Source organism: Lolium perenne, chromosome 6 (assembly GCF_019359855.2).
Source record: "Lolium perenne isolate Kyuss_39 chromosome 6, Kyuss_2.0, whole genome shotgun sequence".
NCBI classification, from domain to species: Eukaryota; Viridiplantae; Streptophyta; class Magnoliopsida; order Poales; family Poaceae; genus Lolium; species Lolium perenne.
The window spans coordinates 14,714,531-14,858,709 of record NC_067249.2 but is presented as its reverse complement, the minus strand read 5'-3'; the positions used below and the strand labels follow the sequence as shown (position 1 = coordinate 14,858,709).

General features: G+C 43.1%; 3 protein-coding genes and 1 pseudogene across 4 annotated transcripts in view; 2 read left to right on the top strand and 2 right to left on the bottom strand.

Annotated features, from left to right (window-relative positions):
• Window positions 1-2,259, top strand: part of LOC127308788 (uncharacterized) — a 2,796-nt gene extending 537 nt beyond the window's left edge. The window contains exons 3-7 of one of the 2 annotated variants that reach the window (XR_011746510.1): window positions 139-197; window positions 302-837; window positions 995-1,099; window positions 1,543-1,686; window positions 1,796-2,259. Coding sequence is in view for 1 of the 2 variants with exons in the window: in XM_051339689.2 (XP_051195649.1) it covers window positions 139-197; window positions 302-859; window positions 995-1,099; window positions 1,543-1,686; window positions 1,796-1,900 (971 nt within the window). In the remaining variant the exon portion in view is untranslated. Of the gene's footprint in view, window positions 1-138; window positions 198-301; window positions 860-994; window positions 1,100-1,542; window positions 1,687-1,795 lie in introns of both variants that reach the window. The other variant, XM_051339689.2, reaches the window with a different exon arrangement.
• A 59,519-nt stretch (window positions 2,260-61,778) lies between these two features.
• LOC139832296 (uncharacterized) lies at window positions 61,779-106,925 on the top strand (annotated as a pseudogene).
• Window positions 106,926-112,121: 5,196 nt separating this feature from the next.
• Window positions 112,122-114,911, bottom strand: LOC127310366 (uncharacterized). The gene is made up of 5 exons (XM_051341048.2): window positions 114,223-114,911; window positions 114,067-114,129; window positions 113,778-113,981; window positions 113,532-113,638; window positions 112,122-112,553 (listed from the first exon to the last, which is right to left on the bottom strand). The coding sequence occupies exons 1-5, from the start codon at window positions 114,673-114,675 to the stop codon at window positions 112,355-112,357; spliced, it is 1,026 nt and encodes a 341-aa protein (XP_051197008.1). The 5' UTR covers window positions 114,676-114,911; the 3' UTR covers window positions 112,122-112,354.
• Window positions 114,912-122,494: 7,583 nt separating this feature from the next.
• On the bottom strand, window positions 122,495-123,815 carry LOC139832892 (uncharacterized). The gene is made up of 2 exons (XM_071822854.1): window positions 122,912-123,815; window positions 122,495-122,810 (listed from the first exon to the last, which is right to left on the bottom strand). The coding sequence occupies exons 1-2, from the start codon at window positions 123,514-123,516 to the stop codon at window positions 122,633-122,635; spliced, it is 783 nt and encodes a 260-aa protein (XP_071678955.1). The 5' UTR covers window positions 123,517-123,815; the 3' UTR covers window positions 122,495-122,632.
• Window positions 123,816-144,179: the final 20,364 nt, after the last annotated feature.

Sequence of the window (144,179 nt, the reverse complement as noted above, 5' to 3'; positions counted from 1 at the left end):
TTTCTTAGGATTTTTGTCAATTTTGTTAGGTAGCGATAGTGAACTGAATATCAATTTTAATTTTGTTTTCTGTTAAATGAAGATCAATGTTGCTAGCCTTCTAGTACTGATAGTCATTGTCTTCTTCATTGAATTCAGAACTCAGAGATGGTGACTTGGAGGATTCCAGAGCTTGTGCAGGAACCCCAAACCCTAAGGTGCCGAATTACCAAAACCTAATCTGTGTAGCTCAAAACATGCACTCCAGCTCCTGCTTCTCATTGATTATCTATCATAATCGTTCTTTTTTACGTAACTTAAGGAAGTTGGAAGTTGCCCAAGGCTCAGCCAAAATATGGTGGATCACATTGGAAGCGATTTACGTACAGAGCTAAGAAAACTAAAGCAGGCTTACGAGACTCTGAGCTCAAACAAGGACCAGGAAGTTTGTGCACTAGTCGCAGAAAAGGATTCTGTGAGTAAACAGTTGAGCATGATGCATCAAGATTACGCTAACAAGAAAGTGGAGGCAGCACTAGCTACTGAAGCAGCACTAAAGCTCCAGCAGAGTGTCGATGAGCTTAAGGTGTTGGCCCAAAAGAAGGATGATGAGATTGCCAGACTCCAAGCACAAGCTGTGGGGGCCAAAATGAACTTGCAGAAAACACACTCCTTGGTGAAGGAGAAAGATGATGAGACCCCAAGACTCAAAATTCGGCAACCTATGTCTGTTCTAAGGCCCATCAAGGATAGCAATGAGACACATAAAAAATCCAGGTCTGATGATCCAGCTGTAAGTGGCAAATCCAGAAACAATGTAGGAAACGATGGGCAAGATGAAACTAGTCAGAAGCGCAGGTGTGTCTCTTCCACATCTGATGTAAATATTCTATTTCTAGTAACATGGTCGTGCTCACATTGAGCTATGCTTGCTCCTGCATATTGGGAACAACTTATCTGATGATTAATTCCTGCCGCTTGTTTTAATTTTGTGGTGGTCTTGTGTGTTTTGCAGCGTCAGCACACAGTACGGCAACATTATGGGAGTACTTCGGCACCCTCGTTTGCAACCAGCCTGGCAAAGCTCATCGTGGCGGACCAGCAGTCCAAGTTGGATCAGGTTTAGTCATCTTTGCTGACTGATAATTCAAGCTTGTTAACTACGAATAGCTCATCTGATGATCACTGCGGCTTCTTGTAAATTGATACTTATGTCATGCGTCTGTATAGTCTGTTCAGAGGTCAGGCATGCATGAAAACTATCAGAACATGGACAGTAGCAAATATTTTTCTTGGGCCAGTTTATTCTTGGATCGATTTGTGGTTGCATAACTCTATTTTGCTAATGTGGAAAAGCCAGTGTCACGTATACTTTGGAAATGGTGTTGCATTCAAACTGCATTTTTTTTAAGTAGGATGTCGTTGAACTCCTGGCCGCATGTAATGTCCTTGGTTGCAATGAACTGGTCTTCTTATCAACTGGACTACCTTTTCTAAATTCCCATAATTCCTGCTTGTTAGGAACAACCTGTTTCTGTTCTGAGTTTGTTTTGTGCTTTGCAGCGGTTGCCTGGGCGCTCTGGCCGGGGCCGGGGCCGGGGCCGGGGCCGTCTAGTTGGTCGGAGACGGTCATGCGACCAAGCTGAAATAGGAGGTCAGATCGAGGTTCAGGAGGAGGAGAAACAGCAGCCCGAGGAGGAGCAGTCGGTCTGACCATCCTTGGCCATTCATAGCTACTACTTGTTAGTAACAGCTCATCCGACGATTAATTCACGCTGCTTGTTTCTGTTTTGCATTGGTCTTGTGTATTTTGCAGCATCAGCGTGCAGTAGCCCAACCTTGTGAGCAACTCCCATTAATGTCAGCGGCAGCGGCAGCCGGCTTGATCAAGCTCAAAGAGGTGAAACAGCAGCCTAGCTGAAGGGTACGGCTGTCAAAAAAGTCCAAGCTCGTCACACTGTTCGAGTTAGGTTTGTTTGGGCTCGGCTCGAGGCCTAACAAGCCTACGAGAGCGGGTTTAATCGTCTGTGCTGACTGATAATTCGAACTTGTTAACTAGGAGCAGCTCATCTGGTGATCACAGCCGCTTCTTGTATGTGTGTGTCTGCTCTGGTTTGATGTTGGATTAGAACATCTGATATACACGTAGCATGCATGAAGACTATCTATTATGCTGATTAAATGACTGTAGCAAACATTTTCTCGGTTCAGTTTCTTCTTGGGTAATTGCGGTTGCAGAACTTCATTGTGCTGATGTGGAAAAGCCGGTGTTACGTTTAATTTGCAAATGACGCCATGTTCGAACTGCACTTTTTGTTAGCTAGGACATCCTTGAACTCCCTTCCGCATGTAATGTCCTTGGTTGCGATGAACTAGTACATCTGCCTAATGGTGTTTTTCTTCTCATTTCTCACTCTTGTGCTCTTTTATTCAATCCTTGTCTCATCAACTCGACTACTTGATCTGAATTCCCGGCAACATTGTCAGAGATACAGGTAATCGCTCAGCAAGAAATGTACACAAGTTTCATCATTTTCTCGAAAAGACATGGGAAGGTTTGTACTATCCTGCAAGAAAGTAGAACCTATTTCCTTCATCCCAATGTGCTTTCTGGATACCGCGGGTACAAATAACATAACTCAGTTTAGAGCAACTGTTCTTTCTGGGTTCTCATTTGTGATTTTCTCATGCAAGCACTTGTCCACTTGTTGCATTTTGACAAGTAAAATCCATTGCTGATCTGATCAAATGTTTGTTTTCTGGTGGTGCTCCCTGTTTGATCCCCTTGTTTGTAAAGAGCAGTCAGGACCCAGTGGTACTAAAGTGACATTGCTCCAGTGCCACTGTGCTCCCACGAACGGAAGGTGCGGATTCACAACGGCCGGAGTGTTGTGGTGTCTACTGGTAACTGGGCGCAATACGTCAGGGACGTGAAGGACATTATGGCGGACCAACCTGACAACAAGCACGAGGAGTTCTTCGAGTTCCTGTGCAATTTCGAGAACTGGAGGTGGGTAATGCATGAGCAGTAGCATGTACGTACAACAATCTACCGATTATTTCTGTTTTTGACTTGTGATGGCTTAAAGTTGAAACCTGCTGATTTTGCAGAATTGAAGATGTGGCCCGAACTATGGCGGTCCTGTTAGACGGACACCCCAAGCTCATCCGCCGGTTTAACCGTTTCTTGCCTTGGTATTGGCAGATCGAGATTGAGGAAGAGGAAGAGAAGCATCACCATGACGAGTCAGGAACAGCCGGCTTGGTCATGCTCAAGGAGGCGGAACAGTAGCCCAAGCGGGAGCAGGTTTTGTCGTCTTTTCTGACTTATAATTCAAACATGTTAATTAGGAACAACTTATCTGATGATAACTGCTGCTTGTTGTCATGCATGCGTCTGCTCTGGTTAGATGATGTACTAACTTTTGCTGTTGGGCCAGATCATCTGATACATGCAGCATGCATGAAAACTATGAGAACAAGGACTGAATGACAGTATAATCTAAAATGTGTATTTTGTTAGCCAGAATGTGATTTTGAACACCTTGTACGTAGTTGATTATTAGTAGCGTTGCTGTCCCCGCATGTAATGTCCTTGGTTGCAATGAACTGGCACATCTGCCTATTGCCATTTTTCTTCTCATTTCTCAGTGTTAGAGATATATTCCGTGTACATATAAACGGATAGTCTAGGATAGAGATAGGACTCTCGTGTCTTGTCTTGCACTCCAAGATGATCCCTGTCCAATCTCTCTCTCCCTCTCTAACGTTCTACATGGTATCAGAACGGCGCCGATCTTAATCTAGCCGTCGCCCAAACTTCCGCGCCGCGCCGCCCCGGGGAGGTCGATCTCCATGATCTACTCCGGGGCCGCGCAACCCGTATGAGGGTTCGTCCGCCGATCCGTTGATCCGCTGCCCTCGAGTCTTTTTTTTTTATCTTTAGATCGGTTTTCTTTTTGTCCGCCGGTCGCTCGACCGGCGTTTTCTTTTTTGGTTTTGCCGATCATAGATCGGATTGAGTTGCCCACCGCCACCGTCATCACGCGCCTCTACTCCAACCTCGGTGTCGATTTCGCACCGGCTCTCCTCCATCATCCGCCCTACACCGGCCACCGCGGTCGACTCGTTGGCTGGCTGCAGCGCCTGCCTTGGTAGGCTACCGCGGCCGGCTCGCCCACGTCGTCTCCGCCTCGGCCGGCCCGCTTCCATCTACCGTGGGGCACGGCTGCACGCGATGCACATGGAACGCCGTTTGTGTCACAGCCGGCTGCATTCGCCTGCACGGTCTCCATCGCCGGTTCTTCTTCGCCGTCATCGCTCGGGACATCACCGACAACGTTGCCAATGACTCCGATCTGCGGCACGTCATCCACGCCATGGCACGTGTAGCGCTGCCGTCGGTCTGATCAACCGACCCCGCGTACGTCAACGCCAAGCACGTCCCCGAGCACACGCCTACCTCCGATTGAGCATCGGGCTGCCGCTGTGTCGCCCCTTCGGGCCGCAGCGCCGCCGCCTTTGGTCCACACTACCGGCCTCCGACGCGCCTTCCGAGGCGTGTACGTCACTGCTGGTCTCCCGCCGCTGCACCGACTCGCGCCCTACAGCTATGCCGGCCCCTCGGGCCGTGGCATCGCCGCACGCGGTCACCTTCGCCGTCCCCCGCACATCGACGTCTGAGGCCACCTCAGTGCCGCCCATTCGGCGCGGGTTGCCTCCGTCCGTGCATGGTCTTCGTCACGCCGCCGGGTCTTCCTCGCCTACTTCGTGTACCACCGCCGTGCTTCCACCCCAGGTCTCCGCTGGGCTCGCCAACCACTCCAGGTCGCGCTGAGCTCGCTGACCACCGCAAAGCCCGTCTAGGCGTCCAGCATGACCACCCCAGGTCACCGCGGGGTTAGCCTCCTTCTACGTCTTTGTACACTACAACTTTGCCGCCAGCGTCCTCGCCTCTTCCCCGACTACGCCACCTGCTCCTCTACACCAACACCCATCGTCGAGACCTCCTCCGCTAGTCTACTCTGGCATGGCGCGCACTTTGTATTGTTCCCTGCCACCGCACGCCTGGTACTGGCAACACCGGTACGTGTCTTCGTCCCCGACGCTTCCCCGGGCCTGGCAAGCTCGGACCGGCGCCTCGTCTTCATCGGTTTCGACGACGTCTTCATCGGCATCGTCTCTATGACTGCCTCGACCGCGTCACCGACGAGTTCTTCTATGCGTACTCAGTTCTGGCAAAACCAGAGTATGCCTTCATCCCCGACGTGCGCCTGGTTCTGGCAAAACTATGGTTGCACTTCGTCCTCGACGGCTCAGACTGCATCGACTTCGGCATCGACCATCTCCACGACTACCTCGGCGTGTCTCCATCAATCTCCTCGCACACCACCTCGCCTGCGGCTACATCGACAACAACACCTGACCAAGACATCGACCACGGCATCCCTTCGCGCGGCTACCCCGACCAAGGTTGCAGCACCCACGCTCTCGGCTACCTCGACATCGGCACAAAGGCTATCACCTCGCATGAGCACCTCGACTTCTTCTACAGTCCAAGCATCCGCGACATGACATCGTCCACGACGCTCCCGCTACGACTGCGGGGGAGTGTCAGCCCGTTGGTTCCTACCTTCGGCTTCTCTCCAGTCTGATCGTTCGCGACGTTACTGTTGTTCACGTCACTACCGCTACGACTGCGGGGGAGTGTTAGAGATATATTCTGTGTACATATATACGGATAGTCTAGGATAGAGATAGAACTCTCGTGTCTTGTCTTGCACTCCAAGATGATTCCTATACGCCTATATATACTCGCCCGAGAGGCTCAATACAACATCCAACATATTCTGCCAATCTCTCTCTCCCTCTCTATCGTTCTACACTCGGTCTTGTGTAGGCCCTACTCTTGTGTTCTCTTGTTCAATCCCGTCTCATCAACTCGCCTGACCTGACCTAAACTACCTGTTTTTTATATTCCTTTTCTTTTGACTACCTAACCTAAACCGCCTTGCTGCATCCCAAACATCCCAATACTATTAAATCTTATTTCGGCTATTATCGGTTAAGATTTTAGAAAATTTCCTTTTACCAATATTATTCAATCTTATATTTTTCATTTGAAAATTTTGGTTATGTGAGATGAACATTTGCATTAAACTTCTAATAATGTATGTGTATCAAATTATAAGTACTTCCATGTCTTATGCTCTCAGATTGGTATAAAACCACTCAAATATGGCGGACCCCTGCTAGTTACGGGCATGGGTCTGATTGTTCATGGGCTGGGTTGTGTTGAATGATAAGACATGTTCATGGGTTTCATAGTGGTTTAACCCTTAAGGCCGAACCGCCAAACCAAATAGCCACCTTTACTTCACTATCACCAACCGAAACTTTTGGTTATTGATGCTTGTATGTCTTCTTTTTGTGTCGCACAGGCTAAATCATGGATGACAAGCGCAACAAGAAGATTAATTAGTACATATATTCAATGACATAGTAAAGACAACAATTTTATTTATTGTGATAATTTTATCTTAGCGCATAACAGTACTAATTAGTACAACCACCGGGACCCCCGTAGTGGAATTTGTCAGTCATAAATTCACTAACGTTATAGCATCCCGTATCTGTTATCCTGGAATGAACGTCGTTGGGCTTTGGAAGATGACCATTCCCATCAGTGTCGACATATTGCACGTCTTGAAATGAAGCAGAGTCGCCTCCTGGCCAATTCCCATTGCCCATTGGTGGGCTAGGGTCCCCTACAAGTGACCTAGTGTACCCGCCCCAAGTTACATAATTGGCATGGTCAGCCAAACCACCGAAAAGATCTTTTGGCAAATATCCCAGTGGAGCAAAATTTTCACCAACATGGGCAAAGTGTAGCCACCAATTTCCGTCGTCTTTACTCTGTAAAATGGTTGAAGTATCCTTGTAATATGTGAATAAGCAATACCACTCTTAATTTGCAGGTAACACATAAGCACAACAAATCTTTCTTTTTGAATAGGGAAAATAATTTAGAAACAAGGTACTAAGAGTGTTGGCATCCCACCTTGAATATCTTGATCGATATCTTACTTTTCCCCTCGAGAGTATCTCCTGGATTAATTGGAGCATACTTAACCGGCACAAATCCAACACATTTCAAGTCAAAACAACCCGGTGCTTTGTACCCAGCCTGACCATTCCGATGAAACTCATTAGTTATGAAAACATGCAATACATTTATAACCAGTGTTATGTTTGTGCCATGAACATGAAAAAACACATATATCCAGGTCGAAAAAAGTCTCAGAATACTAGCACATACTCCCTCGGTTCTCTTTTAATTTACATTCTACAAATTTTAAGATCAATTAGCAAGTCATTTAATACTACTATTTTGAACAAATCCAATGCACATTAAAATTAATGACAATCAATAGGGAGAGTAGGAATGCTTCATGTTGTTTTTCATTAGAAAGCTAAAACATAGACTAATATAAAAATATTTAATCTAAAATGTAGACTAAAAGAGACGGGGGAGTACGAGGGAAATTTCATCATGTGACATCTTCTTCTGATCAACTACATGACAAACCTATGCGATGTTGTTTTGATATTGTCTGAGCATGTTTTCCACGAGGCCTAACATAGGGTTTGCCCTTAATATTCTCAAACTAAAAGTGCATAGATGGAAACCTGTAAGTTAAAACTAGTGAGCAAAGGAGAGTAGGCTGATTACAGTACCGTCCATCCTATAAGGAAATGTGTCTTGTTGTCGCCGTAGTAAGAAGGTTGAATCTACAGAAAATAGAAGAATTACTTGAGAATTCTGGGCCGTGGGTACTTCAAAAATATACCATAGTTTTGTATCAATGAGGACAAACTGACTTACATTCCATCCGACTTGTACAACATTAACAAAAGCAGAGTGATATTTTTGGTAATTCTCTACCCATATTCCAGAAAAAGCTATTTGCCCCTTCTTGATATTAGGAGACTCATAAACATCTAAACTTGCCATGGCACCATGCAGTAAGGTCGCAGGACATGGCACAGATTGGTATGCCGCGATCTGCAAAGAAATATCAACCTAATTGGTAGAGGATTTCGATTATATTTCGACATATTTACATGTAGTTTATTCATATTCTTTAGATAATGATATATCATGGTGTTGTTCATCGTGTAGATAAAATGTTTACGCCAAAAATATAAACTATCAAATATGGCAACTCCCCCTTGACATCGTGACTGCTGAAAAAGTAGCTCATACCACAAGTTCACTGAATTATGTCCTTTCGGAGGCTACTCTATTTGTTGATGGAATTTGAACCCACATTTGTAGATCAATAGGACTGTCTTGATGCTGAATTTGGAGATCATGAAAAGCAAGGAACTGTATGTTTTCATACTGACGGTAGGCGGAAAAAATTCTAGTAAGCTCACAGTAAGTACTTTTCCCCACTTGGGCTCTTACTTTAAGAAACACAAAAGGACGAACTCTATTTCATGAGAGATAGAATTTAAATTAGCATGATAGATGTAATATGTGAATATACCATGTAGAAGCATTGACTTACACGTTCGACTATTTCACCCTCTAATGGTTCAGCCTCCATCGATTCTAAGCTCTTATCGGAGGATCCTCCTGTTTGTAATTGGATTTGACTTTGAGGATGTGGATTATGGCACATTGTATGAGATGCTTTATCTACATAGAAGATGAAAAGCATCAAGAAAATATAGAAAACTTTCATCATTTCTCTATAAAAGAAAAATGTGAATGTCTGCACGCACCCTTTAAAGGTAGATATGAAAGCAATCAAGTAAACAAATTATATAGATGTAATGGTTGTGGAAGACATACTTATCTCTTAAATTTATTGTGATCATTTCGGTGTAAATGAAAATATACATCTTACACACTTGAGTTGATTCATTAAGTGGGCAGAGTATCAATCTTTTGCATACACATTTTATTCATTAACTCCATAAAGATAATTATGATCATTAGTACTATGTAAAGGAAATCATATTCCAACATATTTAGATACAATTTATTAGTCACAATACTTAATGTCGTCGCTACAATGAAATATATTACCATTATTTGCCCTGTTATATAGCTCATTAATCACACGAAAACTATTGCTCTGTTACATTAGTGTGGAATTAATAATCACATAAAATTTCTACTGAGGGGCATCACTACTTTGTAATAATCACATATTAAATACTGGATTAGTTTATTTCTCCTACACCCCAAGGACCCATCAGTTTGTACCGGCTTCTGAATCAATATCCATGGAAATGTTCATATCTACATATAAAATTTTCATAACATGTATTAAGATGAATATTTTCACCAAACTGAGGAAACCCGGATGATTTGACTACTATTATTTTCTTTTATTTTAGATGGATTATAAATATTTACTATTAGAACAACAATAAAGCTAAACTATAAATGAATATTCTATAAAAATTTGGAAGAATATAACAAACCAATAAGAACAAAGTTGTAACTCAAATAAAACTAAAACAGTAAATGACAAGTAAAATAAAAAATAAAGATAAATCATATAAAAGACAAAAGATAGTGGACAAACCCAACACAGAATTTAATCATACTGGTGAATTATGAACACCCACGTAATGATATAGAGAACACCCAAAACTTACTTTAGACATATTTAATTTTCTCATTTCAATATTTTGAAACTATAAAAATGCTTTTACTATGATTATCTCATATTATCTACTGATATCTCTCGTATGCTTAGCTTTTCTAGATGGAAAGAGGCCATTCACCGCTTATCTCTGGATTTAACATATTAGGCCACTCACTTAAATAAAAATGTTATTATTTTACAGACCATCATGCTTGGAGGCCCCAAAAAATTATCTACAAGACACAATTGTTGTGTGACAGTCAAGGGTTTGCCAGCAGCATCATATTAGCACCACACTTTGGCTAAAGTAAATCACTCGTGGGGTGATACATTGTAAAAATAACTATAACTTTTGAATTTTAATTTTGTATATCCTTTTTTGCTTGTTATTTGTTTTAGTTTTCGGGACTAACCTATTAATAAATGTTCGAAGGCGTTTATCCACCTCCTTTTATGTCTATTCCAGGTGCTTTCGTGAAATAGAAAAACAAATACATCAAAGAGTACATTGGGCAGGCCCTAGGCGTGTGGGCAGCGCGAAAGGCCTATGCACACCCACCAGGCCCATGACCGTCCTCTCACCGCCGCCTTTCACCTGATGATTTTGTTCAACCCTAATAACTTCTTCCTATTGCTCTGTGATTTAGGCCACTCATTTAAATGAAAAAATGCTATTATTTTACAGAACTTCATGCTTGGAGGCCCAAAAAAATTATCTACAAGCCACCATTGTTCGTGTGATGATCAAGGGGCTACCAGCAGCATCATATGAGCACCACACTTTGGCCAAAGTAAATCACTCGTGGAATGATATGTCATTAAAATAACTATTACTTTCGTTATTTACCTTTTTTATTTTTTATTTTTGGGACTAACCTATTAAAGGAATCAAATAGAAGGATATATCTCTGAGTTGGGAGTTCATCCAAATCTTGTGTATATGGATATGAGCACGTACATACTATTTGGCCGATTGTATTATCGCTGTGGGGAGAATGTCGTAATCTTACCCGGCTACGCTTCTCAAACAACAACCTCAGAGGAAAAATACCAACAAGTATGGGAAAACTGTCTCATCTAGAGATACTTAATCTTTCATCAAACAAGCTTGAAGGCGAGCTTCCCAATGCGGTGGGCAATCTAAAAAAAAATGTTTCAGTTGAGCATAGCAGACAATTTGTTCCATGGAAGCATTCCACGAGAAATTGGAGCATTGTCCAATATGGAGTTGCTAGATTTTTCTGACCTAAGTGGTTCGATCCAAGGTTCACCCGAGCATTGTTTGAAGCTTCGCTACATGAATTTTAGTCACAATAACTTCAAAGGAAACATACCTGCTGAGCTAGGGGTGTTGTTAAATTTACTGGACTTAAGCAATAATCAATTTTTTGGAGCGATACCAGGCCAACTTAGTGCCCTGATCATGCTAGCTAATTTAAACCTTGCACACAATGAATTGAGTGGCACCATTCCATCATCATTTCCAAGCATGCAAAGCTTAACATACACATTGATGTATCTTACAATGAATTGAAAGGAATAGTCCCACAGAGTATGGTCTTCTCCAGAGAGCTCCACTCGAGTGCTTCATCTACAATAAGGCACTATCTGACGTAATGAAAGGATTGCCGGCCTCCTTGTGGTAGTGAAACTCAGAGTGGAGGACAACAGAAGGCATAAAAAATAGTTGTACTAGAGATGGTTTCTATTTTAGTATCTCTTGTTCTTGTTGCGGCTATGTTGGTGTTCTAATTCCAACATAAAAGATCGAAGTCCAAGGCAATTAACACCCACAAAATAACACAAGCTAATGTGTTCTCTATTTGGAAGTTTTGATGGGGTTGACTTGTTCAAGCAAATCGTTGAAGCAACAGAGAAGTTTAGCGATAAGCATTGCATAGATACTGGAGGATATGGATCAGTGTATAAAGCAAGACTTCCAACTTTTGAAATATTTGCAGTGAAGAAGATACACTTAATAGAAGATGAATATTTCGTGAAAGACTAAATGTCTAGTCGTGAAGTCAAGGCATTGTTGCAGATTCGGCATCAAAACATTGTGAAACTATTTGGGTATTGTTCTTCTAGCCAAGGCAGATTTCTTATCTATGAGTACATGAAGAATGGAAACTTGGCACAAACACTAAGGGCACACAAAATGGCAACTGGATTGTAAAAGGCCGTTAAATATTGCGCTCAATGTGGTTCATGCTTTGGCATATATGCATCATGATTGTGCATCTCCAATACTCCACAGAGATATAACAAGATACAACATTTTGCTTGATTTTGAATTCAGAGCTTGCATCTCTGACTTTGGTATGGCCAGAATCTCACAAGGTTGCTGGTACGAAAGGTTATCTTGCTTCAGGTAAAATAAAATAGATCCTTAACTATATTATTTTATATATTTAGTTATGTCATTATATATATGTTGCTTTTGTAAATGTAAACAATGAGTATTTATGGACCACAGGTAAAAATCAGTGACTAGTTTGTATTTATTGCAGAGCTAGCGTATCCGGAAAATGTGATAGAGAAATGTGATGTGTACATCTATTTATGGGTTTCCATGCAGGCGATTTGCTCTCATCCATCTCCTTGACAACCATGAAGAGTGGTATGTGGGTGCATGACCTTCTGGACTCAAGGCTTGTGCTCTTAACATCGTATATGTTGCAAATATGTGGAAATATATGTCAACAAACTACAAAGTTCCTACATGCATTTAGCGTGCATCAACCACACGTAGACTCAAGTTCAACTACTCGAAGAAGTATTCGACTCAAGCTATTTAAAGCACTCGAGAAAGTATTCGTCTCGGGTTTTTAAGCACACGAAGAAATATTCGTCTCGAGCCGTAGACTCGGGTTGAGTGTCAAATCTTGACTTCTTCCTTTTTAGCATGAACCCAAAATGGCATTCGAGTTAAAATGACATTTTAACTGTCTGGTGCATCCGACGGATTAGGAACCAATTAATTGCTCGTGAGCAAAAACATGTGAACCTACTTCAAACTCTAGTCCACTGACATGAATTCAGATTACTGGCGTAATTCCTCTCTGTCCGCGGAGGTCTTATCGAGTTCTAAATCCAGCTAAATGTTAAGGGTACCCAACTCGTCCGTCTGGATATGGATAATTTCTAGCAGAGCGCATTCTTGTGCGAGTACCAAGCCACACAGGACGGATTCTGGGATCTTACCTTCATGCTGAAAAACATGGCATCTAAATATGTTATCGTGGCAGACGTGATCTATGATTTTTTTTGTCGGATTCTTTATTTGGATGAAGCAATGGCCGAAATTATGTGGCTCATCAATATTTTCTATCGGGTGCGCGACCATCATTTCAGATGGGAGTAGCTCCTAGGTCTATGGGCGGGTGCTTCCAGCTGCGCGTGTACTCAACTTGTACCACTCGAGGAAGCACTCAATCCAAGATTTTGAATCACCCGAAGGAAATACTAAACCCAAGTTTTTGAAGTGCTCCGGTAAGTACTTGACCCGAGTTTTTGAATCAACCGAGGAAATATTCATCTCGAGTTTTTGAGACACTCGAGGAAATATTGTTCTTGAGTTTTAGAATTGCAGATATTGTGAAGAGATATGAACTATTTATTACTTAAAAAATATTGCCTTTACAGCTTATAATGTCGTTGGCGGTGATAAGACCAATCGCATGGCCACCTATGCTAAACCTTTTTGTTAGCCTAACACCCGGTGTCTCTATGCCTTACCAACCTGTTAGTTGGGCTGCAACTGGATTGGAGTTTTCAAGGATTTGACGGGGGCAATCAGCTACTAAGCCTTTCGCATGTGAGGTGTCAGACACTCGGAGTCGATGATATGTAGGGCGACTTTGCATGGAGCAACCCCCGACTTTCGGGTGCGTCAAAAGTAAATAATAATTAGCTCTTAGTAGAGGAACAATTAGCTTTATCTTGAGTCGATGTTGAAGCAGTTGACGCGATGGACATGGTCCACGCGGAAGCAGGTCATGTGACGGTGCTCGATACAAGCAGCTGGGATACCCCAATAGGAAGGTATAATGAGCACATCGGCAAGTTTTCACTCAGTAAGAAACCAAGGTTTAATCGACCAATAGGAGAAAGGAGTGACTTCTAAAGGTTGCTAGCTGACTAGTGGCAGGACGCACTACCGGTGGGCAGCAACAACGTGGAACCTGCACACAACACAACCACAATACTTCACCCCAAATCACAGTGAGGTTTTCAATCTCACTGGTTTTGCTGAAAACAAATGATCAATCGAATAGTGTGGAAAGAGATGTTTGTTTGCAGTGGAATTAAAGAGAATAGTGCTTGCAGTAAGTAAACAGAACATGATGATTTTATCAGTGTAAAGGAAAGGACCAGGGTCCATAATTCACTAGAGGTGTCTCTCCATAAAGATAAATAGCATGTTGGGTAAACAAATTACAGCTGGGCAATTGACAGAATAAGGACCATACATGATAAGATGATTACAATGAGATTCGTTTGGGCATTATATCATAATACATAGACCGTAATCCAACTGCGTCTATGAATAATAATCCACCTTCCAGTTAGCATCCACACCCCTTTCAGTATTAAGTTGCGAGCAATAGATTATCGCATTAAGAAATATGTGTAAAGTAAACAATAGAATTATCCTTAGACAAAGCATTGTAGTTTTCTCCCTAGTAGCAATAGCACATCTACAACCTTAGAAGTTAGGGATTTCTATTTTCGTGCCCTCGGGTCTTTAGTTGTACTCAGTTTTCCCCAGCTCCTTAGTTTTTTCTCAGTTTTCCCCAAGTCCTTGTCTGAAACCCGCAGAAGGAGCTCGGACGGGAGGATTCCCATTTAGTTGACCGTTCCGTGCTGACGTGTGGGGCCGCGTCGTGTGGGTCCACGTCGTGTGGGGATGGTAGAAAGGGACCGCATGGGACAGGACGAGACCGCGTTTGGTTGTATGTGAGCATGAGCTGGGTTCTGTCTCTCTCAGCCCAAATTGACATTTTTAAGAGCACCTTTCCCCCTCTTTCTCTCTCTATCTTTTTTCACCAAATTAGTATCAAATCTAGAGAAGCTTTCATTTCTGTCTTTCTTCAATTATTTGTGCCTTTTGGCCCTCGTTTTTTGCCCAATATGGAAGCAAATCTAGTACTTCCTCTGGTCCATATTAATGACCTCACCTATCTTGGTTCATATGTACTCCCTCCGTGCATGTATATAAGACATTTTGTTTTTTTCTTTGATTCATCTACTTTAGTTTGTATCTAGTCTAGTTTTAGTGTGTAGGTTCACTCTTTTTAGTTTGAAAGCAGTCCACTCTAAAAACATATAAACAATATTATATTTCTAAATGGAGGGAGTATCTAGTTAAATCTAGAAGCAAATCTCGATGCTAATGTATGATAAATTCACACCGTTATAATAAATCATGAAAAAAAAATAGGGCCAACAAAGTATAGTAGAATAGGGACAGATAATAAGATGCATACAATAACCAACAAAATAATAGGTTCTTAACAAAGGCAGGCCAATAACAAGGTTCTTCACAACACCAACATAGTAACAACATAATAACAAAATAAAAAGCTGCTTTGCAGCAGCAGCACACGTCCTGGACTCCGCCTACTCCATTCCCATCTGGCTCTTCCTCTAGTTCTTGCTCCCGTGTCCCTTGATCTTGGGCACCTTGGGCTTGATCGGAGGCATGCGCCCGGCGGTGATCTCCACCTGCTGGAAGTTGCGGAGGTGAATGCCGAGCGCCTTGTGCTTGGCGCGGAAGGCGTAGACGTTCACTGTCGCGCCGACATTGGGGAAGGTCCTTCCGATGTCCTCGGCATGCGTGAGGAGGCAGTTGAAGTCGGTGCCGCCGAGTCTCCTAGTGCAGAAGGGGCACTTGTAGACACCTTTGGCGAAGTAGGAGGTGAACTAGCCGACCTGCAGCCTCCGCAGCACCTGTCGAGCCTTGGTGTGCTCATCCTCCTCGTCGCTGCCGACGTCGCTGCCAGACACCTGATCCATATCAAACAGAAACTATCAGTGAATGAGTTGCAACGATGATGTAACGTGCATGATAACAAAGTTAGGAAAAACAGAGGCAGACTCAGTTAGAGTGAACACGATTATATATCTACAGAGACGGAGTTAGCGAACCAAAGCTCATGCACAACAGATTTGTACACAGCAATCGTTCGCTGAACCCGCCCTGTACAAATTTGTGCCCAACGATTCATCATAGGAAAAGAACAAATTCCATATCTGAGTTTGAACAAATTCCAGATTATTTGCAAAATTAAACGATTGATATCTTTTGATTCGTGCATAAATTAACTGATTGAGATCCCATGATTACTTGCATAAATTAATCAAACGGCCGAACCCGAAATCTTAAACGAAATCAAGAATGGATCAAATCAAAATGGAATAAAATCGGCGCAAATATTAACCCAATACTCATCCTACCTACAGATCGGCACTAATAGTTACTAGGGAACCAACAAAAATAGGGTTGAAAAAGGAAAGGGGAACAACAAGGGAGCAAACCGTAGTGACCTCGTTCGAAGGGTCGTCCATGCAGGTGTTGTAGGGGTTCGATGGTCAGATGTACGGCACCTTATCATAGGGGTCCCATTCCGGCGGGATCTGACCGCCACCAGCGGGAGCCGCCAATGCACCGGCGGCAGCGACGGCGACGGCCGTAGAGTGGACGACGCCGAGGACGAAGGCGCCGCGCTTGGAGCCTACGAACTCGCAGTCGATGGTATCGAGGAGGATGGGATTCACATTCTCCTTGTCCATCACCGACAGAGGAGAGGGAGAGGGTTTTTTTTTGCTTTGGAGAAGATGATGGGACGTGAGAGACGGCGTTGCGTGAGGGAGTGAGAGTGACAGTGATAGTGCGAGGAGGCAAATAGAGAGAGGCATCTATAAATGCGAGGGGTCCTAAATGAGACCCCCGTCCTACGTGTCCACTATTGCACGTCTGCACGTCTTCGACTTCTGCACCGCGACACGCGTCCACGATTGCACGTCTTCAAGTTCTGCACCACGACCCGCGTCCTACGCGTCAACAATTGCACGTCTTCCACTTCTGCACCGCAACACGCGTCCTCGATTCTAACCCTGGAAAGTTAGATATACTCACTAGTAGGAAAACGCTTATAGGCGGAGCTTAGTTCTGTGGCGCACCTTTAAAAATGCGCCACAAAATATTGTTTTGTGGCGCACCATGCTTGGTGCGCCACAGAAATAGCTTAATTTTGTGGCGCACCGGGTACCAATGCGCCACAAAAACATGGTGGGGCCCACACCCTGCCACCCCCAATCATTGGTTTCACTATTCCTATGGCGCACTGCTCTGGGTGCGCCACAGAAATAAGTTGTTCTGTGGCGCAGCTCCGCAGTGCACCACAAAAATAAGTTGTTCTGTGGCGCACTGTGCCTAGTGCGCCACAAAAATAATGTATTCTGTGGCGCACTGTTCTCGGTGCGCCACAGAATTAGCGAACCTGATATACAAAAGTAGAGCCAACCTCCCACCTACCACACTACCCAAGCCATTCTTCTTCCTCCATCTAGCTCGTCCCCCCTTCTCTCTCATACCATTTTGGCTATACTTTTCACTTGCTTGAGTATTTATTGCACTTACTTTGGTTGATACATAATTGGAGTTGAGGAGAAGGCTCTCCATAGTCTCTCCTCCTCTCGAACTCATCGATCGTGGTATCGTCTCGGTATCGAATCTACAAGGTGAGTAGTTGGAGGAGACATACGTATGCTTGGAGGAGACATGCATATGCTTGTAGATCTTGTGTGGCCGTCGTGTGTATGGATGCTTGTTGCAGGTGAAGCGCTTGTGTGTGTGCCGGTGTGGTGCATGGATGTTTGCCGAAATGTTGATTCATTTCCGTTTCGGCAAATTTTGCACTACCCATATGTCCTACATTGAGGAGAGGTCATGCCGAATTTTTCCGCTCCATGTAATACCTTGAGGAGAGGTACGGCCCATGCATGTGTGTGCATTTGTTGCGGTTCTAATTTCCTGTTCTATGTATACCATTTGCAGGCAAGCATGGTCCTCTCGATGAGTTCCGCTAGAATCTCTAGATACAAGATAGACGCGAAGGAGGACATGATTCGGAACAATAGGCGCCAGCTAAGATGTCCGTGTCGATCGTGCAAACTCGAGCGCTGGATCAACCCTGGTTCCGGACAACTGGAGGAGCACCTGCTGAGGCGCGGTTTCATGCAAGACAACCAGGCGCGGCCGGCCCCATCAAATGGTGCGCATGAAGACCATGTCGAGCGAGATGATTATCATCATCAAGAAGACTATCATCATGCCGACGGGGACTATCATCATGAAGAAGAAGTTGGCGGAGAAGATCATCACGAAGAAGAAGATGCCGGCGGAGAAGATCATCATGATGAAGAAGAAGATTCCGACGCGACCCCGCTAATTTCGGCCTTGCGGGACTCTCATGTTCAAGATCTTCTCCTCCAGGAGACGGGCAACGATAGAGTTGCAGCTAGAGAGAGAGTCAAGCTGTCGCAAATGGAGAAAGACGGGATGGCTCCGATCTTTCCTGGGTGCCGTCCGCAGGATACGCGTTTGCATGTAACACTTGATTACCTGCAGATGAAGACGCAGAACAAGTGGACCGATTCAGGTTCAGCAAGAACTTGAAATTCTGGCACGATCGTCTCCCGGAGGGGAACACATTGCCAAGTAGTATCGAGGAGGCCAAGAAAGTCGTGTGCCCCCTTGACCTACCGCACGAAAAATACCACGCCTGCATTAATGATTGTGTGATTTATAGGTGCGAGTACAAGGAGGCGGCCACGGACGGTACAAGGTTGGGAACAAGAAGGTACCTCGAAAAGTGGTATGGTACTTTCCTATCACTCCCCGTCTGCAGCGGTATTTCGTGGACCCTAAGGAAGCAAAGCTCATGCAATGGCACGCGGAAAGGCAGAAGCCCGAAGAAGATCCGGAGATGGGCTATATGCTGACACACCCTTCAGACGCTGGACAATGGCAAGCATTGGAGATCGCCTTCCCTAGGTTCGGGGGCGACGCAAGGAACATCAGGCTGGGTATGAGCACCGATGGACTCAATCCGTTCGGAAACCAGAGTAGCACGCATAGCACCTGGCCTGTGTTTGTATGGCCTTACAACCTACCCCCGTGGCTGTGCACCAAGCAAAGGTACATACACCTGAGTATTCTCATTCAGGGGCCAAAACAACCAGGTGTCGACATGCATTTGTATCTCGGGCTGCTGAAAGAGGAGTTAGACACGTTGTGGAAGACGCCACCCCGTACGTGGGACGCCTACACTAGAACTTATTTCGATATGAGAGCCGCGTTGATCACGACGGTCATGGACTATCCTGGTTACGCATATGTATCTGCCCAGGTCGGCCACGGATTCAACGGCTGTGTGAAGTGCATGGACGAGACCCCGCATCTACAGCTACCAAGGGATCCCGGGTCCTCGAAAACCGTGTACCCAGGTGCTTGAAGGTGGCTTCGCTTGGATCACCCGTGGAGAAAACGCGATGATCTGTTCAATCGTAAAGATGAGCCCGATGGACCCCCACGCCCGAGGAGCGGCGCAGAAATCGATGATCTTCAGAAAAATTGGAAGGAGTGCCCAGCGCCGGGAAAGAAGCGACCGAAGCCAGAGCCGCTGCTCGGTGTATGGAAAGCGAGGTCTGTTTTCCACGACTTGGAGTACTGGAAGGTCCTCCACACGCCCCACAGCCTCGATGTCATGCACATTACGAAGAACGTTACCGAGAGTCTGCTTGGCACTCTTTGCAACTCAGAAAAGTCCAAGGATGGACCGAAAGCAAGATACGATCTGAAACATTTTGGCATCAGGAAAGATCTTCAAGCCCTCGATACTGATGATGATGATGATGATGATGATGATTGATACGTCTCCGACGTATCGATAATTTCTTATGTTCCATGCCACATTATTGATGTTATCTACATGTTTTATGCACACTTTATGTCATATTCGTGCATTTTCTGGAACTAACCTATTAACAAGATGCCGAAGTGCCCGTTGCTGTTTTCTGCTGTTTTTGGTTTCAGAAATCCTAGTAAGGAAATATTCTCGGAATTGGACGAAATCAAAGCCCAGGGGCCTATTTTTCCACGAAGCTTCCAGAAGTCCGAAGACGAAACGAAGTGGGGCCACAGGGTGCCCAAACCCTAGGGCGGCGCGGCCCCCCCTTGGCCGCGCCGACCTGTGGTGTGGGGCCCCTGTGCCCCCTCCTGACTTGCCCTTCCGCCTACTTAAAGCCTCCGTGACGAAACCCCCAGTACCGAGAGCCACGATACGGAAAACCTTCCAGAGACGCCGCCAACGCCGATCCCATCTCGGGGGATCCAGGAGATCGCCTCCGGCACCCTGCCGGAGAGGGGAATCATCTCCCGGAGGACTCTACGCCGCCATGGTCGCCTCCGGTGTGATGTGTGAGTAGTCTACCCCTGGACTATGGGTCCATAGCAGTAGCTAGATGGTTGTCTTCTCCCCATTGTGCTATCATTGTCGGATCTTGTGAGCTTCCTAACATGATCAAGATCATCTATCTGTAATTCTATATGTTGCGTTTGTTGGGATCCGATGAATAGAGAATACTTGTTATGTTGATTATCAAAGTTATATCTACGTGTTGTTTATGATCTTGCATGCTCTCCGTTACTAGTAGATGCTCTGGCCAAGTAGATGCTTGTAACTCCAAGAGGGAGTACTTATGCTCGATAGTGGGTTCATGCCTGCATTGACACCTGGGACAGTGACAGAAAGTTCTAAGGTTGTGTTGTGCTGTTGCCACTAGGGATAAAACATTGATGCTATGTCTAAGGATGTAGTTGTTGATTACATTACGCACCATACTTAATGCAATTGTCTGTTGCTTTGCAACTTAATACTGGAAGGGGTTCGGATGATAACCTGAAGGTGGACTTTTTAGGCATAGATGCAGTTGGATGGCGGTCTATGTACTTTGTCGTAATGCCCAATTAAATCTCACTATACTCATCATGATATGTATGTGCATTGTCATGCTCTCTTTATTTGTCAATTGCCCAACTGTAATTTGTTCACCCAACATGCTGTTTGTCTTATGGGAGAGACACCTCTAGTGAACTGTGGACCCCGGTCCAATTCTCTTTACTGAAATACAATCTACGGCAATACTTGTTCTACAGTTTTCTGCAAACAATCATCTTCCACACAATACGGTTAATCCTTTGTTACAGCAAGCCGGTGAGATTGACAACCTCATTGTTTCGTTGGGGCAAAGTACTTTGGTTGTGTTGTGCAGGTTCCACGTTGGCGCCGGAATCCCTGGTGTTGCGCCGTACTACATCCCGCCGCCATCAACCTTCAACGTGCTTCTTGACTCCTACTGGTCCGATTAAACCTTGGTTTCTTACTGAGGGAAACTTGCCACTGTGCGCATCACACCTTCCTCCTGGGGTTCCCAACGGACGTGCCAACCACACGCATCAAGCAAATTTCTGGCGCCGTTGCCGGGGAGATCAAGACACGCTGCAAGGGGAGTCTCCACTTCTCAATCTCTTTACTTTGTTTTTGTCTTGCTTAGTTTTATTTACTACTTTGTTTGCTGCACTAAATCAAAATACAAAAAAAATTAGTTGCTAGTTTTACTTTATTTGCTATCTTGTTTGCTATATCAAAAACACAAAAAAATTAGTTACTTGCATTTACTTTATCTAGTTTGCTTTATTTACTGTTGCTAAAATGGCCAACGCTGAAAATACTAAGTTGTGTGACTTCACAACCACAAATAATAATGATTTCTTATGCACACCTATTGCTCCACCTGCTACTACAGCAGAATTCTTTGAAATTAAACACCTTTCTTGAATCTTGTTATGCGAGAGCAATTTTAAGTGTTAGTTCTGATGATGCTGCTGCCCATCTTAATAATTTTGTTGAACTATGTGAAATGCAAAAATATAAAGATGTAGATGGTGATATTATTAAACTAAAATTGTTCCCTTTCTCATTAAGAGGAAGAGCTAAAGATTGGTTGCTATCTCTGCCTAAGAATAGTATTGATTCATGGACTAAATGCAAGGATGCTTTTATTGGTAGATATTATCCCCCTGCTAAAATTATATCTTTGAGGAGTAGCATAATGAATTTTAAACAATTAGATACTGAACATGTTGCTCAAGCTTGGGAAAGAATGAAATCTCCGGTTAAAAATTGCCCAACTCATGGACTGACTACTTGGATGATCATCCAAACCTTCTATGCAGGACTAAATTTTTCTTCACGGAATTTATTGGATTCAGCTGCTGGAGGTACCTTTATGTCCATCACTCTTGGTGAAGCAACAAAGCTTCTTGATAATATGATGATCAACTACTCTGAATGGCACACGGAAAGAGCTCCACAAGGTAAGAAGGTAAATTCTGTCGAAGAAACCTCTTCCTTGAGTGATAAGATTGATGCTATTATGTCTATGCTTGTGAATGATAGGACTAATATTGATCCTAATAATGTTCCGTTAGCTTCATTGGTTGCACAAGAAGAACATGTTGATGTAAACTTCATTAAAAATAATAATTTCAACAACAATGCTTACCGGAACAATTCTAGTAACAACTATATGCCATATCCTTATAATAGTGGCAACGGCTATGGTAATTCTTATGGGAATTCTGACAACAATAATAGGAATACACCCCCTGGACTTGAAGCCATGCTTAAAGAATTTATTAGTACACAAATTGCTTTTAACAAATCTGTTGAAGAAAAGCTTGGGAAAATTGATATACTTGCTTCTAAAGTCGATAGTCTTGCTGCTGATGTTGATCTTTTGAAATCGAAAGTTTTGCCTAATGAAAATCATCATAATAAAATTGTTACTACAGCAAATGCCATTCAAGTTAGAATTAATGAGAATATAAGATTAATGGCTGAACTGCGTGCTAGGTGGGATAGAGAAGAAAATGAAAAACTAGCTAAAGAGAAGAATGTAGCTAAAGTTTGGACTATTACCACCACTAGTAATGCTAATGCTACACATGTTACTGCACCTCCTACTAATACTAATAAAAGAATTGGTGTTAGCAATGTTTCCACTTCTAATGCAAAGCGCGAGAAACTGCCCGAAACTGCTAAAACTGCTGAAACTGCCTGTGATAAAGCTGCTGAAATTTTTTCCAACATCGGGGATGATGATCCCATTGCTTTAGATTATAATGGTTTAAATTTTGATGATTGCCACATCTCTGAAGTTATAAAGTTCTTGCAAAAACTTGCTAAAAGTCCTAATGCTAGTGCTATAAATTTGGCCTTTACACATCATATTACAAATGCTCTCATTAAAGCTAGAGAAGAGAAACTAGAGCGTGAAGCTTCTATTCCTAAAAAGCTAGAGGATGGTTGGGAGCCCATCATTAAGATGAAGGTTAAAGATTTTGATTGTAATGCTTTATGTGATCTTGGTGCAAGTATTTCTGTTATGCCTAAGAAAATTTATAATATGCTTGACTTGCCACCGCTGAAAAATTGTTATTTGGATGTTAATCTTGCTGATCATTCTACAAAGAAACCTTTGGGGAAAGTTGATAATGTTTGCATTACCGTTAACAATAACCTTGTCCCCGTTGATTTTGTTGTCTTGGATATTGAATGCAATGCATCTTGTCCCATTATATTGGGAAGACCTTTTCTTCGAACTGTTGGTGCTATCATTGATATGAAGGAAGGTAATATTAAATATCAATTTCCTCTCAAGAAAGGTATGGAACACTTCCCTAGAAAGAGAATGAAGTTACCTTTTGATTCTATTATGAGAACAAATTATGATGTTGACACTTCGTCTCTTGATAATACTTGATACACACTTTCTGCGCCTAGCTGAAAGGCGTTAAAGAAAAGCGCTTATGGGAGACAACCCATGTTTTTACCTACAGTACTTTGTTTTTATTTTGTGTCTTGGAAGTTGTTTACTACTGTAGCAACCTCTCCTTATCTTAGTTTAGTGTTTTATTGTGCCAAGTAAAGCCGTTGATAGAAAAGTAAGTACTAGATTTGGATTACTGCACAGTTCCAGATTTCTTTGCTGTCACGAATCTGGGTCCACCTCCCTGTAGGTAGCTCAGAAAATTAAGCCAATTTACGTGCATGATCCTCAGATATGTACGCAACTTTCATTCAATTTGAGCATTTTCATTTGAGCAATTCTGGTGCCATTTTAAAATTCGTCAATACGAACTGTTCTGTTTTGACAGATTCTGCCTTTTATTTCGCATTGCCTCTTTTGCTATGTTGGATGAATTTCTTTGATCCACTAATGTCCAGTAGCATTATGCAATGTCCAGAAGTGTTAAGAATGATTGTGTTACCTCTGAATATGTTAATTTTTATTGTGCACTAACCCTCTAATGAGTTGTTTCGAGTTTGGTGTGGAGGAAGTTTTCAAGGATCAAGAGAGGAGTATGATGCAACATGATCAAGGAGAGTGAAAGCTCTAAGCTTGGGGATGCCCCGGTGGTTCACCCCTGCATATATCAAGAAGACTCAAGCGTCTAAGCTTGGGGATGCCCAAGGCATCCCCTTCTTCATCGACAACATTATCAGGTTCCTCCCCTGAAACTATATTTTTATTCCATCACATCTTATGTGCTTTTTCTTGGAGCGTCGGTTTGTTTTTGTTTTTGTTTTGTTTGAATAAAATGGATCCTAGCATTCACTTTATGGGAGAGAGACACGCTCCGCTGTAGCATATGGACAAGTATGTCCTTGGTTTCTACTCATAGTATTCATGGCGAAGTTTCTCCTTCGTTAAATTGTTATATGGTTGGAATTGGAAAATGATACATGTAGTAATTGCTATTAATGTCTTGGGTAATGTGATACTTGGCAATTGTTGTGCTCATGATTAAGCTCTTGCATCATATGCTTTGCACCCATTAATGAAGAAATACATAGAGCATGCTAAAATTTGGTTTGCATATTTGGTTTCTCTAAGGTCTAGATAATTTCTAGTATTGAGTTTGAACAACAAGGAAGACGGTGTAGAGTCTTATAATGTTTTCAATATGTCTTTTATGTGAGTTTTGCTGCACCGGTTCATCCTTGTGTTTGTTTCAAATAAGCCTTGCTAGCCTAAACCTTGTATCGAGAGGGAATACTTCTCATGCATCCAAAATACATGAGCCAACCACTATGCCATTTGTGTCCACCATACCTACCTACTACATGGTATTTTCCGCCATTCCAAAGTAAATTGCTTGAGTGCTACCTTTAAAATTCCATCATTCACCTTTGCAATATATAGCTCATGGGACAAATAGCTTAAAAACTATTGTGGTATTGAATATGTAATTATGCACTTTATCTCTTATTAAGTTACTTGTTGTGCGATAACCATGTTTACTGGGGATGCCATCAACTTTTCGTTGTTGAATTTCATGTGAGTTGCTATGCATGTTCGTCTTGTCTGAAGTAAGGGCGATCTACACTGAGTTGAATGGTTTGAGCATGCATATTGTTAGAGAAGAACATTGGGCCGCTAACTAAAGCCATGATCCATGGTGGAAGTTTCAGTTTTGGACAAACATCCTCAAATCTCTAATGAGAAAAGAATTAATTGTTGTTGAATGCTTAAAGCATTAAAAGAGGAGTCCATTATCTGTTGTCTATGTTGTCCCGGTATGGATGTCTAAGTTGAGAATAATCAAAAGCGAGAAATCCAAATGCGAGCTTTCTCCTTAGACCTTTGTACAGGCGGCATAGAGGTACCCCTTTGTGATACTTGGTTAAAGCATATGTATTGCGGTGATAATCCAGGTAGTCCAAGCTAATTAGGACAAGGTGCGGGCACTATTGGTACACTATGCATGAGGCTTGCAACTTATAAGATATAATTTACATGATGCATATGCTTTATTACTACCGTTGACAAAATTGTTTCATGTTTTCAAAATCAAAGCTCTAGCACAAATATAGCAATCGATGCTTTTCCTCTATGGAGGACCATTCTTTTACTTTCAATGTTGAGTCAGTTCACCTATTTCTCTCCACCTCAAGAAGCAAACACTTGTGTGAACTGTGCATTGATTCCTACATACTTGCATATTGCACTTATTATATTACTCTGTGTTGACAATATCAATGAGATATACATGTTATAAGTTGAAAGCAACCGCTGAAACTTAATCTTCCTTTGTGTTGCTTCAATGCTTTTACTATGAATTATTGCTTTATGAGTTAACTCTTATGCAAGACTTATTGATGCTTGTCTTGAAGTGCTATTCATGAAAAGTCTTTGCTTTATGATTCACTTGTTTACTCATGACATATACATTGTTTTGATCGCTGCATTCACTACATAAGCTTTACAAATAGTATGATCAAGGTTATGATGGCATGTCACTCCAGAAATTTTCTGTGTTATCGTTTTACCTGCTCGGGACGAGCAGAACTAAGCTTGGGGATGCTGATACGTCTCCGACGTATCGATAATTTCTTATGTTCCATGCCACATTATTGATGTTATCTACATGTTTTATGCACACTTTATGTCATATTCGTGCATTTTCTGGAACTAACCTATTAACAAGATGCCGAAGTGCCGATTCTTTGTTTCTGCTGTTTTTGGTTTCAGAAATCCTAGTAAGGAAATATTCTCGGAATTGGACGAAATCAAAGCCCAGGGGCCTATTTTTCCACGAAGCTTCCAGAAGTCCGAAGACGAAACGAAGTGGGGCCACAGGGTGCCCAAACCCTAGGGCGGCGCGGCCCCCTTGGCCGCGCCGACCTGGTGTGGGGCCCCGTGCCCCCTCCTGACTTGCCCTTCCGCCTACTTAAAGCCTCCGTGGACGAAACCCCCGATCCGAGAACCACGATACGGAAAACCTTCCAGAGACGCCGCCAACGCCGATCCCATCTCGGGGGATCCAGGAGATTGCCTCCGGCACCCTGCCGGAGAGGGGAATCATCTCCCGGAGGACTCTACGCCGCCATGGTCGCCTCCGGTGTGATGTGTGAGTAGTCTACCCCTGGACTATGGGTCCATAGCAGTAGCTAGATGGTTGTCTTCTCCCCATTGTGCTATCATTGTCGGATCTTGTGAGCTGCCTAACATGATCAAGATCATCTATCTGTAATTCTATATGTTGCGTTTGTTGGGATCCGATGAATAGAGAATACTTGTTATGTTGATTATCAAAGTTATATCTACGTGTTGTTTATGATCTTGCATGCTCTCCGTTACTAGTAGATGCTCTGGCCAAGTAGATGCTTGTAACTCCAAGTGGGAGTACTTATGCTCGATCGTCGGTTCATGACTTCATTGACACCGGGACAAGTGACGAGAAAGTTCTAAGGTTGTGTTGTGCTGTTGCCACTAGGGATAAAACATTGATGCTATGTCTAAGGATGTAGTTGTTGATTACATTACGCACCATACTTAATGCAATTGTCTGTTGCTTTGCAACTTAATACTGGAAGGGGTTCGGATGATAACCTGAAGGTGGACTTTTTAGGCATAGATGCAGTTGGATGGCGGTCTATGTACTTTGTCGTAATGCCCAATTAAATCTCACTATACTCATCATGATATGTATGTGCATTGTCATGCTCTCTTTATTTGTCAATTGCCCAACTGTAATTTGTTCACCCAACATGCTGTTTGTCTTATGGGAGAGACACCTCTAGTGAACTGTGGACCCCGGTCCAATTCTCTTTACTGAAATACAATCTACTGCAATACTTGTTCTACTGTTTTCTGCAAACAATCATCTTCCACACAATACGGTTAATCCTTTGTTACAGCAAGCCGGTGAGATTGACAACCTCACTGTTTCTTTGGGGCAAAGTACTTTGGTTGTGTTGTGCAGGTTCCACGTTGGCGCCGGAATCCCTGGTGTTGCGCCGCACTACATCCCGCCGCCATCAACCTTCAACGTGCTTCTTGACTCCTACTGGTCCGATTAAACCTTGGTTTCTTACTGAGGGAAACTTGCCGCTGTGCGCATCACACCTTCCTCTTGGGGTTCCCAACGGACGTGCCAACCACACGCATCAATGATCAGACGGAAGGGACTCAACGTCTCCGCAAAAGGGCTAAGAAGAATGCGGTGCTGCGTCCCGCTGCCTGCTTCACAAGGAGTCCGGAGGAGCTCGAGCAGTTTTTCAGGTGCCTCCTAGGAGTGAAAGTTCCTCACGGTTACTCGGGGAATATAAGCAGATATCTGGACGTAGCGAAGAAGAGGTTCACCGGGATGAAGTCTCACGATTGCCACGTGCTCATGACGCAGATACTTCCCGTTGCGATCCGAGGCATAATGGACGAGCACGTCCCTGATACGCTGTTTGACCTTTGCAACTTTTTTGACGTTATCACCAGGAAGTCGATCGGCGTGAGGCAGCTCAAGATGCTGCAGGATGAGATCATGGTGATACTATGTGAGCTCGAGATTTACTTCCCGCCCGCATTCTGTGATATATGCGTCCATCTCTTCTCCATGTCGTTGAAGACATGAAGCAGCTCGGCCCGACGTTCCTCCACAACATGATGCCTTTCGAAAGGCAGAATGGTGTCATGAAAGGATACGTTCGCAATAGGGCCCGTCCAGACGCAAGCATGTCCAAGGGGTTTCTAACCTACGAGTGCATCTCCTTCTGCCAGAATTATCTAAGCACCGAGGACGACGAGGATCATGTTGGTCTACCCCCCAGGACGCACCTCGGCAGGCTCGCTGGAGTCGGTCACCGCGAGGGCTACCGCTCAGTCCATGTCGGCATTGACAATCGACGCGACGACTTTGACAGGGCTCACCGGGTGGCGCTACAACACTTAAAACTGATCGAACCTTTCGTGCAAGAGCACAAAAGCATGGTCGAGCAGAATTACATCGATATGGGCCCGCCGAGGAAGATGGGATGACGTAACCAAAGAGCACAACTCCAGCTTCACGCGTTGGTTCAAGCAAACTCAACTGGTTGAAGCACAGAGAAAAAGGCCTTCTACCGAAGATGAAAAACTCATATACACCTTATCACAGGCCCCGGGCATAACGTCACGACCTATCAGGGGTACGACATCAACGGTTACAGATTCTACACCGAGGAAAAGGACAGAAATAGTGAAAATCAAAACTCAGGAGTAACTATGTTGTCATAGGCCGATGACGAGACTAATGTTAAGGAAAGATTTTTTGGAAGGATCGAGGAGATATGGGAGCTCAATTACTGTGGAGAGATGGTGCCAATGTTTCGTGTGAGATGGGCCAAGAAGGTCGAAAAAGAAGGCCGATATTTCACAACCATGGTTATACCCGATGCAAAATCGAAGAACGCATCTGCGAAAAATGAGCCATGGGTACTCGGTAGCCAAGTTGACCAATGCTTCTTCATCACCGATCCGTCGAGACCTAGCCGTGTTGTCGTGAGGAGGGGCAAGAGGAGCATCATAGGAATGCAAGGAGACGCCAACGAGGAAGACTTGGACAAGAACGGTGACCCGAAGATCGAGGAGGAATTCGACAGGCACTTCGACATGCCTGCTACTAGTAAAGTAAGAAGGAAGACCTCCCTACCCTCTAAAGGTTGTCCGTTCACGCGAAGAAATCTCAAGGTGGCCGGCATAAAGTATTCAACCACCAACAACCGAAAGGGCAAGAAGATTGCGAAGAGACGCTAGCTAGAGCTCGAAGCCGGGACGAAGACGATCTTTTTTTGGTGTGTGTGTGACAAGTACATGCATGTGTGTGTGAGAGAGACAAGAACATGTGTGTGTGAGACAAGTAATTTGTAATTGAAAATCCCTAGTAATTATGAAATGTTGTGTTCTTTCTTGAAAATGTAAGAAAAACATTTTTTATAAAGGGAAAAAAGTAGGGGCAGCCAGGGTTCGAACCTGGGTTACCCAAGCCTACCAGTGGGCTTAACCACTGGGCTAATGTTGTGTTTCTGATAGAACACAGCATTAGCCCAGTTTGTTTACCAAGTGTACATATTCTGTGGCGCATCTAGTACTGCGTGCGCCATAGAATTCCTTAATTCTGTGGCGCATGTCCCACTTGGTGCGCCACAAAATTAGGAATTCTATGGTGCATGCCAACTTTGGTGCGCCACAGAATATTTACACTTGGTGAAATAGTCGCAAACACCCTTTCTTCCCCACCCTTCCCAGTTCTTCTTCGCGCACGAACCCTAGCTAACTGCCACCGTCGCCACTGCCTAGCGCCATCGCCACCGCCTAGAGCCACCACCTAGCACCGCCGCTGCTGAGGAGGAGGATGCCCGAGGCGCCGGCGCCACCGAGGAGGAGGACGCCCGAGCCGCCGCCACCGAGGAGGAGGAGGACGCCCGAGCCGCCGCCGTCGCCGAGGAGGAGGAGGAGGATAGTGCCACCACCACCGCTCGATCCCCGCCACCGCCACCCGTTCGGTGAGAGCCCCTCTCCCCTGTCCTCCCCACTCCCCTATCCCCTGCCCCTCTCACCTCCCCACTGAGTTCATCACCAAGATTCACCACCCTGTTCTTGTTGTTTTTCTACATACTGAATTACCAATGGTCCCCAAATTTGTACTCATCATGGGAATCTGTCTAGAGGTGCCCTGGTCATCATGAACTAGTGAATAAGCAAGGAAGATGACAAAATTCATAATAAACAAATGTAGTTATACTTGTCAAAACACACATAATAGGTATAAAATTCATAATAAACAAATCTAGTGGTTTGCGCAGTGGTTGTTTGCAGTGGTTGTTGTAATATGCAGTGGCTAATTTATGTCGTGGATGATGCTTTCAAGAATAAAGTGGCCAATTTATGCAGTGCTGCTATAGTCTAAATCAATAGCAGAGTTGTAGGCTTACCTCTTTTTTCATTTCTCTGTTGACAATCATAATGCAGTATTTGTATGATGAAACTTCATTTATATGAAGCATATAATGGATGCATAAATCATGCCTGGTAGTGACTAGATGAATGTCGTAAAAGAAGAACACCTAGCAAGATAAGATATATCTAAATAAATGTTCAGAGATAAAAAAGCCACTGCATACTATTTGAATGCATATCATCATTGGAATGCAGTGAACCAACCACTGCCTAGTTGATTTTGAATTACTGCTAGGATTTGTTGGCAGTAGCAAATGAATGCAGTAGAAATTTAGAGATAAAAAGCTACTGCCTACTATTTGAATGAACTAGCTACAACCTACTATTTGGGAATAAAAATAAAAATGAACAAGCTAATGTTGTTGTTGTTTCTCTGTCTCGGCTTGTTTTGGTTGATTTTTACTTGCTATTGTTGAATTGCTTCCTGACTTGGAGTAATAAACCACTGCATCTAAATAAATGCTATCAAGAATAATGTTTGGGTTAATAAAATGAAATGCTACTGCCTAGGATTTGTTGATTTTGAATTACTGCTTGGGGTTTCAAGATAATAATGCTACTAGTACATGAAATGCTACTATTTGAATTTTATGAAATGATCATGCTCATGCTCCCTGGTTTTAGTTCACCTCTGGCCACCTCTGCCCTAGCAAGAATATTCCCCTGCCTATCAATATGACAGAATTTGTAGAATATTTCTGAACCAAAAATGCCTCTCTCTAGCAAGAACCATCAGTAGTCTCTGATCCTGACCAAATATGACAGATTTTGAAGAATATTCCTGAACCAAAAATGGACAGTCTCTCCTGACCCATTTTGGGGAATATTCCCAATGGCTTGTCTCTGACCCATTTTGGAGAATATTCTCCCTCTTGTGCATTGACATCACAATTCAAAAAAAGAAACTGATGGAATTGTCCTATGTAACACAACCCTACTATGTAGAACCAAATCTTGAAGAAAAGGTTAAAGCTGGAGTTATCTTGTGCTGGCTGAGGAAGGGCATGAAAAAGATCAAAGATTTGGTATCCTAGTTTGTTGTAGTTTCAGCCATCTAGTTTTAGTGTGTCCTAGTTTGTCTGACTAATTATGTAATGTAAGGGTTGATGTAATGCTTCCATACAATGATGAATAAAAGGGTTTATGTAATGCTTCTATGCAGATGCTAGGAAATAAATGATGCTCATGGTCACATGTTGGCAGTAGCTACTGGTTGGCTTGCTCTATAAGCTTGTATGCTTGTTTATGCTTGTATGCTACTGTTTGAATTCATTTATGAAATGATCATGCTCATGCTCATTATCTTGTATATGCTTTTGTGAAGTTCTCTATATGCTGTACCAATGCTACTGCCCATATATAATGAATTCATGTTAGTTAAAAACTTGAAGTGCAGTTCTCTGGTTTGAAGTGCTAGCTTTCATAATGTTTTTAATGTACTCTGGTTTTTGTAGTGCTCCAGGTTGTGTAGTGCTCCAGGTTGTAGTGGATATGTTGGATATATGGTGAATAAGCTGAAATAGATGCTCCAGGTTAAGAAGGTCATTGTTGTTGTACTGCTCCAGGTTAAAAAAATATGCTGAAATAGATGCTCCAGGTTTATGTTGGCTTTTGTTTGATGTATTGTAGATGGTGGGCAACTTTTTATGGTGGATATATGGTGGATATGTTGGATATATGGTGTATATGGTGGATATTTTTTCAGGGATTTCATTGAGTTGCCCATTTCTCCCGAAGCGTCGATTAACTTCCGTTTCGGTTGAGAAATGGGCACTCCTACGTAGAAAAATTAGCAAAGGTCATGCCGAATTTTTTGGTTGACTTTTGTACTAACTTTTTGCCTCTTTTTAATGAAGTGCAAATAAACATGTCGGACAGCACTTCTAAGCCCAGGAGCCAGAACGAAGAAGCGAGAGAGGCCAACAAGGACTTCTGGGAGGGCTACGAGCAGCCCCGGAAGGCCGCCGCCGAGTCGCCCAGCGCTGAGGAAGAGGGCCGGGATGCCACCTCCGAGGGAGAGGGCCGGGGGGCCGCCGACGACATCAACGAGGGCCGGGACGCCGCCTCCGAGGGAGAGGGCCGGGGGGCCGCCACCGACACCAGCGACGATGACGATACCTGGGACGACGCCACCGAGACCTGTGAAGAGACCGGTGAAGAGAACGTGGCCAACCGCACGGAAGGTGATAGCGGCGGCAACCCTCAGGAGGGTAAGAAGAAGAGGACGGCGAGGAGGCCAAGGAGGGATCGGAGGCCGCAAGTGCTCGCCAACGTCACCGATGCTGTCACGGTAGTCTCCAAAAGTGGCCTACCGATGGAGCCTTCGTGGGTTGCCAAAGGGTACGGCATGCAACTAGGGTGCATCGTCCGTGAAACCGTACCGATCCTAACTCAGGACCTCAGAAGCAAGGAGAACGTGGCTATCGCCCAATCCCTCCTCCAGAAGCTTCACCAACGATACACGTTCCCGGAGCCGTTCAATAAGAAGGTGGACTCTTTAGCTCTCACGAAGATGAGCACCGCCTTGAGCAGCTGGAAGAACCGGCTGAAGAGAAAGATCGAGGCCGGTGAAAGCTGGGAGAGGATAAGTAGCAAAGACCCGTCGATCTCCTTAGAAGACTTTAATGCATTCAAGTCTTACTTATAGACTGACAGTGTTAAAAAATGGACCGCCTGGGGGAAGAAAATGCGGGAATTGAACTTATGGACCCACCATTGCGGAAGCGGCGGTTACTGAGGAAAACAACCCAATTGGGACAAGGAGGATGCCGAGATGGTACGTCTGGGGAAAGAAAACCCCTGGCACAAAATCGAGGATGTACAGGCTAGGAAGTTTGTCCAGTCCCGCTACTACTTAGACTGGAAGACGGGGGAATTTATTACGGATTACAAAGACGTGAGGGATTTTGAGAAGTACCTGGTAAGGATAGTCTATATTATTTCGCTCATCTTATTAGGCAATGAAGCCAAATGGGCTAACCTTAAGTTCCTTTGTCTGAAGGATGAAGAGTTGACGAAGGCTAGTTGTACGGCTGGCCCGTCGTCCTAGGGGTCGACGGAACCGTGGGACACGCCTTTCAATAGGGCGACGAACAAATACAAGGAGAGGGAGCTGGACAAGCCACCGACGTCGGGTGGCCGTGTGTCCGGCTTTGGCACAAGTATGAAGCTATCCGAGTACTACGGATCGGATGCCAAGACGAGAAAGCTGGAGAGGAGGTCGTCGGCTAAGGATAAATCCGAGGTTCAGGAGCTGAAGAAGAAGGTGGAGTCACTAGAGAAGCTGGTGGCCGAAAAGCCTGTGGAGAACACGGAGATGATGAACAAGTTATTGGACGAGAAGATCCGGTAGATCATCCCCCCTGGGTTGATGGAGGGGTTAGTTGCTTGGAATGCGGGAGGTCAAGTGGGGCCGATACATGTGCCCAACATCAGCGGCAGCAACTCAAGCTTCCACGTGTCGCCGACGGTGCCGCTCCACCCGACGCCGGCGTCGGGGCTCCACCTGACGCCGCCGCTCCACCCGACGCCGCAGCTCCAACTGGTCGCATCGACGCCCCCAACCGCCGCCCTTGTATCGACAGTAGCCGAGATCGACGCCATCAAGGAGGTAAACTCATTAGTTACTCCTTCGCGTCATCTTCTTTAACTATATATGCCTTTCGTGACTGCCATCTCACGATGCCCAACATGGCGCCCCTGACTCAGGATGAACAGTGCATACTTCTGCAAACGGTGGAGCCCGGCGGCAAGTTGGTGGAAGTTGCTAGCGGCCTTGTCATGGCTTCCCGCGTTATGCACGGCGCTAGATTGGCGGAAGACGTGGCGAAGGTCAAGTTGGTAATGGTAGTGCCGGAGTACCGCTATGCCATCCCCCCTTTCAACCTCCGGGCACAGACGAGGGCGACATTTTGCCCCTTGGGGATTGCACCTCATGGCGATGACGTACTACGTCGTGTTCGAGGGGCGGGTTCCAGGAGTGTACGAGGAGTGGGAGGAGTGCAAGAAACATGTGCACAAGTTCAGCGGCAACTGCTACCAAGGGTACCCGACTAGACACGAGGCGGTTGCCAAGTGGAGGAAGCACCAGTCGAACAAGAGCAAGATGAAGATGAAGACCTTCCTTGTGCTCTCGCTCTTGCTCACCATCGTCGCGGCGGTACTCTATTTCATCCTAGTGTAGGCGGCGGCCGGCCGGTGTCACTTCATTTGTATCTAGAGATGATGAACTTAATTAATTTGCATGGATTGTGAGTTGTATGGAGCTATATGTATAACTTGATCGGGCTCTAAGTAATGTGATGATGATGTATAATGTTGCTATGTTATATGTGTCCATACTATATCTGTCTATATTATATCTGTATATAACATGTATACTGTGTACAAAACCTGTATAAAACCTGTATAATACACCAGGCAGTATAAAATCGAGCATACCTGTACAATGTTATGTGGCGCACCAAAATATAATTCAGTGGCGCACCTATTTCTGTGGCGCAGGGGGAACCAGTGCGCCACAGAAAATTTTATTTCTGTGGCGCACCACAACATGTGCGCCACAGAAACCTTAATTCTGTGGCGCACGGGCCACTGCGCCACAGAAACCTTATTTTTGTGGCGACGTTTCTGTGGCGCACCACCCATGCGCCACAGAATCACTATTTCGTGCGCTACTGATGAGGCTTTTCCTACTAGTGACTCAGATATACACTCGAGTCTTATACTAGCATTTTTTGTGTGCTCAGTTTTCCCCTTGAGTGCTAATACTGGCTAGTGCAATATACTCAGTTTCACCCTCAAGTGGCTGGTCAATAGAGAGTCAACACATGAGATTAAGCTAGTTAAATGAGTCATTTAATGTGGAAAAAAATTCCAAAAACGATAAAACCATAGTGGTACTTACTCATGGAGTCTTCTTACGTGACCTGCCACGTTGGGAACCATAATAATCATAGACAAATCAAGTTTTACCATAAATTGCCACTTCTCAAATCACCTAGTAGCTATGAAGGTGCATGACTTTCCATAATAAGCCCTTCCCAAAACAGCTTTCCCCAAAACATACTTTGTCTGAATGAGGCCACAATTTTCACACTCATGTATATTTGTATTGCAAATAGTTTGAGGTAGGCCAAGATGGGTTTCATTGTACAAACATGCATTTTCCATTTTTTAAATCTCATATTTGAATCCCTTAGTCTGTTTACTACTCACGTGCCCTTGGTTTCTTGATACTACTCAGTTTTGCCCCCTCCCTTCACAATTTTTCACAAACGCCCAACTTTGCCCTGATTGGTGATACGTCCATTTTTCATCACTATTTTATATCATAATTTACTGTTATTCATTGATATATTTCATATTTAGAGATGATACTTATGTTATTTCACCTATTTTGCATGTTTCATGATTATTCGAGAATTACTCACCGGAGTCAGGATTCTGCTGGAAAAAGCACCATCAGGATACAGTATTTCTGAAGATCAACAATTGACGGAAAATATACCGAACCTCCTATTTTTCCAAATGACGGAGCCAGCCAGAAGGGGAGGCCGAGGAGGGCCACCATGGGCCCCCCATAGGCCGGCGCGGCCACCAGGCCTGGTGCGCCGCCATGTGGGGAGGGGGCCCACGACCCCCCTCGGCCATCGCCCTTTCACGTACTTCATCTCCCAAAAATCCTAAGGTGCAGGGGATGATCGAGGAGAGACACAGCCGCCTCTGCGGGGCGGAAAAAACACCAGAGAGAAAAGAGCTCTCCGGCAGGCTGAAATCTGCCGAGGAAATTCCGTCCCGGAGGGGGAAATCGTCGCCATCGTCACCGTCATCGAGCTGGACTTCATTGGGATCATCATCATCATCATCTCCACCGCCGACACCATCATCTCCACCGCTGCACCTCGTCTCCGCTGTAACATTTAGGGTTGAATCTTGATTATTTCATAGGGGAAACTCTCCCGGTGTTGATTACTTCTTGTTATTGATGCTATTGAGTGAAACCATTGAACCAAGGTTTATGTTCAGATTGTTATTCATCATCATATCACCTCTGATCGTGTTCCATATGATGTCTTGTGAGTAGTTCGTTTAGTTCTTGAGGACATGGTTGAAGTCTAAATGTTAGTAGTGAACTATGTTGAGTAATATTAAATGGTTTGTTATTTAGGTTGTGGTGTTATTCTTCTAGTGGTGTCATGTGAACGTCGACTACATGATACTTCACCTTTATGGGCCTAGGGGAATGCATCTTGGATTCGTTTGCTAATTGTGGGGTTGCCGGAGTGACAGCAACCTGAACCTCCGTTGGTATATCGATGCATGAGGGATAGGAGGATCTCAGAGTTTAAGGCTGTGGTTAGATTTATCATAATTCCTTTCTTGTATTTGCGGATGCTTGCAAGGGGTTTAATCACAAGTATGTATTTGTCCTAGGAAGGGCGGTGCATTAGCATAGGTTCACCCACACAACACTTATCAAAACAATGAAGATTAATCAACTATATGAAGCGAAAGCACTAGACTAAATTCCCGTGTGTCCTCAAGAACGTTTGGTAATCATAAGTAAACAAACCGGCTTGTCCTTTGTGCTAAAAAGGATTGGGCCACTCGCTGCAATTATTATTCCTGCATTTTACTTACTTGTATTTTACTTATCTGCTATATCAAAACCCCCTGAAAACTTGTCTGTGAGCATTTACAGTGAATCCTTCATCGAAACTGCTTGTCAACACCTTCTGCTCCTCGTTGGGTTCGACACTCTTATTTATCGAAAGTACTACGATACACCCCCTATACTTGTGGGTCATCAAGACTATTTTCTGGCGCCGTTGCCGGGGAGTGAAGCGCTATTGGTAAGAAAAACTTTTACTGTACGTGCTGTTTTTATTTCTGCCTGCTGCTATAATTCATTATGGAGAGATCTTCTCTTGAATTCCTATTTGGAAAATCTACTACTACTGCAAAGGTAGTGGATAAGGCGCCAGGTGAGAAAGAGATTCCATATAAAATACCTATGAAAATTATTGAACTTGTTGTGGATAACCGCTATGAAGGGGATGGAACTGTCCATCCTGGAGATCATTTACTGTTTTTACATGAATTATGTGGGTTATTCAAGTGTGCAGGTATTTCTATGGGTGAAGTTAGGAAGAAACTATTCTCTATATCGCTGTCTGGTAAAGAGGCGCATTGGTATAAATTGCTGAAGAATGGGAATTCTCTTGATTGGAAGGATATTGTGCCTCTATTTTATTCTAAATTTTATCCTCCAAGTGAAATTCACAAAGACCGAAACCGCATATATAATTTCTGGCCTCATGATGGAGAGAGTATTGCCCAAGCATGGGGGAGGTTGAAGTCTTTAATGCTCAAATGCCCCATTCATGAGCTTCCTGGTAATATCATCATTGATAATTTCTATGCAAGACTTTCTTTTCAAGATAAAACCTTGCTGCATACTACTTGTTCTGGATCATTCACACGCAACAAAGAAGAGTTTAAATGGGACCTTCTTGATCAGATCCAAGAGAATATTGAAGGATGGGAGAACGACAAAGGTAGAGAGTCAGATATAAATTATGATTATGAATGCATTGAAACTTTTATGGATACTGATAAATTTCGTAATATGAGTGCTACTTATGGTCTTGACTCTCAAGTTGTTGCAAATTTTTATAAAGCTTTTGCCTCTCATTTTGAATTGCGTAGGAAGAATTTTGATAAGTATCATGAACCTTACAAAGATAAAACTGATTCACCTATAGGTAAATGTATTGAAGTTAAAACTGTTGATCACATTCTTCCTGAAGCTTATATTGAAAAAATTCCTTTTCCTGCTAAAATGAAGGAGTATTCTGTTATAACTAGTGTGGTTAACAAAAGTGCAAAGAAACCTATTGATACGTCTCCGACGTATCGATAATTTCTTATGTTCCATGCCACATTATTGATGATATCTACATGTTTTATGCATACTTTATGTCATATTTATGCGTTTTCCGGAACTAACCTATTGACGAGATGCCGAAGGGCCAGTTGCTATTTTCTGCTGTTTTTGGTTTCAGAAATCCTAGTAAGGAAATATTCTCGGAATCGGACGAAATCAACGCCCAGGGTCCTATTTTTCCACGAAGCTTCCAGAAGTCCGAAGGGGAAACGAAGTGGGGCCATGAGATAGGGACACAGTAGGGCGGCGCGGCCCAAGCCCTGGCCGCGCCAGCCTAGTGTGTGGTCCCACCAGGACTCCACCGACCTTGCCCTTCCGCCTACTTAAAGCCTCCGTCGCGAAAACCCTATAAAGTTCGACGAAACCAGAGAAAACCTTCCAGAGCCGCCACCATCGCGAAGCCAAGATCTGGGGGACAGGAGTCTCTGTTCCGGCACGCCGCCGGGACGGGGAAGTGCCCCCGGAAGGCTTCTCCATCGACACCACCGCCATCTTCATCAACGCTGCTGTCTCCCATGAGGAGGGAGTAGTTCTCCATCGAGGCTCGGGGCTGTATCGGTAGCTATGTGGTTCATCTCTCTCCTATGTGCTTCAATACAATAATCTCATGAGCTGCCTTACATGATTGAGATTCATATGATGATGCTTGTAATCTAAATGTCATTATGCTAGTCAAGTGGATTTTACTTATGTGATCTCCGGAGACACCTTGTCCCACGTGTGTAAAGGTGACAGTGTGTGCACCGTGTGGTCTCTTAGGCTATATTTCACAGAATACTTATTCACTGTTATGAATGGCATAGTGAAGTGCTTATTTATATCTCTTTATGATTGCAATGTGTTTTGTATCACAATTTATCTGTGTGCTACTCTAGTGATGTTATTAAAGTAGTTTATTTCTCCTGCACGGTGTAATGGTGACAGTGTGTGCATCGTGTAGTACTTGGCGTAGGCAATGATTGTGATCTCTTGTAGATTATGAAGTTAACTATTGCTATGATAGTATTGATGTGATCTATTCCTCCTTTCGTAGTGTGAAGGTGACAGTGTGCATGCTATGTTAGTACTTGGTTTGGTTATGTTGATCTGTCATGCACTCTAAGGTTATTTAAATATGAACATTGAATATTGTGGAGCTTGTTAACTCCGGCATTGAGGGTTCGTGTAATCCTACACAGTTAGTGGTGTTCATCATCCAACAAGAGGGTGTAGACTCTAGCATCTATTCATTTATTCTGTTATGTGATCAATGTTGAGAGTGTCCACTAGTGAAAGTATGATCCCTAGGCCTTGTTCCTAAATACTGCTATCGCTGCTTGTTTACTGTTTTACTGCATCTTTACTTCCTGCAATATTACTACCATCATCTGCACGCCAGCAAGCACTTTTCTGGCGCCGTTACTACTGCTCATATTCATTCATACCACTTGTATTTCACTATCTCTTCGCCGAACTAGTGCACCTATTAGGTGTGTTGGGGACACAAGAGACTTCTTGCTTTGTGGTTGCAGGGTTGCATGAGAGGGATATCTTTGACCTCTTCCTCCATGAGTTCGATAAACCTTGGGTGATCCACTTAAGGGAAACTTGCTGCTGTTCTACAAACCTCTGCTCTTGGAGGCCCAACACTGTCTACAAGAATAGAAGCACCCGTAGACATCAAGCTATTTTCTGGCGCCGTTGCCGGGGAGGAAAGGTAAAAGGCACTCATACTCCGGTCCCAGGTAAAGTACTTTTCTGTTTCCGTTGTGTGTGTGCTCGAAGCTATTTCCTTTAGATCCTGCAATTGCATCTTTTTGTTTCTTGTTTACACTAGTTTGGCATAATGGACAACAGTGAGCTTCTTATTCTATTTCCTGATTTAAGACATGGATGGTTTGATTCGAAAATTAAAAAACGCATGGAACATATTAGTATGAACACTTTGAATACCATTGTTGCTAATGATATAGAAAGTTCTAAGCTTGGGGAAGCTGGCTCTGATGAGCATGATCTTTTTAGTCCCCCAAGCATTGAGGAGAAAATTTACTTTGATGATACTTTGCCTCCTATTTATGATGATTATAATGATAGTAGTCTTTTAGTACCGCCTGTTATGGAGGATAAATTTAAATATGATTACAATATGCCTCCTATATTTGATGATGATAATAATAATGATAGCTACTTTGTTGAATTTGCTCCCACTACAACTAATAAAATTGATTATGCTTATGTGGAGAGTAATGATACTTTTATGCATGTGAATAAGAATGCTTTATGTGATACTTATATTGTTGAGTTTGTTCATGATGCTACTGAAAATTATTATGAGAGAGGAAAATATGGTTGTAGAAATTTTCATGTTACTAAAACACCTCTCTATATGCTGAAATTTTTGAAGTTACACTGGTTTTATCTTCCTATGCTTGTTACTTTGCTCTTCATGAACTTGTTTATTTACAAGATTCCTATGCATAGGAAGCATGTTAGGCTTAAATGTATTTTGAATTTGCTTCTTGATGCTCTCTTTTGCTTCAACTCTTATTTCTTGCGAGTGCATCATTAAAATTGCTGAGCCCATCTTAATGGCTATAAAGAAAGAACTTCTTGGGAGATAACCCATGTGTTTATTTTGCTACAGTAGCTTTGTTTTATATTTTTGTCTTGGAAGTTGTTACTACTGTAGCAACCTCTCCTTATCTTATTTTATTGCATTGTTGTGCCAAGAAAAGTCTTTGATAGCAAGGTTGATACTAGATTTGGATTACTGCGCAGAAACCGATTTCTTGCTGTCACGAATCTGGGCCTAATTCTCTGTAGTTAACTCAGAAAATTATGCCAATTTACGTGAGTGATCCTCAGATATGTACGCAACTTTCATTCAATTTGAGCATTTTCATCTGAGCAAGTCTGGTGCCATTTTAAAATTCATCTTTACGGACTGTTCTGTTTTGACAGATTCTGCCTTTTATTTCGCATTGCCTCTTTTGTTATGTGGGATGGATTCCTTTGTTCCGTTGACTTCCAGTAGCTTTGGGCAATGTCCAGAAGTGTTAAGAATGATTGTGTCACCTCTGAACATGTGAATTTTTGATTATGCACTAACCCTCTAATGAGTTTGTTTTGAGTTTGGTGTGGAGGAAGTTTTCAAGGGTCAAGAGAGGAGGATGATACAATATGATCAAGAAGAGTGAAAAGTCTAAGCTTGGGGATGCCTCCGTGGTTCATCCCTGCATATTTCAAGAAGACTCAAGCATATAAGCTTGGGGATGCCTGGGCATCCCCTTCTTCATCGACAACTTATCAGGTTTCTTCTCTTGAAACTATATTTTTATTCGGTCACATCTTATGTACTTTACTTGGAGCGTCTGTTTGTTTTTGTTTATGTTTGAATAAGTTCATCCTTGTGTGGGAGAGAGACATGCTCCGCTGGTTCGCATGAACACATGTGTTCTTAGCTTTACTTTTAATGTTCATGACGAAGGTTGAAACTGCTTCGTTCATTGTTATATGGTTGGAAACAGAAAATGCTACATGTAGTAATTGGTAAAATGTCTTGGATAATTTGATACTTGGCAATTGTTGTGCTCATGTTTAAGCTCTTGCATCATATACTTTGCACCTATTAGTGAAGAAATACATAGAGCTTGCTAAAATTTGGTTTGCATAATTGGTCTCTCTAAAGTCTAGATAATTTCTAGTATTGAGTTTTGAACAACAAGGAAGACGGTGTAGAGTCTTATAATGTTTACAATATGTCTTTTATGTGAGTTTTGCTGCACCGGTTCATCCTTGTGTTTGTTTCAAATAACCTTGCTAGACTAAACCTTGTATCGAGAGGGAATACTTCTCATGCATCCAAAATCCTTGAGCCAACCACTATGCCATTTGTGTCCACCATACCTACCTACTACATGGTATTTCTCCGCCATTCCAAAGTAAATTGCTTGAGTGCTACCTTTAAATTTCCATCATTCGCCTTTGCAATATATAGCTCATGGGACAAAATAGCCTTAAAAACTATTGTGGTATTGAATATGTACTTATGCACTTTATCTCTTATTAAGTTGCTTGTTGAGCGGTAACCATGTTTCTGGGGACGCCATCAACTTTTTACCTTTGTTGAATATCATGTGAGTTGCTATGCATGTTCGTCTTGTCTGAAGTAAGGGCGGTTTTCACAATCAAATGGTTTGAGTATGCATACTGTTAGAGAAGAACATTGGGCTGCTAACTAAAGCCATGAATCATGGTGGAAGTTTCAGTTTGGACATAAAACCTCAATCTCTTATGAGAATATTATCTGTTGTTGAATGCTTAAGCATTAAAAGAGGAGTCCATTATCTGTTGTCTATGTTGTCCCGGTATGGGTGTCTAAGTTGAAGAATGATCAAAAGCGAGAAATCCAATGCGAACTTTCTCCTTAGACCCTTGTACAGGCGGCATAGAGGTACCCCTTTGTGACACTTGGTTGAAACATATGTTATGCAATGATAATCCGTGTTAACCCAAGCTAATTAGGACAAGGTGCGGGCACTACTAGTATACTATGCATGAGGCTTGCAACTTGTAAGATATAATTTACATGATACATATGCTTTATTACTACCGTTGACAAAATTGTTTCATGTTTTCAAAATAAAAGCTCTAGCACAAATATAGCAATCGATGCTTTCCTCTTTGAAGGACCTTTCTTTTACTTTTATGTTGAGTCAGTTCACCTATTTCTCTCCACCTCAAGAAGCAAACACTTGTGTGAACTGTGCATTGATTCCTACATACTTGCATATTGCACTTGTTATATTACTTTGCATTGACAACTATCCATCAGATATACATGTTATAAGTTGAAAGCAACCGCTGAAACTTAATCTTCCTTTGTGTTGCTTCAATACCTTTACTTTGATTTATTGCTTTATGAGTTAACTCTTATGCAAGACTTATTGATGCTTGTCTTGAAGTACTATTCATGAAAAGTCTTTGCTTTATGATTCATTTGTTTACTCATGTCATTACCATTGTTTTGTCGCTGCATTCATTACATATGCTTACAATAGTATGATCAAGGTTATGATGGCTTGTCACTCCAGAAATTATCTTTGTTATCGTTTACCTGCTCGGGACGAGCAGGAACTAAGCTTGGGGATGCTGATACATCTCCGACGTATCGATAATTTCTTATGTTCCATGCCACATTATTGATGATATCTACATGTTTTATGCATACTTTATGTCAAATTTATGCGTTTTCCGGAACTAACCTATTGACAAGATGCCGAAGAGCCAGTTGCTGTTTTCTGCTGTTTTTGGTTTCATAAATCCTAGTAAGGAAATATTCTCGTAATCGGACGAAATCAACGCCCAGGTTCCTATTTTTCCACGAAGCTTCCAGAAGTCCGAAGGGGAAACGAAGTGGGGCCACGAGGTGGGGACACAGTAGGGCGGCGCGGCCCAAGCCCTGGCCGCGCCGGCCTAGTGTGTGGTCCCACCAGGACTCCACCGACCTTGCCCTTCCGCCTACTTAAAGCCTCCATCGCGAAAACCCTATAAAGTTCGACGAAACCAGAGAAAACCTTCCAGAGCCGCCGCCATCGCGAAGCCAAGATCTGGGGGACATGAGTCTCTGTTCCGGCACGCCGCCGGGACGGGGAAGTGCCCCCGGAAGGCTTCTCCATCGACACCACCGCCATCTTCATCAACACTGCTGTCTCCCATGAGGAGGGAGTAGTTCTCCATCGAGGCTCGGGGCTGTACCGGTAGCTATGTGGTTCATCTCTCTCCTATGTGCTTCAATACAATAATCTCATGAGCTGCCTTACATGATTGAGATTCATATGATGATGCTTGTAATCTAGATGTCATTATGCTAGTCAAGTGGATTTTACTTATGTGATCTCCGAAGACTCCTTGTCCCACGTGTGTAAAGGTGACAGTGTGTGCACCGTGTGGGTCTCTTAGGCTATATTTCACAGAATACTTATTCACTGTTATGAATGGCATAGTGAAGTGCTTATTTATATCTCTTTATGATTGCAATGTGTTTTGTATCACAATTTATCTGTGTGCTACTCTAGTGATGTTATTAAAGTAGTTTATTCCTCCTGCACGGTGTAATGGTGACAGTGCGTGCATCGTGTAGTACTTGGCGTAGGCTATGATTGTGATCTCTTGTAGATTATGAAGTTAACTATTGCTATGATAGTATTGATGTGATCTATTCCTCCTTTCGTAGTGTGAAGGTGACAGTGTGCATGCTATGTTAGTACTTGGTTTGGTTATGTTGATCTGTCATGCGCTCTAAGGTTATTTAAATATGAACATTGAATATTGTGGAGCTTGTTAACTCCGGCATTGAGGGTTCGTGTAATCCTACACAGTTAGTGGTGTTCATCATCGAACAAGAGGGTGTAGAGTCTAGCATCTATTTATTTATTCTGTTATGTGATCAATGTTGAGAGTGTCCACTAGTGAAAGTATGATCCCTAGGCCTTGTTCCTAAATACTGCTATCGCTGTTTGTTTACTGTTTTACTGCATCTTTACTTCCTGCAATATTACTACCATCATCTGCATGCCAGCAAGCACTTTTCTGGCGCCGTTACTACTGCTCATATTCATTCATACCACTTGTATTTCACTATCTCTTCGCCGAACTAGTGCACCTATTAGGTGTGTTGGGGACACAAGAGACTTCTTGCTTTGTGGTTGCAGGGTTGCATGAGAGGGATATCTTTGACCTCTTCCTCCCTGAGTTCGATAAACCTTGGGTGATCCACTTAAGGGAAACTTGCTGCTGTTCTACAAACCTCTGCTCTTGGAGGCCCAACACTGTCTACAAGAATAGAAGCACCCGTAGACATCAAGCTATTTTCTGGCGCCGTTGCCGGGGAGGAAAGGTAAAAGGCACTCATACTCCGGTCCCAGGTAAAGTACTTTTCTGTTACCTTTTGAAATTATGTGTGATGCTAGTGATTTTGTTGTAGGTGCTGTTCTTGGACAGCGAGTAGATAAAAAATTGAATGTTAATCATTATGCTAGTAAGACTCTTGATGCTGCCCAAAGAAATTATGCTACAACTGAAAAAGAGCTATTAGCTGTAGTTTTTGCTTGTGACAAGTTTAGACCTTATATTGTTGATTCAAAAGTCATAGTTCATACTGATCATGCTGCAATTAGGTACCTTATGGAAAAGAAAGATGCTAAGCCAAGGCTTATTAGATGGGTGCTTCTTTTGCAAGAATTTGATTTACATATTGTAGATAGGAAAGGTGCTGATAATCCTGTTGCTGATAATTTGTCTAGATTGGAAAATATTGCTTATGATCATGTTCCTGTTAATGATAGTTTTCCAAATGAACAATTGGGTGCAATAAAGGTGAGCTCGCGAGATAGTCCTTGGTATACTGATTATGCTAACTTTATCGTTTCGAAGTACTTGCCTCCAACCTTTTCAGCTCAGCAAAGGAGGAAATTCTTTTATGATTTGAAGCATTATTTTTGGGATGATCCATACTTATATAAAGAAGGAGTGGATGGTATTATGCGAAGATGTGTCCCCGAATATGAACAAAAGGAGATATTGAGTAAGTGTCATGGTAGTGTTTATGGAGGACATCACGCCAGAGATAGAACCGCACAAAAGGTTCTACAGTCAGGTTTTTATTGGCCAACTCTCTTTAAAGATGCAAGAAAGTTTATTTTATCTTGTGATGAATGTCAAAGAGTTGGTAATATCTCTAGGCGCAATGAAATGCCTATGAATTATACTCTTGTTATTGAACCATTTGATGGTTGGGGATTTGACTTCATGGGTCCTTTCCCTTCTTCAGAAGGTAATACTCATATACTTGTTGCTGTTGATTATGTTACTAAATGGGTGGAAGCCATACCCACAAAAAGTGCTGATGGTGAGACCTCTTTAAGAATGCTTTTAGATGTTATTTTTCCTAGGTTTGGAGTACCTAGATATCTTATGACTGATGGAGGTTCTCATTTTATTCATGGTGGTTTTAGAAAAACTCTTGCTAGATATGGTATTAATCATAGGATTGCTTCCTCTTATCATCCTCAAACTAGTGGGCAAGTAGAATTATCAAATACAGAAATTAAATCTATCTTGCAAAAGACTGTTAATAAATCTAGGAAAAATTGGGCTAGTAAGTTGAAGGAAGCGTTGTGGGCTTATAGAACTGCTTATAAAAATCCTATGGGTATGTCTCCTTATAAAATGGTTTATGGAAAAGCTTGTCATTTACCTTTAGAACTAGAGCACAAAGCTTATTGGGCTGTAAGAGAACTTAATAAAGATTTTAAACTTGCCAGTAAGAAAAGGTTGCTACAATTGAGTTCTCTAGATGAGTGGAGAAGTGAAGCTTATGAAAATGCTAAACTTTTTAAGGAGAAAGTTAAGAAATGGCATGATAGAAGAATTATTAAAGGAGAATTTAATGTTGGAGATAAAGTCCTATTGTATCGGTCTCGTCTCAGATTTTTTGCAGGGAAATTACTCTCAAAATGGGAAGGACCATATGTCATTATGGAGGTGTATCATTCAGGAGCAATAAAAATTGGTTCTCTGAAAGGTGATGCCACACAAGTGGTGAATGGACAAAGACTCAAGCATTATATTTCTGGAGATTCTTATAATGAAGATGTTGATGTTATTCGAGTGGTGACTCCGAAAACTTTCATCAAAGATCAAATTGATAGTTCTGTAGAGTTCGACTTTGAATAGGTAATAGTTCTGGTAGTAAAAAGTCCGCGTTTAACTTTCCGAACAATATTTTTGCTGTTTTTAGAAAATATGAAAAATTATGAGATCGAATCGGAGTGGAGGAGACGCACGAGGGCGCGTCCCCACGTGGTGGCGTGGGCCCCACCCTGGCCACGCCGCCATATGGTGACGGCTCCTCGGAGTCCCTCTTCCACTCGGGTTCGACCTGGTACTTTCCTTTTGTCGTGAAAGTTTTTGCTATATAATCCCCTGGATCCCCCGAGGTCCGTATATCGTTTTCTCGTTGTGTTTTGTTTCGAGCTGTTTTCTGCCAGGATCTGTTTTTGATCTAGAAGCACCATGGTCTCCAACAACAAGGGAAAGGGGCTTTCGGAGGAAGATATTCAAGACCCCGAGTTGAAGGAAGAAGTCGAGAGTGAAGATGAAGGAGAAGTAAAGGAAGACCCGCGTGTATACCCGTGTGCCACCGTCGCAAGCATCGGGGTGGTGGAAAATCCGTTCAACCCCAAGAGAAGCGCATGAATTAGCACCGGAGGAAAAGTCCCACGTCGCTTCCTAGCTCCAAGGACATCTCCTCCAGGCATCGACAACCCCTTCCACACTCTAATTCATAATAGTCAAATTGAAAGGATTCCCAAGGCAGTATTGCCTAGTAGTTGGGATATGGATCGTTCTAACACTGCAGGAAGGATGAAACCTGAAGCTGAGGAGTGGGGAAACAATTCTAAGAGTTGGGACTCACCGTCTGACATACTTCTTAACCGCGTCGAGCACAACTCGGAGCTAATCCGCAACCTCACTTACGAGATTGATGAGCTAAAGGAGCTTGTTAAGAAGCTTATCCAGAATTCATCATCACCACCAAAGGATTAATTCATCACTGGTATTGGCACCCCCTTAGTTTGTTCCAAGCTTGGGGGGAGTGCCGCGGTATCACATCATCACTATCTTTTACCTTTTTACTATCAAGTAGTGTCATATCATGAGTAGGGAAGTTATCATATAAGATGGTTGCAGAGTGGAAGTATCTCTCTTTTAGTTGGTTATCTATGTATCCCTTGGTGTGAGTTATCGTTATGGAATATTAATGAGAAGTTTTATCATTTACATTTTTGCACACCTTATTTTAGTTTGCAATTTCTGTTATATGATTGATCTTGCTGTTAGTATTGGTATCACTTTGGGAGCATCAAGTAAATCTATTTGGTTTTGGCAAACTTAGCATTGGTCAATAGCAACATTACTTTGAGACTTAAGTAGAAAAGAGGGAAGTACATGTTGATATATTATTTCATTATCTATCTTTCTTGTTAGCTAATGAGCTTAGTATTCTGAAGTTAAAATTGTTTGTGCTTACAAGGAAGATGCATGATTGTTTCTATCACATGTATATTTGTTTGTTTCCCTCAACTCTTATGCTTGCTAACCAACCTTGCTAGCCAAAGACCTGTACTGAGAGGGAATGCTTCTCGTGCATCCAAAGCCTTAAACCAAACCCCTACCATTTGTGTCCACCATAACTACCTATTATGTGGTATTTAGCGCCACTCCAAGTAAATATTTCATGTGCTACCTTTAATAAATCAAACGTTATTACTTCTTATTTGTGTCAATGTTTTATAGCTCATGAGGAAGTATGTGGTGTTTTATCTTTCAATCTTGTTGGGCAGACTTTCACCAATGGACTAGTGGCACATCCGCTTATCCAATAATTCTGCAAAAAGAGCTGGCAACGGGGTTCCTAGCGCCAATTAATTAACTTTCATTAATAATTCTCTTCACATGTTTTGCCCTGATTTATCAGTAAGCAACTTAATTTTGCAATAGACACTCCTCCATGGTATGTGAAATGTTGGAAGGCACCCGAGGATTCGGTTAGCCATGGCTTGTGAAAGCAAAGGTTGGGAGGAGTGTCATCCATAAATAAAACTAAAGTACATGTGTAAACAAAAGAGAAGAGGGATGATCTACCTTGCTGGTAGAGATAACGTCCTTCATGGGAGTCGCTCTTTGAAAGTCTGTTTGACAAGGGGGTTAGAGTGCCCACTACCATTCGTTGTCAACAACAAACAACCCTCAAAACTTTACTTTTATGCTCTCTATATGATTTCGAAACTTGAAAAGCTCTAGCACATGATTTAATCCCTGCTTCCCTTTGCGAAGGGCCTATCTTTTACTTTTATGTTGAGTCAGTAAACCTATTTCCCTCTATCTTAAGCAACCAATTGAGTTGTTGTGATCCAACGTGATTTATTTAATCATGTCTTTTATTCTTCCTTGTATAGTACAAATTTTATCTGAATGAATATGACTTTGAAGGTTATCTATGCTCGAAAAATAAGTACAATCTGTTAATTGTTCTTTGACCAAGAACGAAGTTTGCCATCACCAATTATGATTTCCTATGTACCTTTATTTGTGATTTCCCTTTACTTGTCTCAAGTTGAGTTATATGAGGAAGTTGTTTACTAGAATGTCTTGTGTGAGTTAATAAATGTGATGCTTCTTGTCCGTATTTCATTTATCGACTTTTCAGTCCATAAACATGTGGTCTTGTTTACTGAGTTCAGTTTCGCTTGGGGACAAGCGAGGTCTAAGCTTGGGGGGAGTTGATACGTCCATTTTGCATCACTATTTTATATCATAATTTACTGTTATTCATTGATATATTTCATATTTAGAGATGATATTTATGTTATTTCACCTATTTTGCATGTTTCATGATTATTGGAGAATTACTCACCGGAGTCAGGATTCTGCTGGAAAAAGCACCGTCAGGATACAGTATTTCTGAAGATCAACAATTGACGGAAAATATACCGAAGCTCCTATTTTTCCAAATGACGGAGCCAGCCAGAAGGGGAGGCCGAGGAGGGCCACCATGGGCCCCCCATAGGCCGGCGCGGCCACTAGGTCTGGCGCGCCGCCATGTGGGGAGGGGGCCCACGACCCCCCTCGGCCATCGCCCTTTCACGTACTTCATCTCCCAAAAACCCTAAGGTGCAGGGGATGATCGAGGAGAGACACAGCCGCCTCTGCGGGGCGGAAAAAACACCAGAGAGAAAAGAGCTCTCCGGCAGGCTGAAATCTGCCGGGGAAATTCCCTCCCGGAGGGGGAAATCGTCGCCATCGTCACCGTCATCGAGCTGGACTTCATTGGGATCATCATCATCATCATCTCCACTACCGACACCATCATCTCCACCGCTGCACCTCGTCTCCGCTGTAACATCTAGGGTTGAATCTTGATTATTTCATAGGGGAAACTCTCCCGGTGTTGATTACTTCTTGTTATTGATGCTATTGAGTGAAACCATCGAACCAAGGTTTATGTTCAGATTGTTATTCATCATCATATCACCTCTGATCATGTTCCATATGATGTCTTGTGAGTAGTTCATTTAGTTCTTGAGGACATGGTTGAAGTCTAAATGTTAGTAGTGAACTATGCTGAGTAATATTTAATGGTTTGATATTTGAGTTGTGGTGTTATTCTTCTAGTGGTGTCATGTGAACGTCGACTACATGATACTTCACCTTTATGGGCCTAGGGGAATGCATCTTGTATTCGTTTGCTAATTGTGGGGTTGCCGGAGTGACAACAACCTGAACCCCCGTTGGTATATCGATGCATGAGGGATAGCAGGATCTCAGAGTTTAAGGTTGTGGTTAGATTTATCTTAATTACTTTCTTGTATTTACGGATGCTTGCAAGGGGTTTAATCACAAGTATGTATTAGTCCTAGGAAGGGCGGTTCATTAGCATAGGTTCACCCACACAACACTTATCAAAACAATGAAGATTAATCAACTATATGAAGCGAAAGCACTAGACTAAATTCCCGTGTGTCCTCAAGAACGTTTGGTCATCATAAGTAAACAAACCGGCTTGTCCTTTGTGCTAAAAAGGATTGGGCCACTCACTGCAATTATTATTCCCGCATTTTACTTACTTGTATTTTACTTATTTGCTATATCAAAACCCCCCAAAAACTTGTCTGTGAGCATTTACAGTGAATCCTTCATCGAAACTGCTTGTCAACACCTTCTGCTCCTCGTTGGGTTCGACACTCTTATTTATCGAAAGTACTACGATACACCCCCTATACTTGTGGGTCATCAATTGGTCTATCCCTTGTCACGTGGATCGTGCCTGCCGACCGTTGATCGTATGATCTAACGGGCAGGATAACCCCTCTCTCTGATCGGGGACACCACCCTCTCTCTCTCTCTCTGTCGGCAGCTAGCTTCCACCCTCTATGTATGCTAAATACCCAGTTTGCCACCGGATTCAGCAAGTTTGGGTTTCTGTATTATTTTTCACGCGCTAAAAATTATAAAATCTTTTAGGCTTTACTTTTCACGCAAAAAATGATAAACCATTACCGATTTCTTGTAGCCATTACTTTTCACGCAAAAAATGATAAACCATCACCGATTTGTTGTAGCCATTACTTTTCACGCAAAAAATGATAAACCATCACCGATTTGTTGTAGCCATTACTTTTCACGCAAAAAATAATAAACCATCACCGATTTATTGTAGCCATTACTTTTCACGCAAAAAAGTTCAAAAAATGTAAAAACGGGCAGTATACCCCTCTCCGTCTCTTCGTGGCCACCCCACTCTCTCTCTCTTCGTGGCCACCCCTCTCTCTCTCTATTGGTGGACAGTGCCACCCCTCTATTTATGTGCAATAACAAGTTTGCCACGTAACTATATTCTCTCTATTTATGCATTATTTTCCACGAGCTAAAAATGTTAAACTAAAAAGTGGTATAATTTTGGTGTAAACAAGAGACATACATATTTGCGGATTTTGGTGAATCCATTAATTGCCACCCCTATAAAAATTATCAACTCTCTTTAGCATTCCTTTTCTTCTAGGGAATATAGTTTGGGATATAGTTTTGGTAATTTGAAACGGCCCAAAAGTGGTATAATTTTGGTATAAACATGAGGCATACATATTTGAGGGATTTCGGTGAATGGATTATTTATCACCCCTCTAACAATTATCAACTATCTTTAGCATTTCTTTTCTTTTAGGAAATATAGTTTTGGTAATTTGAAACGGCCCAAAAGTGGTATAATTTTGGTAGAAACATGAGACTACATTTTTGGCATATTTGGGGGATTTCGGTGAATGGATTATTTATCACCCCTCTAACAATTATCAACTTTCTTTAGCATTCCTTTTCTTTTAGGGAATATAGTTTGGAATATATTTTTGGTTATTTGAAATGCCCCAAAATTGGTATATTTTACATATAAAGACGAGACATACATATTTGTGGGATTTCGGTGAATGCATTATTTGTCACCCCTCTAACAATTATCAACTATCTTTAGCATTTCTATATTCCCTAACACTTATTTTTTGGTAATTATGGTGAATACACACACTAACTTTGAAAACAACTACAAGTACATGTAACTGAATAATGGATTTGTAACAAGGGATCCCTTGTAACAACTTCTAGTGCCCGATGAGCAATGATAAGAATCCGATCGCAATTATACAACAAAAAACAACCAACCATCATATTAGCTTGCTTCTTCAACTCGATCAGCTGCCTTAACTGCTTGTTCATTTTTTCAGTTCTCCCTTCACTTCCACCAGTTCTGCATTGGGAGCATTAGGCATAATCGGAACGTCTCCTCTCTCCGCTACATTCTCTACAGCAAGTCCCCCCTCCCAAATTGCGCTCCCAATAGCGCCAATTGATTCATGCAATTGAAGCCTCTGAACATACACATCGATCCACTCGAAATACCTGCATTTCTTCAGGATCTGAAAACAACAACGTGAACCCTAAATCCCAAATTCGAGGGAATAACAAGAAAATCGAGAGAAAACAGCGCAATTGGAGCGACATCTAACCTTATCCCCCTCTCTATATGGCAAGCTCTCGCATGCAAGGAACTCACGTCCAAGGTTTCCGTTGTCGTCTGTCTTACAGATCGACCGCTTCAGAGGCTCCTGGCTGATGGCGCGTGAAGCACACGTCCGTTGGGAACCCCAAGAGGAAGGTGTGATGCGTACAGTAGCAAGTTTTCCCTCAGAAAGAAACCAAGGTTATCGAACCAGTAGGAGATGAAGGCCACGTGAAGGTTGTTGGTGAAGGAGTGTAGTGCGGCGCAACACCAGGGATTCCGGCGCCAACGTGGAACCTGCACAACACAATCACAATACTTTGCCCCAACTTAACAGTGAGGTTGTCAATCTCACCGGCTTGCTGAAAACAAAGGATTAAACGTATGGTGTGGAGAATGATGTTTGTTTGCAAAGAACAACAGAGAACAGAGATTGCAGTAGATTGTATTTCAGATGTAAAAGAATGGACCGGGGTCCACAGTTCACTAGTGGTGTCTCTCCAATAAGATAAATAGCATGTTGGGTGAATAAATTACAGTTGGGCAATTGACAAATAGAGATGCACATACATATATCATGATGACTACTATGAGATTTAATTAGGGCATTACGACAAAGAACATAGACCGCTATCCAGCATGCATCTATGCCTAAAAAGTCCACCTTCGGGTTAGCATCCGCACCCCTTCCAGTATTAAGTTGCAAACAACAGACAATTGCATTAAGTACTGCGCGTAATGTAATCAACACAAATATCCTTAGACAAAGCATCGATGTTTTATCCCTAGTGGCAACAGCACATCCACAACCTTAGAACTTTCTGTCACTGTCCCAGATTCGATGGAGGCATGAACCCACTATCGAGCATAAATACTCCCTCTTGGAGTTACAAGTATCAACTTGGCCAGAGCCTCTACTAGCAACGGAGAGCATGCAAGAACATAAACAACACATATATGATAGATTGATAATCAACTTGACATAGTATTCAATATTCATCGGATCCCAACAAACGCAACATGTAGCATTACAAATAGACGACCTTGATCATGATAGGCAGCTCACAAGATCTTAACATGATAGCACAAGAGGAGAAGACAACCATCTAGCTACTGCTATGGACCCATAGTCCAAGGATGAACTACTCACGCATCAGTCCGAAGGCGGGCATGGTGATGTAGAGCCCTCCGGTGATGATTCCCCTCTCCGGCAGGGTGCTGGAGGCGATCTCCTGAATCCTCCGAGATGGGATTGGCGGCGGCGACGTCACAGTACGTTTTCTCGTATCGTGGCTCTCGGTGATAGGGTTTTCGCGACGGAGAGAATATATAGGCGAAGGGGCAGAGTCGGGAGGCGCCCGAGGGGCCCACCCCATAGGCCGGCGCGCCCCCCTTCCTGGTCGCGCCGCCCTAGGATGTGGGGCCACCTTGGCCCCTCTCCGTCTCCTCTTCAGTGTTCTGGAAGGCTCCGTGGAAAATAAGACCGTGGGCTTTTGTTTCGTCCAATTCCGAGAATATTTCCTGTGTAGGATTTCTGAAACCAAAAACAGCAGAAAACAGGAACTGGCGCTTCGGCATCTTGTTAATAGGTTAGTGCCGGAAAATGCATCAAAATGATATAAAGTGTATATAAAACATGTGAGTATTGTAATAAAACTAGCATGGAACATAAAAAATTATAGACACGTTTGAGTATCAAGCATCCCCAAGCTTAGTTCCTACTCGCCCTCGAGTAGGTAAACGATAACAAGGATAATTTCTGAAGTGACATGCTACTATCATAATCTTGATCAATACTATTGTAAAGCATATGAAGTGAATGAAGTGATTCGAAGCAATAGTAAAGATAATGACTAAACAACTGAATCATATAGCAAAGACTTTTCGTGAATAGTACTTTCAAGACAAGTATCAATAAGTCTTGCATAAGAGTTAACTCATCAAGCAATAGATTCTTAATAGAAGGTTTTGAAGCAACACAAAGGATGATTAAGTTTCAGCAATTGCTTTCAACTTGTAACATGTATATCTCATGGATAGTTGTCAACATAAGGCAATATAACAAGTGCAATAAGTAAACATGTAAGAATCAATGCACACAGTTGACACAAGTGTTTGCTTCTAAGATAGAAAGAAGTAGGTAAACTGACTCAACATAAAGTAAAAGAAAGGCCCTTCGCAGAGGGAAGCATGGATTACTCATGTGCTAGAGCTTTTTATTTTGAAAACATGGAAACAATTTTGTTAACGGTAGTAATAATTCATATGTGTTATGCATAAGAACTCTTATAAGTTGCAAGCCTCATGCATCGAATACAAATAGTGCTCGCACCTTGTCCTAATTAGCTCGGATTTCCATGGATTATCATTGCATTACATATGTTTCAACCAAGTGTCACAAAGGGGTACCTCTATGCCACCTGTATAAAGGTCCAAGGAGATAGATCGCATTTGATTTCTCAGTTTTGATAGATCTCAACTTGAGGACATCCATACCGGGACAACATAGAAAACAGATAATGGACTCCTCTTTAATGCTTAAGAATTCAACAACAGATAATATTCTCATAAGAGATTGAGGATTAATGTCCAACTGAAACTTCCACCATGATACATGGCTTTGGTTGGCGGCCCAATGTTCTTCTCTAACAATATGCATACTCAAACCATTTAATCATGATAAATCACCCTTACTTCAGACAAGACAAACATGCATAGCAACTCACATGATATTCAACAAAGGTGTAAAGAGTTGATAGCGTCCCCAGAAACATGGTTACCGCTCAACAAGCAACTTATAAGAAATAAGATACATAAGCAACATATTCAATACCACAATAGTTTTTAAGCTATTTTCCCATGAGCTATGTATTGCAAAGACAAGGAATGAAATTTTAAAGGTAGCACACAAGCAATTTACTTCGGAATGGCAGAGAAATACCACATAGTAGGTAGTTATGGTGGACACAAATGGCATGGGTTTTGGCTCAAGGTTTTTGGATGCACGAGAAGCATTTCCTCTCAGTACAAGGCTTTGGCTAGCAAGGTTGTTTGAAGCAAACACAAGTATGAACCGGTACAGCAAAACTTACATAAGAACATATTGCAAGCATTATAAGACTCTACACTGTCTCCTTGTTGCTCAAACACTTTTACCAGAAAATATCTAGACCTTAGAGAGATCAATCATCCAATCCAAATTTCAACAAGCTCTACAGTAGTTCTCCACTAATAGGTTTAAAGTACATGATGCAAAAGCTTAAACATGATCTATGAGAGCTCAAAACAATTTCCAAGTATCAAATTATTCAAGACCATATACCATTTACCACATGAAGAATTTTCTGTTTCCAACCAAATAGCAATCAACGAAGCGGTTTTCACTCCGCCATGAACATTAAAAGTAGAATTAAGAACACCAGTGTTCATATGAAAAAGCGGAGCGTGTCTTTCTCCAACACAAGGAATGCTAGGATCCGATTTTATTCAAACAAAAACAAAAACAAACAGAAGCTCCAAGTAAATCACATAAGATGTCACAGAATAAAAATATAGTTTCACTAGAGGTGACCTGATAAGTTGTCGATGAAGAAGGGGATGCCTTGGGCATACCCAAGCTTAGATGCTTGAGTCTTCTTGAAATATGCAGGGATGAACCACGGGGGCATCCCCAAGCTTAGACTTTTCACTCTTCTTGATCATAGTATATCATCCTTCTCTCTTGACCCTTGAAAACTTCCTCCACACCAAACTCAAAACAAACTCATTAGAAGGTCAGTACATAATCAAAAATTCACATGTTAAGAGGGGACACAATCATTCTTAACACTTCTGGACATTACCCAAAGCTACTGAAAGTTAATGGAACAAAGAAATCCACTCAACACAGTAAAAGAGGCAATGTGAAATAAAAGGCAGAATCTGTCAAAACAGAACAGTCCGTAAAGACGAATTTTTAGAGGCACTTAACAGGCTCAGATGAAAAAGCTCAAAACTAATGAAAGTTGCGTACATATCTGAGGATCACGCATGAATTTTCGCAGATTTTTTTGATTCTTCTACAAAGAGATCTACTCAAATTCGTGACAGGTAAAAATCTGTTTCTGCGCAGGAATCCAAATCTAGTATCAACTTTACTATCAGAGACTTTACTTGGCACAACAATATGATAAGGAGAGGTTGCTACAGTAGTAACAACTTCCAAGACACAACAAAACAGTAGCAAAATAAAAACATGGGTTATCTCCCAAGAAGTGCTTTCTTTATAACCATTAAGATGGGCTCAGTAATTTTAATGATGCTCTCGCAAGAAATAAGAGTTGAAGCAAAAGAGAGCATCAAAAGCAAATAAGAAACACTTTTAAGTCTAACCCACTTCCTATGAAAAGGAATCTTGTAAATAAACAAGTCATGTAAGCATAATGCAATAAGCATAGGAAAACAAGACAATCGCAACTTCAAGATTTTAAGCAAAAAGAGAGGTGTTTTAGTAACATGAAAATCCCTACAACCATATTGTCCTCTCTCATAAAGATTTTTAGTAACATCATGAACAAACTCAAGAATATAACTATCACACAAAACATTCTTATCATGAGCTACATGCATAAAATTATTACTCTCCACATAAGCATAGTCATTACTATTAATTGTAGTGGGAGCAAATTCAATAAAATAGCTATCATTATTATTCTCATCACCATAATCATCATATATAGGAGGCAAAGTATCATCAAAGTAAATTTTCTCCTCCATGCTTGGGGGACTAAAAATATCATGCTCCTCAAAACCAGCTTCCCCAAGCTTAGAATTTTTCATAGCATTAGCAACAATGGTGTTCAAAGCATTCATACTAATAACATTGCCATTAGCATGCATATAAAGTTCCATAGGTTTTTTAATTTTCTCTTCAAACACCTCATGTCCTAACTCAAGATAAATACTATAAAGATCTCTAATATTTTTGTTGTTTTCCATTAAGCCTAACTAGTGAAATCACACAACTTAGTGTTCTCAGGATTATTCATTTTAAAAGTAATAAAAATAAGTAAAGCAAACTAAATTAAGTAAAGTAAAACAAGTAACTATTTTTTTGTGTTTTTGATATAAGAAGCAAACAAAACAGAAAATAAAATAAAATAAAGCAAGACAATAAACAAAGTAAAGAGATTGGATGTGAGAGACACCCCTTGCAGCATGTCTTGATCTCCCCGGCAACGGCGGCAGAAAAATTGCTTGATGGCGCGTGAAGCACACGTCCGTTGGGAACCCCAAGAGGAAGGTGTGATGCGTACAACGGCAAGTTTTCCCTCAGAAAGAAACCAAGGTTATCGAACCAGTAGGAGATGAAGGCCACGTGAAGGTTGTTGGTGAAGGAGTGTAGTGTGGCGCAACACCAGGGATTCCGGCGCCAACGTGGAACCTGCACAACACAATCACAATACTTTGCCCCAACTTAACAGTGAGGTTGTCAATCTCACTGGCTTGCTGAAAACAAAGGATTAAACATATGGTGTGGAGAATGATGTTTGTTTGCAAAGAACAACAGAGAACAGAAATTGCAGTAGATTGTATTTCAGATGTGAAAGAATGGACCGGGGTCCATAGTTCACTAGTGGTGTCTCTCCAATAAGATAAATAGCATGTTGGGTGAACAAATTACAGTTGGGCAATTGACAAATAGAGATGCACATACATATATCATGATGACTACTATGAGATTTAATTAGGGCATTACGACAAAGAACATAGACCACTATCCAGCATGCATCTATGCCTAAAAAGTCCACCTTCGGGTTAGCATCCGCACCCTTCCAGTATTAAGTTGCAAACAACAGACAATTGCATTAAGTACTGCGCGTAATGTAATCAACACAAATATCCTTAGACAAAGCATCGATGTTTTATCCCTAGTGGCAACAGCACATCCACAACCTTAGAACTTTCTGTCACTGTCCCAGATATAATGGAGGCATGAACCCACTATCGAGCATAAATACTCCCTCTTGGAGTTACAAGTATCAACTTGGCCAGAGCCTCTACTAGCAACGAAGAGCATGCAAGAACATAAACAACACACATATGATAGATTGATAATCAACTTGACATAGTATTCAATATTCATAGGATCCCAACAAACGCAACATGTAGCATTACAAATAGACGACCTTGATCATGATAGGAAGCTCACAAGATCTAAACATGATAGCACAAGAGGAGAAGACAACCATCTAGCTACTGCTATGGACCCATAGTCCAAGGATGAACTACTCACGCATCAGTCCGGAGGCGGGCATGGTGATGTAGAGCCCTCCGGTGATGATTCCCCTCTCCGGCAGGGTGCCGGAGGCGATCTCCTGAATCCCCTGAGATGGGATTGGCGGCGGTGGCGTCACAGTATGTTTTCTCGTATCGTGGCTCTCGGTGATAGGGTTTTTGCGACGGAGAGAATATATAGGCGAAGGGGCAGAGTCGGGAGGCGCCCGAGGGGGCCACCCCATAGGCGGGCGCGCCCCCCTTCCTGGCCACGCCGCCCTAGGGTGTGGGGCCACCTTGGCCCCTCTCCGTCTCCTCTTCGGTGTTCTGGAAGGCTCCGTGGAAAATAAGACCGTGGGCTTTTGTTTCGTCCAATTCCGAGAATATTTCCTGTGTAGGATTTCTGAAACCAAAAACAGCAGAAAATAGGAACTGGTGCTTCGGCATCTTGTTAATAGGTTAGTGCCGGAAAATGGATCAAAATGATATAAAGTGTATATAAAACATGTGAGTATTGTCATAAAACTAGCATGGAACATAAGAAATTATAGATACGTATGAGACGTATCACTGGCGTGGGCAGTCAGGGCATCTTGTCAAAGGCACGTGTCCATACTACGGCCATGAAGAACGGGAGGTCGAAGAGAAACTAGACATCACCCGCCTGCCGGAGAAGGGCTGCCACTGGCGGAGAAGAAGAACAATGGGGCGCGGGGAAAGAAAGGGGAAGCAATGGCACGGGCACGGGCGCGGGGCTGGCTCGGGCTCCCATTTTGCAACGGTCACCTGGGTAAGCTGTGGGTCCGGCGCGCTAACATGGACAAAGTTGTGGGTCCCACAATGACCTGGATAAGTGGAGACGTGTCCACTGCAGGGCACCAACAGCGGCCCCACTTGCCAGCACCAACCACCGGTCAACTAAACAGGATTCCTCCCGTTCGAGCTCCTTGTGAGGGTTTCAGACAAGGGCTTGGGAAAAACCGAGGAAAAACTAAGCGGCTGGGGAAAACTAAGCACAACTAAGGACCCGAGTGACAAGGTATCGACTTGTCAACGCCTACAAGTGGTAGACTAGGGTTTCGTGGAAAGTAGAGGGCAAATAGATCTCGAGGGTTTCAGCCAGAAAAGTACTCGACTGCTAGAAAATTAGGGTTATGTTGACAATGAATCGATCCTCTCTTTCTTCCTCGACTCCCCCTTATATAGGAGGCGGAGCCGAGGGTTTCGTGATGTACAAGTTACAAACATTGGGATACTCTTTGAGTTCGTCCCGTAATAGTTACAAGTCATTATTCCTAATACAACTCTATCTTTCCAAACCGACGCTTAATTGGGCTTCCGGGCTTCATATTCTTTGGGTCATGGGCCTTCAGTAAACCCCGGGTACCATCTTCGGCAGGCTCATTGGGGATGCCTATGTCAGTAGCTCCGGAGATTTTGCTTGAATTGAAGAATCAAGGAAAATCTCCATCATTACAATTAACACATGATTTCTTCGAGTCACTAAATAACTTTCATAAAATAATCATATATTGTACAGGGATAATGGTAGTTGGGGCTGGTTCATCTGACGGATCAGGTACCAGTTAACGGCTCTCGTGGCAATCCCGCAAAAACCTACTTCAAGATCATGTCCCTGGACATGATCTCGGTATACTGGCGTAATTCGACATGTGCCGCTTAAGGTCTTACCATATGCCGAACTCTAGTCATATTTTATCGGGTACCTAACGTGTCCGTTAGGATTTTTCTTCGCATCTATTGATAAGGAAAAAAGTAGCAGAGCGCATTCGGGTGCGATGCCACGCCACACAGGACGGATCCCGGGGTCTTACCTTCGTAAAGTATTACGGCATTCAGAGATTTAATCACGACTGAGGCGCTCTGAAAATATATTGTCGAGTACCTTTTTCGGCTGTTGGAATAGCACATTCATTCGAGTCATATGATGACTCCCCTTTTTTATCTTGACCTCCCGATGGGAGTATATGAAGAGTTATATCATAACTCGAAATATGCTCACTGTGACTCCTTCAGTTTCATCGGGTACGCGACCAGCGTTCCCGATGGGAGTAGCCCCCGAGGCTACAGCCAAGTGCTTGTACTTGGTTGTAGGCTCACCTTTTTATTATCTTTGTCGCTATATTGTCAACTCTTCTATTATTTCCATATTTATCGGGTGCGCGACCGGCGCTCCCAATGGGAGTAGCCCCCGTGGCTACAGTCGAGTATTTATACTTGGCTGTAGGCTCATGTTTGTCTTTTTTGAATCAACTCCATATCAAACTCCTTATAAAAGTAGCCCCCGAGCATTTGAAAAAAAAACTTGTATTTGATCAAAGGCTCCCGAAATTATCAATAATAAGCCTTTGTTGCCAATCTTCGAAGCACTGCACCCGAAATTTCCCTTATAGTGACATCAGCGCTGACGATGGCCACGATCGTCGTATTGGGAAGGTGCGGGTTCTGTCCTGTCACTGACCTGTGGGTCCCTAACACTGCGTCGCTTGACACGTTACGCAAGTGGGGGCACACGTCCTCCGCTTTTCCTGGCACGCGCGCTGTAGCGCCTGTTTAGTTACCTCAAAGTAAAAAGACTCCTGTGCCCTTGCAAACACGTGTAAGGCATCGAATCCATTTCCTTTCCATCTAACGGTGCGATGAATCAATCCTTTCCTATAAAGCATCTTCTTCTTCCTCATTCTTTACCCTTCGCTGCGCCGTTCAAATCTCCTCTCTCTCTCCTTCGCCATTGCCATCCTCAGGCTCTGCTCCCTTGCGCTGCCAAGCACTCTCCTTTTCCGCCAAAGCTCGCTTCATGCCTCCGCACACAAGGCTAGACAAACACTCTGCTCCAAAAAACCCTGCTGCTATGGAGGATGTGGAGATCTCCGGATGGGAGAGATCCAAGCTCTCCAACCAGGACAAGAGGGGCCTCAAGAAACTTGGCATGTCGAAGAAAAAGATGTATCACCAATATCTTTACTATATTGCAGCATCGCGAGCCCGCCTCATTAAAAACCTTTCAGCCCCACTCGGTGCCCTGAAAGGAAAAAAGTGCGTCTGAAAACTTACGGGCATTTCAGTACATTGTATGTTTACATGTATAACTCCATTTTTGACTTATGCGTAAAAAACGCCTAAGCTGCACCACGTTCCAGGGGTTTCGTTCTGTAACCCCTGTCTTCTTTTCCTTTATTCTGTACGCTCCTCCTGCGATCACTTCGGTGACGATGTACAGGCCTACCCATGGTGACTCGAATTTTTCATGGCTATCCTGCGTGAGCCGAAGAACCAGGTCGCCAACTTGGAATGACCTTGGACGTAAACGTCGACTATGATAGTTTTTCAGGTCTTGCTGGTATTTGGTGACTCTTGACAACACCTCGTCTCTAGCTTCGTCGAGTGCATCAACATCATCTTCTAGTGCTTTTCTCGAAGTTTCTTCATCATATTCCGCCACTCTTGGAGAATTGTGTTCTATTTCTATCGGGAGCACCGCCTCAGCTCCATGGACCAGGAAGAACAGAGTTTCTTGTGTTGCTGTATTGGCCGTCGTCCATATACTCCATAGTACGCTAGGCAACTCTTCTGGCCAGGTGTGTCGAGCTTTTTCTAGTGGTGTTAGCAGCCGTTTCTTGATACCGTTGCAAATGATACCGTTTGCTTTTTCGACTTGGCCATTGGTTTGCGGGTGCGCCACCGATGCTAAGTGTAGTTTGATGCCCACCTCCGCACAATATGCTTTAAACTCCTTAGAGGTGAAATTGCTGCCGTTGTCCGTGACGATGCTGTGCGGGACACCAAATCGAAAAACGATGCCTTTGATGAAACTTACCACCGATGCTGCATTTGGAGAAGTTATTGGTTTTGCCTCAATCCACTTAGTAAATTTGTCAATAGCTAGGAGCATATACACGTAACCTCCGGGCCAAGCCTTATGCAACTTCCCTACCATGTAGTGACCCCATTGTGCGAAAGGCCACGACCAAGGTATTGGCATCAGCTCTGCTGCTGGGGAGTGAGGTTTTGCCGCGAATCTTTGGCACGCGTCACAAGTGCGTACTATGTCCTTTGCATCTTCTATTGTAGTTAACCAGTAAAATTCTGCTCTGGAGACCTTTGCTGCTATAGCTCGACTGCTTGCGTGGTGTCCGCATACTCCCTCGTGTACATCCTTCAGGATAACTCTTCCTTCTTCGGGTGTAACGCATCGCTGCAATACTCCCGATATACTTCGCTTATACAGCTCTCCTTTGACCATGGTAAAGGCTTTGGACCATCGAATAACTCGCCTTGCTTCTACCGGATCTTGGGTATTTCTTTCCTTAAGATATATGCTATGTAAACCTGCATCCAAGGAACTTGCACCACCATCACCTCATGTGATTCCTCTTCATCTCCCGATGTGTTTGCTTCTGATCTTGCTAGAGCCCCCGAGTCTTTCTCAAGCTTCTCCTTTTTCTTTGGCTGTTTCTTCGCCTTAGTTGATCTTTCATTTATCTCCTCCCAAAATACGCCGGGTGGTATTGCTAAGCATTGCGACCCGATGTTTGCCAAAACATCGTCTTCATCGTTGCTGAGTCTGCTAATATGATTCACTTCACACCCATCAAAGACTTTCTCGAGTTCGTTGTATACCTCCTTGTATGCTATCATGCTGTCATTGACTGCGTCGCACTGGTTCATCACCTGTTGAGCCACCAGTTGGGAATCGCCGAAGATTTTTAATCGGGTTGCACCACAGGCTTTCGCCATCTTCATCCCATGTATGAGTGCTTCATACTCCGCCTCATTGTTAGACGCGTTAGGGAACATCATCCGCAGCACATATTTCATCTTATCTCCTTGAGGTGACACTAATATCACGCCTGCTCGAGTTCCTTCTAACCTCTTGGACCCATCGAAGTTCATGGTCTAGGTTCTCGATAGATCTGGGGGTCCCGTATTTTGCAGCTCCATCCACTCTGCGATAAAGTCTGGTAAGATCAGCGACTTGATTGCTTTTCTTTTCTCATAAGTATGTCCCGAGGGGAAAGTTCTATTCCCCAAAGGGAGACACGACCCGTAGCCTCTGGGTTGTTTAATATGTTTGATCAAGGTGCCTCGTTGACCACTAGTATCGGATGCGTTAAAAAATAGTGTCGCAATTTTCTTGCGGTTGTAAACACTCCATACACCAACTTCTGAAACTACGGGTACCGCTGTTTTGAAGGCGATAAGACTTCACTGATGAAATATACCGGCCTCTGGACTCCATGAAGTTTCCCTTCTTCTTCTCTTTTGACCACAAGTACCGTGCTAACCACCCGAGGTGTGGCTGCGATATATAACAGGAGAGGTTCCTTTTCCTTAGGCGCCACCAGTATTGGCGGTGTTGAGATTGTGCGCTTGAGATCCTCAAAGGCTCTGTCTGCTTCTTCCTTCCACTCGAACTTTTCCCCTTGCTTGATCAACGCGTAAAATGGCAGCGCCTTTTCTCCCAGCATGGCGACGAATCTGCTTAAAGCCGCAACTCGCCCGGTTAGCTGTTGTATTTCCTTTAGCTTGATTGGCTTCCGCATTGTTACAATGGCTTGAATTTTCTCTGGGTTAGCCTCAATTTCTCTTGCTAACACCAGAAACCCGAGAAGCTCTCCTGTAGGGACGCCAAAAGATCATTTCGTCGGGTTCAGCTTGAGGCAGAATTTTTCGAGGTTGTCGAAAGTTTTCTTGAGATCCTCGATCAAGGTTGATCCCTGCTTTGTTGTTATGACAACATCGTCGATGTACACTTGAAATTTTTTGCCAATCTGTGTGGCAAGACATTTCTGCATCATTGATACGTCCAATTTGCATCACTATTTTATATCATAATTTGCTGTTATTCATTGATGTATTTCATATTTAGAGATGATACTTATGTTATTTCATCTATTTTGCATGTTTCATGATTATTTGGGGATCGCGCACTGGAGCCAGGATTCTGCTGGAAAAAGCACCGTCAGAATGCAATATTTCGGAAGATCAACAGTTGACAGAAATTATATGAAAAATCCTATTTTTCCAGAGGACGAAGGGAGCCAGAAGGGGGAGCCGAGGGGACCCGAGGTGGGCCGACCTCATAGGCCGGCGCGGCCCAAGGCCTGGCCGCGCCGCCCTGTGAGGAGGGGGCCCACAGCCCTCTCTCGCCTCTTTTTCTTCGCGTACGCCTTCGTCCCGAAAACCTAAGCCCCAGAGGATAGTCGCGAAGAGTCACAGCCGCCTCTGCGGGGCGGAGAACACCAGAGAGAAAAGAGCTCTCCGGCGGGCAGGAATCCGTCGGGGAAATTCCCTCCCGGAGGGGGAAATCGACGCCATCGTCACCGTCATCGAGCTAGACATCATCTCCATCACCATCGTCATCATCTCCATCATCATCACCGCCATCTCCACCGCTGCACCTCGTCACCGTTGTAACAATTCGGGTTGGATCTTGATTGTTTGATAGGGGAAACTCTCCCGGTGTTGATTTCTACTTGTTATTGATGCTATTGATTGAAACCATTGAACCAAGGTTTATTTTCAGATTGTTATTCATCATCATATCACCTCTGATCATGTTCCATATGATGTCTCGTGAGTAGTTCGTTTAGTTCTTGAGGACATGGGTGAAGTCTAAATGTTAGTAGTGAATTATGGTTGAGTAGTATTCAATGTTATGATATTTAAGTTGTGGTGTTATTCTTCTAGTGGTGTCATGTGAACGTCGACTACACGACACTTCACCATTTATGGGCCTAGGGGAATGCATCTTGTACTCGTTTGCCAATTGCGGGGTTGCCGGAGTGACAGAAACCTGAGCCCCCGTTGGTATATCGATGCAGGAGGGATAGCAGGATCTCAGAGTTTAAGGCTGTGGTTAGATTTATCTTAATTACTTTCTTGTAGTTGCAGATGCTTGCAAGGGGTATAATCACAAGTATGTATTAGTCCTAGGAAGGGCGGTACATTAGCATAGGTTCACCCACACAACACTTATCAAAACAATGAAGATTAATCAGCTGTATGAAGCGAAAGCACTAGACTAAATTGCCGTGTGTCCTCAAGAACGTTTGGTCATTATAAGTAAACAAACCGGCTTGTCCTTTGTGCTAAAAAGGATTGGGCCACTCGCTGCAATTGTTACTCTCGCACTTTACTTACTCGTACTTTATTCATCTGTTACATCAAAACCCCCTGAATATTTTGTCTGTGAGCATTTACAGTGAATCCTTCATCGAAACTGCTTGTCAACACCTTCTGCTCCTCGTTGGGATCGACATTCTTACTTATCGAAGATACTACGATACACCCCCTATACTTGTGGGTCATCAAGACTATTTTCTGGCGCCGTTGCCGGGGAGTGAAGCGCTATTGGTAAGTGGAATTGGTAAGGGAAATTTCTACTGTTTGTGCTGATTTTATTTCTGCCTGCTGCTATAACTCATTATGGAGAGATCTTCTCTTGAGTGTTTATTTGGGAAATCTACTACTACTAGAAAGGTAGTGGATGAGGCGCCAGGTAAGGAAGAAATACCATAAAAAATACCTATGAAAATTATTGAACGTGTAGTGGGTAACCGTTATACAGGGGATGGAACTGTCCACCCTGGAGATCATTTATTCAAGTGTGCAGGTATTGCTATGGATGAAGTGAGAAAGAAACTATTCTCTGTATTGCTGTCTGGTAAAGCGGCGCATTGGTATAAATTACTGGATAATGGGGATTCTCTTGAATGGAATGATATAGTGCCCCGGTTTTATTCTAAGTTCTATCCTCCAAGTGAGATTCACAAAGATCGGAATCGCATATATAATTTTTGGCCTCATGAAGGAGAGAGTATTGCCCAAGCGTGGGGGAGATTGAAGTCTTTAATGCTCAAATGCCCCATTCATGAGCTTCCTGGTAATATTATTATTGATAATTTCTATGCAAGACTTTCTTTTCAAGACAAGACCTTGCTGGATACTTCTTGTTCTGGATCATTTACACGCAACAAGGAAGAGTTTAAAAGGGACCTTCTTAATCGGATCCAAGAAAATACTGAAGGATGGGAGAACGACAAGGATAGAGAATCAGGTATAAGTTATGATTATAAATGCATTGAAGCTTTTATGGATACTGATAAATTTCGTAATATGAGTGCTACTTATGGTCTTGATTCTCAAGTCGCTGCAAATCTTTATAAAGCTTTTGCCTCTCATTATGAATTGCCAAAGAAGAACTTTGATAAGTATCATGAACCGTATAAAGATAAAATTGATTCATCTATAAATGAATGTGTTGTAGTTGAAACTGTTGATCATGTTATTCCTGAAGCTAATATTGAAAAAACTCCTTTCCCTGCTAAAATGAAGGAGTACTCTGTTATAAATAGTGCGGTTCATAAATGTGAAAAGAAACCTATAGAACCTGAAGAACAAATAAAAGTTGAACCTGCTGTTGCAATTATTAAAGATCAAGAGAAAACCACTTTCACTTGTCCCTATGGAACTTATGCTTATAGGTGTATGCCTTTTGGTTTATGTAATGCTCCTGCTACTTTTCAAAGATGCATGTCTGCTATTTTTCATGGTTTTTGCGAGAGTATTGTAGAGGTATTCATGGATAATTTTTCTGTCTATGGGAATTCTTTTGATAATTGCTTGCGAAACCTCGATAAAGTGTTGCAGAGATGTAAAGAAACTAACCTTGTTCTTAATTGGGAGAAATGCCACTTTATGGTTAATGAAGGAATTGTATTGGGACATAAAATTTCTGAGAGAGGTATTGAAGTTGATAGAGCTAAAGTTGAAGCAATTGAGAAGATGCCCTATATGAGGGATGTTAAAGGTATTCGTAGTGTTCTTGGTCATGCTGGGTTTATAGGAGATTTATTAAAGATTTCTCCAAGATTTCAAAGCCTCTTACTAATCTTCTTCAAAAAGATGTACCTTTTGTTTTTGATGATGATTGTAAGGAAGCTTTTGAAACTCTAAAGAAAGCCTTAACAACTGCCCCTATAGTTGAACCTCCTGACTGGAACTTACCATTTGAAATTATGTGTGATGCTAGTGATTTTGCTGTAGGCGCTGTTCTTGGACAACGAGTAGATAAAAAATTAAATGTTATTCATTATGCTAGCAAGATTCTTGACGCTGCTCAAAGAAATTATGCTACAACTGAAAAAGAATTATTAGCTGTAGTCTTTGCTTGTGATAAGTTTAGATCCTATATTGTTGATTCAAAAGTTACAATACATACTGATCATGCTGCAATTAGATACCTTATGACAAAGAAAGATGCTAAGCCAAGGCTTATTAGATGGGTACTTCTGTTGCAAGAATTTGATTTACATATTGTAGATAGGAAAGGTGCTGATAATCCTATTGCTGATAATTTGTCTAGATTGGAAAATATTGCTTATGATCCTGTTCCTGTTAATGATAGTTTTCCAAATGAACAATTGGCTGTAATAAAGGTGAATTCGCGAGATAGCCCTTGGTACGCTGATTATGCTAACTTTATTGTATCCAAGTACTTGCCGCCAACCTTTTCAGCTCAGCAAAGGAGGAAATTCTTTTATGACTTGAGGCATTATTTTTGGGATGACCCACACTTATATAAAGAAGGAGTGGATGGTATTCTGCGAAGATGTGTTCCCGAATATGAGCAACAAGAGATATTGAGTAAATGTCATGGGAGTGCTTATGGAGGACATCACGCCGGAGATAGAACCGCGCAAAAGGTTCTACAATCAGGTTTTTATTGGCCAACTCTCTTCAAAGATGCAAGGAAGTTCATTTTATCTTGTGATGAATGTCAAAGGGTTGGTAATATCTCCAGACGCAATGAAATGCCTATGAATTATACTCTTGTTATTGAACCATTTGATTGTTGGGGATTTGACTTCATGGGACCTTTTCCCTCTTCAGAAGGTAACACTCATATACTTGTTGCTGTTGATTATGTTACTAAATGGGTGGAAGCCATACCTACAAAAAGTGCTGATGGTGAGACCTCTTTAAGAATGCTTTTAGACATTATTTTTCCTAGATTTGGAGTTCCTAGATATATTATGACAGATGGAGGTTCTCATTTTATTCATGGTGGTTTTAGAAGAACTCTTGCTAAATATGGTATTAATCATAGAATTGCTTCCGCTTATCATCCTCAAACTAGTGGGCAAGTAGAACTATCAAATAGAGAGATTAAGTCTATCTTGCAAAAGACTGTTAATAAAACTAGAAAGAACTGGGCTGTTAAATTGAAGGACGCACTATGGGCTTATATAACTACTTATAAAAATCCTATGGGTATGTTGCCTTATAAAATGGTTTATGGAAAAGCTTGTCATTTACCTTTAGAATTAGAGCACAAAGCTTATTGGGCTGTTAGAGAACTAAATAAAGATCCTAAACTAGCCGGTAATAAGAGGTTGCTGCAATTAAGTTCTCTAGATGAATGGAGAAGTGAAGCTTATGAAAATGCTAAACTCTTTAAAGAGAAAGTTAAGAAATGGCATGATAGAAGGATTATCAAAAGAGAATTTAATGTTGGGGATAAAGTCCTATTGTATCGGTCTCGTCTCAGATTCTTTGCAGGGAAGTTGCTCTCAAAATGGGAAGGACCATATGTCATTGATGAGGTTTATCGATCAGGAGGAATTAAAATTAGCTCTCTTCAAGGTAATGCCACACAGGTAGTGAATGGACAAAGACTCAAGCATTATATCGCTGGAGATTCTTATAATGAAGATGTTGATATTATCCAAGTGGTAACTCCGGAAGCTTTCATCAAAAGTCAAGTTGACAGTCCTGCAGAATCCGACTTTGAATAGGTAACAGTTCTGGTAAGAAAAAGTCCGCGATTTACTTTCTGAACAATGTTTTTGCTGTTTTTGGAAAATATGAAAAATTACGAGATCGAAATGGAGTGGAGGAGACGCACAAGGGCGTGCCCCCATAGGCCGGCGCGGGCCCCAGCCTGGCCGCGCCGCCCTATGAGGACACCGCCTCGTTGTCCCTCTCCGACTCTTGTTCGATCTGGTACTTTTCTTCGGTCGTAAAAATTACTGCTATATAATCCCCCGGACCCCTGGAGGTCCGTATATCGTTTTCTCGCCGTGTTTTGTTTCGAGCTGTTTTCTGCCAGGATTTGCTTCGGATCTAGAGCCGCCATGTCTTTGTCGGGAACTCCGAAGGACAGCTTCTTTGAGGATGTCGTCAACCCGTACATGAACGAGCTGAAGATGCACCCCAAGGAATTGCTGCTCGTAGACGGAGAGTTGCAGATCAAAGATGTCCAGGGTCCTAAAGGAGAAGGAAGCTTGGAAGACAGGGTGGAGAAACTAGAACAAGAGGTCTTCAACTACAAGAAGATGGCTGAGCGTGAAGTGGACATCTTTCACAAGATTGTGTCTGAACTTATTGATGGACACAAGAAGGAGGCTGCAAAGTTGTGGGACGATATCTTCTCGCTTCACGACACCACCAACAAACTCCAAGCTCAACTCTATGATGTTCAAAATCAAAACTGTGAGTATGAAAACAGGTTTAAACGCATAAGTTATGCTGCTAGTTTTAGGATTCCGGAGACCAAGATGTCTTTTGTTGATGGAGAGCCTCTTCCTTGGAAGTCTGATGATGGCAAGGATTCACCATCACCACCGAAGGAGTAATTCATCATCGGTATCCCCTTGGTTTCTTCCAAGCTTGGGGGAGTGCCACGGTATCACATCATCACTATCTTTTACTTTTTATTATCAAGTAGTGTCATATCATGAGTAGGGAAGTTATCATATAAGATGTGTTGCGGTATGGAAGTATCTCTCTTTAGTTGGTTATCTATGTATCCCTTGGTGTGAGTTATCGTTATGGAATATTAATGAGAAGTTTTGTCATTTACATATTGCACATCTTATTTTAGTTTGCAATCTCTATTATGTGATTGATCGTGTTGTTAGTATTGGCATCACTTTGGGAGCATTGAGTAAATCTATTTGGTTTTGGCAAACTTAGCATTGGTCAATAGCAACAACACTTTGAGTTTAAGTAGAAAAGAGGAAATACATGTAGATATGTTATTATCTTTCTTGTTAAGTCCTAGCTTAGTATTCTTAAGTTAAATTTGTTTGTGCTTACAAGGAAGATGCATGATTGTTTCTATCACATGTATATTTGTTTGTTTACCTCAACTCTTATGCTTGCTATTCAACCTTGCTAGCCAAAGACCTGTACTGAGAGGGAATGCTTCTCGTGCATCCAAACCTTAAACCAAACCTATGCCATTTGTGTCCACCATATCTACCTACTTCATGGTATTTCCTGCCACTCCAAGTAAATACTTCATGTGCTACCTTTAAACAATTCAAAACTTTATTACTCCTTATTTGTGTCAATGTTTTATAGCTCATGAGGAAGTATGTGGTGTTTATCTTTCAATCTTGTTGGGCAACTTTCACCAATGGACTAGTGGCTTCATCCACTTATCCAATAACTTTGCAAAAAGAGCTGGCAATGGGGTTCCCAGTCCCAAGTTAATTAACTTTTGTAATTTTACAAATAGATACTCCTCCATGGTATGTGATTGTTGGACGGCACCCGAGGATTCGGTTAGCCATGGCTTGAGAAAGCAAAGGAGGGGAGGAGTGTCATCTAAATAAAACTAAAATAAAAAGACACTCCTTCATGGTATGAGATTGCTGGCAGGCACCCGAGGATTCGGTTAGCCATGGTTTGTGAAAGCAAAGGTTGGAAGGAGTGTCAACCAAAAAGAAAACTTTATGGGAGCCGCTCTTTGAGAGTTTGTCTGGCAAGGGGGTTAGAGTACCCACTACCAGTCGTTGACAACAACAAACACCCCTCAAAACTTTACTTTTATGCTCTCTATATGATTTCAAAACTTGAAAAGCTCTAGCACATGATTTAATCCCTGCTTCCCTCTGCGAAGGGCCTATCTTTTACTTTATGTTGAGTCAGTAAACCTATTTCCCCCATCTTAAGCAAGCATTTGAGTTGTTGTGATCCAATCATCTATATTGTGATATATTTAATCATGCCTTTTATTCTTCCTTGTTTAGTACAAGTTTTATCTGATGAATATAGCTTTGAAGATTATCAATGATTATGAGGAGATTATTATGATTGAGTATGCAAGTTGTGCTATATAAGCTTTAATATAAGAGCTCCGCTCGATAGATAAGTATAATCTGTTAACCGTTCTTTGACCAAGAACGAAGTTTGCCATCACCAATTATGATTTCCTATGCACCTTTATTTGTGATCACCTTTTACTTGTCTCAAGTTGAATCATATTGGGAAGTTGTTCACTAGAATGCCTTGTGTGAATTAATATGATGCTTCTTGTCCGTATTTTATTTATCGACTCTTCACTCCATAAACATGTGGTCTTGTTTACTGAGCTCAGTTTCGCTTGGGGACAAGCGAAGTCTAAGCTTGGGGGGAGTTGATACGTCCAATTTGCATCACTATTTTATATCATAATTTGCTGTTATTCATTGATGTATTTCATATTTAGAGATGATACTTATGTTATTTCATCTATTTTGCATGTTTCATGATTATTTGGGGATCGCGCACCGGAGCCAGGATTCTGCTGGAAAAAACGCCGTCAGAATGCAATATTTCGGAAGATCAATAGTTGACGGAAATTATATGAAAAATCCTATTTTTCCAGAGGACGAAGGGAGCCAGAAGGGGGAGCCGAGGGGACCCGAGGTGGGCCCACCTCATAGGCCGGCGCGGCCCAAGGCCTGGCCGCGCCGCCCTGTGAGGAGGGGGCCCATAGCCCTCTCTCGCCTCCTTTTCTTCGCGTACGCCTTCGTCCCGAAAACCTAAGCCCCAGAGGATAGTCGCGAAGAGTCACAGCCGCCTCTGCGGGGCGGAGAACACCAGAGAGAAAAGAGCTCTCCGGCGGGCAGGAATCCGCCGGGGAAATTCCCTCCCGGAGGAGGAAATCGACGCCATCGTCACCGTCACCGTCATCGAGCTGGACATCATCTCCATCACCATCGTCATCATCTCCATCATCATCACCGCCATCTCCACCGCTGCACCTCGTCACCGCTGTAACAATTCGGGTTGGATCTTGATTGTTTGATAGGGGAAACTCTCCCGGTGTTGATTTCTACTTGTTATTGATGCTATTGAGTGAAACCATTGAACCAAGGTTTATGTTCAGATTGTTATTCATCATCGTATCACCTCTGATCATGTTCCATATGATGTCTCGTGAGTAGTTCGTTTAGTTCTTGAGGACATGGGTGAAGTCTAAATGTTAGTAGTGAATTATGGTTGAGTAGTATTCAATGTTATGATATTTAAGTTGTGGTGTTATTCTTCTAGTGGTGTCATGTGAACGTCGACTACATGACACTTCACCATTTATGGGCCTAGGGGAATGCATCTTGTACTCGTTTGCCAATTGCGGGGTTGCCGGAGTGACAGAAACCTGAGCCCCCGTTGGTATATCGATGCAGGAGGGATAGCAGGATCTCAGAGTTTAAGGCTGTGGTTAGATTTATCTTAATTACTTTCTTGTAGTTGCGGATGCTTGCAAGGGGTATAATCACAAGTATGTATTAGTCCTAGGAAGGGCGGTACATTAGCATAGGTTCACCCACACAACACTTATCAAAACAATGAAGATTAATCAGCTGTATGAAGCGAAAGCACTAGACTAAATTCCCGTGTGTCCTCAAGAACGTTTGGTCATTATAAGTAAACAAACCGGCTTGTCCTTTGTGCTAAAAAGGATTGGGCCACTCGCTGCAATTGTTACTCTCGCACTTTACTTACTCGTACTTTATTCATCTGTTACATCAAAACCCCCTGAATACTTGTCTGTGAGCATTTACAGTGAATCCTTCATCGAAACTGCTTGTCAACACCTTCTGCTCCTCGTTGGGATCGACATTCTTACTTATCGAAGATACTACGATACACCCCCTATACTTGTGGGTCATCAATCATCCTCTGATAGGTGGCTCCCGCGTTTTTTAGCCCGAAAGGCATTGTTCTGTAGCAGAACACGCCATAGGGTATTATGAAAGCTGTTTTGACTTCATCTTCTTATTTTAGTCGATCTGGTTGTAACCAGAATATGCGTCTAGGAAGGAAAGACGTTCACAGCATGCCGTGGAGTCGATAATTTGATCGATCCTCGGGAGGGTGAAGTGATCCTTTGGACAGTGTTTATTGAGACACGTGAAGTCAACGCACATGCGAAGGACCTCTGTGTTTTTCTTCGGGACCAACACTGGGTTAGCTAACCACGTGGCTTCTGTGTGTAACTCTTTGATAAATCCTGCTTCTTTGAGTCGATTAATTTTTGACAGCATAGCCTTGCGGTATTGTTCCGAAAAACGCCGCAAAGGTTGTTTGATTGGTCTAGCCATTGGATCCAAGTTAAGAGGGTGCTCGGCAAGTTCCCTGGGTACTCCTGGCATGTCAGCTGGACACCATGCGAAGATTTCCCAGCGCTCATGGAGGAACTCGACGAGCGCGCTTTCCTATGCGAGATCCATGTTTGTTGCGATAGCCGTCGTCTTCTTAGGATCTGTCGGTTGAATCTGTACTTCCTTCGAGTTTTTGGTGGTATCAAAGGTTGGCTCCTTTAGCGGCCTCTCTCCGTCCAGCAGCACATCATAATCAGTTGTTAGCCTTGACGCCATATATTCTGCTTGCATCCCGAAAGTTTCTGACAGCCGATGAAAATCCTTGTCGCACTTATCCGCTAGCGCGAAACTGCCTTTTACTGTGATTGGGCCCTTGGGTCCAGGGAGTCTCCACAACAAATATGTGTAGTGTGGTACCGCCATAAATCTGGCATAAGCGGGTCGTCCTAGCAAAACATGGTACTGTGACGGGAAATCCACGACTTCGAACTCCAGCTTCTCTCTTCTGTAATTCTCTCAGGTTCCAAACTGAATGTCGAGTTTGATCTTTCCCAATGGATAACTTGGCTTATCTGGTGTAATACCATGGAAACGCGTGTCAGTTGGTGTTAAGTTCGCCAAGGATATATTCATCTTCCTCAATGTATCTGCATACATGAGGTTTAAACTGCTGCCTCCATCTATGAACACCCGTGAAACGTCGAATCCTGCAATCACCGCCGGTAGGATCAAAGGTGATTGCCCTTGTCGTGGAACTTGCTGCGGGTGGTCCGCTATGGTGAAGCCGATGTCCTGCCCCGACCAATTCAGGTACTCGATTGTTGGTGGAGGCATCTTTTCTGCCATAAAGACTTGTCACGAAATCACTTTTTGAGCTCTATTGGATGGCCTGCCCTTCTGAATCATCGAGACCGCCCCATTGGTGTCGATATAAGGACCATTGGTTGGAGCTACCGCTAATTGTAACTGGTGTCGATTTTCGTCCGTGATTGCGGGTGGAGGTGGTAGGTGAATCTCACTCCTTGGCCCCTGGGGGTTCCTGTTTGCTGCCTGCGCGTTAGCATGCCCTGCGTACCTATGCAGTGCCTGGAAAGTTCGGCAATCCTTCTGCAGATGCCCCGACTGCCTTTTTCCGTTGTTGTCGAGAAAGAAGTGCATTTGGCATGGTCCGTTCAAGAGATCTTCGGGTGACACATACGGCCTTTGGAACCTTGGTCCATTATTTTGCCTGCTAGGACGGGGACCATCCCTGTAATAGCTACGCTGTTCACCACTGTTTTGATAATCATCTCGATTATTACCTCTACTAGTTCCTCAGAAGCCAGCCGATATTTGGCCAGGACCGTCATAATCTGAGAACTGGCGAGAAAAGCGTCGTCTATTTGAATGTTTCGGTTACGATCATCCTAAGGCAACCTATGCTGTTTGTTGAACAACATCTTCTCCATCTGCTCAGCGATTCGCTATTTCCATGAGTGCTGCTATTGTTTTCGGATTGGTCCTTCCCAAATCCTCGACTAAGTCCTTCCTTCAGATCCTAGCAACAAACGCATCTATCGCTCTTTCGTCAGATATGTTTTCTGCCGAATTTTTGATAATGTTCCACCTCTGGATGTACATCCTCATTGACTCATCAAAACTTCTGTCTACAGGCCCTCAGCTACTCTATTGACGCGGGTTTCTTGCATGTGGATAAGAAGTTTTTCATGAACATGTCCTCAAAAGTTTCCCAGCTGTCGATAGATCCAGGCGGTAACTTTTTTATCCATGATCGTGCTGCTCCACTTAAGTGTACCTGGATGCTCTGCATGGCAGTTGCTTTGGTTCCACCCGTCAATTTTACTGTCTCCAGATAGTCGACTAACCAATCCTCAGGATCTTGCAGGCCATCGAACTTTTTGTAGTTGTCAAGCAATTTGAAACCAGATGGGACCCGTGTTTTACGAACTCGTCAAGTGACACAAGGGAGCCCGCACATATCCTCCTCGTCTACCTCTGGTGAATGCCGATGTTCTCTCCTTTCTTGTCACGCCCTATCGACCCACGCATGTGTCGCTGTATCTCTTGCCACGCCCATTCTTGGAGGATCCTGTACCACCACTGTGGGTCGTGGACTATTTTGCCTTGGAGCACCTTCGGGAGGTGTACTTGTGCCCGCGAACGCTGTTCCCATGACTCCAACTCCTGCCATAGCCATGTTGTACAATGCTTCTCTTGGATCTCCGAGAGGTGGCCTGTTTGCCAGTATAAAGGCCTGAGTCGCCATATATCCAGCTTCCGGTGTTTTGGGAATAATGTTTCCCCTTGTGTCTATTGACATAAAAGAAATATCGAGATTTTGGATCAGATTCTCCCTCTCGCCTTCAGGTATGTTCTGCAGCCGAGATCTTCCCCTATTACGAGCTGCTCTGTGACGACTATCTCCCGAAGTTCCTGATTGTCGACTCAGCTCAGCTCTTTGCCTACTTGACGCGGAAGCTGCGGCCTTTATCTTCTCAAGTATCTCCCTTTCTTTCTCTATCGCTCGACTGGGGCGCGCGAGCCTGTACTGGAATGCTTGCAACTCCTCCACCATAGCGGAGGTGGTCAACGGATCTGTACCGTTCAAGGCTGTTGTCGCTCTGTCCCAAGCTGCTTGTGGGAGTTGCAACCTTTGGCGCGGTGTAGGCCTGACATACTTGGTGCCTAAACCTCGCGTAAGATCAGCGGGATCGATGTATGGATTTCCCAAATCATCAAAAGCTCTGATGTCTCCTCCTTTGGGCGACTCGTTTCTCCGACTACATAGACTTGATGATATTTTGTCGGGTTGGTCCTCCTAAAGCTGGTAAAGCCATCACACGGATCTATAAGACCCGCTCGAACTAAGGTGGATCTGTCGACGAAGTCGAAGCTGTCGATGCTCTCTGAGTCGCTGCTCAGATCTGAATATGCAGGCGACCCGAAGGACATGTTTCCGAAGATGTCGACGAGTTTTCCGCTTGTCGCAGACTTGACGAAGTGTGGCGGCGAGATCTCCTCGGCGCCCGTCTCGAACGATGATGATGATTCCGAGAAATCGGAGTCGACCGCTGGCGATCCCGACGAAACCTGAGTCGCGAGACGATGCGATCCTTCCTTGCCGACGCGGAAGTGGAAACCTCCGAACGTCATCTCCATTGGCTCTTCCAGATACGCATATGCATCCACACGGGCGGGAGGGTGAGGTATAAAATCAACAAGACCAGTTTCGATCTGTTTACCTCCGTCCATCGCGTTACTTACCACCGAAGATGTCGACGATGTTGAACGTGCCATCGAAATCAGCTCCTTGTCGCCTCTAATTCCCACAGACGGCGCCTATTGACAAGGTATTGACTTGTCAATGCCTACAAGTTGTAGACTAGGGTTTCGTGGAAAGTAGAAGGCAAGTAGATCTCGAGGGTTTCAGCCGGAAAAGTACTCGACTGCTAGAAAATTAGGGTTATGTTGACAATGAATCGATCCTCTCTTTCTTCCTCGACTTCCCCTTATATAGGAGACGGAGCCAAGGGTTTCGTGATGTACAAATTACAAACATTGGGATACTCTTTGAGTTCGTCCCGTAATAGTTAGAAGTCATTATTCCTAATACAACTCTATCTTTCCAAACCGACGCTTAATTGGGCTTCCGGGCTTCATATTCTTCGGGTCATGGGCCTTCAGTAAACCCCGGGTACCATCTTCGGCAGGCCCATTGGGGATGCCTATGTCACCGAGGGAACAAAAATAGAAATCCCTAGAATTTATTGTCACTCTTCCAGATTACTAGAGGCATGAACCCACTATCGAGCATAAATAGTCCCTCTTGGAATCACAAGTACATACTTGGCCAGAACATCTACTAGCAACGGAGAGCATGCAAGATCATAAATAACATATGACAAGTATATAATCGATTTCAACATAGTATTCAATATTCATCGGACCCCAGCAAACACAACATGTAGCATTACATAAGGACGATCTTGATCATGATAGCCAACTCACAAGATCTAAACATGAGACACAAATTGGAGAATATAACCATCGAGATACTGCTATGGACCCATAGTCCAGGAATGAACTACTCACACATCACTTCAGAGGCGGGCATGGCGATGTAGAGGCCTCTGGTGACGATCTCCCTCTTCGGCAGGGTGCCGGGAAGAGCTTTAGAACCCTCCCGAATTGGGGTCGGCGATGACAGCTACGACGGAACTTTTCGTGGATGGAGGCTCGGGTCTTTAGGGTTTTCCCAAGAAGATGTATAAATAGGCAGAGAGAATAGGTCGGTGGGGTGCCTGGGGCCCACACCACCCCTAGGCGAGGCTTGGGGGGCGGGCCAATGCCTAGCGTGGCCGCCTCGTGGAGCCCCTCTGATACGTCTCCGACGTATCGATAATTTCTTATGTTCCATGCAACATTATTGATGATATCTACATGTTTTATGCATACTTTATGTCATATTTATGCGTTTTCCGGAACTAACCTATTGACGAGATGCCGAAGGGCTAGTTCCTGTTTTCTGCTATTTTTGGTTCCAGAAATCCTAGTAAGGAAATATTCTCGGAATCGGACGAAATCAATGCCCAGCATCCTATTTTTCCACGAAGCTTCCAGAACACCCGAGAGCCACCAGAGGGGAGCCCTGGTGGGCCCAGATGATAGGGCGGCGCGGCCAGGGCCTGGGCCGCGCCCCCCTACTGTGTCACCACCCCGTCAGCCCTCCGACTCCGCCTCTTCGCCTATTTAGTCGTCCCTGACCTAAAACCTCGAGCCAGTTCGACGAAACCAGAGAAAACCTTCCAGAGCCGCCGCCATCGCGAAGCCAAGATCTGGGGGACAGGAGTCTCTGTTCCGGCACGCCGCCGGGACGGGGAAGTGCCCCCGGAAGGCTTCTCCATCAACACCACCACCATCTTCATCAACGCTGCTGTCTCCCATGAGGAGGGAGTAGTTCTCCATCAAGGCTAAGGGCTGTACCGGTAGCTATGTGGTTAATCTCTCTCCCTATGTACTTCAATACAATAATCTCATGAGCTGCCTTACATGATTGAGATTCATATGATGATGCTTGTAATCTAGATGTCATTATGCTAGTCAAGTGGATTTTACTTATGTGATCTCCGGAGACTCCTTGTCCCACGTGTGTAAAGGTGACAGTGTGTGCACCGTGTGGGTCTCTTAGGCTATATTTCACAGAATACTTATTCGTTGTTATGAATGGCATAGTGAAGTGCTTATTTATATCTCTTTATGATTGCAATGTGTTTTGTATCACAATTTATCTGTGTGCTACTCTAGTGATGTTATTAAAGTAGTTTATTCCTCCTGCACGGTGTAATGGTGACAGTGTGTGCGTCGTGTAGTACTTGGCGTAGGCTATGATTGTGATCTCTTGTAGATTATGAAGTTAACTATTGCTATGATAGTATTGATGTGATCTATTCCTCCTTTCGTAGTGTGAAGGTGACAGTGTGCATGCTATGTTAGTACTTGGTTTGGTTATGTTGATCTGTCATGCACTCTAAGGTTACTTAAACATGAATATCGAATATTGTGGAGCTTGTTAACTCCGGCATTGAGGGTTCGTGTAATTCTACACAGTTAGTGGTGTTCATCATCCAACAAGAGGGTGTAGAGTCTAGAATCTATCTATTTATTCTGTTATGTGATCAATGTTGAGAGTGTCCACTAGTGAAAGTATGATCTCTAGGCCTTGTTCCTAAATACTGCTATCGCTGCTTGTTTACTGTTTTACTGCTTGTTTACTTCCTACAATATTACTACCATCAACTGCACGCCAGCAAGCACATTTCTGGCGCCGTACTACTGCTCATATTCATTCATACCACTTGTATTTCACTATCTCTTCGCCGAACTAGTGCACCTATTAGGTGTGTTGGGGACACAAGAGACTTCTTGCTTTGTGGTTGCAGGGTTGCATGAGAGGGATATCTTTGACCTCTTCCTCCCTGAGTTCGATAAACCTTGGGTGATCCACTTAAGGGAAACTTGCTGCTGTTCTACAAACCTCTGCTCTTGGAGGCCCAACACTGTCTACAAGAATAGAAGCACCCGTATACATCAAGCTACTTTTCTGGCGCCGTTACCGGGGAGGAAAGGTAAACGACACTCACACACCGGATGCCAGCAACGAAGCTATTTTCTGGCGCCGTTGCCGGGGAGGAAAGGTAAAAGGCACTCATACTCCGGTCCCAGGTAAAGTACTTTTCTGGCACCGTTGTGTGTGTGCTCGAAGCTATTTCCTTTAGATCCTGCAATTGCATCTTTTTGTTTCTTGTTTACACTAGTTTGGCATAATGGACAACAATGAGCTTCTTATTCTATTTCCTGATTTAAGACATGGATGGTTTGATGCGAAAATTAAAAAACATATGGAACATATTAGTATGAACGCTTTGAACACCATTGTTGCTAATGATATGGAAAATTTTAAGCTTGGGGAAGCTGGCTTTGATGAGCATGATATTTTTAGTCCCCCAAGCATTGAGGAGAAAATTTACTTTGATGATACTTTGCCTCCTATTTATGATGATTATAATGATATTGGTCTTTTAGTACCGCTTGTTATGGAGGATAAATTTGATTATGATTACAATATGCCTCCTATATTTGATGATGAGAATAATAATGATAGCTACTTTGTTGAATTTGCTCCCACTACAACTAATAAAATTGATTATGCCTATGTGGAGAGTAATAATTTTATGCATGAGACTCATGATAAGAATGCTTTATGTGATAGTTATATTGTTGAGTTTGTTCATGATGCCTCTGAAAATTATTATGAGAGAGGAAAATATGGTTGTAAAAATTTTCATGTTACTAAAACACCTCTCTATATGCTGAAAATCTTGAAGTTGCGCTTGTTTTATCTTCCTATGCTTGTTACTTTGCTCTTCATGAACTTGTTTATTTACAAGATTCCTATGCATAGGAAGCATGTTAGGCTTAAATGTGTTTTGAATTTGCTTCTTGATGCTCTCTTTGGCTTCAACTCTTATTTCTTGCGAGTGCACCATTAAAATTGCTGAGCCCATCTTAATGGCTATAAAGAAAGATCTTCTTCGGAGATAACCCATGTGTTTATTTTGCTACAGTAATTTTGTTTTATATTTGAGTCTTGGAAGTTGTCACTACTGTAGCAACCTCTCCTTATCTTATTTTATTGCATTGTTGTGCCAAGTAAAGTCTTTGATAGAAAGGTTGATACTAGATTTGGATTACTGCGCAGAAACCGATTTCTTGCTGTCACGAATCTGGGCCTAATTCTCTGTAGGTAACTCAGAAAATTATGCCAATTTACGTGAGTGATCCTCAGATATGTACGCAACTTTCATTCAATTTGAGCATTTTCATCTGAGCAACTCTGGTGCCATTTTAAAATTTGTCTTTACGGACTGTTCTGTTTTGACAGATTCTGCCTTTTATTTCGCATTGCCTCTTTTGTTATGTGGGATGGATTCCTTTGTTCCATTGACTTCCAGTAGCTTTGGGAAATGTCCAGAAGTGTTAAGAATGATTGTGTCACCTCTGAACATGTGAATTTTTGATTATGCACTAACCCTCTAATGAGTTTGTTTTGAGTTTGGTGTGGAGGAAGTTTTCAAGGGTCAAGAGAGGAGGATGATACAATATGATCAAGAAGAGTGAAAAGTCTAAGCTTGGGGATGCCCCCGTGGTTCACCCCTGCATATTTCAAGAAGACTCAAGCATCTAAGCTTGGCGATGCCCAAGGCATCCCCTTCTTCATCGACAACTTATCAGGTTTCTTCTCTTGAAACTATATTTTTATTCAGTCACGTCTTATGTACTTTACTTGGAGCGTCTGTGTGCTTTTATTTTTGTTTTGTGTTTGAATAAGATCTGATCCATCATGCTTGTGTGGGAGAGAGACACGTTCCGCTGGTTCATATGAACACATGTGTTATTAGCTTTTAATGTTCATGGCGAAGGTTGAAACTGCTTCGCTAATTGTTATATGGTTGGAAACAGAAAATGCTACATGTGGTAATTGGTATAATGTCTTGAATAATTTGATACTTGGCAATTGTTGTGCTCATATAGATCATGTTTAAGCTCTTGCATCATGTACTTTGCACCTATTAATGAAGAACTACATAGAGCTTGTTAAAATTTGGTTTGCATAATTGGTCTCTCTAAAGTCTAGATAATTTCTAGTATTGAGTTTTGAACAACAAGGAAGACGGTGTAGAGTCTTATAATGTTTACAATATGTCTTTTACGTAAGTTTTGCTGCACCGGTTCATCCTTGTGTTTGTTTCAAATAACTTTGCTAGCCTAAACCTTGTATCGAGAGGAAATACTTCTCATGCATCCAAAATCCTTGAGCCAACCACTATGCCATTTGTGTCCACCATACCTACCTACTACATGGTATTTCTCCGCCATTCCAAAGTAAATTGCTTGAGTGCTACCTTTAAATAATTCAAAATTTATCACCTCTGATTTGTGTCAATGTTTTATAGCTCATGAGGAAGTATGTGGTGTTTATCTTTCATTCTTGTTGGGCAACTTTCACCAATGGACTAGTGGCTTCATCCGCTTATCCAATAATTTTGCAAAAAGAGCTGGCGCGGGGTTCCCAGCCCCCAATTAATCAACCTTCATTAATAATTCTCTTCACATGTTTTGCTCTGATTCATCAGTAAGCAACTTAATTTTGCAAATAGACACTCCTTCATGGTATGTGAATGTTGGAAGGCACCCGAGGATTCGGTTAGCCATGGCTTGTGTAAGCAAAAGGTTGGGAGGAGTGTCATCCATAAATAAAACTAAAATACATGTGTAAACAAAAGATAAGAGGGATGATCTACCTTGCTGGTAGAGATAACGTCCTTCATGGGAGCCGCTCTTTGAAGGTTTGTCTAGCAAGGGGGTTAGAGTGCCCACTACCATTCGTTGACAACAACAAACACCTCTCAAAATTTTACTTTTATGCTCTCTTTATGTTTTCAAAACCAAAGCTCTAGCACAAATATAGCAATCAATGCTTCCCTCTGCGAAGGGCCATTCTTTTACCTTTTATGTTGAGTCAGTTCACCTATCTCTTTCCACCTCAAGAAGCAAACACTTGTGTGAACTGTGCATTGATTCCTACATACTTGCATATTGCACTTGTTATATTACTTTACATTGACAATATCCATGAGATATACATGTTATAAGTTAAAAGCAACCGCTGAAACTCAATCTTCCTTTGTGTTGCTTCAATACCTTTACTTTGATTTATTGCTTTATGAGTTAACTCTTATGCAAGACTTATTGATGCTTGTCTTGAAGTACTATTCATGAAAAGTCTTTGCTTTATGATTCATTTGTTTACTCATGTCATTACCATTGTTTTGTCGCTGCATTCATTACATATGCTTACAATAGTATGATCAAGGTTATGATGGCATGTCACTCCAGAAATTATCTTTGTTATCGTTTACCTGCTCGGGACGAGCAGGAACTAAGCTTGGGGATGCTGATACGTCTCCGACGTATCGATAATTTCTTATGTTCCATGCCACATTATTGATGATATCTACATGTTTTATGCATACTTTATGTCATATTTATGCGTTTTCCGGAACTAACCTATTGACGAGATGCCGAAGGGCCAGTTCCTATTTTCTGCTGTTTTTGGTTCCAGAAATCCTAGTAAGGAAATATTCTCGGAATCGGACGAAATCAATGCCCAGCATCCTATTTTTCCACGAAGCTTCCAGAACACCCGAGAGCCACCAGAGGGGAGCCCTGGTGGGCCCAGATGATAGGGTGGCGCGGCCAGGGCCTGGGCCGCGCCTCCCTACTGTGTCACCACCCCGTCAGCCCTCCGACTCCGCCTCTTCGCCTATTTAGTCGTCCCTGACCTAAAACCTCGAGCCCGTTCGACGAAACCAGAGAAAACCTTCCAGAGCGACCGCCATCGCGAAGCCAAGATCTGGGGGACAGGAGTCTCTGTTCCGGCACGCCGCCGGGACGGGGAAGTGCCCCCGGAAGGCTTCTCCATCAACACCACCACCATCTTCATCAACGCTGCTGTCTCCCATGAGGAGGGAGTAGTTCTCCATCAAGGCTAAGGGCTGTACCGGTAGCTATGTGGTTAATCTTTCTCCCTATGTACTTCAATACAATAATCTCATGAGCTGCCTTACATGATTGAGATTCATATGATGATGCTTGTAATCTAGATGTCATTATGCTAGTCAAGTGGATTTTACTTATGTGATCTCCGGAGACTCCTTGTCCCACGTGTGTAAAGGTGACAGTGTGTGCACCGTGTGGGTCTCTTAGGCTATATTTCACAGAATACTTATTCGCTGTTATGAATGGCATAGTGAAGTGCTTATTTATATCTCTTTATGATTGCAATGTGTTTTGTATCACAATTTATCTGTGTGCTACTCTAGTGATGTTATTAAAGTAGTTTATTCCTCCTGCACGGTGTAATGGTGACAGTGTGTGCGTCGTGTAGTACTTGGCGTAGGCTATGATTGTGATCTCTTGTAGATTATGAAGTTAACTATTGCTATGATAGTATTGATGTGATCTATTCCTCCTTTCGTAGTGTGAAGGTGATAGTGTGCATGCTATGTTAGTACTTGGTATGGTTATGTTGATCTGTCATGCACTCTAAGGTTACTTAAACATGAATATCGAATATTATGGAGCTTGTTAACTCCGGCATTGAGGGTTCGTGTAATCCTACACAGTTAGTGGTGTTCATCATCCAACAAGAGGGTGTAGAGTCTAGCATCTATCTATTTATTCTGTTATGTGATCAATGTTGAGAGTGTCCACTAGTGAAAGTATGATCCCTAGGCCTTGTTCCTAAATACTGCTATCGCTGCTTGTTTACTGTTTTACTGCTTGTTTACTTCCTGCAATATTACTACCATCAACTGCACGCCAGCAAGCACTTTTCTGGCGCCGTACTACTGCTCATATTCATTCATACCACTTGTATTTCACTATCTCTTCGCCGAACTAGTGCACCTATTAGGTGTGTTGGGGACACAAGAGACTTCTTGCTTTGTGGTTGCAGGGTTGCATGAGAGGGATATCTTTGACCTCTTCCTCCCTGAGTTCGATAAACCTTGGGTGATCCACTTAAGGGAAACTTGCTGCTGTTCTACAAACCTCTGCTCTTGGAGGCCCAACACTGTCTACAAGAATAGAAGCACCCGTAGACATCACCCTCCATCTCTCCTCTAGACTCCGTCTTCGTTTTAGTAAAATAGGAACATTTCCTTTTGTTTCGTCCAATTCCGAGAATATTTCCTGTAAAAAAATTCTGAAATACAAAAATAGCAGAAAACAGAAAACTGGCTCCGTGGTATCTTGTCAATAGGTTAGTTCCAGAAAATGTACAAATGTGAAACAAAGTGTAAACAAAACATGTATAAATTGGTGTAAAAAAATCATGGAGCATCAAAAATTATAGATACGTTTGAGACGTATCAAGCATCCCCAAGCTTAACTCCTTCTCTTCCTCGAGTAGGTAAGTGATAACAAAAATAATTTTTGAGGTGACATGCAGCAAACATAATCTTGATCAAGCTATTGTAAAGCATTGTAAGCTGGGATGAACATACTCTAAACATAGGCATGATAGATATAATTATAACAATAGAACTTAGCAAGTACTCCGTACGTTACAACATGAAAAGTAATTCGAACAAAGGATCATGAATAATTATGCATAGAAAGCAACTGTTTGTTTTTTAGCATAGAGAAAACATAACAAAGTGGTACTCAGCTTGTCCTTCATAGAATAGCAAAACATAAATGCCAGGACACCTTTAAAGTACAAAGGGTGACTAGATACAAGTAATTTAAGAACAACAATAGCATAATCATGAATCAATCAATAAGTCTTGGGACTATGTACATTATACTTAGAATGACAACTATGCTCTCTTAATTGGTGCATAAAGCAAGAAGATGAAGACTCAACATAAATGTAAAAGAAAGGCCCTGCGTATAGGGAAGCAATATTACTCATGTGCTAGAGCTTTTTATTTTGAATGAATTGAGGTATTGAAAATATATTTTGAGATGTATGTATGTCTATGTCAACGAATGATATCAAACAATTCATCATCCTTTCATGTAGTGACTTCAAGAGCGGCTCCCATGTAGTTCTCCTATTGCACACCATTATTTAGGATCTCTCCAGGACATAGTGTGCGGAGCTTTATTTGTTTATTTAAGTTGGGCTGGGCACCCAGTTGCCTTGATCTTTTTGAAATATTAAGTACTTAGCACATTATTCATGCTAGTCAAGGTATGAGATCATGAAAAGACAATAAACCATTCAATACTTCCTCATGAGCTAATATTGGAACACAAAATAGGTAATAGTTTGAAGGTTTTAAAGGTAGCACACAAGCAATTCACTTTGGAGTGGCGGTGAAATACCACATATAGGTAGGTATGGTGGACACAATTGGCAAAATTTGGTTTTTGGGAGTTGGATGCACGAGTAGAGCACATACTCAGTACAGGTGAAGGCTAGCAAAAAACTGGGAGCGACCAACTAAGAGAGCAATAACAGTCATAATCATGCATAGCGACAAAATAATATTAATCAAAGCATAAAGTGATATTACAAGTCAAAAACTAAATGACATATAGGCTTTAGGTGACTTGTTTGTAGTCATAACATGGTGTAAGAATGTGCCAAGTCAACCCAATAAAGCATTAAAGGAGAATACCACAATATTATGCTTTTTATGATGGAACAACACATGATTCTTTCAATGGCACATTAAGCACTCACAACTATTTGAGACAAGTCATGCTACAACAATAACTACTAAGCATATAATAAGAATAATATCCAACATGACATGCCAAAGTCCATGCCACAGTCTAGACAAGCTCCGTTTGCATCACTATAAGCATGAAACATTTTACTCGTCTCCAACACCAATCAATTTATTTGAAACAAATCTCATGGATAATAATCAATATGGACCAGAGATCTAATTTCATACCTAACTAAATAAAATTAACAAGCTCTAAAAAAATAAAAGTGGAGAAACCAGAGCTAAACGCAGTACTAGCAAATTAGAACACTCGCAGAACAATAAAAGTGAAAACTAGAGTGTTCTATGCAACTAAAACAGAGTGTGTCATTCCCCCCAAAAAATATTCTGTGATAGAACCATATACTACAAAAAAAAACAAAAGAAAACTAAAATAAATAAATAAAGACGCTCCAAGAATAACACATAGCATATGAAGTAATAAAATATAGCGTATAGAAAGATGACCTGATACTTTGTTGATGAAGAAGGGGATGACCAAGGCATCCCCAAGCTTTGACGCTTGTACCTCTTGGATATTTCTTGGGGTTACATGGGCATCCCCAAGCTTGAGATTTTTTCCATTCTTCATCTCATTATATTATTCTTCTCTCCCTACACTTTAAAACTTCCTTCATACAAAACTTCACACAATTCTCATTAGCAGCATTAGCGCAATAAAAATAATAAATCCAATTGGATTCAGTTCTAACATATATCAAACATCAATTAAAACATTAGATACTGTAGAAACTTCTTCAAAAAACTCTTTCTCTCAAAAGAACTAAAAAAGAAAGAGAATAAGAGGCAAATGCAAATAGTGGCAGAAATCTGTCAAAACAGAATAGCAGGTAAAGATCAATTTTTTATAAAATCCTCTGTTGCTCAAATCGAAAGGTGCAAAACTAAATAAAGTTATATAATAACCCGGGGCATTTGCTCAAAAATGGACAGCTCAAAATTACCTTATGGCTAGGAGTAAAAATGTTTTTGGTAACAACAACGAATCTGTTTCTAGACAACAACTTCCTCAAATCTTACTTTCTTCCTATTAGAGGCTACTATTAAAACAAAAAAGAGATAAAAATGATAAGAAGAGGTTGTTACAGAGGCAACAACTTTCAAGACTCAACAAAAGAAAAATTACAAAAAATAAACATGGGTTATCTCCCCACTGTGCTTTTCTTTAACGCCTTTCAACTAGGCGCGGAAAAAAGAGTTTGCATCAAGTATTGTGAAGTGAAGAAGCATCAATATCAATCACTTCCTCTAAAACACAACTTGTCAAAATAGGCACTTTAGAAACCCCTGGAGATGATTCAACATGTAGATCACTCTTAGTTCTGCTAAAAGTTTTATCAATTTTAAACATATTATGGGGTTTTGGCTTGGGTACCTTGGGAACATACATGAATTTTGCTCTTTCCCCACAAAAGCTTTCTCCTTTTTAAACCCAAGAGAAGAAAAAGTTAAACCTAAAGTTTCCATAGCCTCCTCTAGTTTACCAATTCTAAGGTTTCTCTTATCATGGGTATTGCTAGCCTTTTAAGACAGTGATTCTTTTCTCGATACTTTCTACTGATTCATTGATTTGGCTAGAATTATCAAGGAAATTTGGCAAATTTTTCTCTAGAGAGCTCAATCTTTTTATAAAATCTTCCAAAGTGATCTTAGTTTTAACAACATTAGTAGGTGGTATTCCTACTAAACTTTCAATTAAAGTGCAAGCTTCCAAAGCAGGAGTGCCCAGAAAATTACCCCCCTTGAGAGTATCCAAAACATACCTATTACAGCTAGATATACAAACATAAAAATTTCTAAGAAGGATCATGGTAGAATATTTTTTTAGTACATCTATAATGAGCATCACTTATTCTATACCAAGCATCTTTTAAACTTTCTCCTCCTTGTTGTTTAAAATAACGAACCTCAACTTCAGGAATACTCATTTTAGCAAGACTAAAATAGAACAATAGAAATAAAAGCTATAATAGAAACTATTTTTTGTGTTTTTGATATAAATAAGTAAACAAGATAAAGTAAAGTAAACTAAGCAAAACAATAATAAAGTAAAGAGATTGGAGATGAGAGAATCCCCTTGCAGAGATCCTCTTTCTCCCCGGCAACGGCGCCAGAAAATCTTTGACGGTGCTCGATACAAGCAGTTGGGATACCCCAAGAGAAAGATATGATGAGAAAAGCGACAAGTATTCCCTGAGTAAGAAACCAAGTTTAATCGACCAGTAGGAGAAAGGAGTGACTTCTGAAGGTGTTGCTAGCTGACTAGTGGTAGGGCGCACTACCGGCGTCAGCAACAACGTGGAACCTACATACAACCAATATTAAGGAAATCGGTAATCATTAACTGCTCGGCCGGCTTGGGAGTAGCAATTAATCGGAATTCGGACGATTAACTGATTTAATCGGTCGACTATTAATCGGTGCAACCTACACAAATTAGTACTTAAAACAATTTATATAAGAAAAATAATAGTATATAAGCCTCTATATGTTTCTCCCTACTTCTCTAAAGCCTAAAATCCTAGAAAAACTTGTACGCTTCTCCTCCGTGACCTAATCTTTAAGGTCAGGAGTGAATCAGGATCCACTAGCCAAAGCCGTGTTCCTTCCTTCCACTTCTTCTCCTCTCACCTCTGAAGTTTATATTCTCCCACCACCTACCTAGGGTACGACCCCTCTTACACCTCAACCACCTAACCTATTGAAGGCGTCCTCTAGTTACTAGACGAGCTCCTAATGGTGATCGAGCTCATGTATCTGAGGTCAGGGAAACTACGAGTAACTAGTCTGGGAGGGCAAGAAACTATTTGGCAACAGTGAAAATGAAGCTACTGGAGGCTGCAGTCAAGCGGGAGCCTCGCAAAATCTACTTTATTGGGGAGGGCTAGCGCATGTATTAATGATATGCATTGAAAATATTGTAGTTTTTTTTGACCAATTGTGGTAGTTAATCGGGAAAATACCTAGTAATCGGACTTTCGGAATGATTAATCGGGCTAAAGGATTAACACAAGAGATTAATGGTAATCGACACGGTCAAGCCCCTAGTAGCGATTAATCGGCCTAGTAATCGTTGAATCGGCCTAGTTTTTGAACAGTGCATACAACACAACCACAATACTTCGCCCCAACTCACAGTGAGGTTGTCAATCTCACTGGTTTTGTTGAAAACAAATGAGTAATCGGATAGTGTGGAAAAAGATGTTTGTTTGCAGTTGAATTAAAGAGAACAATGCTTGCAGTAAGTAAACAGAACATGATGATTTTATTAATATAAAGGAAAGGACCGGGGTCCATAGTTCACTAGATGTGTCTCTCCATAAAGATAAATAGCATGTTGGGTAAACAAATTAAAGCTAGGCAATTGATATAATAAAACCATACATGACAAGATTATTACTATGAGATTCGTTTGGGCATTAAATCATAATACATAGACCGTAATCCACCTACGTCTATGACTAATAATCCACCTTCCGGTTAGCATCCGCACCCCTTTCAGTATTAAGTTGCAAGCAACACATTATCGGGTTAAGCAATGTGTGTAAATTAAACAATAGAATTATCCTTAAACAACACATCTACAACATTAGAAGTTATTGTCACTCTTCCAGATTACTAGGCATGAACCCACTATCGAGCATAAGTACTCCCTCTTGGAGTCACAAGTACATACTTGGCCAGAGCATCTACTAGCAACGGAGAGCATGCAAGATCACAAATGACATATGACAAGTATATAATCGATCTCAACAAAGTATTCAATATTAATTGGATCCCAGCAAATAAAACATGTAGCATTACATAAGGACGTTCTTGATCATGATAGGCAGCTCACAAGATCTAAACATGAGGCACAAATTGGAGAAGACAACCATCTAGCTACTACTATGGACCATATATATTCCAGGAATGAACTACTCACGCATCACTTCGGAGGTAGGCATGGAGATGTAGAGGCCTCCATTGACGATGTCCCTCTCCGGCAGGGTGCCGGGAAGAGCTTCAGAACCCTCCCGAGCTAGGGTCGGTGATGGCGGCCAGGACGGAACTTTTCATTGATGGAGGATCGGGTCTTTCGGGTTTTCCCAAGAAGATGTATAAATAGGCGGAGAGAATAGGTCGGTGGGTGTCTTGGGGTCCCACACCACCCCCAGCCGCGGCCCGGGGGGGGGGGAGGCGCCCACGCCTGGCGTGGACGCCTCCTGGCGCCCCTCCGTCTCTCCTATGGACTCCGTCTTCGTTTCGGTAAAATAGGAACTTTCCCTTTTGTTTCGTTCAATTCCGAGAATATTTCCTTTATAACTTTTCTGAAATACAAAAATAGCAGAAAACAGGGAACCGTGGCATCTTGTCAATAGGTTAGTTGTGCAAAAGGTATAAAAGTGAAACGAAGTGTAAACAAAACATGTATAAATTGGTGTAAAATAAGCATGGAGCATCAAAAATTATAGATACGTTTGGGACGTATCATCGTGCGGCGGACGCAGTCGACGTGGCGTAGTCATATGGAGTTTAACCTGAAGCAGTCGACGCGGTGGATGCAATCGACGTAGCAGACAGATGCCCATGTTTGTTGTTCCACATATTATTAGGGGCAATGTCATTGTTGGGCCCCTGAGGGTTGAGTCGTTGTTGGGATTGATCATGGACGAAGCAATCAATGTCACCATGTCAGGAGAGCGCCCAACCCCCAAGCCGTTTTGCTAGGTGATGCACGGTAAACACAGATGAAGGTGCGACAGATAGGGTCGCGCGCCAAGTTGTTGATGAAGAATTCGCCGAGCTATCGGGTGCTGGCCAACACTGCTTGGTTTGTTGAGTCGAAGTAGTGAAGTTTGTGTCTCCAATATACATGTGAGTCCGTGATACGTCTCAAATGTATCTATAATTTCTTATGTTCCATGCTAGTTATATGACAATACTCACATGTTTTATATACACTTTACATCATTTTGATGCATTTTCCGGCACTAACCTATTAACAAGATGCCGAAGTGCCAGTTCCAGTTTTCTGCTGTTTTTGGTTTCAGAAATCCTACACAAGAAATATTCTCGGAATTGGACGAAACAAAAGCCCACTGTCTTATTTTGCACGGAGCCTTCCAGAAGTCCGAAGAGGAGACGAAGAGGGGCGACGAGGCGGCCACACCCTAGGGGGGCGCGGCCGCACCTCTGGGCGCGCCACCATATGGGGTGGGCCCCTCGAGCGTCCCCCGACTCTGCCCCTTCGCCTATATAATCTCTCTGTCGCGAAAACCCTATCACCGAGAGCCACGATACGAGAAAACATACTGAGACGCCGCCGCCGCCAATCCCATCTCGGGGGATTCAGGAGATCGCCTCCGGCACCCTGCCGGAGAGGGGAATCATCACCGGAGGACTCTACATCATCATGCCCGCCTCCGGATTGATGCGTGAATAGTTCATCCTGTGACTATGGGTCCATAGCAGTAGCTAGATGGTTGTCTTCTCCTCTTGTGCTATCATGTTTAGATCTTGTGAGCTGTCTATCATGATCAAGATCGTCTATTTGTAATGCTACATGTTGTATTTGTTGGGATCCGATGAATATGGAATACTATGTCAAGTTGATTATTTATCTATCATATATGTGTTGTTTATGATCTTGCATGCTCTCCGTTGCTAGTAGAGGCTCTGGCCAAGTTGATACTTGTGACTCCAAGAGGGGGTATTTATGCTCGATAGTGGGTTCATGCCTCCATTGAATCTGGGACAGTGACAAAAAGTTCTAAGGTTGTGGATGTGCTGTTGCAACTAGGGATAAAACATCAATGCTTCGTCTAAGGGTATTTGTGTTGATTACATTACGCACAGTACTTAATGCAATTGTCTGTTGTTTGCAACTTAATACTGGAAGGGTTGCGGATGCTAACCCGAAGGTGGACTTTTTAGGCATAGATGCATGCTGGATACCGGTCTATGTTATTTGTCGTAATGCCCTAAGTAAAACTCATATTAGTCATCATGATATGTATGTGCATTGTTATGCCCTCTCTATTTGTCAATTGCCCAACTGTAATTTGTTCACCCAACATGCTATTTATCTTATTGGAGAGACACCACTAGTGAACTGTCGACCCCGGTCCATTCTTTTACATCTGAAATACAATCTACTGCAATCTCTGTTCTCTGTTGTTCTTTGCAAACAAACATCATTCTCCACACCATACGTTTAATCCTTTGTTTACAGCAAGCCGGTGAGATTGACAACCTCACTGTTAAGTTGGGGCAAAGTATTTTGATTGTGTTGTGCAGGTTCCACGTTGGCGCCGAAATCCCTGGTGTTGCGCCGCACTACACTCCTCCACCAACAACCTTCACGTGGCCTTCATCTCCTACAGGTTCGATAACCTTGGTTTCTTTCTGAGGGAAAACTTGATGTTGTGCGCATCACACCTTCCTCTTGGGGTTCCCAACGGACGTGTGCATCACGCGCCATCAAGACTATTTTCTGGCGCCGTTGCCGGGGAGATCAAGACACGCTGCAAGGGGAGTCTCTCACATCCAATCTCTTTACTTTGTTTATTGTCTTGCTTTACTTTATTTTATTTTCTGTTTTGTTTGCTTTGTTTATATCAAAAACACAAACAAATTAGTTACTTGCATTTACTTTATTTAATTTAGTTTGCTCTACTTATTTTTATTACTGTTAAAATGAATACTCCTGAGAACACTAAGTTGTGTGATTTCACTAGCACCAATAATAATGATTTTATATGCACTCCTATTGCTCCACCTGCTACTACAGCAGAATTTTATGAAATTAAACCTGCTTTACTAAATCTTGTTATGAGAGAGAAATTTTCTGGTGTTAGTTCTGATGATGCTGCTGCCCATCTTAATAATTTTGTTGAACTTTGTGAAATGCAAAAGTATAAGGATATAGATGGAGATATTATAAAACTGAAATTGTTTCCGTTCTCCTTAAGAGGAAGAGCTAAAAATTGGTTGCTATATTTGCCTAAGAATAGTATTGATTCATGGACTAAATGTAAAGATGCTTTCATTGGTAGATATTATCCTCCTGCTAAAATTATATCTTTGAGAAGTAGTATTATGAATTTTAAGCAATTGGATAATGAACATGTTGCCCAAGCATGGGAAAGAATGAAATCTTTGGTAAAGAATTGCCCTACCCATGGACTAACTACTTGGATGATCATCCAAACCTTTTATGCAGGATTGAATTTTTCTTCACGGAACCTATTGGATTCAGCTGCTGGAGGTACTTTCATGTCCATCACTTTGGGTGCTGCAACAAAGCTTCTTGATGATATGATGATCAACTACTCTGAATGGCACACTGAAAGCACTCCTCAAGGTAAGAAGGTAAATTCTGTTGAAGAAACCTCTTCTTTGAGTGATAAGATTGATGTTATTATGTCTATGCTTGTTAATGGTAGATCGAATGTTGATCCTAATAATGTTCCTTTAGCTTCATTGGTTGCTCAAGAAGAGCATGTTGATGCGAACTTCATTAAAAATAGTAATTTCAACAACAATGCTTATAGGAATAATTTTGGTAACAACTATAGGCCATATCCTTCTAATAATGGTAATGGTTATGGTAATTCTTATGGTAATTCTTACAACAATAGTAGGAGTGTACCCTCTGGTCTTGAAGTCATGCTTAAAGAATTTATTAGTACACAAACTGCTTTTAACAAATCTGTTGAAGAAAAGCTTGGTAAAATTGATGTTCTTGCTTCTAAGGTTGATAGTCTTGCTGTTGATGTTGATCTTTTAAAATTGAAAGTTATGCCTGATGAAGATAAAGATATTAAGTCATTTTCTACAGCAAACGCTATCCAAGTTCGAATTAATGACAATATTAGAATGATGGCTGAATTGCATGCTAGGTGGGAAAGAGAAGAAAAACTTGCTAAAGAGAATAATGTAGCTAAAGTTTGGACTATAACCACCACTAGTAATGTTGATGCTTCACATGTTGCTAAACCTCCTACTATCAATGGTAAAATAATTGGTGTTGGCAATGTTTCTACTCCTAGTACAGAGCGTGCAAAATTGCCTGAAACTGCTGAAACTGTTTGTGATAAAAGTGCTGAAATTTTTCAGAATATTGGGTACATTGATCCCATTGATTTAGATCATAATGGTTTAGATTTTGATAATTGTCATATCTCTGAAGTTATTAAGTTCTTTCAAAAACTTGCTAGAAGTCCTAATGCTATTGCTATAAAGTTGGCCTTTACAAAACATATTACAAATACTTTCATTAAAGCTAGAGAAGAGAAATTAAAACTTGAAACTTCTATTCCTAGGAAGTTAGAAGATGTTTGGGAGCCCATCATTAAAATGAAGGTCAATGATTTTGATTGTAATGCTTTATGTGATCTTGGTGCAAGTATTTCTGTTATGCCAAAGAAACTCTATGATATGCTTGACTTGCCACTATTGAAAGATTGTTATTTGGATGTTAATCTTGCTGATAATTCTATAAAGAAACCTTTGGGGAGGATTGACAATGTTCACATTACGGTTAACAATAACCTTGTCCCCGTTGATTTTGTTGTCTTGGATATTGAATGCAATGCATCTTGTCCTATTATTTTGGGAAGACCCTTTCTTCGAACTGTTGGTGCTATTATTGATATGAAAGAAGGAAATATTAAATATCAATTCCCTCTCAAGAAAGGTATGGAACACTTCCCTAGAAAGAGAATGAAGTTACCTTTTGATTCTATTATTAGAACAAGTTATGATGTTGATGCTTCTTCTCTTGATGTTACTTGATTTGCACTTTCTGCGCCTAGCTGAAAGGCATTAAAGAAAAGCACTTCTTGGGTGATAACCCATGATGTTTATTTTTCTACTTTTTTGTTGTGTCTTGGAAGTTGTTACTACTATAGCAACCTCTCCTTATCATGTTTATTTCGTTGTTGTGCCAAGTAAAGTCTTTGATAGTAAAGTTGATACTAGATTTGGATTTCCGCGCAGGAACAGATTTTTACCTGTCACGAATTTGAGTAGATCTCTCTGTAGGAAACTCGTAAAATGCTGAAAAAATTCATGCGTGATCCTCAGATATGTACGCAACTTTCATTCAATTTGAGCTTTTTCGTCTGAGCCTGTTAAGTGCCTCGAAAAAATTCATCTTTACGGACTGTTCTGTTTTGACAAATTCTGCCTTTTATTTCGCATTGCCTCTTTTACTGTGTTGAGTGGATTTCTTTGTTCGATTAACTTTCAGTAGCCTTGGGTAATGTCCAGAAGTGTTAAGAATGATTGTGTCCTCTCTGAACATGTGAATTTTTGATTATGCACTAACCCTCTAATGAGTTTGTTTTGAGTTTGGTGTGGAGGAAGTTTTCAAGGCTCAAGAGAGGAGGATGATATAATATGATCAAGAAGAGTGAAAAGTCTAAGCTTGGGGATGCCCCCGTGGTTCATCCCTGCATATTTCAAGAAGACTCAAGCATCTAAGCTTGGGGATGCCCAAGGCATCCCCTTCTTCATCGACAACTTATCAGGTCACCTCTAGTGAAACTATATTTTTATTCCGTCACATCTTATGTGCTTTACTTGGAGCGTCTGTATGCTTTTATATTTTTTGTTTGTTTTTGAATAAATTCGGATCCTAGCATTCCTTGTGTGGGAGAAAGACACGCTCCGCTTTTTCATATTGAACACTGGTGTTCTTAGCTTTATTTTTAGTGTTCATGACGAGGTTGATTCGCTTCGTTTATTGCTATTTGGTTGAAAACAGAAAATGCTTCATGTGGTAATTGGTATATTGTCTTGAATAATTTGATACTTGGCAATTGTTTTGAGCTCTCAATTAGATCATGTTTAAGCTCTTGCATCATGTAGTTTAAACCTATTAATGAAGAACTACCATAGAGCTTGTTGAAATTTGGTTTCATGAGTGGTCTCTCTAAAAGTCTAGATATTTTCTGGTAAAAGTGTTTGAACAACAAGGAGACAGTGTAGAGTCTTATAATGCTTGCAATATGTTCTTATGTAAGTTTTGTTGTACCGGTTCATACTTGTGTTTGCTTCAAACAACCTTGCTAGCCAAAGCCTTGTACTGAGAGGGAATGCTTCTCGTGCATCCAAAACCTTGAGCCAAAACTTATGCCATTTGTGTCCACCATATCTACCTACTACGTGGTATTTTTCTGCCATTCCAAAGTAAATTGCTTGCGTGCTACCTTTAAAATTTCATTCCTTGTCTTTGCAATACATAGCTCATGGGAAAGTAGCCTGAAAAACTGTTGTGGTGATGAATATTTCGCTTATGTATCTTATTTCTTATAAGTTGCTTGTTGAGCGGTAACCATGTTTCCGGGGACGCCATCAACCTGTTACACCTTCGTTTAATATCATGTGAGTTGCTATGCATGTTCGTCTTGTCTGAAGTAAGGGAAATTTCTAATGATTAAATGGTTTGAGTATGCATATTGTTAGAGACGAACATTGGGCCGCCAACCAAAGCCATGTATCATGGTGGAAGTTTCAGCTTGGACATTAATCCTCAATCTCTTATGAGTATATTATCTATTGTTGAATGCTTAAGCATTAAAGAGGAGTCCATTATCTATTTTCTATGTTGTCCCGGTATGGATGTCCTCAAGTTGAGATCTATCAAAATTGAGAAATCAAATGCGATCTATCTCCTTGGATCTTTGTACAGGTGGCATAGAGGTACCCCTTTGTGACACTTGGTTGAAACATATGTAATGCAATGATAATCCATGGAAATCCAAGCTAACTAGGACAAGGTGCGAGCACTATTGGTATTCGATGCATGAGGCTTGCAACTTATAGGATGTTTTATGCATAACACATAAGAATTATTACTACCGTTGACAAAATTGTTTCCATGTTTTCAAAATAAAAAGCTCTAGCACATGAGTAATCCCTGCTTCCCTCTGCGAAGGGCCTTTCTTTTACTTTATGTTGAGTCAGTTTACCTACTTCTTTCTATCTTAGAAGCAAACACTTGTGTCAACTGTGTGCATTGATTCTTACATACTTGCTTATTTGCACTCATCATATTACTTTGTATTGACAATTATCCATGAGATATACATGTTGAAAGTTGAAAGCAACTGCTGAAACTTAAATCTTCCTTTGTGTTGCTTCAAAACCTTCTATTAAGAATCTATTGCTTTATGAGTTAACTCTTATGCAAGACTTATTGATGCTTGTCTTGAAAGTACTATTCATGAAAAGTCTTTGCTATATGATTCAGTTGTTTAGTCATTATCTTTACCATTGCTTTGAATCACTTCATTCATCTCATATGCTTTACAATAGTATTGATCAAGATTATGATGGTAGCATGTCACTTCAGAAATTATCCTTGTTATCGTTTACCTACTCGAGGGCGAGTAGAAACTAAGCTTGTGGATGCTTGATACGTCTCAAACGTATCTATAATTTCTTATGTTCCATGCTAGTTATATGACAATACTCACATGTTTTATATACACTTTACATCATTTTGATGCATTTTCCGGCACTAACCTATTAACAAGATACCGAAGTGTCAGATCCCGTTTTCTGCTGTTTTTGGTTTCAGAAATCCTACACAGGAAATATTCTCGGAATTGGACGAAACAAAAGCCCACGGTCTTATTTTGCACGGAGCCTTCCAGAAGTCCGAAGAGGAGACGAAGAGGGGCGACGAGGCGGCCACATCCTAGGGGGGTGCGGCCCCACCTCTGGGCGCGCCGCCCTATGGGGTGGGCCCCTCGAGCGTCCCCCGACTCTGCCCCTTCGCCTATATAATCTCTCTGTCGCGAAAACCCTATCACCGAGAGCCACGATACGAGAAAACATACTGAGACGCCGCCGCCGCCAATCCCATCTCGGGGGATTCAGGAGATCGCCTCCGGCACCCTGCCGGAGAGGGGAATCATCAGCGGAGGACTCTACATCATCATGCCCGCCTCCGGATTGATGCGTGAGTAGTTCATCCTTGGACTATGGGTCCATAGCAGTAGCTAGATGGTTGTCGTCTCCTCTTGGGCTATCATGTTTAGATCTTGTGAGCTGCCTATCATGATCAAGATTGTCTATTTGTAATGCTACATGTTGTGTTTGTTGGGATTCGATGAATATGGAATACTATGTCAAGTTGATTATTGATCTATCATATATGTGTTGTTTATGATCTTGCATGCTCTCCGTTGCTAGTAGAGGCTCTGGCCAAGTTGATACTTGTGACTCCAAGAGGGGGTATTTATGCTCGATAGTGGGTTCATGCCTCCATTGAATCTGGGACAGTGACAGAAAGTTCTAAGGTTGTGGATGTGCTGTTGCAACTAGGGATAAAACATCAATGCTTCGTCTAAGGGTATTTGTGTTGATTACATTACGCACAGTACTTAATGCAATTGTCTGTTGTTTGCAACTTAATACTGGAAGGGGTGCGGATGCTAACCCGAAGGTGGACTTTTTAGGCATAGATGCATGCTGGATACCGGTCTATGTTATTTGTCGTAATGCCCTAAGTAAAACTCATATTAGTCATCATGATATGTGTGTGCATTGTTATGCCCTCTCTATTTGTCAATTGCCCAACTGTAATTTGTTCACCCAACATGCTATTTATCTTATTGGAGAGACACCACTAGTGAACTGTGGACCCCGGTCCATTCTTTTACATCTGAAATACAATCTACTGCAATCTCTGTTCTCTGTTGTTCTTTGCGAACAAACATCATTCTCCACACCATACGTTTAATCCTTTGTTTACAGCAAGCCGGTGAGATTGACAACTCACTGTTAAGTTGGGGCAAAGTATTTTGATTGTGTTGTGTAGGTTCCACGTTGGCGCCGGAATCCCTGGTGTTGCGCCGCACTACACTCCTCCACCAACAACCTTCACGTGGCCTTCATCTCCTACTGGTTCGATAACCTTGGTTTCTTTCTGAGGGAAAACTTGCTGCTGTGCGCATCACACCTTCCTCTTGGGGTTCCCAACGGACGTGTGCATCACGCGCCATCAGTCCGCCATTGGGTGGTTGGCATGTGTCACGATTCAGGGGCGAAAATTGTTGTCGAGCCCCCGAGCGCTCGAACGTTGTCAGGATCGGCGAGCCCCCGAGCAGTATGGTTCTGGTACTCGATTTGGGTTACCCGACAATGCCTCCTTGACACGGCAGAAGGAATCTCGGTTATGTGCCTAGCGAGGTAGCCCAAAAAATACAAGGCTTCCAACCAAACAACCAAGATGACTTCCTGAAATTTCCCTAGATTGATTCTTCCTTCGACCCAGCTTGCCCTAAGCGCTACAATCATCATCTGCTTTCTTATTAAATATGATCCAGTTGTGAAGTTGATTGCTTCTTCTAAATCCATCATATGATGGTAACAATTAATGAGTTGCCGGACATTACGCCATAAAATCCATGCAACTAGTTGGTGTTTTTCGCCTTGTTCTGGTCTGATCGATATCGCTTTGTTCATCGTCGAGTCCGGATCGTACACAAATCTATGTGCGATGAAAGCAGACAAAAATAGGGGTCGGATAGTACACCGCTCGGACGCATGTTCGCGCAGGGGAGCCGTATATCCACGCCTGCATACTCGCTTAGATTTGGTCGTTGAGATCGCCGATTGGACTACTGCCGTCCCGTCGATTATTTAAGTTGATCACGTTGAAGAAGACAAGTCGACTAGATACGGTTTGGCCATTGTTGATGGTGATTGATCTTATCCGGATGACAAAATCCAATCGTCGGAATTCTCACATACGGCTCCCATTGACGAGGGGTGACCTCGGCAATGCCCATGGATATTGACTAAGGGTTTCAGGGAAAGATGACGATGGAGATATATTTTGGGAGTGAGATTATGCACATGACATATCCAGGTTCACGTTCCCATGATGGAGGATCGCTACAACCTGCTAGCAATCTAGTATATGATAATCGTTGTTTTACAGGGAGCCGCCGTATGTCGAGTTGTATCTAGTCCATATATGTTGCGTCTCATATGATCTCCCCTGTTCTCAAGATGTACCCTTGCTTGGATTTATATATGCAACCAAGATATGGTTTACAAGAGTCATAATCAACTACATACTGCAATTTTCTTATTGGGCCGAACCAGGTATAGTGACAATGGGTACCCGAAAGATTATGCCCATGTCACCCTCGACGTGTAAAAGTTGGCCATGGTGCATGTAGGCTTGCAAGTTAACCAGAAGGTTAAGAACTGCCGATGTATCAAGTGTGGACTTATGGTTATATTTGTAGTGAAACTGAAAGATTGAGAAAAAAAGTGTGTGAGGGTATTGATCTGAACTTGGGTACTTATATGTCCCAAGGGTCCTTTTACATGTCGGTTACAGTGCCTCACGTCTGTTCCAATAGACATGTCGTTTTCATTTGGGTAGCGGTTGGACAACGCTAGATACTAAATGCCATATTAGCCTACATCTAACGCTAACTTCTAACTGCTATTTTATCTCTAGCACTTCCCCCAATCTCCACTGTGAAATCATCGCCTTGAATCTTTACATACTATTGAATGTTGAAACTTCCTTGTATGGTCTTGATAGTCTTTCATGTTGAAACTTTACGTCCTCTAAAACTCCTGTAGGAACTAAGAGGAGATAAAATATAGAAATTTGATAAACTGTGGGTATAGTAATTGTCTCATAAAAACGTATATGAAAAATTGCTTAGAGAACTCATAAGGAAAAGATTTCAATATTTTTGTTTATCAGATGATAATTAATATGGTCTGTTCTAGGAGTTTCACACCATGAACTTTGAGAAATTCATATGCGCCTCGTATCAATGTCCTGGATGTTTTTTTGAAATGACGATGTTGATAACAACTTAGTGAAATGAAGATTATATTTGTAAAATATCAATTTCTTCATTTTTTTTGTAATTCAGGAGGCAAAGATTTTTTTGGAGCAATATGTTTTGTGATACTACTTTTAATGTACCCAGTATGTATCTGAGCAACACATGCATCATTATCTCCATAAATAATGGTTGGTGATTCTAATAAACCAATAGATCGTTGTTTAATATGATTGGTTAGTCCAAGAAGCCATACAATCACTTGTGAGGTTTCATATAATGCAATTGTTTCTGAGTGCATTGGTTCTCTTATGCCATCGAGATATGGTGATTCGGGTCCCAATACTTATTTTCTTCCTCCCGAGGTCTAAAAGGATCTTATTTAATGTCAAAGGATCTGACCATGGGTCTATTAGGTGGATATACTTTATCCACACTGAAGTTCTCCAAAAAAAATTGCATATATGAAGATTGTCCTTCATAGGATGATTGCAAGCAGCTTTTTCCTCATTTACAGATTTTGATGATGAAATCACTAATATAAATAGAGGCCATGTGGAATCCAGTTAGGGATTTTGGTTATGACTATAAGCATCATTATTCGAGTAATATTTTTCCAGAAGGAACTCTCTTAGTCGGTTTTACCGTTTATATTTTATACTATTTTGAAGTCATAGATTAACTTTGAAGTTTTACACAATATATGTTGTGTTTAAGGTTGTCGACTTTTATACATATATCCGAATTGAGTGACCAGTCACTACATTCGTCAACTGCCAACAATATTAAATATCAAAACGTAATTCCACTTATGCAAAGAGGATATGTTACATCATAATTGATGTCAGGTTTTACGTGCAACCTTGTGCTACAAGCCTCGCTTTTCACCATCTCATTTTTTCGTTATGTACGAAAAGTCATTTGTCTTCCATAGGGAAGATACTTCTGAGGAGAAGGTTTTGCAATGGGAAATAAATGTCTTTTGTTGAACGAGTGTTGATTTTATTTAATTGCCTCCTTCAAGTGGAACCAATATATGAGTGCATGAGGCAACTCTACCATGGATTTTGGTTCAATACTATAGGTTTTAGCAATTTGAAGAATAAATATTTTTCGACCAATAGTCTTATATTGCATGATTCTATTGTATCAATGAAATATGTGGAAACATTGTATAGGTTAACTCCTCATGATTTCCCATAATAGTGGAGCCAGCGTGTTGCATGCACATTTGGGCTAGGTTTCGATGATGATCATTCTTTTGTGACATTCAATATGAATGGCATTTATAAATTGAGGATATAATTTCCTTTGTTTAAGTGGAAGGACATGAGAAATTGTGTATCATGTGACCATGCTTCTCCCTTTGGTCCATTTTTAGGAGAAGAATGGTTGTATGAGATACCTCCACGTTCTTTTGGCCCATTGGTTGTATGAGTAGTATGAGGAAGACACATCTTTATATCAGTAAATGTATCTAGAAGATTTGTAATGTGTTGTAAATTATCATCGGATTTTTCATTGTAATTTTGACGTATGTGAGTATAAGGACTGAATGGCTACAACGTTTCTAAGTTATTTATCGGCATTATTTGTGGTACTAATATCCCCTAATGCCTAAAATGCAATTATTTAAAATATAATCAACATAAGGGCTATAAACAATTCCCCTTATAGGAGACTAGGATATTTATGATTGACGGATAAACATATGTGATGGCCCATTGATGTAAGTTGAAGTGGTGATATTGCCATATAACCGATTTATGGTAGATGATAAATATTTATTTAATTTCCACGTACATACTTCAAGGGGAAGCAGTTGGGGAAGCAATATGATATGCAGTTGTCCCGATCTAGATTAGATATGCGGCATGTAAGACTGCATGTTTCTAACAAGATGTTAAGTATATTATAAAAATTATATATAAGAGGTCATGTAAGTAATTTGGCTCTTGGAATAAATCAATTATTTATTTTAGGTATGTACATGAGGTACTTAATATAATCATAAATTCTCGTGAAAGCGACATTCAATTGGGTTTAACTTGTAGGATAATTTTCTCTTGATTTGAGAAGTTATTTTTAGTAAAATAATGGGGTTTATGGAGTTTAAAGACCCGCATAAGACCATCTATTAGATGTGTCTATTGATACTACTAAGTACTTACATTATGGACCAAATTATGGTTGGGTAATCCATGTAGTGTTGGATAAATTTAAAGGGATCCTTTCAAATTTTAAGGTGAGAGAGCCCTAAATTTTTTATTTTCTCATAGAAGATGTGGTGTACATAAAATCTGAAGACTTGAGAAATTTCAATTTTTTTAGTTCTGACCAACATAATTATCATGAATTTTTCTTATCATACATGTTCCAAGAGATCAAGGCAATCATGCCAATTCCTTAATTTATCGAAACGAAACTTGAAAAATTATGGTGTACACAACATAAGGTACAATTTTTATGTATGCATAGCATAATCTGGAGGAAAACGAAGAGAGATTATTTTTTGGGTTTATTTCTCATGTTTGTTGCTTTTTGTTAAAAACAAGTATCATTTATTGTCCACCTCTATTATGTTAGTCGGAAAACATTTGATTGCATATCTTGGAAACTTGTGAGGGTTCCAATAGAATCATGATACAAGAGTGCATTCTGAATTTCAATAGTACTTCCTCTGTTCATAAATATAGGATGTTTTAGACACTTTGAAGTGAACTAGATACATACTATAATGACTGAATATACACACTAAAAATAGACTAGATACATACGAAAATAGACGAATCTACTAAAATCTAAAACTATCTTATGCTAGTGAATGGAGGGGGTAGTACCTATAGGGAGTATGAATATGGTTCCTCAGTAACCAACAATTTTTATGTTATGGCTAGTTATGATCATAACATCATCCTTCTGTTAGTAAGTGCTTGAAATTATTTTGTTTCACTTAAAATTGTATTAGTGGTAGTCAATGCACTAAACATAATTCGTTTTCCATCAGATTGTTTCCCGTGAAATTAAAGAGAATATTTTAGAATAATTTATTGTTTATTCATGTATTCATCAACATGGTATCTATATTACAAATATCAAATATAGATACAAAACAATATTATTTATGCTTCGCATAATACAATATACATAGTATGAAAAACTTTATTCTACTTATTGGTATACAATATATAACATCTAATAGTATTTTTAATATCTACATGACATAAATTGTTGGTGGATATTACGTGATATCTCCAAAAAACATCTTGACTATAATCCATAAGCATGTCCTCATCGAGGATGATATCATTCTCTAGCTTGAATAATTAATTAGTTGTTTGAGAAGAACCAGTTTGAGGGTTTTCTAGAATATCATTTAGTTGAGCTTCAACTTTATTTCCATGAACTTGCTTGGTTTCTCTATCCACATTATTCTTTCTTTTATCCATCCAATTGAGCATGCTATCCTTTTTGGACATTCAGTTGACTAGTAAGCTGCACGTGCTTTGCACGTTGACACATGTTTTCCTATTTAACTTACGACAATACAATACTATATATTATTTAGAAGTTGGATAAAAATACTCACCCGACTTAGAAACAATAAATTATCGTGTACTTAAAAGTAACAAGGACTTAAGATAGCTTTGGTTTCACATGGTTGTCGACCTTATTAATTTTATTTTATTAGTATTTACTTTTATCGCGGTAGACAATTTGAACGCACCTCTCAATTTGAACTATCATCTTGTATAATCGCCCACGAAGTGACGGGAAAAGAGATCTGCACAATTTGTTATATTCCTTCCATTACAAATTAATTAACTCAATTTTATCTAGATATCAAAAACGCATCTAAATACATTTGTATCTAAAGTTCTAAACAAAGTTGAATCGACTACTCCCCCTCTCCCGCTACAGTAGAGGGCGAATTTCTGAACCCCCACGTCAGATCCACCTCGCCACCGGCGATTCGCCGGTTTCTCCCGTCTCCGGCGGGCGCTCCGGCAGCGGAGGCTGGGGAAACCTCGAATCCTGGTGTGTACATAGAGTAGGGGCTGTTAGGGACCTCGCCGGCGGTGCCATGGAGATGGAGGCGTGGCTGGTTTGGTGTTTGCAGGTGGTGCTCGCCATATTCGGCTGTGGTGCTCGGTGGAGCAGCATGGCGGAGCACTTCCTTCCTCGCACTGGGGGTCCGTCGGGGCCGCCATGTGCATCCGTCCTCCTCCCGGATCTTAAGGCAGCAGATCCGGCCGGAATAATTGGAGATGTTGTTGGTGAAGCGAGGCGATGCAGCCGACTGAGCAGGATGGAGGCTCTTCGGAGTTCGAGGTTCGACGACTTCCCGTCCGCAATGGGGCTTCTTCCGATCCAAGGTTCGAGTGGAGAAGTAGCGGCGGCGCGCCATCGGCACATTCTGCTCTTCGTCGGCGACATCGAGTTGCAGAGGGTCTTGTTTGTAATTTTCATCTTTGGAGTGGACCTTTCTGTAATTTACCTGCTTTAATATCAACAGCTTTTCCTTGCAAAAAAAAAGTTGAATCGACTACTTTAGAACGGAGTGATTGTCAAATGGTTGTGTTGACATGTTAATAATTAATGGCTTTTACCATCTCACAAAATGTTACGTATGACAAAAGATGTTTTTACTGGAACGATGTTTTTTTTTCCATCGGCCAATAAACCAATCTCCTATATGGCACAACAAATGGTTTGCATCACCTGCGCTAATAACTATGGAGCCAGTAATATCAGCTGCTTGCTTTCAAGCCATGAAGTGACAGTACCGATAATACCGATAAAGTAGAGAAGGTGGAGCTTTTTCGTTGCCACATGGGACCCTGCAACTCCTGGCTTCCCAAGGAGAGAAGGTGGAGCCTTTTCGTTGTGTGGCGGACTCCTCACAATGCACATAAAGTACTGTAGATGCATCCCGATGCTTCCGGTAGCTTCAGCCACAACCGTGAGCGCGGGAAAGTAAGGAGGCGAATCCAAGCTCTGCTAGCCGTCAGATCGTAAGAGTTCAGGTCTGATGAACGGCATATATCAACTTTAACATGTATATCAACGGCCTGGATTACTTGAAAGGTTCATAGACTGGAAGGTTGTAGAACCGGCCAGAGTAAATTTAAATTCAAAAAGTCACGTACTATATAGTGGTATAGATATAGATGATGTCACACCATTATGCTCTGTAGTTACAAAATTAAATCATTTGAATAGAACACTACAATTTGTTTGGATGTTCATGTTTCAGCTAACCAAGTGAATTGTGTGCTAATTATTTTGAATGATAAAAATGATGAGATTGTTATTCCAGATTTTGTGCTCTGCTATATGTAAGACTTTTCCAGAAGTTCATGTGGCAAAATATGCATGCCACCTTATTTTTGGCAAGGTATACCCATGATGAGTTTCTGATATTAATTTGCAATCAACATCAGTCATCTAGACTATTGAACCTTAATGACATTTAATTTGACAAATACACAAACATTTCGTGTCAAATAAATTAAGCATCTCAACACTTTTCACCAATTCAGTCTAGAATATTTTAGATACTTCATCTCAAGCGTATTATAAACTTTCTTTTACACATTAGAGTTCTTAAAGTGATTTTCACTGCAACGTGCGAAGTGTCATTCTAGTATAAGTCCAAAGAGACTAGTTATCATAGCTAATATCACACTCATCACATGGTATAATGTTCTGCATGCCTAATTCTTATGACTAGTACGGGGAGGGGAGGGGTTTATTGGTCGAGAATATAAAGGTGTTACTTGCGTTCATCCCATCCCATGAATATTGATTAAGAATAATGCACTTATTGTGCCAATCAAATTTTACCTTAGTGCCAACAAATCGGCCCTAGAGACTTATAATCCCATATAGAAGGGGTAGCAAGTCGAGAGACCGCTAGTTAGTGTCTTAGCAACATGCATACACCAAACTAATTTACATATCAACATGAGTCCAAGGCATGCACAATACACATTAGTATGGCCATAAGAGACATTTTTCCCGACGATCGTCCATTACCCTAATACTTTGAAAAATCTTCCTCCTACATATAGTGCTAACTTTCCAACCAGGATAAGAAAAAATTGTACCTAATAATATGCCTATTTATTTGATTTTTTCATAATTATCATGCCAGAATATACAAACATTTAACAGTTTAACATCTTGTTCCATGCATCAAATATACACATGCCAAATAACCAAATTAAAACTATTAGAAGGGAAGTGTAACACAACTGCGAAAACTAAATAGGCTATCATGAGGCTATAATGATCGGTAACACCAAGGAACATGTTGATGAAGTTAAAGGCCACACAGAAATATACGAAGATGCAACCTATCTCAATCAGTGCTACTATTATAAGCTCTACATGTATATATGTAACAAAGGAAATTCACTTACATACAAGTTACAAACTATTAGTAGGAAATTAAGTTGCATTAGACGTTAAAGCTTGTCCGAGTGACTTTGTTATGTTCTCAATGTATGTATATATACTACTACTTATGTGCACATCCGGCCAGTGAACAACATAACATCACATATCGTTGACCTAAGGAGTTTGCAAACTGATGGAGGTACCTATTGATCTCTCAACATGCATTTGTTTGGCTTGTCTAGCTTTAATGAAGCATGAGCCGTACATCTCGTGCGTTTACTAGCTCACTTATTTAATGGTGTTGTGTGGGATTTAAAAGTGACATGAAACTGAATGAGCATGATTTTATGTCCATAACATGTTGCTAGGTAATGTCGATACTGGAAGAATCGACCTTCAAGTACTTACTAGCGTCCATGACGAACCAATCTCATCAATGCGATCCTTAGTGGAAAACAAGTTGGATTGATATCTATTTTCCAACTTTTCTCAACATGCATCTATAAAGCTAGTAGGTTTGATTGACTATATCCTTAGTAGCTCTCATCCATATATAGTCAAGCATAGTGCAAGTTCTTTGTTTATTGCTTCAACTTCATGTGATTTTTAGAAGAACCAGAACATGTGATTTTATAATGACCCAACTCTAACTCGGTGTAGGAATCACCCAACCAAGACACTGTCAATTGCAAAGACGATTTCGACTCAAATCAACATGAACTGATATTCTACTACTACAAGGACTAAACAACACACACACACACACACACACACACACACACACACACACACACACACACACACACACACACACACACACACACACAAGGAATGTATGACTATGGGGTTAACTCCAACTGTTATTTGTACCAAAAAGATGTTAATGCAATGTTTACCTCTGATCCAACAATGGGTACATCAATTCCAAGAAGCCCATATAGCCAAACAAGAGTGAACATAAAAATTGCATGTGTGTTGCTCCATTATTTGAACTAATTAGTGCAAAACACTATATTTGACTTCTACCATTCACTCATGTGTTTTATGCTCATTGTTGTTCATGTATTTCTTTTTTATGCGATTACACATAACATACGGTTTGTCTGATTTCCTTGGAGTATATTTGTTGGCGTGCCGTCATCAACATCTCATGGGTCTACTCATGTTCGAGATACGATATTTGTCAACAAGATTCCATGATATGTCTACAACCAAAGACATAATTGTGACTGCTCATTCCAAATGTACAAAATCAACATATTGCAATTAATGACAAACCTATTGATGCCATCAAATGCATCTCCATCACCAAGTTACAGTCAGTCTAGTCATGCTTGGCCCTCCTTCCAAGATTGTATGGAACATGGGGATATATAACTAACAATTAAGATTTGTATTGTTAGACTGTCAAAAGTGTTAGTTGGTGTATTAGTAATAAGTGTCCATGAAATGACCACAAGTGGCATTTTTTATTGGGCCATGTGCACTTTCATGCATATTTAACTACTCAGGCATATCAACATGTGATCTGAGGCATGCACAATGAACATGATTACAACCATGTGACCCATTTTGCCCAACGATTGTTCCTTATCCTAATCCTTTGAGAATTCATTATCTTGGATATATGTGAACTTCTCAACCATCTTCTAAAACAAACTATGGACATATATATTTCTTTTGATGATAAGATGACTATTTAATTCATTCCCTGCAAAATTATCAGCCAACATATAAAACCATAAAAAAATAAAGAGCATATGCTCCATGCATCTAGGATGGATACATTCAAACAAAGTATTACCACATTAACACATGTAAAAAATGCAATGTTTGCCGAGTTAACATAGTAGAATTATCCCGGTCGGTAACACACATTCATGAAGTAAAATGTGTCCATCTCAATCATTGCTAGTACTACTATTATTATCTCTACATACAACGAACCCCACATCACATCATCTCAACCTTGGCTGCAACCCCGGTGACCCGGTGACCTACGTTACAGCCCCCACTGGCCTTCGCTAGTGAGGCACCTCCCAGGCATTGTAGGCTACCATCCCACGCCAAGCCGCCATCGCTAGATGCGCATTCTTCACGCCGATGGCATCACGCACCTCACGCTCTAACGTCAGTCTCGCCACTCAGATGCCCAAATCAATCGAAGGGAGGTAGGTTGTGTTGAGATCCACTTGATTAGTAGTATGAAGTAACTATGTGCCGTGGCATTTGTCAATAGTTTACTTCTTGGGATTTGGAAATACGAGGAGTTGCACGCAAAAAGTATCGCCTGGTGGAGATGGTCTGACTGAAGATGGTGGAACTTAGGCGCTTCCTATCCATTTTGCCTAATTGAAGCATGTAGGCTTGAATTAGAACGGAATCTACTCATCTGAACCAGTCTGCTCAAGATGGATTTTGGACTCTCCCAGCCACAAATAAATAATGGAACCTTTCATAACATAGGTCGCTACCATGCTATATATTTGATTACACGGGACTGTCTCATTGTCTAGTGGACCACTTGCATGCTGGTATGTTAATTACCACACTTCATGCCCCGCTTAAATCTCGTAAAAATATATAGGAAATTATCAATATTCCTGATATTTTTGTGGGCCTCAAAATTCTGAACTACCCGTAATATTTTTGGTTGGACTGAAATTTTCTCCTAGATCGAAGTAAGCAGTCATGTCCATTGTAGGCTTTTTCCTATGACCCAGGAAAAGGCCATCGAATTAACCAACCTCAGTATTTCTCACTATCCCCTACTAGTATTTGTTATCCCCTTCCTAAAATTGATAGTGGCGACACCACCTCTTTTTTTTTTAATTTAATCTGTTCGGGTACCTAGGAATCATTGCCCGGCAGTGTACGAGCATACTAATCACCTGTTTTAATGGTGTCACCGCACACGGATCAACATGGACGAGACCTATATCTTGCTGGAGCATGCTGAACCAGTTCAATCTAAAAGGAAAACATGGACGACCAAACAGATGTGCACTCACTGTGAGTGAGTACACAACCACCAAGAGTTCTTCCTTTTACCTCTTTCCTAGGGAGAACTCTTGGTGGTTGTGGGTGAGGTGGAAAATATTGTAGACTTGGTTTTTTTAAATGAAATCGGGGGTAACCCTTATCTTAAACAAAAAAGATGTGTACTCACTCTTGCCCGTTATGTGAACCATTTATTCAGTGCTTCATTCATCCGTACAGAGTCTAAATTTAGCTAAATGAGCTTACCATTTAAGCCTCACACAGTAACTACCATACACTAGAATAGGTTTCCAAGAATAAATTCAAATGTAAATACTGTCATACCAAAAGTATTGATTTGCAACCCTTAACACGTACAAATTTGAGTGATTACAATGCCATACATTTGAAGTTCAGAACAATGGCCATAAATCTAGATTACAAAAGAGTAGTAAGGTGCAGACTGCACAAGAGTAATTATAGAAGTACATTTTTTCCAATGCTTCAGAGATGCTTGGGATAGGATATCAATACTAACGAGTCGGATTTTGCTCATCATGATTTAGTATTCTTTTTCTTAGGCACATACTGACGAGCCCACAGATGTTTTCCCCTCGTCATGAACTTGACTCTCAAGTTCCCATCAAGGACACGGAAGAGCGTCACCTGTGAGTAAAATATAACGTGTGCGTATAAGGGTTGTTTGTTTCCAATTGGTTCTTCCACTGTTATCTCTTCAACATCTCCATAGTGCCTGTGATAAAAGAACATAGTATAACAAAACAAAGTTACAAAATAAACTGATAAAATCAGCAGCCACATAGGTGAAACTACTGCAATGATTCAGTCAACTGTAGATAAAGTTTACTATCTCTTATGTCATTCATATCTACTACTAACCATCAAATCAAATTTACAACCTCAGGAGCTACACACGTCTTTAAAAAAACATCAGAACATTCATCTTCATATCGCTTAAAAAATCAAACTACATTGGTAACAGACTTACTTTTCTAGTGTCATTGGTGTACTTTTCTAGTGTCATTGGTGTACTTTTCTAGTGTCATTGGTGTCTGTAACTTGTTCCAGTTCATACTAATAAGGTTCAGTGGGCGGACTTCAAGATGTTGATTGTTCTAGTAGCCTTTCATCTAAATCGATTATTTAATGCTGCACACGAGCATACAAATTATATTTCCTGATGCAGAAGTTTACGTAATGGTTATTATTAACAGCCTGTGTATGCATGTGAATTGCTTAATTTACTTGCAGCGATTCTCAAATATGAATGTCGCTTTGGACATCGACAAGGTCTTCGAATGCAACTTTCACAACCAAGTATTATAGCATATTTGTGAAATGTAAGTACATAAAAACATACAATATTTATCAACTAAATATAGGGACCAATATATATAAATATATGACCTTCAACTATTCAGTCGAAGTATCAAAAGTTGACTACACCTAGGACTGAAATGACATTTCTTTGTGGACCTGAAGGAGGATGTAGTTTAGCCTAACAACTCAATGCTATTAATGTCTAATAACAAAAAAATTGAAATCTATATTTATCCTTTTATGTTTTTCTATTATTACGCATCACATCAAATCACCGGGATTCTGAAATGCACGTCTGGCGTATATATTACCAGAGATCAACAACCATACCATTCTCAAAACACAAACGGTTCATTTACGTATATAATATAACCTCAAATGACAGACATACCTCATGAAAAAATCATGCAGTTCATCTTTGGTCAGTGGGTAGCCATTGGAAAATGTTACAAACAAAGTTCTCTCATCACGTGGAACGTCAGATAGCTGCTGCATGATCTGCATAGAAATATACACTTTCATTATGCTAGGTACTGCAATATATTGCATGAAAGCTATCAAGTCTCATGTATAAAAATAAAACGATGCAAATAATGATTAGTGATTTGTAACAAGAATACATAGATGACATTCTTACTGGATTATCATGCCTCTCTCTGAAGCTCAAGTTATCAAACAATGTCACCAAACGGGAGGTTGGCTGACACTCGTATACTCCCTTTATATCTTGAAGGAGCATATGACTTGTTTGAAGATGCAGATTTCTAGAACTTGTGCCTTCTCCACCATGATGATTTTGAGTGTTAGCATACAAAGCCTTGATCTTGGTCAGAAGGTGCTTCTGCATAGATGACTTGGTAAATCACAGAAACGAGAAAAATACTTGACATACTATTAGCAGATCTACAGATTTACTTTAGTCTTACCGAGCTCAAAGGAACCTGGTCATTCATGGAATTGCCATATGCCTCTCTGTGTAGATCTGTCATCTGCATAGATGACAAGGAAAATCACAAAGGGAACAAACTTTAAACTAGTTACAGATCAGATCTTGGATAACAAAATATCCACCCTAGTCTTACCGAGCATATAGGAACCCTATCATTCATGAATTCTCCATAGGATTTTTGGTACAGATGTGCCGTCTGATTATGGAGAAAGTTCATATTTGCTCTTTCTTGAAGAACTTGTAAGGCCTCATAACAAACTTTGTTGAGGTAGAAAGAAATCCCTTCAATAGCTTCCCTCCGAAAGTGATTTCTCGGTACAGATCTAGGATCTGAGCCATCAAACTCAAAATGGAGAATCTCAACAAAAGGTTTTGCACCAGAAGCAATCACATGAAAATGGTCATCATCAAAAGACTCGATGCTCAAAAGGAAAGCAGCCTGGCTATTTCCTTGGAGCCACAACCAAAAGGCTATTATCTCCCTGGAAAGGGAAGACTCAATTTCAAAACAAACAACCAAGCGAAAGAACAACTCTCGAAGTATCAGATAGGAAAAGTTATAGGCATGGAATTGACCGGGTTCCATGGAGGTGGGTATTAGGAGGACAGAAGGATAGAAAGATAGAAGAGTAGGCTAGTTCTGAATCACAGGATACCCATAAGGAAGAAGGTATGGGGGTATATATGCTTATCAATTAAGTTAAGGCATAAAGTTCAAACTTAAATACCTCCAAAAGTATGAGCGGAGGATAGGCATATGTGACAAATAAAGCAAGCGATGGACAGCCTATACTCATTAATGGTGGTGTTATCGTGGGAACTCTTTCCAAATGACTGCTCAAATTGTTGCATGACTCACCGTGCCAATCTTGTCATTACGCATGTACATTGAAGAGTTTCCTTTATGTTAAATATCATACGAAAAACCAAGCATATAGAAAATAAACTTTTATATGAAGTTCTAAAAGATATATGGTGATATTTTTTTTATTAAACGCCATTAATGTGTCCATATCTACACTTAAATGAAGCAATAAAAGAGATCGGTGCCCCGATCGTTCTGTTTGGTCATCGGTTTTGGAGCAATCGGACCGAAGTACTGGGCTGGCCTGCTAGCTAGGTCAGTGGGCTGGGCTGGGCTGGCTGGCTGGGATACTTGCGCATTAGCTGGACAGAGGCAGCTTCCACACAAAGAAAAACTTCGACAGAGGCAGAAAATTTGGCCAGCATTTACCGTCAGTAATGACAGTAAACAACAAAAACTAGCCAAGATAATTAACACAAAACTGGACATGAACATAATAGAATCCAACAAACGGGCTGTAGTTTAGCATACACACAATGACTAGTCTGACTGACTTGAAAGTTGAAACTCAATGCAAAGTAAACTGAAATAGAAGCAGGCAAGCAGCAGGAAGCGCACATGAGCAGGCAAGTAGCGTAATTCATCCAGCAGCCGACGTTCTTCTTCCTTTGAGGAAATCCACCGGATGTTGCTGAGGCTCAACACGGAGGCTCATATAGGGAGCTCGGTAGGTAAGAAATCAAGCAGCCATGGGAATACAGATTATGCAGGAGGCTTGCGGTTTTGGGAAACAAGGATCGATCTGACCCGCCATTTTGGAATGAGTGGATTTGCGACGGGGCAGATTTTTTTTTGGAGGAGACGGTGCCGCCAGTTATGGTAATTTTTTATTTATTTTTACCCCTATTTAATTGGTACCTCTAGAATTGGCCCTCTATTAGTTTGACCTTCCTTTTTTGGCACGGTTTTAATTTGGTGACTATATTATTTACAGTTTTGACTTATTTTCTTTTCTTTCGAGAATTCGTGGAAAAGCTCGAGGAGTGAATTGAGTGAACTGCCCTTGATACATACCCAACTGAAACCTAGCCTTGGTGCACAAGAAACCCTAGCTTGCCGCATGTCGGCGGAGGCACGTCTCTTCGGGTCTATTAGGATTGTGCCCACGCGCACCCTGCCAAAACATGGGCGAACCAATTATTTGGTGGATAATTTCGCCGCCCCATCTCGCCAAGTTGCGGGTAGAAAAAATTGAAGGTACGGCCAAATAATTGGAACGGATGTGAAATCTTGGCTTCCATCCAAACGATTGTCCGTGTCCACAGTCAATGCCAAAAAACTGGTTGGGAAGGTCATGGCCATAATCCAAACAGACCCTACATGTCGGCGCCACCACTAGCTGCTGCCCACTGCGCGTCGCCGCCCCTCGCCTCTTCCAGCCATTGAAACTTGCCAAAGTCTGCTACCTGAAACTTGTTGTTGCCCAAGGCCCCAAGTGGCCGATGGTTTATCTATTGACATAATCAATCTTGTGTAAGGAGTAACTACAATTAGTTTCCACGTTTAATAAACTCTGCAATGGAAGAACCGTCAAATGAATTGAAAATTTTCCAGATTGATTACATACAAGTACTTTAATTACTAGTAATGATTTTTTTTTTCTGAAAAGTATGATTTTCGCCGAACATTCAAATCGACTGTTCACTCAGACCACTCATTAAAATGGAATGAAAAGTTCCCAGATTTCTTACATATATGTACTTGAATTACTGGATTTTTTTTGAAGCGTTCAGTTTCCGGTCAAAATTTGAAAGTGAGCATTCACATCTCTCTCAAACCACTCATTAAAACGGAATAAAACTTTCACCGATAAGTCAAAGATATGTTCAATTTTATAAATTTGAAGGAATATTCTGGTCAGGTGAATTTGAGAATATATTTGGACCATTTGGGGACACATGTTAGAGTTTGCACATTATACAAATCACAAGTAGTAAATAACAGAGATGGAATAGGAGGACTGTACTAGTTTAAAAAGCATCATAACCCAAAGTTGCCATATTACAACACAAAATATTGAGATAAGTAAAGCTTAAAGGTCTAGCATATTACAACACAAAAGACGGATAAAGCTAAAGGTGTAGCATATTAGAACACATAAAACAAGTAAAGCGTGACTAAGACTTCTTAGCATGTGTCCTTAGTCTTGGTTAGATTCATGACTTCTTAGTGGCAGACCAAGAAATTTCTGGAAGTTCGGACAGATGCGTTTATGATGCTTTTTTCACATGCTATAGAAAATCATGTGGTACAAGCCATCACGTCGCCGGGAAACCCAGGAACTGACCAGGCTAGAGGGATGGTAGACCCCCCCCCCCCCCCACACACACACACACACACACACACAATGTGGTAGACACCACCCTCAAATCCCATTTAACCTTGATTCAACATCAAAACCCATAATTATGCTCGAGAGACAAACACTATTGTTGAAACCATGCGAGGAGAGAAACACCTGCCTATATTAGACTCAAGGATTTTTTTTCCGAAACACGGTACAGACGCATACGCTCACAAATATGCAGATACACTAACCCCTATAAACGCACGCACACCCTACCCATGTCAGCACCTATGAGAGACCGAGTTCATGAAACTGATGATCCAACAGGTCTTGAGATTGACGAAGTCACCACATGAGACTCGCTATCGATGGAAACGTCGCCTCCCACTGAAAGAAAATACTATCTTTATGAGACACCAAAGTGTCAAACCTGGGATTTTAAACTCTATTGGACTGGGGTGCCACTGCCCTGCTAACCATCCAACACGGGAGCAACAAATCTGATCGTAACGCAGTGGAGTCCACCACCTGCTTGAGTTCTGAAATGTAATGTCGATGGGGTGATTACAAAGGCTTAAAATTCTGGAGCTTTTAGTGTTGTTTGTAGATATTATTGAGGAAGATTTTTGGGGTGCTCACCGGTCAGGGTGGACGACATCACCAGCCCGGTTGCTTTGGAGACAATGGCGTGTGCGGAGTCCATGTCTCTGCCGGCTGGTCTCAAGTCTACCAAGTTTACAGTTTCTTCAGATTGCCTCGCTGTAATCAGGAACTCCAGAGTGCATAGAGTGGTGGCTCTCATTGCATGGTGATGAAGGAAGTTCTATCTCCGAAGGAAGCTTTTGTGTATGTCTCTTTCATCCACGAGCGGCGCGAAACGAATGGAGAAGCACATCGTCTAGCATGAGCTACTATGAAAGTAGATATTGGTAGACATGTGTGGTTTGTAAATCCTCCAAATGGAATGGGTGTTGCTGTAAACTACTCTACAAGGGAAGAATAAAGCTTCGGCCATTGTTCTAAAAAATGCTATATTTTCTGCCTAAAAAAACTAGAAGCTATTTTTTGTCTAAAAATTGCAAGGTCCTCCTTGATTTTTGATTACATGATAGGAAAAAACGCATGATTGCAATATCAATTTTTTATTATTCCATTATAGAAAAATAAAGGACTATGTAAAAGAGGTTTGAGCGGATGTTAGATTTTCTATACAAACTAGTGCAAAGGATTTCTTTAGAACAATTCCTACGGTTTTAATCCTACAAATAAGACAAACACTATAGAAAAGTTTATAAGGATTTTATTCCTCCAAAGTTTGGATGCAAATACGAATCAAAGAAGCAACAAACTTCTTTTCATCCAACACCTAAAGTATTAGCTTATTTCCAAATGGAACTCGTTCTTTCCATTGGTCGTAGAAATCCCCTGATGAGACATGAGAGGCTTCTTGGGCTTATTAGCGTGCGTGACCATCCACACTTCTCCTCACACGATCTTAAATAGATGAAATTTGCGACAAGATTTGCATTGTATATAAATGGATTGGCCTTGACGATTTCTTCTTGCAGCTCTCGTTCGAGCTGAGCAGTCTTTTCGTTGGTACCCTGACATGTTCCTTCTCGCGTGCGGAAAAGAGATGGTGGACAACCAAACGTGGTTGTTGGTGCACAAGAAAAGTTATTAACAGCAGCCAAATAAGAGAGCAGCTGCAGTAAAAAAACGAAACAAGAACGCCTAATGTCTCACAGACCAGTCGAACAGCAGGATTCCGGCAGCGCAGGTCAGTCAGACGGCACGAGATCGGCGGTTGGGTCGAACTCGGATGGCAAAATTCAGGCAGCAAGGTGAAGCTCGGACGCACTTGTACATGATAAAGATGATGGTCAGCACACAAGGTTGTTATTACCACGCCATGCTACCGACGAGCATGTGGGCTTGATCAACTGAAAACCTTTCATCAGCCAGTACAAAGGAGCGAATAATTACTAGAGAGGAGGACTAAAATGTAAAACACCTACTCTATTCCTTAATTAGCGAGCAACAGAAACCGAGTCCTGTTGGAGTTCAGCGTCCGGGTACAATTCAATCAATCTGCAACTTATATACAACAGCCGAACCAAAACATCTCCGCAGACCAATCAACTAGCCCCTAGTCAAAGAGACAAAGACGATGGCAGCGTGTAAACACCGACAAGGAAGCAGCGAATGCATGCCGGAGGATCCGGAGTCACCGGCAGCAATCCAGTGGACGCTACCGGCGGATCTACTGCTTGAGATCATCGCACGCTCAGACGCGCGTACTCTCGTCAGCTGCGCCGCCGCCTCCAGGCTGCTCCGCCGCGACATACTCTATCCATCTTTCATCCACCGCGTCACCCGACAAGGAGGCATTGTACCCCCGTGCATCCTTGCCTACCTCAACAGCCCTGATGACGACGGGGCCGATCCACAACCTCCGCTCTCTTTGGTTCACCCAGCCACGACCGCCGCCGTGTCATTTTTGGACGACCATATATCCTCCTACGTGTCGCGTTTTGCAGATGACCTCCTTGATGAGTACTATCCAGTAACGTCCCGTGGTGGCCTCGTACTCCTGCGCCGTCGCCATCACATCAGCAACAAGCTCTCTAACTTGTGCGTGTATGACCTCATCACCGGCCAACGCAACTTCCTCTCTAACCCACCAGACACCGACTCGAATAGTACCCAATGCTATGTGTTGCTCACTAACGCAGACCGCATCGGCTGCTCCTTCATGTTGTTATTTGCCGAAGTCGATTTCGCGGCTGACAACATCCAAGTCCAGACCACCACCACATCAACGTGTGGTACCTGGGCACCGGCTGCCATCTTCCACAAGGATATTCCTTCCTTAAATTTGCAATGCTCCATGATGCCGTTGTCCTACACGGTGGTGTCATCCACTGGATGGTGCGCAACACGGACGAGATTGTATCATACAACATCTGCACAATGGAGCAGGGCACGATAAGGCCCCCCGTCCTTGCCGCCAGCTTCAAAGGACTGCTTTGCTTAGGATCATACTACTCAAATGACGGGCAGAAGCTGCTAAGATTGCTGGCTTCTAAGGGGGTCAAGATATATGTGTGGCATCAGCTCACAAATGAACAATGGGCGTCGGAGCCTGTAACGATCGACATGGAGGAGAAGTTACTGTCGTTATACCCTGGTATCAACATCAGTCATATTTTGCTTACCGAGTTCATATGGTCCGGCGAGGGGAGCAACATGGTGGTGCTGCACACATATCCGTATAATCTGAGCTCACGTAGGAGGCTCATCGTTCTTGACATTGAGACGAAGGAGATGCACCTGCATGAAACCTCAACTCCTTGGTCCTCCGTGCTCTTGGAGATCGATCTGCCATCTAGGCTGCATGCCATGAAACCTTTTCCCTAGTGAGATAGCACCGCACTGCGTGAAATGTAAAATGGTTAGTCTATTTTTATATGAGTTTTTCTTGCTCAGCTTTTTTCGATAAAGGGCGCTACATTACTCAAAATATTCAAGCATTACACCCAGCCTCTGCATAATTAAGATGCACACAGCCGTTCGAGTATCAAGTCTCAACAAGTAAAAATAAAAGATCGATCGAAAGAGCCAAACTAGACTATAATTCGTTTGCTTCAATCCGCCTAATATGCAGTCACTCATGTTGGGAAATAAACTCCTTGGCCGTGTTCTCCAACCGTGTAGACACCTCCATAAAGAGGTCTCGGTTCTCCTAGCGCTGAAGTTGCGACCATAAACGGAGCAAAGCCGTACATCGGTAAATGACCTGCACGACAGAAGAATTCTTGTCATTGAAAATCTTGTCATTTCTACATAGCCATAGCGTCCATACGGAAGCAATCGCGCTCACTCTGATAAGCGTTTTATACCTGTTGGATAATTAGGCATAATTTCCATGATTAATTCCAGAATATAAAACATAATGATAGCAACTACGAACACGTGAAACTCGATCAATGCATTAATCAACATGAGTAGTAGCAGCGCAAACGGTAAAGCATCCATCGGTAAACAGATCGAGATATGTCGCACGTACCGATCTGGTGGAGGTGGCGGTGGAGGTGTAGCAGATGATGTCGCAGCAGTAACGTTCACTAGTGGAAAACGGGGCAATAGGCCCGGTCCATTTGGGCCTTTAGACCCGGTTCCTGAACCGGGACCAACTAGGCGGGACTAAAGGGGGTACCCTTTAGTCCCGGTTCAAAGATAAACCGGGCCTAAAGGCCTCAACACGTGGTGCGACCAGGGAGCTCGTGCTGGAAGGGCTTTGGTCCCGGTTCGTGGTACGAACCGGGCCTATGTTCCTCTGCCGCGGCAGAGAATTGCTATTTCTCTGCCGCGGCACAGATTTCGGCTGTACCAGCGTTTCTCTGCCGCGGCAGAGAAACAGTCTGTTTCCCTTGCCGCGGCAGAGTTTCAGCAATGCATATATATATCATTCAAGAAACCACAAAAAATCGTCATGAATATATATAGACATCGTCAACAGTACACGACATAGTCAACACAGTACACGTAATGCATGCATATTTACAATACAACTTTTCCTGAACGAATATCGTCCGACGTCACGATCTTCCGATAGTGCTCTCCACCTGGGGTAAGGACCTCGGTAATAAAGAATCCCGCGATTTCCTCTTGAATTGCTTTTATTTGATCCGCTGTTATGAGAGTGTCCCGCAGGCGTGTCATCTATATTTAAAAAAGGAGATCAATATATGAATGGAACTCAATACAATAGATGGTACTAATTAAGATTAATTGTGAAAATTTGTTATCGTACACGAGTGTGGTGTATTTGGGGATCCCCACCCTTGGGACAGACCATGTCACGCATGAAGGTGCAGACATAGTATCCACATAAGTTATTCCCTTTTTCCTGCCTCATACACTTTACGAAAAAATAGTTCGATCAAACTAATAATCAAGCATCGTATTGAAAGTAAATATCATATATAAAGTTTCACGGACATAGCTATATATATATATAGTACTACTTACAGGGTAATCTCTAAATGTAAGCTCCGGTTTCCATTCACCCGGAACAGTATTGATGAACCGTTTCCAAGCCCTGCCCGGCAAAAAATAATGAGTAAATGAGTAATTGATTAGTTGATGATATCTTCGAATTAGAGCAGATGAAGATGCCAATACGAAATTGATTGAAACTACCTCTGGAGGATGGCAGCCATGTCCGCCCATTCCGCATATTCTTTACGTTTCGAGTCCATGACGTTTACGACTCCAAGGTGAAGATCAATGATTAGGAGAATAAAATGGAAACTGCACAAGCATAGCTCAATGATTACGAGAATAAAGTGGAAGGTGCACAAGCATAATGTATGTTATATATAACACTCACTTGAAGTTGTAGGGAAAGAATATATCCTCTTTGTCTGCTTGCTTCTCTAAAAACATTACGATGTTGTCCTCTGTGTCCTTGGCGAAGTCTGAAACCGTAACTTCATGAACTGTGTTTGGGTCTATGAACCCCAGCGGTAGGAGCTTGCCTCTTTTGTATTCCAGCTTCTTCATTCTGCATAATTAAATGTATAGCGTACACAAAGAATATAATGAGGATAATTGTTAGTGCAAATGAATGAGCTACAAACTTAATTACACAAATAAATCACTTACAGGCAGTAGCAACTGATGACAGCTTTGTCGAGGGCGTCTTGATTGAATAACTGAAACAGTTCTTCTACGTCAATGTTTATCTCGTCTTCCCCCCGGAAGTAATGCTCATCTCTAAGATACACCGTGAGGTAGCGATCACCTCTTCGACAGGCTTTCAGGTACCAGTCATGCAACCTTCGCATCTGAGTCCCTAGACGCGCGAGCTCGCCAGGTTTGACGAGATCAGATCCGTATCTATACTTGTTTACCACTTGAGCCGTTGGATAGTAATCTTCGTACTCAACTGATGCTCCCTGAGCTCTAGCCGCCCGTTCGATCATCGATGCCGTCTCTGGATCATGATATGGCTCCACGATGAAGTGGGGTGCGGCCTGAATGTCCTGCTGTCCAAGCTGGGCGACTTTTTTTGCTTCTTTCATCGCTTTAGAGGACTGTCCAAGAGAGCGGTCATAATCAGCTCTCAGCTCAGGTCTCTTCATTCTCGTCTCGGCAAAGTGCTTCACTGTCTGCGGTGGAATAAACATCTTCTTCGGCGCAGTTGCAAGAAACGCCTTTTGCTCTTCAGTCTGCTCATGTGGCAACAACTCTGGAGTCTGTTCCCTCATTGGAGTTGATGATCTCTTCGGAGCTGTAGGAGGTGCCGCGGACCGCTTCCTCTTTTGCTTAGGTGGAAGCGGCGGAGTCTCCTGACGAGGAGGAGGAGGCGGCGGAGTATTTTCACGCGGAGGAGACTGGTCATGGATAGGGGAATCATCATCGCGCAGAGGAGAATCATCACGCGGAGGAGACTGCACAGGTGGCGGAGGAGGCGGAGGTGGCCTGCTTGTTGGCTTCTCACCTGGAAACACAATGTTCTCCTTCCGCCATTGCACGGTGGTTCTACGGGCTTCTCCCAGTTCTTTGATTTCCCCATCTTCACCTGCAGGGTGCTCAAGCACCAACCCCTCATACTCTCTCAACACTTCATCCACCATAACAACAAAGAAAGTCGTCTTGGACCGGACGGCAATGGTAAGACCTTGTAGGTAAGAGGATGCCGACCGCCGCCTTGAAGGATAGGTTGAAAACTTTAACATGCAGCTCACAAGGACGGCTCTCAGTGAGATCATCCACGGGGGGGTAGCGAGGAGGCTCGACCACCTGGTCATCATCATCATCATTATCCACCTGCTGAGAGGAAGCCACGCTGCTTTTCCGGTGTGGTTGAGATTGCAGCGGGGCGATGGCATTGAGCAGTGCAGGATCTACAGCCTGCCCCCGAGCCATCTGAGATGTAAGTACTTGGGTTACCATGGTTAATTGGGCTTGCATGGTGCTCATACCCTCCTCTAAGTTAGCCAGGCGGTCTGTTTCCCTTGTCTTCCTCCTCTCATGGCTTTTATCAGAAATCTCTTCCTTTCCGCAGAAAGCCATACGTCCACGGAACGGAGCCTGCGGTGCCTCGTGTTCGTCCGCCGTGTTCTTTGTTCCCAAGGGCGCGTGTCAGCTCATCGTTCTCTCTTTCGGGCTGGAACAACCCCGCCTCCACGTCCCTATGTGCCTTTTCCAGGGCATCAATGGGAACCTTCAGATGAGCTTTCTTATAGATGCACTTCCCTGTTTCTGGATCCAACGTTCCCCCAATCCCGTAGAACCACTCCTTGCACCGTTCGATCCAACCGTGTGTCCCTAATCTGATCCCTTTACTGGTCAGTTCCGCCTCAGCTGCCTCCCACTTAGGACGGTTAGCCCTGTATCCACCGGACCCAGAATTTGGTGATATAGCTTCAACGCAGCATTTGCCTTATTTATTTCCGACCTTCTCAAAAATTCTTCGACTCCGTGCTTTGTACTTCACGAATTCGTCCCAGTGACTTTTTACCTTCTCACTGTCCGGAGTCTTCTTTAACTTGATAAGGCGGCGCAATCTTTTCTTGTGGCTCTTGAATAGTTCGGCCATCTTCTTCTTGCCAAACTCGCGGAGGGCCTGCTCCATCTTGGCCTTCTCAGCGTCACCCCCCTCTTCGGGTACTATGTTGAAATGTGCCATGAGCTTGTTCATAATGCTGTTTTTGGCTACATCATCGATATAAAGACCTTGAGCTTCTTCCTCTGCAGACAGCACTAGTCCCTTCGGCTTGTGCCATTCTCGAACGGTGATCGGGACGTGGTCCCTAACAAGCACTCCGCATTGAGCTATAAATGCCTTTGCACCTTTCTCTGGAGCAATCGGTTTACCATCATTCTCGATGTGGGTGATGTCGTGCCTAACACCGTCATCCAACTTTTTGGCCGGGCCTCGCTTCCTCGACTTTACAGAAGAAGTGCTCGATCCGGAGGGCTAAAAAAGAAATAGTTCATAGTCAGTACAATTTCATTAGTTAATGCATCTAGTCGATCAACAGCGGCTTAATTAATTTATATACCTCGGTGATAACTACAGTTCGGGAGCCATTACGATGATCTTGTTCCTCACCGGCGCCACTAGGATCTTCTTCCTCAATATCCTCCGCTCCCTCACCGGAGTCATTCAAATAAGTTGCGGTGACATCGTCACCGCCATCATCTGGAATAACGTCGTCGTCGCGATCATCCGTAGTACCGTTTGCTATGAGTTCCTCCATGAAATTTTCTTGAATTTCATCTCTCTCCATGCTTTCTACAACGACCTGCAAGCTATACATAGGAACCATCATATGATCAAATTAAGGATAATGCGTAAAGCTGAAAATGGAGTTACATATGTGTAGTTCTTAACTAAGGATCGATAATATAGTGCTGAAAGCAGATACTGCAGCTTACATGCATACATAGATCGGGTTCATGTTTATTTAACCCTAATACATATCAATCACTACTACAACCACTCAACCGCGCAGACCGGGTCCTAGAGGGCGCCGACCGGGTCCCGAGCCGCGCCGGGTGTGCCCCCAAAGCCACGGAACAACAACGGGAGCATAGCTAACATGAGATCCCCGCATAACGCTCCATCCGGTCCTATACATGTTGTCTAACGCGTACATGTAACGGCGAACGTGCTGGTCCTCCGCTTCAATGCGCTGAGCTACCTCCTCCGGCGGGGCCGGCTCCCTCTCGAAACGACCGTGGCCCATAAGACCTCCACCAAAGAATATCCGGGTCGACAACGGGACCCGGATTCCGCACCAAGGTCCGCGACCCTAAGCTAAGACCTCCCGGTGCCACCCCGGCGGAGCTGGTCCCGGACCTCCCCATCTGCTCCATCTCCTCGGTGAGAGTCGACCACGGCCCGCCGGCTGTCATTGTCGCGGCATCGTAGCTACGGAAACAAATCATATATATATGTACCAACGTTAACATAAATTAAAAATAAATTCACTACTTAGTCGGCGCCGGCACTACCGTTTGGGGGGCGCCGGCACTACATACTTTATTTTGGGCCGGGGGCGCGGTGGCACTACATACTCACTAACTAACACTAACACTAACTATATAACTAATTTTTCACTAACACTAACTCTAACACTAACTTTTTCACTAACACTAACACTAACTTTTTCACTAACACTAACACTAACAAACTAACTAATTTTCTAACACTATTAACACTAACACTAACAAACTAACACTAACACTAACACTAACAAACTAACTAATTTTCTATCTAACACTAACTAATTAATCTAACATATATAAAAACAAAAATCTAAAAATCTAACACTAATTAAACACTAAAAATCTAAAAATCTAACATATATAAAAACAAAAATCTAAAAATCTAACACTAAACAAAAATCTAATTAATCTAACACTAATTTTCTATCTAACACTAAACTAATTAATCTAACATATATAAAAACAAAAATCTAAAAATCTAACACTAAACACTAAAAATCTAAAAATCTAACATATATAAAAACAAAAATCTAAAAATCTAACACTAAACAAAAATCTAATTAATCTAACACTAATTTTCTATCTAACACTAAACTAATTAATCTAACATATATAAAAACAAAAATCTAAAAATCTTAAAACTTAAAAAAAAAATGGTGGCCGGCCGGCTCACCTTGGCGCCGCGGCGGAGAGGAGCCTGCGGCGGGCGGCACGGCGGACGGCGGCGGGTCGGGCGGCGGTCGGGCGGACGGCGGCGGCGGACGGGCGCGCGGCGGGCGGACGGCGGACGGCGCGCGGACAAATGCCGCGCGCGCGCGCGGGCGTGGCGGTGGGCGGCGGCGCGGTGTGCGGACGGTGGACGGCGGACGGCGCGCGGACGGCGGCGGCGACGGCGAGCGGTGGGCGGCGGCGCGGTGGGCGGCAGTGGCGAGCGGGGCAGCCTGGCGGCGTCGTTTCCGTCGTCTCCGCGCGATTGATCTCCGCGCGGAGACGAAGTGTCAGTTTTATACCCCCCCCCCTTTGGACCCGGTGCGTTTTACAAACCGGGTCCAAAGGCCCCCCATTGGACCCGGGTTGTAATAAAAACCCGGACAAAAGGCCAATTTTGTTGCGTTTTTGCTGCGCTGCAAAATAGGCCTTTAGTCCCGGTTTGTAATACAAACCGGGTCCAAAGGCCAATTTTTTTAAAAAATTTCATTCCCGCCTTATTTCAAATGAAAAAAAGCCACCGCACCGCCACCACCGTCACCGCCGTGTAGTGGCCACTGTCGCCACCGCCACCGCCTGCCCACCACCGCCACCGCCGTGTACTGGCCACCGTCGGCACCGCCGTGTACTGCCCACCACCGCACCGCCACCGCCTGGCCACCACCGTCACCGCCGTGTAGTGGCCACTGTTGCCACCGCCACCGCCTGCCCACCACCGCCACCGCCACCGCCTGGCCACCACCGTCACCGCCATGTACGGGCCACCGCCGTGTACTGCCCACCACCGCCACCGCCACACGTGTCCCTTCCCCGTGCGACGTGTCGCCGCCGCTTCCACGTGCCTCGCCCCGCCGCCACCGCCGTGCGACGTGTAGATCCCGCTTCCACGTGCCACGCCCCGCCGCTTCCCCGCGCCACCTGTCGCCGCCGCTTCCACGTGCCACGCCCCGCCGCTTCCCCGCGCCACCTGTCGCCAAACTTGCCGCGTCGCTGTGCTATAAAGCGCCGCGTGCGCGCGGAACCACACGTCGTCGTCGCCTCCGTTCATTCATCGCCGGGATGCCGCCGCGCCGTCGCGGCTCGTCCGGTTTCCGTGGCGTCCGAGCGCGGCCGAACGGTAGGTTCTACGCCGAGATGCGTGCCGGTGGCTTCCGGCTCACCCTCGGCACGTACAACACCCCGGAGCTGGCGGCGCGCGCTTACGACGCGGCCGCATGGCGATTTCGGCGGCCACGGTGCGACATGAACTTCCCAGACGTTGAATCGCTAGAGGAGGCGGAGTTCCTCGCGCCGACGCCGTGCCTCGTCGACGACGAGGACCGTCGCCGCCACCGCCAGGTGCAGCGCCGGATCGCAATCGCCGAGCACGACGAGGAGTTGATGCGCCAGTGGAGGGCGCAGTTCCCCAACGACGTCGACAACACCGCCGCGTTCTTCGCTGACCTCCGGGCACAACGCAGGTCCAACAGGCGCCATCGTCGGGCCGTCGCCGTGTTCGAGCTCGATAACCCGAATACAACTTGGGCCGACAACGACCCTCGATGGGACGACATTTGGACCGAGACAACCTCCGACGACGAGTAGATCGACTAGACTAGTTGTTTATCTATTTTATTGTATTTTCAATAAAGTCGTTGTGGCAGACGCTGATGATGAGAAAAGTTTCCCGCCAGATTACATGTGGAATTAAAGTACAGAACTCAACTGAAAATTAATTAAGATACATGGCCAGATAGTACTCGTGCCTAGCCCTATAGTACTCGTGCCTAGCTCAACTGAAAATTAATTAAGATACATGGCCAAATTCGACTGTTCGAGTCATTCAGTCATACTCGTGCCTAGCCCTGTAGTACTCGCCACTGTAGTCGTCGTAGTCGCCGTCATCATCGTCGCTGGCATCGGGGTCGCGGTAGTCAAACCTCGGCGGGAGAGCACGCGTGGGCTGGGACTGAGGGTAGCGCAGGCGGGGGCCAAGGTGGGCCATGATGCCCTGGAGAGTTCGGTCGCGCCACCACAGCCGACGGCCGGCCTCGTTGAAGTTCGAAGGAGGCGGGCCGCCCTCCTCGTGCCTGGCGAGCGCCCTCTCACGCCGATTGATGAAGAAGCTCTCCCAAGTCGGGCTGTAGTCGGGATGCCACTGGGGATTCCTCCGCTGCTCTGGCGTGAGCTCGAAGTAGTAGTGGTTCATGATGGCCATCTCGCGCGCCACACCTAGAGGGACAGGAGGGACCGGTACCCCTCCGACGCTCAGCAACCAGCCGGTAGGGACGCGGTAGCCCGGCGGGCAGGGGTAGTTCGACGCGCAAAGCGCCTCCGCCTCCCGGAGGGTTAGAGATACGATGGAAGCCATGTGACCTGGTGATGAGGTTTGCAGATATGAGTCTAGATGTGATATGTAAATGGAGGCCAAGCCAACATATATATAGTGAAAAAATGGCGGGAGGACGGAGGCGGGAAGCAGTGGAAAGCGCGGGAAGAAAAATAGGCGGGAACGCAGTGGCGCCAAAAACTGTCGGTGGGATAAGGACGTGTGGGTAACCTTTAGTCCCGGCTGGTGGGTACAACCGGGACTAAAGATCCTTTTTGTGTCATCTAACAAAACTGTCGGTGGGATAAGGACGTGTGGGTAACCTTTAGTCCCGGCTGGTGGGTACAACCGGGACTAAAGATGTCGGCAGGATAAGAACGCATGGGTGGACGCACTGCTCGATGAGATAAAGCATGTAGCGCACGACGCCCGTCGAAGGAACAAGACAAAGTAGAAGAGGTGCCGTGCCTATAAAAGGAGCATCGATACGCCTTGCCAAGCCCCTGAACGACTACATCTCATCTAACAGTGTTGGGGAAAGGGTTGGGAAATCTCCCGTGGCGCATCTCCACTTTTAATATCTTACATACAGTTACATGATTACACAAAAATAAATGGGAAATTGATTGCCATGTTGAGATACTCATTTGTGCCATGAACATTCTTCAATTAACTTGATGATGGAGCATCTTCATCATTTAATTAATCTTCTTCGGCCGTAACCATGGAGCATCTTCATCATTTAACTTGATGCTTGGATCAATTTTCACTCTGAAGGGTGGAATTTCATCAAACTGATTATAATCTTCTGACATGTCTGTCTTGTCCTCCACTCCCACGATGTTTCTTTTTCCAGAAAGAACTATGTGGCGCTTTGGCTCATCGTTTGATGTATTTGTTTCCTTATGTTTCCTTTTTCTTGGTTTGGTAGACATATCCTTCACATAGAAAACCTGGGCCACATCCTTGGCTAGGACGAATGGTTCGTCTCTATACCCAAGATTGTTGAGATCCACCGTTGTCATTCCATACAACTTGTCTACCCGAACCCCGCCTCCTGTTTTGTTGACCCATTTGCACCTAAACAAAGGGACCTTAAAAGAAGGTCCATACTCAAGTTCCCATATATCCTCTATGTAACCATAATATGTGTCATTTGGGCCTTCATTCATTATTGCATCAAAGCGGACACCACTGTTTTGGTTGGTGCTCTTTTATCTTGGGCGATCGTGTAAAATGTATTCCCATTTATCTCGTACCCTTGGAAAGTCACTACAGTCGAAGATGGTGTCTGGGCCAGCAAGTACAACTGATCTTCAATATGTTCGTTATTCAGGAGATGTTTTTGCAACCAACCACCGAAAGTCGACATGTGTTCACGTCTAATCCAATCGTTCGACTGCCCCGGGTTCTGGGAGCGTAGAAAGTTCTTGTGGTCACCGATATACGGAGCCACCAAGGTGGAACTTTGTAGGACTGTGTAGTGTGCTTGAGTCAAAGAAATCCCGTCCCTACATATCATTGATTTCCTTCCTAGCGTGCCTTTTCCACTTAGTCTCCCTTCATGCCGCGATTCAGGAACACCAATCGGCTTAAGGTCAGGAATAAAGTCAACACAGAATTCAATGACCTCCTCTGTTCCATAGCCCTTGGAGATGCTTCCTTCTGGCCTAGCACGGTTATGAACATATTTCTTCAAGACTCCCATGAACCTCTCGAAGGGGAACATATTGTGTAGAAACACAGGACCGAGAATGGAAATCTCATCGACCAGGTGAACGAGGAGATGTGTCATAATATTGAAGAAGGATGGTGGGAACACCAGCTCAAAACTAACGAGACATTGGACCACATCATTCTGCAACCTCGGTAGAATTTCTGGATTTATTACCTTCTGAGAAATTGCATTGAGGAATGCACATAGCTTCACAATGGGCAGTCGAACATTTTCCGGTAGAAGCCCCCTCAATGCAATCGGAAGCAACTGTGTCATTATCACGTGACAGTCATGAGACTTCAAGTTCTGGAATGTTTTCTTCTCCATATTTATTATTCCCTTTATATTGGAGGAGAAGCCAGACGGGACCTTGATACTGCTAAGACATTCAAAAAATATTTCCTTCTCTGCTTTTGTAAGAGCGTAGCTGGATAAATGACGTCCTTTAACACTCTCATGCAGCTTTTTGGGGTCTTTCCAACGTTGCTGGTCCTCCCGTGCTTCTGGTGTATCTTTTGTCTTCCCGTACACACCCAGAAAGCCTAGCAGGTTCACGCAAAGATTCTTCGTCACGTGCATCACATCGATTGAAGAGCGGACCTCTAAGACTTCCCAATAGGGTAGATCCCAAAATATAGATTTCTTCTTCCACATGGGCGCGTGTCCGGCATCGTCATTCGGAACAGACCGTCCGCCAGGACCCTTTCCAAATATTACATCTAGATCCTTGACCATACCAAATATATCAACACCATCACGATGGGGAGGCTTCCTCCGGTGATCAGCCTCACCGTTGTAATGCTTGCCTTCTTTCTTACGGGATGGGTAAGCCTAAGAAATCGACGATGCCCCAGGTACACGACCTTCTGACCTTTTTCCAAATAATCACCTTCGAGCTCATGTAAACAGTGTGTGCATGCATTGTATCCCTTGTTTGACTGTCCTGAAATATTACCAAGAGCAGGCCAGTCATTGATGGTTACGAAAAGCATCGCTCTTAGGTCAAATTCCTCCTGCTTGTGCTCGTCCCACACACGTACACCTGCTAGGGACCACAGCTGTAGAAGTTCTTCGACTAATGGCTTCAGGTACACATCAATGTCGTTCCCGGGTTGCTTCGGGCCTTGTATGAGCACTGGCATCATAATGAACTTCCGCTTCATGCACAACCAAGGAGGAAGGTTATATATACAAAGAGTCACAAAGCCAGGTGCTATGGCTGCAGCTCTGCTCTCCAAAAGGATTCATGCCATCTCAGACCGAGACCAAACCGTAAGTTCCTTGCATCCTGTGCAAAGTTTGGGAACTCTCTATCGATTTTTCTCCATTGGGAGCCATCAGCAGGGTGCCTCAACATCACGTCTTTCTTACGGTCTTCTTTGTGCCATCGCAACAACCTAGCATGCTCTTTATTTCTGAACAAGCGTTTCAGCCGTGGTATTATAGGAGCATACCACATAACCTTGGCAGGAACCCTCTTCCTGGGGCGCTCGCCCTCAACATCACCAGGGTCATCTCGTCTGATCTTATACCGCAATGCAGTGCACACCGGACATGCATCCAAATTCTCGTACTCATCGCGGTAGAGGATGCAGTCATTAATGCATGCATGTATCTTTTGCACATCTAATCCTAGAGGGCAGACAATCTTCTTCGCTTCGTACGTACTGGCGGGCAATTCGTTACCCCTTGGAAGCTTCCTCTTAATTATTGTCAGTAACTTTCCAAATCCGGAGTCGTTGACACCGTTCTCTGCCTTCCATTGCAACAATTCCAAAGGTGTCTGCCTAGCTTTTTATGGCCATCTTCGCAAGTTGGGTATAACAATTTGTTGTGATCTTCTATCATCTTGTCGAAGGCCAACCTTTCCTTTTCAGTTTCACATTCTCTCCTTGCATCAGCAATGGCCCGGCCAAGATCATCATCAGCAGGCTCATCTGGTGCCTCTTGATCTTCTACTTCATTGTCTTCATTGCCTTCTGCAGTATCATCGTATTCAGGGAAATTGGGATAACCGTCATCATCTTCTTCCTCTTCGTCATTGTCTTCCATCATAACCCCTCTTTCTCCGTGCTTGGTCCAACAATAGTAACTGGGCATGAAACCGGATCGCAGAAGGTGGCTGTGAATGAGACTCGAGCGAGCGTAATTTACGGTATTCTTGCAGTCCACACATGGACAATACATGAAGCCACCATGTTTGTTTGCCTCCGCCACGGCCATAAAATTATCCAGGCCCGCAGTGAACTCGTCAAACCGTCGGTCAATGTACATCCATTGCCGATTCATCTGCATGATATAATTAAGCTGATCAAAACCATTACAGAACATCACGATGTATATATACACATGCATTTTATCAATTGCAGATGAAAAGGATAAAGTTGTTAACCTCGATGAAGAAGAAAAAAGCAAGTTAAGTGTGGCTTGATTTGTGTAAACTCAAGTGGCAAATCCTCTTAAGCATTTCATCAAACACCTCTTGTGCATGTGAAGAAGAGAGGAGAGCAATACACCCTCTTGTGAAGATAGTGAAAAAATGGCTAAGTGTGGCTCACACTTGGGCAGGGGCAAGGTTATATAGCCAGAGGGGGCCTTTGGACCCGGTTTGTCATACAAACCGGGACTAAAGGGTTCCCCAGGCTGACACGGCCTGCCGCGCCCTGCGGGTGGACCCTTTGGTCCCGGTTTGTATGACAAACCGGGTCCAAAGGCCGCTACAGGACAGGCGCCAGCGGGTGGGGTCGTCCTGGGCAGAAACGAACCGGGTCCAATGGGGGCATTGGACCCGGTTTGGTTCAGCAGTGGGTCATTTGCTTGGGTCCAAAGGCCTCTTCTCCACTAGTGGTTGTTGATGACAACGTTGTTGACGACAGGGACGACGGGTCGAAGTAGACGGCGTTGAAGACGACGGTAGGCAGCACCGCCCGACTTGGACGGAAGACGACCCGTGTGAAGAGCTTGAGCAGTCGCGCAGAGCGCTTCCCAAAAACCTAATTCGCCCTCTCCCGTACAGGATCGCTAGGACGAGCGGTTCCGGAGACCTGCTCTCCCATTCGCCGATGCACGTCGGCGCGCGGGATGGAGTAGGCTATGATGGCGGCGCAAGCAAAGAGAGGTGTCGTTTTCCTGAGCTGCAAAAAGTAAGGAAAGTCTCGGCTCGAGGCTCAATCCACTCACCACGAGCGCGGCGCTCGTCGTGACATGTCGAGTCGAGTCGAGTCGAGTCGAGACAAGTGAGGGAGGAGGAGGAGGAGGAGGAGCGCGCGTGTAGCACTCCTATTCTCACTCACTTACTAGTGGTTGAACAACCCACCTTATAAGGTGGTCTAACTTCCTCCCAACTTTCCATGTGGGACTAAACTTTCCACCTCTTGCCACTCCCTAGTGAGCTGCCACCAACTTAGGCTCAAACTCACAAGGCTGCCACTATGTGGGCTTTGAGATTTCAACAACCCCCCACCAGATCTCAAATCCCCATTTAGAGATTTACCAATACTCGCTGCTTGTTTATATACCAGTGTTTCAACGGAGACTGTTAAGTTGAACTTCCGCCTAGAACCTTAAGCTACATTGACGTGGGCATTACCCTTCGGGTAACCGATATTGCCCTATCATGTACGGCCCAACTAGAGGCCCATGAAGATACCCGATGACAAGGTGGGCTACTAGGACGGTGCTGAAAAAGATTCCTTGAAGAACAAGACGAAGAGCCGAACAAGGAAAGTTTAGTGCTAGGTCTTTTGTAAACCTAGTCGTACCCGGACAGATCTCTTGAGACCTGGCCTCCTATATAAAGGCCAGGAGAGGGGATGCCGAGGGACATGTACAATCTTAGCCATCAGAAGTCTAGAGCTAGGTCGCCGCAGCACTTAGCCTTTCGACGAGATCTCAGCCGAACCCTTCGGCACCCCATTGTAACCCAATATTCTCATAATCAAGATCAGACAGGCAGGACGTAAGGGTTTTACCTCATCGAGGGCCCCGAACCTGGGTAAATCGCTCTCCCCGCTTGTCTGTGAACCGATGTCTCGTGTCAGCTTACAGGATTCCATCAACCCTAAGCCCCTATCGGAGGGCATTGCCGAGGAGCACCCTCGACATACATCCATTCACACTTTGCAAACGAGTACCAATTTGAAACTTTGCAAACCAGCACCAATTTGCACACCACCACCACCATTCTACTCCAAATAATATTCAAATCAACTCCACCAAAAAGATTTGAAAAATTCAAACTTTTTCTTCATGCGACCATATGATGTCTACGCCCCCTCCTTTTCCTGTAGACAGTGTTGGGCCTCCAAGAGTAGAGGTTTGTAGAACAGCAGCAAGTTTTCCTTTAAGTGGATCACCCAAGGTTTATCGAACTCAGGGAGGAAGAGGTCAAAGATATCCCTCTCATGCAACCCTGCAACCACAAAGCAAGAAGTCTCTTGTGTCCCCAACACACCTAATAGGTGCACTAGTTCGGCGAAGAGATAGTGAAATACAGGTAGTATGAATATATATGAGCAGTAGCAATGGTGCCAGAAAATAGCTTGCTGGCGTGTAGTTGATGGTGGTAGTATTGCAGCACTAGTAACGCAGTAAAATAGTAAACAAGCAGCGATAGCAGTATTTAGGAACAAGGCCTAGGGATCATACTTTCACTAGTGGACACTCTCAACATTGATCGCATAATAAATAACTCTTTCTCATATGTGCTACATACACTCTTTTGTTGGATGATGAACACATTGCGTAGGATTACACGAACCCTCAATGCCGGAGTTAACAAGCTCCACAATAATGTTCATATTTAAATAACCTTAGAGCATAATAGATCATTGCAAAATAAACCAAGAACTAACATAGTGCACACACTGCCCACATTACACTATGAAGGAGGAATAGATCACATCAATACTATCATAATGATAATTAACTCCACAATCTACAAGAGATCATGATCATAGCCTACGACAAGAACCACATGGTGCACACACTAGTCACCTTTACACCATGCAGGAGGAATAAATTACTTTAATAACATCACATGAGTAGCACACAACTAGTAGCGATACAAAGCTCATCATATGGATCTCAATCATGTAAAGCAGCTCATGAGATCATTGTATTGAAGTACATAGGAGAGATATTAACCACATAGCTACCGGTACAGCCCCGAGCCTCGATGGAGAACTACTCCCTCCTCATGGGAGCAGCAGCGGTGATGAAGATGGCGGTGGAGATGGCAGCGGTGTCGATGGAGGAGCCTTCCGGGGGCACTTCCCCGTCCCGGCGGCGTGCCGGAACAGAGAGTCCTGTCCCCCAGATCTTGGCTTCGCGATGGCGGCGGCTCTGGAAGGTTTTCTCTGGTTTCGTCGAACGTATCAGGGTTTTCGCGACGGAGGCTTTAAATAGGCGAAGAGGCGGCGCAGGAGGGCTTCTGGGGGGGCCACACTATAGGGGGGCACGGCCCCCCCTTGGCCGCGCCGGCCTAGGGTCTGGTGGCCCTGTGCCCCCTCTCTGGCGGTTCTCGTGTGTTCTGGATGCTTCCGGGCTAAATAGGAACCTGGGCGTTGATTTCGTCCGATTCCGAGAATATTTCGTTACTAGGATTTCTGAAACCAAAAACAGCAGAAAACAGGAACTGGCACTTCGGCATCTTGTTAATAGGTTAGTTCCAGAAAATGCACGAATATGACATAAAGTGTGCATAAAACATGTAGATAACATCAATAATGTGGCATGGAACATAAGAAATTATCGATACGTCGGAGACGTATCACCATACTGTCGAACATCTTGCAGGCATTATTTCAGATTTGACACACACCCTTTTACACAACAGATTTTTGCCTAAACCACTTTTGATTTGTGATGATTTTGATCCCCTGTGTCTCCTGCATCAATGCCAGTACTTGCTGTGGAGGATTAAAGCAGGGAGAGAGCACTTTCATCACCATGCCATGCTCATGCCGGCCAGCATGCCACCTCTTTCTCCGATCCTCTCCTTTCCCTTTTACCATGTCCAGTACACTCCCTCTGCATCCTTGATCAGCACCGTGCACGGCCCTGGCACGCGAGAGGCTGGCATTGGCCAGGCCAGCACGCGCCCAGACCGCCCAGAACCATGCCAGCTGCGCGGTGAGCGCGCACTGGACGCGCCAGAGCATGGGCTCGTCCCATCGCCTCAGTCCTCCCCTACCTCTCTCTTTCTGCATCAAGCGACACCACTACATCCTCTAGCCCGTAGACATGCTTGAGCCCCTGCGCATGCACCGTCGCCGTCGTCCTCGTCGACTTTCCGCCGCTAGTACCGTGGCAGAGAATGCATGCGCCCGATCGATCCCTTCACCCTTTTGCTGCGCCAGCTAGCCATTGAGCATCGCCACGATGCCGCCTACACCATGCCGTCCTCGCCTTGGCCCTTCGCGCACTGGAACCGCCGCGCCATGCTTGACCACCACGGGCACCCGCAACACCTCCTCCCCTCTATAAATAGAGCTCTCCCGCACCCCAACTCTTCACAACATCTCATTCTCCTCCCATCTCTGCTTCTCCTCGACTCGTTAGCTAGCCAAATCCTCGCCGGAGCGGCACCAATTTGGAGCCGGAGCCCGCCAGTACCCGGATATTCTCGCCGTCGATTGGAGCTTCCCCACGCCACGCCGTTTGTACCAGTCGCCTCGTCGTCCTCGCCAACGTCGCCGTGCACCTCGCCGTCGACCACCGGAACGCCGGTAGGCTCTCCGCCCCCACCCTCGCCGCCAGAGCCACGGCATCTCGTCGGAGACAACGATGCCCGTGCGCCGTTGATTCCCCATCTAATCCAACGCCTCTCGTTCGCCATACCGCTTCGCGCGTTAAGTGCCACTGACTGGTGGATCCCACCGTCAGACGGCCTTCTCGCCCGAGACGCAGAGTGGGCCAGCCCGTTTTTATTTTCTCTGTGGCCCGTTTAGTTTTCCCGCCGAAGCCCAAACATTCCAATTTTGAATTTAAGATTTATCTGAAATGCTTGCAGATGCTTTGCTAAAACCTAAATAGTTTCAAATCGGCTGAACCAAATTTGGTAAACTTTATATATTTGGAAAGCCTGGAAAAAGATCTAAGAACCACACTGGTCTCACCCTCAGATTCATTGTAGAATTCAAGTAGCAAAAATAACAAGGCAGGGCCATTTCAAACTTCAAACTTTATTTAAAATTCAACCATAATTGATTTTGAGTTGATTCCAACTCTCATAAATCACATTTTACATACTCTAATTGATTCTGCAAAAAGATAGCATAGTTATTTGTATGATCATGGACTAGAGCAAAATAATGGCTATGGAGCCATTTCTAGTCCATTTAACTCATCTAAATTAATTTAGTTAAATGGTATGAGGGTCACTCTCTCATTTAAATCTTGATCCTAAGTAATTCAATAAGAGGTAATGACCTTGGTCTAATGAGCCTCACATTTTATTGCTTAGTGATATTAAATCATTACCATGCTATTATTAAAATGCATGAGGTGTAGCACCTCACTTAAATCATACTCCCAAATAATATATATGAAGTGTTGACCTTGGTCAACCTATATTAATACCTTATTATTATTTGAGGAGATTAAATCTTAATAAGATTCAATGAGAGGAAATTATTTTCTCCAAACAATTAAATAGCTGTTATCGCCAGAATTTGACCGCATTGGAGTTGGGCCGTGATGAAGATGGGCTTGGAAGATTTACATCTAAGAGGAGTTTCTGAATCGGCCTTGGGGCTAGAATTTGGGCCAGTGTGCCCGTGTATCTGTAAATAATAGTAGTGGACGTGTCGGTTAGGATTAAGAAACAGAGTCTAGCTCGTACACGGTTGGGTTTATGCCCACGTTAGACAGTCTACGGACTATAAATATGTATCTAGGGTTTCTGAAATAAACAACGATCAAGTTCGCAACAAACCAATCTAGGCGCATCGCCACCCCCTTGTTTCGAGGGTTTCTTCCGGGTAAGCATCATGCTGCCTAGATCGCATCTTGCGATCTAGGCAGTATACGTTTATTCGTTACCTGTATTGCTCGTGCTGAAGCCTTTTTGATGGCGAGCAATACCTTTATCTTAGATGTTCGTGGAGCTAATTCTGGTGTTCTTACATTATGCTTGCTTGGCTTATAGCTCCTCGACATCTAGCTGCCCTTGCACCTATTTGGGTGTAAGGGCAGCGCCTTGCTTAATCTTTGTTAGGTAGATTTAATCTGTTATAGTCGTTCCTTGCCTGCCAAGGATTAGTTTAATATCTGTATGATTAGGCCTTACAAACGGGTTGAACGATCCAGCAACATGTTAGGTTTGGTTTGCTAGTCCAAGAAGGGATGATCCGGGGGTCAACATTATGTTGGTTTTTAGGCCTCTTTGAGGGTTGGTTTTCCTGTTATCTTCCATGTTTGCCAGGCTCAACTACATGTAGGATGTTCCGATTATATGGTGAAAACCCTAGACTGTCGTAGATTAACTTAGCTTGATTTGGATAAAGCAGGATCCCCATGTTACCTTAGGTTGTACGTAACATGGGTGGGTCGGCTCCTTGAGCCGATTCACAGGATAACCTGAGAGTCGATCGAGGCTCGTATTTAATGTTTACGTGTCTACCATGCAGGAAATCTACTGAAGCACGTCCATCACCTTCCTGATCAGGTATAGATCAGGTGGCACGCCCGCGCATCCGCTCGGACGTGTGCCAGAAGCAATTGCGGGCCGTTGACCGAGGGACTAAGGCCCAGCCAGCAGTCCTAGGAGCCTCCCGGCTCTTCGTGTTGCTCGCCGCTGACTGCCGGTGGCAGTTTTGGCAGGCAACACATTCTGGCACGCCTGGTGGGACACTGCAACAATGGCACCATCATCCTCAAATGCAGTGTCAGAAGAAGCTGAACCAGTCAAGTACGAAGAGCTCCCTGCAGAGCACAAGAAGAAGTACGATGAACTGAAGGCTGTGTTGGAGGCCGACCTCATCGGCGCTTTTGAGAGGACCCGTAAGCACGGCATCAGATTCAAGGGGTTCTCACCTGAAGGCGCCCTCGATGGAGTGGACCTCTCTACTCCTTCGGAGGAGCGCACCAGAGCTCTGCGTCAGGAGGCTAATTATATGATATCTCATTCTCTACACCGTCACGCTGAGAGCTTGGTGAATTCGCTAGAGCGCATTGCGGTGCGCGTGGTCCAGGAGATCATGAAGCATCAGTACTCGCCGACAGGACCTACTCTGGGCACGCACCAAGGGGAGCTACTGCTCCACAGCAAGGCACCGCTGCCATTTGCACTCGCAGCTCCAGAGCCACAAGGATCACCAGCATACGTCGTCTACAAGGTGGGGGGAGATCCTAGCGATTACCAATTCCTATCCGAGCCACCAAAGGAAATTCCCCATGGATACGTGTGCACGTATGTGCCGGACTGCAACGATTTCACACGAAGGAACCAGTTGGCAACCCATGCTAACACAACTCAGTTTGCACCACATCCGGCCATGAACCAGTTTGCAGTAGGAGGAGTCTCTGGAGCTGAAGCTGAGAAACAAGCTTGGCTAGCCAAGTACGCTACGGGAACGCTTCATGAGAGTTCAGTTCCTACAGCGCATACCATGGATCAGATCAGTACCATCTTGAGAGATCAGTTCGGCATTATCCCAAAGAGGAGGACAGTTTGCTATGCTAAGCCGTACCCTAATGAGTATGATCTGATCCCACTACCACCCAAGTATCAGCTCCCTGAGTTCTCAAAATTCAACGGTTCAGAGGGAGCTAGCTCCATAGAGCATGTGAGCCGATACTTGACACAGCTGGGCATGATTTCAGCGTCGGATCAGTTACGTGTGAGATTCTTTGCGCAATCTCTCACGGGACCAGCCTTTGGATGGTACACCTCGTTGCCGCCAGACTCAATACGGACTTGGAAGCAACTAGAAGATCAATTCCACATCCAATATCACTCAGAGGCTACTGAAGCTGGCATTGCCGATCTGGCACAAGTTCGGCAGAGGCGTGGAGAAACAGTGGCAGAGTACGTTCAGCGCTTCAGAAATGTAAAGAACCGATGTTATTCGGCTCGCTTGAGTGAGAAGGAAACAGTCGAGCTGGCAGTACTGGGCCTCGCAGCACCACTCAAGGACTTGACCTTCCAAGCGGAGTACACTTCGTTGGCGCAGTTGGCTCAGAAATTAACACTGTATGAACTGCGCCACCCAGAGCTGTACCATGACAAGTTCAAGCGTCCCGTAAGCTTGGTGGAGACAGAGGAGCCTGAAGACTCTGCAGAAGAACAGGAGGTTGCCGTGGCTGAATGGGCTCGGGGGGCAAACCCCGTGTCATGCAAATGGGTGAAGCCACAAGGGCCTGCAAAAGGGTTTGACTTCGATGTAAGCAAGGCTGAGCAAATATGCGATCTGTTGCTCAAGGAGAAGCAGCTGAAGGTGCCCGAAAACCACAAATTCCCTACAGTGCAAGAGCTGAGTGGAAGGCCATACTGCAAATGGCATCACTCATTCACCCACGGCACCAATGACTGCAAAGAGCTACGTCGGCAGATCCAGCTAGCAATAGAGCAAGGCCGTCTAATCTTTATCCAGTATGCCATGAAGGTGGACACACAGCCGTTCCCTACCAACATGGTGGAATGCAGCTACCCCACGACGCACCAGCCAATTTTTTCATTCGAAATTAACATGGCAGGTCCTGCGCACCACCGTGGTAAGAACAAGGAAGAAGCTGACCACGCCCGTGGCAAGGATAAGGGAGAAGCCAACCACGCCCGCGGTAAGAAAAAGGAGGAGGCCGATCCACGCGACCGGCCACGTTATGTCAATAAACGGTACGTCACTGAGGAGCAGGTAAGAAGCGTGCGGCATCAGAAACCACTCTCCACGCACCTTCTCAACAAGTATGAGCGTCAGTACGATCAGCGTCGGCAGTACGACACAGATGATGAAGAATATCGCTGGTCCGACATGGATAACAGGAAGTACCGTCGGTTTGACAGAGATGAGGAAAGGCATTGACGTTATGCTAGAAGGGAGTCAAGAGAACATGAAGATTTGGATAGGCACTGGGACTGCCCTTTCTTCAAACATTGTTGGGATTCAGGCATGAGCCGATTGCCCACAGTCGATAACTGTCCAGAATGCAGATAACGTAAGAAAGATAGAGCTGACGTGTCAGTGTTCAAACGTCTAGGGCCTCTCCCATCTCAGAACAGGCGCACTGGGTCGTCTAGGGCGGAAGACTTCGAAGATTCTGAAGATGAGGAAGAAGAAGATCGATACCACCGGCCAAGGTGGTGCCCTGATGGACTCAGCCATTCCCAGAAGCGTAGGGTTCAGCGGCTACGAAACCTGGAGGAAGCCGAGGGAAAATACCTGCGCACGCTAAGGAAAGCGCGGCCCGACCTGGCCGTAAAGATTCAGCAGACTCTGGACGATGAAACTCGTCCACAGAAAAAAGAGTGGCGCCCTAAGCAAGCAAAAGCTGATCCAAAAACTTCGGCTGGCACCAATATGGTGTTTATACTCCCGTCAGAGTTTTGCGCTCCAGCAACTGAAGAAGCACCGGAAGCACAGCTCGACTTTGGTCCACAGCCAGTTGTCTTCGAGAAACCGCGAGAGAAGAGCTATAGACATCTGAAGGCCTTGTACTTGAAGGGTTACATCAATGGGCAGCCTGTCGGCAAAATGTTGGTCGACACAGGAGCGGCAGTCAACATAATGCCGTACTCCATGCTACGGCGTTTGGGACATTCCAATGCAGATCTGATCAAGACCAACGTCACATTGAGCGACTTCAACGGCCAGGCCTCAGAGACGCAAGGTGTGTTGAACGTGGAACTAACCATAGGCCGCAAAACCATCCCTACGTCGTTCTTCGTCGTCAACAGCAAAAGCACTTATGCTGTCCTGTTAGGAAGGGATTGGATCCATGCCAACTATTGCATCCCATCTACAATGCACCAGTGTTTAATACAGTGGGATGGAGATGAAGTGGAAGTCGTGCATGCAGATGATTCAATCGAAATATCTTTAGCTGGCATGAACATTTGGGACGCGGATGGGCAACAGCCGATCTTGGGAGTCCATCTAGACGGTTGTGAGCGCATTGAAGCGACAAAAAACGGGGTGAGGCTGGTCTTATCCACCGGCCTGACAGAGTAGCAAGAACAAGGTCCATCGACGAACGTGACAAGGCCGATCCCTGCGATCGGCCCCAAAAAATAGAAATCAAGGATCTTACTCCAAGCATGTCACGTAGTCGTAGCCTAGGGCATATAAGTTGTAAAACTTTATCAAGTTATGCAATGAAAATGGGGGCCGATTCCGGCAATCGGCCCAATTTATCCTTAACATACCATTTGCCTGTGTTTAACATTGATCTGGCAGGCGATGGAAAAGTAGGGTATGGATTTACGTCAGCTGATGAGCTAGAAGAGATCGACATTGGTCCTGGGGATAAGCCACGACCAACATTTATCAGCAATAAGTTAGATCCACAGTTGAGGAGCCGGATGATAGCTTTATTGAAAGAGTACCCAGATTGTTTTGCATGGGATTACACAGAGATGCCTGGGTTAGACAGAAGCATCATCGAGCACCGGCTCCCTCTCAAGAAAGGATTTCGGCCATTCCAGCAGCGAGCAAGACAAATGAAGACCGAAATTCTAGAACAAGTTAAGAAAGAGATCGAGAAAATGCTGGACGCTGGGTTTATCAGGCCATGCAGGTATGCTGAGTGGATCTCCAGTATCGTGCCTGTAGAGAAGAAGGACGGCCAATGGCGTGTGGCCATAGACTTTCGAGATCTCAACAGAGCCACTCCAAAGGACGAATATCCAATGCCTGTTGCAGAAACCTTGATCAATGCAGCTGCAGGGCATAAGGTCTTAAGCTTCATGGATGGCAATGCCGGTTACAACCAGATCTTCATGGCTCCAGAAGATATACACAAGACTGCATTCAGAGTACCAGGCTCAGTGGGCTTGTTTGAATACGTGGTCATGACGTTTGGGCTGAAGAACGCCGGTGCAACGTACCAGAGGGCCATGAATTATATCTTCCATGATTTAATTGGCAAATTAGTGGAGATTTACATCGACGACGTGGTGGTCAAGTCTGTGTCAGTAGAAGGGCACTTGGATGATTTGCGACATGTCCTAGACCGAACTAGAA

Excerpts from the sequence above, each read along its gene's own strand:
- LOC139832892 (XM_071822854.1), bottom strand. The coding sequence starts at position 123,516 with ATGAGGGAACAGACTCCAGAGTTGTTGCCACATGAGCAGACTGAAGAG. Across the intron at positions 122,811-122,911 it reads GTCATCAGTTGCTACTGCCT|AATGAAGAAGCTGGAATACA; the intron begins GTAAGTGATTTA and ends TTAATTATGCAG.
- LOC127310366 (XM_051341048.2), bottom strand. The coding sequence starts at position 114,675 with ATGGAACCCGGTCAATTCCATGCCTATAACTTTTCCTATCTGATACTT. Across the intron at positions 113,982-114,066 it reads ACCAGGTTCCTTTGAGCTCG|AAGCACCTTCTGACCAAGAT; the intron begins GTAAGACTAAAG and ends TCATCTATGCAG. Across the intron at positions 113,639-113,777 it reads GAGAGAGGCATGATAATCCA|ATCATGCAGCAGCTATCTGA; the intron begins GTAAGAATGTCA and ends ATTTCTATGCAG.